We start from the raw sequence: 122258 nt of genomic DNA, 5'->3' as shown, positions 1-122258 counted from the left end.
CTGCAATCAAGACATAAATGTGAAACCCAACAAATAAATAAATGTATAAAATTACTTAAATAACAAATATATATATAAATACATTTATATCACTCCTGGAAAATTAACACCTGGAAAATTATCTCCATGAAGACATTATTTTTTATAATACAATGGCTCTCAAACAACACTGTTGGGCCTTTGTTACTATAAAATTGGAAATCTCAGGATATTTTGTTGGATAATAGACATGATCAACATGAACCAGATCGTAATTGTGAATAAGGACAGAAATTATGGATTTTATTTTATTGTTTTTTAAATAAAAAATTGGAAAGTGTGGCTTGCATTTGGATTTAACCCTGTTACCTCTTAGGCTATAAAATGGAAAGATTATATCACAGCTGCAAAGCCAAACCCTAAACTTACAGATTGGATAAGTAGAGAACTAATCGCAGAAACAGTCTGTAGTTCAAGGTAACTCCAGAGGAGCCGCAGAGATTCACAGCAGAGGTGTGAAAATCTGCTGACATGATATGTCTTCGTCATGAACTTTACAAATGTTGCCTTTATGGAATGATGTGAGGAGAAAAGCCACGATGACTCCACTGTAAAGGACACAACATGTGCAGGACGTTGCTCTGAGGACATGAGATCAGATTTGAACTTTTTTGCCTGCATGAAAAATGCTATGTGTGTCAGAAAATACATCACCCTAAATACATCATCCCCACAGAGAAACTTGGGAATATGGATGGAGTTAAATACAGATCAATAGTGGAAGAAAAGCAGAGATGCTATGCCGAGGTTCACTTTCCAGCATGACAAATATTTGACACACACAATGGGGAGGTAAAGTATAAACCATATTCATGTGTTAGGATGACCCAGTCAAAGCTCAGACCTAAATAGGAATTTATGGTAAAACTTGAAAATTGATGCTCACAGATTTTCTATGTACAGTCTGACTGAGCTTTTGCTATTTTTGTAGAGAAGAATAGGTTAAAAAATATCAGTCTATAGATGAAAACGGTAGCAAATCATAGTTCTACATTCAGATTATGTTTGAGTTTGTGAAGTTTGAGGTCTGTTCACAGTTAGCTTGATATCTGGGAGAATAAATACGTTTTAATTAGTTTTGGCCTCTTAAATCTCTAAAAACCCATTTGTCGGCGCTGATTTCCTTAATTTTGGGAGATCGGTGATCGACCGATACTTACATATGAAGCCGATCTTATCCAATGATCTTAACTACCTTGGCAAAACTCTGAAAATCCATGTCTGTCCTCTTCTGCTCTGCCTTTAGAAAGGTTTGACTGACAGGCTGGTTCACCAGGTCATGACTGGACGTAAACACTTAAAAATAGTCAACCCCTGTTGCCAACTCAGCCACTTTCTTGCTATAATTAGCGACATTTCAGCCAAAAGAAGCTGCGGTAAAACGATTAATTATAAAGAAAAACAAACTCCACCAAGGAGATGAGAAAATTTCGTATGTGTGTAGACAGTGTACATGTGAACACTGTCTACATGTGAACACTGTCTACATGTGAACACTGACATTTTCAGTCTGCGCCGATATAGCCACATAATTGCTTTGATATCAATGGACCTCTTCTTGTGTTTTACTATCTTTATATTCCAATAAGCTATTTAAAAATAGTTGAATCTGTCCAAACAAGTTAATCTCCTGCCACCATGTTTAATTCTTAGAAGGTCGTCGTCGTTTTGACACAATCTGATTGGCTGACAGGTTTTAGGTTTGCGCTACACTGCCCCCTATGGGATTTGTGTAGGTTCATATCGATTAAAACTTCTGAAACCGGTCCTGTGTGTACAATATTATTTTTTTTAAATATGTAGCGGAAATATTAGTTTTTATAAAAACAATTCACTGAGGGATAAAATGATATGAGTTTGGTTGCATGTAAAAGCTGCAACAGTGAAAAAGTCCAGAAGAATCAAGTCATTTTCAGGGTGTTCACTGATTGTGAACACAGACCTCAAGTCCCAATAAATTACATAAAACTTTGTGGTTGTGAGATGACAAAAAGTGAAAAGGTTTAAGGTTCAACTAAACATCACCACTACTTTCCAGTTTAAAATGTGTGCAGCCACAGAGTGGGTTTGAGCACATGTTGTGCCCAGTAGCTTCTTGCCCCTGTGACTAGCGGCTTGTTCCTGTGATGCTGACATTTCAGAATAAACTTCCCCCTCCCACATGTTCAGATGTACTCTGGCTGTGAAGTAAAACAGAAGCAGCCCTTATTTGCCAATGGGAGAGTTTTTTTGTTTACTTTGAGTCACTTTTACCAACATCGAGGTTCAAAATATGACCCAAAGAAGCAAAAATGTTGTCTTAATATGGTCTTCACATATTAGTGCACTGATTTAGTTACAATGCATGAGTAATTCTTAACACTAGGGTGTGATAGTTTTTAAATGACACACTCAAACCTCATGTTGCTCAGAGATGAAAATGCAGCTTTTGTTTTCCAGCCATCTTATTAGGCTGCAGCAGTAAAAACCTTAAATACCAAAATGTGATTCTGTGTTTCTATTACTCCATATACATAACGAGGGAAGATGATTGCAGAGAAGATTTATTATTCAGAAACTACGTTCAGATCCTGCTCATGTGGAAGGCAGCTGAAGATTTCCTAAAGGAGTAAAATGCCTTTTCATCAGCAGTAGCAGCAGCACAGCGGAGCTCTCAACTAGCACTGATGAGATTCTAGTTCATTTCTCTGGCGTCTTTCTGAAAATTTTCCCCTTTTGTTTCTCAGAAGTTCAGCCCCCAGTGATGGGACGATTACAGTTCGGCTGCAAGGACTTATAAAGCGAAACTCCGTCACTTAAAATCAGAAACAGAGCACTCAAAAAATACGCTGTGAATCAATCCATCATCGCAAACATGTTCAACAACCTTGGCCTTTTAGACACAAAACTACAGCGTGTGAGGTGGGATCTCAAAAACACATAAGTGTCAGCAAGTATAGGTGGTTGTGGTTTCCTGTGAAGGGCAGCTCCTGTATTATACATATAGACCCCGCTGAGCTTCAGGGCTCCTCGTCCCACAGTAAGGAAGTTAAAAGCAGAAGTTTGCAAAGACATAGCAGCCAAATGACACAGCTGGAGAGGGCAACAAACACTAAGAGGCTGGAAGTGAGTCAATGTGATTTCCTTAGTTTTGCAAAACACGGCGTAAACATATGCTAAACGTTCCTTATGTTGTTCTAAAACTGGTGTTAAATGCTGCGCGTCTCCACAGTGCTGCAACTCTTGCTTCACTTCCACAAAAGCGGAGGTCACATGTCCTCCAGCTTTAATTCACATGAACAAAGAAAAGGGGAACTGTGAGGCAAGACAGGATTTATGTCTCAAAGTTTAGAGCTAACTCATACTCCAGTGCATTTACAACACCTGATGCACTTTATGTTTAGTTCCCCGTCTGAAAACAACAACAAACAAACAAAAGTACATGGAGGACGTCTGGCAGAGACAGACAATGTTGCTCTAGAAATGTAAATGTAGCCAGTTTTGCCTCTCAGATTTTGATCCCTTTAAAATCCAGAAATGATACTTCAGCCTACAGGGAAAAAAGAGGCTCTGGGGTTTCTTTTTGGAGAGAAATGTTGAAAGTTGAAATTAGCCAAACGATACACATCAGGGGTCTCCTCAAGGTTTTGGTTTCTTCTAGATGAAGATAATTTCTGGAAAAAAGGGAAAACATAGTGTGAGACACATTTGCACCCCAATGACTGAATATGAATTAAAAGTCTAAGAATAAATCTTGTTCCTTTCACATTGCATGACCTAAAACTGGAAGAATATGCAATTATGTTTTGCTTTGGGCCAAATCAGAAGTGTCTACATAGATTTTGTCTGGTGAAAGATTTCTATTAAAGGTGCACCGATTGCAGTTTTCTGGTTGATCGCTGATTATCAATCTTTAAAAAGCCTGACCTGCTGTTTTCCAATTTTTGCTGACACCAATTTTATTTTTTGTCTGAAATGTTGCTAAATATAGCAAGAAAGACACTGAGTTGGTAACAGTGGGGTGACTAATGTTAACTGGTGGGCCGGTCTATCAGTCAAACCTCTCTCACAGGAGGAAACAAAAGAGGACAGTGGTTGATTTTTAGACATTTGTTGCTGTAGATAATATCAGGGGATAAGATCGGCTTCACGTTTAAGTATCGGCCAACCACCGGTCTCCCAAAATTAAGGAAATCGTCTGGCTGATAAATTGGTGCACCACTAATTTCTACGTTACAGGTTTTGGATCAGTTTTCCTGTTTTTGTTGAAAGTCACCTGGTATTTCAGAGTTCAAGATGTCCTGCAACGTAGCAATGGGCTCAGAGAACTAGAGCCACAGCATTACAGGTCCTCCACCATGCCCAACACACGACATCCACTGTTAAAGTCAAACCAGCCTCAGTGCCAGTTGCTGAAAAGCTAATATTAACCTCATCTGATAAAAGTGCACTGCAGGTAATCAAGCTCCACATGTTTACATTTGTGGTGGTAGGAGAGAAGTAACTGTTTTCATACTTTATAAAGCAAAGTGTCTGATGGTTGTTAAGGTGACTCGGTGATCAAAGAAGCTACTATTTGCTGAGTTCTCTAGAAGCATGATTTTCACCTCCCTTAACATGCTGCTCACTGTGTGAGATGCCAAGATAAATATGACTCCTCGTGTAGCCTGGTGGGCAGTGGCCAAAAGAAATGGGCCTCTGTGTCACGGTGTATTTATATCCCAGTGGAACAGGAAGCCACGGATTATTTATTAGTTTTAAAAGTTCCAAGAAGTTCAAGAAAAACAGAATAAATTAAACAGACCCTTCTGATATATTCACTTTGAAAAGGTTGTTGACAAACGTATGTAATTCTGCTACTGGTGATTTATTCCTCAACATTAGATTTCCTTCCCCACTGAATAGATGTACTCTAATGACAGATTATAGTGTGCAATCAAGCTACTGAAATAAAAGATGAGTTTATTTTTCTCAGTCTTTCGCAAGGTTGCAGACGAATGTTGCTCAGACTCTACAGTTACTGGTGGTCTGACAGAAGTTAATCACTATCAAACTGATGATCTGGTGTTTTCCTGTTGCCTGAATACAATAGCAGGCTTTCTCAGTCTTACCTCCAGTTGCTGGCTCAGGGGGCCATCAGCGTTCTTCGTCTTAATGCTGCTCCGCAGGTCAAGGCTTCTGGCCGAAGGCAGGATGTTCTGACCTGCATTTGACCATCCTGAGAGGCAGTGCTGCACAAGGACAAGTAGATTAATGGCAGCAGGACCAAGGAGGCACATTCAAATGGCCTCTTTACTTTACTTAAAGTGATCTCTTTTTTTGCATCCTCAGCAGAAGCTGGATGAGTTATGTAAAGGCTTATGAGACATCTTTTATGTTGAGAACAGCAAGCAATTGGTCATCCTTGAATAAAGGAATAAGATAGTGCTATTCAGCTAATCACCGCAGGAACACATAAGCATTTTATACAGTTTTAAAAATAGTATTTTATGTGACATTAGAGGTGTTTATTAACAATAATTAGCAAAGAGGAAAACCTACACACTGTCTGACATATAGCCTCTGTATATCGGTCGCCTTCTCTACTACTATGCAACACGCTACCCACCAAAAATAATTTTTTTCAACATGACAAGTGAGCTACATATTGTGCTACATATTTTCAACGATTAAATCTGAATTTGCCATTTATATTACAATTAATTCACACAAACAGTCTTGATATCTACTGTAAATATACCCTGCAGAAGTCAACAGGACAAACAAGAAACCTCTCAACTCTCTGTAGTTGATGGACATAAAGTTTTACTGCAGCACAACATGAACAACAGCCTAAATTGAACAATGATGGCAATGAGGAACGTTCAGGTTGTTTAATACAAAAACAAAGAAGAAAAAAAATTTTCAAATTAAATATCGGCACAAATATAAACCGATTCCGTGAGTTTTTTATGTTAATTAACAACTTTAAAAATGTTTTAAAATGTGAATATTTAAGATGATCTCAAACTGGAAGATAAATCTGTTCTCAGTTCAAACCTGAGAAGAAGGAGAAGTAGATAAAAAATAATTACTGATTAGTTTTTTTGTTTTAAATATTTGAAATGCTGTTAAACTGGTGCCGTTTTCACTCCATGCTGTTGTTGCTAGGTAACCAAAGAGTGAGTGAGTTAATGCCACCAACCCTAGTTTAGCTGGCCGTGAGAGTTTGAGAGGATAATGCCTTTCCTCTGCCTACATCTCCCAGAATGCTGTGCGGTTATAGATTGGAGTTCAGTGAATATTCTGAATGTATCATCTACTGATATTGACCACGTGTATTGCTGTATAAAATGTAAATTGACTTATTGTCCAGCCCTAATAAGGAATGTAAAAAATTCAAAGTTTGAATGGTTAAAAGCAACATTTTTGAGACAGATCTAGAGGAGAAACTGAAGAAAACTACAAATGAAGGATCCATTGAGAATAAAACAAAAAGGTCAGACTCAGACAGAAGCAGCATTATTTGTTTCCAACTCACTGATGGTAATCCCAAACTGTCTGAAGGATCAAAGCTGCTTCGCCGATGAGCTTTGTACTTGTAAGATGGCAGGATGTTGGCGCGAGGAAGGCTGACCCTTTAAAAAAACAAAAACAGAATACAAGGAAGTAAAGATTTATCTCCAGGCGACAGAAATACATACACTGAAAAGCACACAAACACTCTGACACAGAATAAAAAATATGATCCAAAATAACAGCATGAAATGGCTTCAACTATAGTAGAAACTCAAGATTTTTAGGTGAAAAAAAACAGTCTGATAATACAGAGATGTAAAAAAATGTTTTCCAGTTTTCATGTAAAAATAAAATACTTTTCCAAAACTTATAAGTGTTCTAAATTTCTTTTTAACATGTAAATACAAAAAAGGTTGAAATAAGTTTACTGCAAAGTGTTAAACAGAGGTCAATTTAAATCCACAAACCAAGAGGGAGAAAGACAGACAGATAAGGAATGGGAATAAAGTCTGAAAATATTTTTTAAAAATCCTCCATGCCCTGTTTAAATTTTGCATTCATATCCAGATCTTGAAAATACTTTTATCTAGATTCCAGGCTGTAATGCTGTCCGTTATATGACGTTGAGCGATGCAGTAACAAATGATATATGATTATGAAACTAAGAGAAATTTCCCCCAACATAAAAAGTCCTGCTGCTGCCAAATCTTCTTAATATAAACGTCTTTTAATAAAAACTATCAGAAAATACAGGAGAATACATTGGCCAAGTGGGAAACCAGCTGAGAATAAAAATGGGACTGACTCAGAAGGATTCAGAATTTTCAGTTCTATTTCAAACAATACAAAATTGTACTATAATCAATCTGTACCATCAGTACTTTGTAAGAAAAATTAAATGTAAGGCAATACTATTTAAGCTAAAATAGTATTTTTATTGTACAGTTTTAGATTACAGACTTCAACTTTACCAAAGCCACAAATTTTACAACAACATATACAGTTCAGGGAAATGCAAACATGGTTTTTGAAGCAGAACGGTCTAAAAAAGCAAGTGAAAAATGAAAAAATAACACTGAGTCTGGTTTTCTTTCCAGGCAGCTGAATATTTCAAACATCTGAAAATGTTTTCCAGCAAGTAACAAATGTTTGGCAGTCTGTGGGCGGTTTCAGAATCAACCCTTGTATGCATAGCTGTCACAAAAGAGAACTACAATTTCATTTTCGGTGGGTGCTACTGGTACAGTATGTGTTGGTACAGTATGTGTTTATAAGACATTTCATTGGACTCCGGTTTGTCGCCCCCACAAGCTGCCACCTGCTGATCAACCATTGTAAGATCTCCAAATAATTTCTTAGATCACACAGTGCAAAAAAATCAGACACAAACATTTAAGATCTGAACAATATTTTACATGTCCTTCTACAGTCTAACACACACCTACTGTAGGTATTACCAGTAATACTGATTAAAAACTAAAAAAAAAGAAAAAAAAAAAAGAAGATTTTTCTGATTTTGAAGAACTTATTTTACGTTGAAAGGACAATTTGATTAATCGTTTTACCTTTCCAGGTACTAAATTGCTTTTGAAAACACTTCACCGGACGTCATTATTATTATACTGTGACTTACAATTTTTTATAAAGACAATATTTATTTTACAAATTAATTCAATTGTTTGTGTTGGAGTTTGTTTCTTTATATTTTGTAAGACTGACATGCAGTAGATGACAGGAACAGAGGCTGATATTGAAGTTCAGATGAGTACGGTGATATCAAAGTACGGTGACACTTTCATAGACAATGTCTATGAAAGTCTCTCTGAAAATCAGGGAAGTCCAGGATAGACAGAGATTAGGATGATCAAGTAGCTCAGGACTCTGGAGATGTCAAGGATTTATCACCTGACAGAGCTCAAAGATAAAAGAAAGCAAAATCTCAACTATCTAGAGGCTCAACAGTTAGTTATACTATCAAATTATTGGAATGAAGCATGTATAACACAGAGTTCACTGTCGGCTTTCACTTGACCTTTTTAGAGTCATCGATTATATTTTTGTGGTGGAAATGTTGGTAAAACCTACAGTTCAGTAGGGAACAGTAGGAAGGATCTGAAGGAATGAGAGCAAAGCACAGAATGAGGGAGAACTGGGATGGAGAGCTAAAAAGTTTTAAACCTATGGTGTTTTCACACCTCATAGCCCAGTAGACTCGGTTTGATTTGCGACCAAAATTGCAACCTTTGTTACATTTTCAGCTGCTGCTGTTCATTTTCACATTTCACTGTGTCAAACCCTTTGAAAACCTGTTCCCCTCCTCGCCCGTGGTGGCGCTGCACCAAGAATCACTGAAGAAAACAACATGAAAACCTTTGAAGAAGACATTAGCACAACTTCCGTCTTTACAAAATGTAAATAAAAATGGAGTGGCGTCAGATTTTAGTGGTGGTAGGATTTCTCTGTTTTCGGTGGTAAAATAAACTATGAGTCATTGTTTGCCTTGGTTGTATTTACCCAGAATGCCCTGGGCTTTAGTCCACTTCCTGCTATTGAGAGGTCTCCGGTCTGCTTACATATGGATTTGAACCGCAACGGAATTCACTTCAACCAAACCTAGATCTAGCTTTGTAGGAGAATCAGAGTTCGACTGCATATTCTCAGCTCTCCTAACAAACCAGACTTTCTAGATAAAAAAAACTAAAGATGAACCTCCTGGTTATTGCACCAAACATTAATTCCTGAACTCTTCCTGAGTCAAAACATTAACATTAATGTTTCTAAATGAATATGAACTTGTTTTCTTTGCATTATTTGAGGTCTGAAAGCACTGCATCTTTTTCATTATTTTGACCGTTTCTCATTTTCTGCAAATAAATACTAAATCTTTGCTTGGAATTTCAGACACATGCTGTCAGTAGTTCACAGAATAAAAGAACAAGGCGTAAGCGCATGATATTATCATTCCTGCATGAAAGGGTCAAGGGTCACATCCTCAGTACCTGATCAGAGCCGGTTCAGCGGCAGTGTGAGGGTGGGAAAATTTGTGTCTTTTGCACACTGGGCAGCATTCCTGAGAGTGAAGTGGGACAGGAAACAGCCTGCTGTTGATCCGGTAGGAGAATGTACCTAAAGAAAAGGAAAACACAAAGAGGGGGAAGTGTTGGACAAATTGAGATAATCAAAACAATGAGGCCAATCTAATAAATAATCCATCTTACACTGATGAGTATCTATGTTTGCTTCTTCGCCGTCACCTGTCAGGAGTGGTCGGAATAGATGGCTTCCCTCTAAAGTCCTAAAATAAGCCAAGAAAGTGTCAAATGAAGAAGCTGCTGTTCAACAAAGATCCTTTGAAAAGTCTAATGTGAGCAACGCGGTGAGGAGACTCACTTTGCTGGTCCAGAGTGAACACACTCGTCTTCATTGACCGATCGAAACATGCTGAGATTATTGAAGAACTCATCAGAGCGTTCTAAGAAGGAGTCCTCGGTATCTAGAACTCCTTGTGAGAAAAAGAAGACAGCCGTCAGTCGTCTACTCAGGAATGAAAGGCAAACGTGTCTGATCACCCTTAATATTTTTCTCTCATCTGATTTCCAAAGAGCCACGGTTTCATTTTCAGTCCAGCATTTTTACCAAACCATGACAGCGTATTGTATGCGTTTTACAATTTAGGGATATTAAACAAGTAGGAAAAAACTACAGAAATATGAAGCATAAAACTATCTACAGAGGGAGGAAAGGATCTAGAAGCAATCTCTTTAACAAACAGGAGAAAAAAATCCTACAAAGACCTAAAACAGGACCTGAGAAAAGCATGATCTTTCAGTTCTAATTTCAGCAAAGACTTCAGCTGAAAGCAGCTTGGGAATCACATGGCTGCTTCGTCACATTCAATTCAAAAGAAATCCAAAGGAAATAAAAGAAATAGTGTTTTTGAACGAACGGAAGATCTAAATAAATGAATTCTTGACAAAATAGTGGGTTTGTCATAGACAAAACACTAGTTAATCTGTTTCAGTTTAGGAGGTTTTGGACATATAAATAAATCAGAGAGAAGTGGCTCAACAGACAGAGCATCAGATATAAACTTCAGACTTATGGTGTGCTGTATTTGTACTCAGAAGCCAAAATTTCAAAGATTCATCTGGGAAAATTAAAATGTAAAAGTTGGAATTTTATCCGAGAAAAACAGAGAATAAAGATTTAATATGGCTGCTGTGTTTCTAAAACGTAAGGAATGTCGCAAGAGTTTGTCTTCACTTGTCACAGTCTGAATCTCTTTGAACCAGAGGAACACTTGGTACCGTACAACCTCTATTTGTGAACATGTTGCAGCATGTTCAGTGAAACTGAAGAAACCAGACTAGATTGAACTTAGATGTGAGGTCGTTCCCAGATCCAAGTTTAACTTCTGAGATAAACGCAGTCAGTTTAATAGAAAAATACACAAAGAACAACATTTAAAAGACATTCAGAAATATTGCAGACCTATCACCCAAGACTCTGGCTCTTCGGAAGCAAATAGCAAATAAACAAGTGAAGAATAAAGACTTCAACATCGTGCTGTGTTCATGTCAACTGAATAAATGAGGCGCACACCTGCTATCCAGTCATATCCAAGCAAAGGCTGCACATGACGTCTGTCTGACGCAGGTTTGCTTTCAGATTCTTCTGACTGAAACCTGACTCGACTGTGTATCCCCTTCTGTAAAAAGAAAACACATGGCTGATTGCTTGGCATCATCATCTTTCAATTCAATTATTCAACATTTTATTTGCCTTTTCAGTAAAGTACAGTACATTAGTAGGTGGGTATTTACTCAGCAGCTAAACAAAACAAAGGAATTTGTATTTTTTCAATACAATGAACATGTAAGATGACATATTTATGAATACTTTTAGGATCTTTTTTTGAATAAATATGAAAAGGTTTTTACTGCAGCGGCAAATGCAAGAATCAGTCAATTTATAGAAACTATTTTCAATAACAACAATGAGACTGGAAATTCCAAGGAATGACTGAAATCTGAATTTTAAAAAAAATCCAACAAGTAAAATTCCCAAGTTGGGAATTCCAGTGAGATTTATCAACAATGACTTCCACATTTTAAATGACAGGTAACTTACCAAAAAAAAAAAAAATATATATACAAAACTCTCTGAATGAAAAAATACAAGGTCAGAATCATTAGTATACTGCAAACTGGTGGGTGGTGGTCAAATTTCAAACTCTTTATTTATATGTAGCAACATAAGTCATCTCCTAGCAGTTTACTCAACAGTCTAAAACATTAAAATACCATTCAGAACAGTCAGATCAGTAAATTGTACAGTAACAGTAAATAATCTATTTAAGGAAGCTGAAAGACTGCAACAAAAATAAGTTTAATTTTTGGCATTAAAATATACATCTTTTACATTTTTTTAGGTTTTCTCTTCAATTCTTATATTTTGTGCTAGTTGCTGAATTAACTAAGAAACAAACATGCAACTGTCCACCTTAAATAAACTAATAATACATTATTTGGAGAGAAGTGAAACGACGATGGGTTTCTTTATTTGTAATAGTTTGTCATTTCATTTCATTCATGATGTTTTTAAGTATCTCTTAGTTTTACTGTATAGAACAGAGGAAAATAAAAATAATGTGTGACTAAGCATTAATGCTGAAAAACAAGTGATGGGTTGCTCACACAGCTTTTAGTTTACAGGAACATCGATGCATCAAAGTAAATAGATACAACAGTGTTAGGCATATTGTATGAGACATTTTATAATCCAGTGACCACAGCAGCTAAAAAAAACACAACTAATAATAAACAACATATCAGAGAAAAAAAAAAAAATCAATAAAATGTACAGAATGTGGATATTAGCAGATCAATATTTTATTGTTTTTCTTTGCTGAGAAAAAAATCCAGCAGGTACAACTTTTAAACAGGAAATTAAAAAATTGTACTTGTACACCTTTATGTAGCGATATCCAGACATGATCAGATCACTCAGCACATATAATAAGGAGACGTATGTTGGACGTGGCAACGATTTATGTATTGTGAGGCAGCAACTGGGATTTAGGAAGAACTGTTGTTTATGTGCTTACCTTGACTCTATTGGGCCTAACTTGGGAAAACTGCATTCTCAGTGACCAGGGGTCTGGTAGTGTGGAATAGTCCTGAGGGCTTTGGTGGCTGTCTGACAGTGTTGTAGGTTCAGCAGGTACGCTGTGTTTGGGGGTCCCAAAAGAACTGGAGGACTTCCAATGGGAGTCTTTGTGTGTCTTTTGAGTATCTGAAAAAAAGACATGAAGTAAAACTTCAGGAATATTTAATCGTCATCAACATACCAGCTGATTTGTCTACTTTAGCTACACAAATGTCACAGGACAACACTATTTTAATATCTGAAACCTAATTCAAAGAGTTGACTGGAACATCACTCAACAGTATGTCACAATGAACTCTGCTTCACAATCATCTAAACGCTGCAGTTATCCCCCCTGCTTTTGCACCTTTTCTCCAACTACTGTTTTCCTTCCACTAAACTTTTCATGCAGCTTTCATGATTTGGAACAAGATTGCTGTAGGCTACCTTCCTTGTGAAAGGTGCTGGAGAAAATCTGCTGGGCAGCTTTCAGTCCAGGTGTCTTCCTCTTCATTATGCACTGAAATATCCTTCTTTAACTTTGTCTTGTGTAATTTTCTGACAACCCGAATTTGGCATTTTCATTGAAGTGAACAGAAAGTTTTTTTTAATATTTAATTGTTTGTAATGAATCCATATAATGTGTTTCACTAAATTACATTAACTTAGTAATTTTGCCTTTCGCGTTATAATCTTCAAACCTCAAGAACAGCTACATAAGCATGCAGATCTTTAGAAAATCGGTCTCCATACGCTTGTTTGTTTCCATCTTCTATAAAAAGTCATTCTGTGTTCAGCTAATACAAATGATTTAGAATAAGGAAAACAAATTATGGCTGTAATTCTGAATTCCAACTTTAGCCAATAGTCAGCATCAATAGGGCCATATTAACGGGATATTTACCAGTAAATCTGACTGAAGGTTTGGCCAGGGCTGCCCTTGCAGGACCTCGATGTCCCTCCGTCAGAGTTACCATAACTTCGGATTGCCTCCATTCCTCCTCCTCCTCTTCCTCTCTCCCCCTCTTGCGGCTCAAACTGCAGCCGCTCACCCGCTCTAGTTTCTCTCTTTGCTCCCTTAGCTGCTCCAACAAATATTTGTTACGCTCTCGCAGAACGTCTGTTAGATCTGTTGACATTTTCTAGAAAAAAAAATCTGCAAATCACAATCACCTTTAGCTATTAGTAAAGCACACAATCAACTACGGGTGAACGACGTTGTTGTGTTTTGAACGCGCAGACTCCACCACGTCCATAGCAACGCTTTGACAACAGCTATTTGATTGGCTGAGACACAAAATCTTTGTAACCGCCAAAAAGCTTTTTTTTTTTTTTTTAAAGCGACAGGCGCACATTTCGGTGAAACTGCACTAGAAGTTGGTGAACAACAGAGGGCGCCGCAAAGTCACTGCAACATATTCAAACTATGATCAGTGATTGGAGTTAGGTTTACAAAATACTTATTCTTCAGGAATTTATTTTGCTTATTTGAATAACTTTCTAGTGACATTAGATATAAATCCTCAAACACTGTTCTGATTTTACACATTAAGGTTATTAATTTATGTCAGAACCTAAATAATAATTACAAACGTCAGTTTGAAAGAACTGTTTTCTATTTCATACAAATTGATCTAAGAACAGTGCACATTGTTTAATGTATTATTGAAAGCTGTAAACATTCACCAAAAACTAGATTTATATATACAGCTGAAACCAGATACTTACACACATTCATTTTTAAATTTAAAATCAGTGTGTGAGAAAATGTAAGTACTTAAAAAAACATCAAATAAGAAGGCCTCCTTTCAATAATGAAAAATGGAAGTGATTTCTTGCCAACTTAAATTAGTTCAGTAGGTGAATCAGTTTGTTTCACAGAACAAAACAAATCATAGGCAACAAAAAACTAAATAAGATAACAAAAATGCTAGAATTCAAAGAGTAACTGAGAAAAGATAGTCAAAGGACCTTCAAAGGAAGAAGCCTCAAAATACTCCCAAGGAAACCATAATATAGGGATGAGAGGGTTCAATGATAAAACCAGAAGGACCAGCAGTCTATTTAATAATATCAACAAATCTTCTGGCATGCAAGAACATTTAGAGTTCATTCTGTCCCTCATGTTATGGTTAAAATTTTTGTTGATCATGATAAAAAAAAATCTGTCTGCTGTTCATTTTTAGAGATTTACTGTAAGCAGATTTACAACATAGAAAAACAAAATTCTGCTATGACTCTGCCTCCCATCAGACAGCAAACACAGTTTCACAATAACATTCTTAGAAAACCACTAATAATCCACTTCAGGGTTTGATACTCTTTTTTTTTCCCCAACAGGGAAGTCACAAGTCAGGAGAAAGAGTTCATTCACACACTCATCTAGTTTCCATTGATGCAAACAGAGACATTTTCAGTTTCATTGTGTATCCACTACTTTGGACTTTCATTTTCTGTGTGTCATAGTTTTACATAAATCTGAAACATCTTATCATGTGCACACATGAATACATAAATATATGTAAGCCTGTCTGTCTGTGAGTCAGACCTACAGTTAATACAAGATGTTTTAGTTCAGAACTAAAACACAAGAGTGATGTCCTTGAATTTAGGGAACTAAAATGTGAGGTTGTGGGACATAAAGTAAAAACTAATGCGCAATGAAGAGATAAATTATAACATTTTTGTATAAATAGAGCTCCAATTAATCCCACACGTGATTTAAAGGCAGTTTATAGTGCAAGGAGATCAAATTTCAGTTCAAATTACACAGAATCTCTATAATTGAGCGTTCAATAATTTCATTTTATACATTTCACACCAAATGCATGAACAGATTCAGACCCAAATACATAAAGTCCAGTTTAATCCAAACTATGATCCAGGTGATCATGTGAAACCAATTGATATGTTATCTGTCAATTGCCAAACTAATTGGGCCAAGTTGTTCAATTTCCAGCAATTCCCCATCCGGAGTAAGCATGTGAGAGCAGAGGAGAGGATCAACTGCCTTTTAACATAAAGCAAAGCTCAACATGATACAGGGATTCAGAGGACAGAAAAGTAGCAGCGCCAGTCCAAGATTACCTTTTATGAGAAATAAAATGAAGAAAAGCAGTAATAGCTCCAGGAATTTAGGAACGAGGTACTGCTAAACCCAGTAAACTATGCTTTCGTAGTTAAAAAAAAAAAGGGAAGCAAAATATCTATCAATGGTTTCATCTGGGAAAGAGACACAGTTAAACAAACGTATTGCGCAAGGAGTTATTTCACGTTGGAAAGAAAAAACAAAGAGAGTACAGAAAGTTAATGGCCGCAGTAGCAGGGAAAAGGAAATAACTTATCACAAAAATACTGACCCACATGTGTTTTTATAGAAAGGAAAATAAAGAATGTCCCCACATTCAACCACATCAATACCTCTGTCAATACTTCTGTGTAGAAAAGACTGTTAAACACAAAAGCACTGAGCCAGGACTACTTTCTTTGGAAAATAAGCTCTGTAAATAATTCATTCTACTAAGAAGTCACAATTTAAAAGAAATGTACTAAACTGGGAGTACTTTATAGAGGAAAGAAATACAAAGAGAGTATATGAAGACAGTGTAATGTTTTATTCTGGGAAAGAAACACAGCAAAGCACCAAACACGTTATACTTCCTATGAAAGAAATATAAAGAGAGAGTATACAGAGTCAATAGCTCCAATATTTCTGTCAACTGTCCCACACCAGGAAGAAAAACAGCTAAATAGAGCAAGGTGCATTTCCCATGGAATAGTAAAAGTAATTCACATATTTAGTGCCAGAAGTAGCTCTATCAAGGTTTGCTAGGGAAAACAACCACAACTTAACAAGGAAGTTTGGAGAACCTTTTAGTTTCTATTGAAAATATAAACAGGAGAATGCCCAACAAGTAGCACCATCAGTGCTTCTGTAACCCACAAGAAAGGTTACTTCAAATACCCTTAATGATAGTAGATGGCAGGTAAGTTAATTTACTTCAATGACTAATACCAACACTTCACAAGTATAAAGAAAGTTAGGGCCTGATCAGAAGATTCTAAATTCATGGGAGCCTAAGTGTGAGCAACAACAAAGGAGAGCACACAATGTCTGTAAGAAAGAGTAGAATTTAATATAGAGAATATTGTGGATCCACATTAACAAATATACAAAAATTGTGCAATTAAAAAAAATAAAATAAAATAAAATAAATAACCCAGTCTTTTCGATGTGTCTATAAATGTTCTTTCAATGTTTGTTTAGTCTTTTCAATGTGTCTATCAAATGTTCATTCAATGTCTCACGGGTAGTGACCAGTCGGGTCACCATCTTCCGGTTCACTCGGTCCTCTGGGCTGGGGCTCGCCATCCAAGTTCTGGAGAGGATGATCTTGGGGTCTCTGGGCACTGCAAGCCAAAAGTGCACCATAACCAAAAGAAAAAAAACCTGACCTGGAACAAGGCCAAAGTAAAGCATCTTAAAATACAGGATACTAATATCAATAAAGGTCAAGCTACAATTCAAAGACATCTTTCATCATTTCTCAAGTTTTTCCATGTACAACATACAACATGGACACATGGATGTACAACATACACATATTCCAGTTATCAGAGTTCAATATTACCAACACATCAGTAAAACTAAAGAAATTAGCTTATATGTGGTAAAAAAAAAAAAGAAAAGAAAGAAATATATTTCAATCTAAAAGTGCCAATAAAGTACATCTATAACACTATATTTAACATCAGAATGTGGATTAGAAGCTCACATTAGCTCTGACCCACTCAGAACAGAAAGTTCCTAAGTAATGCTAACAGAAAAGCAAATTACAGCACCATGAACCATGAATTAGCACCGTTGAAATATTAGAACATGTGCTAATAGAAAAATAAGTGCAATTACATAGAAAAAATACAACATACACAATAATAGTAATACAAAATCTTACAATACAATTTTATTTTTATTAAATTTGATCAGTTACTAGGTATTTTAGCCAATTTTCAGCGAATTTACTGAGCCAACTGCCGAGCGCGTGCGATCACTCACCGATGCTCCGATGTCACGACGCTACACAGGGGATTTTTCCGGGCTTCTGAATACTCATAAGGGAAGCTTTCTGAGATTTAATAAAAAACGGATTTACCATTTTGAATTATATATTTTGCGAAACTATTTTAACATTGTCTTTCTTACCGATTTCCAAGATTATTCATCGAATTTGACAAGATCTTCCCAGGCTATTAGGGGAAGCTACAGTCAGCTCTGAGTTCTCAAGCGTATCTAAAGCAATCTGAGCAAAATCTCAGCGCCAGCAGTTAAAGGGGCGGGACAATCAACCTTATTGGCTGATGTGAAATCAGACTGTGCAAGCTATTGGTTGTTTAATCCGTCGCTATAAGAAATCACTAAAGGCATATTTCACCGTTTTTAAAGATTTTTAGCACTTTTTATCTGTATTTATTAACATATTTATTAACGTATTTTTAATTTCATTACTTTTTAACTCTTATTGTCGAATAAGACATGAAATCTATTTATACTTTTTAATCTCATTGTAGAAGAAGACATTCAATCAACATCTATTCATTTTTTCCTTGTGTTTTTAACACTGGGTTACACTTTCATCTAGGAAAGGGATACAGCTACTTTCAATGAAAAGGACAGAAAAAGACGGAAAACAACATAACTTATAGTTAATGGAGAGTGGCTGGACAAAATAAAGTGGGTAAAGTGTACTATGCTGACAGTAAAGCTCTTCCACTCTGTAATATTTGCAGCGTTGGTGGATCAACACTTTATGTTTCTCACTCTTACAGGACAGGGAGTGCTTGTTGAACTGTTGACAGTAGTATCCCATCTTGTGGGTGGCTTTTATTTATTTACAACAAAACCCGTCCATCCATGATGGCTCTAATGACAGTGATGTGGGTGATGCTGTGTTGCAGCCATAATTTGAGGCCTGATCCCCCGCAGAGTGAATGGTGTAGGACAGAGACATCGAGCTGCTGCTCTGCATTCTGGTCACGACTCGGACGCACGCAGATCTGTCCTGACCGGTCTGCTATGATTAGCTGACCACGGTACTGTGGCGTTGCTCCCCATTATCATTAAACGGTGCCAGCCGTGAAGCCATACTCTCCTCCCTGCCTCTCTAATTACACCCCCACTGCTGGGCTCCAAGCAATTACACCAGGTCGCTTCATTGTTCATTAAGCACAGATAACAGACACATCAACAACAAAAACATTGAGTTACTCATTTTGTGCTCAAGAAATACCAGTTTATGGTGCAATGGTGTAAAATGGGAAAATTACTCTCATTATTTATGCTTATATTATTCCTTATGTCCAGAAGGAAAAGATTATCTGACCTGTTGCCAGGTCCACTGCTCATTTCCGTGCAGTTTAAGTTTTATTTTGTATAACTGTGAAGCAGATTGTCATCACTTGAGGATAAAAGGCCTAGTTGAAGTGACTTTCTAAAGGCTACATGAATTCATCCAGGATTAATAAGAAATGTTAAGCTGTTATAAGTCTACAAAACAAATACAAAACCTGCCTCTATGCTCTAGAAGAAAGCTATCCGAATTATAACTATGTCTGATTATTTTCATCCAACTAATGAAATATTCTATAGTTTAAAAATATTTATGATTTAATAGAACCAGGATGAATATTGAAAACAATTGTACTTCAGATAGAGGTAATCAGGTCAGGAATAATTGTTGTGAGGAGTTAAAACTGTGTTGTTCACTCTTAAAATTATATATGAATAAGGTAAGATAAGACTTTATTTCTCTATATATTTTATTATCTCTATATGATTTTGTCTATATACAAAATTATATATACCCCCAGAACTATATACACTAATATATAGTGTATATAGAGAGTATATACACTATAACATACAAAAAGTGTATGTTTCATAACTTAGAAAAACATACACTTTTTCTAAGTGTATGTTTGAGTAAAATGAACATTGTTTTTTTTATTCTATGAACTACTGACAACATGTCTCCAAAATAAAATAAATAAAAAATTTAGTTTATTTTATTTTTGCAGAAAATGGGAAATGGTCAAAATAAGCAAAAAGATGCAGTGCTTTCATACCTCAAATAATGCAAAGAAAACAAATTCATATTCATTTAGAAACAACAATACTAATGTTTTAACCCAGAAAGAGTTTAGAAATCAATAATGGTGGAATAACCAGGAGGTTTTCAATGGGGTTCAGTGCAGTGGCTCTTGTTCTGTTTTTATTTTTTATTTTTTTGACTTGTGTATGGCAAAGTAAAAATTTTACAGAAAATAAATACTCAATGAGTGGTCAGAAGATGGTTGCAATAGCCAATCAGGCTGACCTCACAGGACATAAGATGTGCAAACCTGGAGTGGCGTGTAGTCAAGTCCTGGAGATCACGATTGCTGGAGAGTGAGAGTCGAAGTGACAGGAAGGCAGGCAGAGCGAGGTGTTGACTGATGGTCAATTTATCGAAAACAGGCTGTAGACCTGAAGCATATGGAGAGGAGCTGCTCACAATTTCTAAGAATACAGAGGAGGATTTTGGTTCCAGTTTATTATCACTCTGATTAGGGTAAAACCAGGAGAATAATGCAACAGAGAAGCAAGAAAACACAAAAAAGGACATTAAATGAGAGAGGCACAGCCATGATCATTGAGGATATTTTAGAAAAGCGTAGCAAAAACCAACATAGCCCGACTACAAACAAATATGACAAACAGTTATTCAAAGTCTGCAGAAGGTATTTGCTAGAAATGAGCTTACAATACATAAAAATGGCCTCTGTATCGACAAGATATGTGTTAGATTGGAAATAGTATGGTCAATAAACAGGCACTAATGAGAAAACCTGTATGTAATAGGATGAAATAAAACAAGCTTAGAAAGCTCCAGTGAATCCTATTGCATGACAACCTTGTGAAGATGAAAGCAGTTAAATAAAATTCTCAGTTTCACTCAAACCTTTCAGTAGCAGCAACCTTTAACGCTTAAAGTCCAACAATCAAAGACATGATGTGATTCTGAAACAAAACCTCACTTCAGGTTAGCTTCTGAGCAATGAAATGAGGCCAAAAAAACCCAAATAATATTTTATATGATGTATTGCTTGATAGAAATCTTTCAGAAAAAAAACAGACGGCTCACTCTTCTGTTTGCTTTATGTAGCATTCTTTATCACAGCGATCCTGAGCTCCTGAAATGCAAAAGTCAAGTGTTGATCCTATTAAAGTTTTCCCAAATGCCCATAAAGATAAAGCAAAGAACATTTAAAAATAATAATAATTAATAATAATAATAATAGCTGATAATACTTTATTGATCCCCAACTGGAGGGCGGGGGATTTGTTTGTCCCAGCAAAGCACACAATAAAATTTTAAATAAATAAACATACTTCAATAAATGACAACTAACACATATTGTTCAGTATATTGCTAAATATATAGCAATGTACATTTACAATGCACAGCTCTAGAGACAATGTGTTTATATAAAGTGTGAAAATAATAATAAATATGATGCAGAAGTCACTTAATAATACCTTATTCAAAATAGATGAAATATTAAGCTGAATGTGTGAAATTGCTGTTTCCTGAAAAGCACAAAATCACAATTCAACTTTAAAGTAGGAAAATAAAAACATTAAAATTATTTTTCTACTAGGTTACACTAAGACAAAGCACAAACTAAATAAAGTTTTGATGTTTATTTTATTAAATATGGTGGTATTTCACTTCAAAGCTCCCTGGGTTTCAGCAGTTTGACTTGACTTCAGTGTGTGCTTGTTAAACTAACTTTTGCTCTTTTCTTGTCATGAACAGCTGTCCAGGGTGTTTGTTGGTCCAACTCTCTCCATGTAAGGCCTTTAGAGAAGAAAACTTCATATAAACTTTTGGTCCTTTTCCTCCGGCTATCTCTGCTCAAACTCCCCTGTTACCGACTGGCTGTTATCAATGAGAAGACAAAGTAAAGCATATATTTAGGTTATGTATTTGGTATGTGTGTGGTTGTCTCTCTTTTTAAAAGCTTGCCAACAGCACCATATCCTCACAAGGTTTCCAGACTTTCCTGGAAGCAGGAGACTCTACATAAATAACACCAAGATTTTGACTGAGTACATGAAGATAATCAGAGGGCGAAAGGCAAGGGAAAGGGATCTGACTTGAGGGGGTGGATGACAGGACTGGAGAGGGAAGTGTTTTTTGCTGATAAAAGAGGGAGAAGGTCGATTGTTCCTGCAGCTTTGGCGATAGCGCTGGAAGTCATTAAGATAAGGAGGATTAGACCCGCCACAGTGGCGTCCTATAGCTGCCACCACCTGAAGGACAGGAGGAGAGTAAAAGACCCCGGTGTGTAGTGGGGGTGCTGTCATTCCAGCTTTCAATGAGAAACTGATTCATTGTAAAGTTTGGGATGATTGAACTTCTTATCATTGTAGCTGTACACAAGGGTGAGTACTTATAAACGGTGGAGACTTAAACATACGAATTGATGAGGCTGTTTAATTATGTTCTCATCTGCCTCATGTTTTCCATGATCAATTTGAAGGACTAAATTCTTTCACTTAATCAGTCCATCAAGCAATTTTTAGAGACATTCCTACTTGTTGAGACATTCAACAATCAAATGGTTGAATCCCTTCATCAGCTTGACATTCTGACTTTCTGTCTTGGAGAAGGGAAGCATCTAAAGGTTTCTCTAAAGGATTGGAGTGTGGCACACCTGCTATACGTACAAAAACAGATTCATATATCATGAAGATGTGTTTTTAAATCACAATTTTAAAGTTTCACTTGAAATTGAATGATCTTATTGGAGTTTTCACTCATTTAATCAACAATAAACCCATTAGTAAGTACATGAATGTATTTTATGAATTAATTTAGTACACAAATCAAAATAGGACCAAGTCAGACAGAAATGAAACTACCTAAAGGAAAATGCTAGTTGACTAAAAGTCTGATCTTATTTTCAGTATCGCTTTTTGTCACAACATAAGTTTTTATGAATAAATGTTTTATGACTATTGTCCTGTTTTTATTATTATTATTATTATTATTATTATTATTATTATTATTATTATTATTATTATTATTATTATTATCAAGCTTTTGTGTATAATTTCCATTTTTAAGCATCTGTGTTGACACCCATCCACATTGTAAAAATACCCAGACCTCAAAAAATAAATTTAATTTAATGAAAAGTTGGATTTTAGATTTGAAATTATGGCACTGCAATAAAATATGTATTTATTTATTTTAAGAACTTCTACAAGTGGAGGGTCTTTTCTCTGTTTAACAACACAAACATTTGCCAATATTGTGTCTTGGATGCTAAAATCAATAGTAGGCTTTGTAAATAAAAGATCAAGTGAAGCTAAGTATTTATTTCATCTCACTCCAAGCAAACTGAGACAAAAAGATACTAATAAACTCTAAATGGTTTTCATCCCCACAGCCTCTGAAGTGATTTATTCCTTCTTTTCAAACTGGCTGTTTACATGTCTTTTTCAAATAATTCATCCCCACAGGAATCATGCACTGCCATGCTCGTGTTATGTCTGCAGAGTGAAGGTCCTGGTCACGCTCTGGTCAGCTGTATTTCAACATGTTGCTCCAGCAGAGATTTATCTAACACAAGCTGAATTCCAACATGGAGACGGACACCAGGAAGGATTCCTTGCATGAGGCTTGCCGATGTTAGCTTGGACCTCATTTTGGGGGGCTTTTATGCCGGCAGGGTGTTTAATAGCCTTTGTGCCTGCTCTGAGGCCTGTTACACACAAGCAGTGAATCAGCTGAGAAGGTACACACCAATTAATCAGTGCCTTTGTGTCAGGCTGAGGGAGAACAATGAATCTCACTAAACGCCACCAAGCTGACATAAAGTGTGTAAGGACAACTAACACTGTCATGTCACACAGACGGACGGCCTCAGCAGCCACCTGCGCTTAATCAGAGTCACTGCTGCTGCTACTTCCAAATGCTGAGCCTCTTGATGTCATTAGAAAACTGAACTAAGTAAGATATAAAGCTATGGAGGAACATTACAGAACGAAACCAATCGGCTTCTGGGACTGTGTGGTTCAGCCTGTGGTTCAGTGCTGGGATAGCTGGTCATTATGTTGACTGGAAAAAAGAGTTTATGATAAATTGATTTAAACTTTATTTGACAAATTTGTGTTTATTATAGATCTGAATAGAAAAAAAATCTCATGTGAGGTTCCTCAAGGCTCTATTCACAAGCCATTTCTATTTAATATATACAACTTAATTTAGAGAAGAGAGAAGTTATTAGTTTTAGTTATTAGTTGTTTTATTACCAGTGATTATTTTTTTTATCTTTCTGTTTACCTTATTTGATCATTTTTAATTTGTATTTATTTTTTAGTTATCCTTTATTTATTTTATTATTTTTTATTCTTTGTTCTGGCATGTGCTTTTATTTATTTATTTATTTATCTTTTTATTCTTTCTTCCCCTCTCCCACTTTGCCCAAAATATCAGTGACGCTAAGTTAATTGAGCAATGTTAGAGAATAGGAAAATAATAATTCAAATTAGAAAATAACTGCAAGATTAAAAGAAAAATGTATTCTGATTTCATTGTTTTTGCTGTGACACTATTCAACCATGTTTAGTCTTTTTTGAATGTATCCATTTTAATGTTTGCCTCTTTGTTTATTTATTTTATTTTTGTTGCTGTTATTTGTTCTATTAATTTTGTATGTCAATACTCCTTTTTGCTTTTTGTTAGTCTGAAAAGTTTATTGGTTACATTTGGATCTTTTAATAGTGTGTGTCTAGTCGTTGAATGTCTGTTTTTAACCTTTGTTACACCTGATTTTATGAAAAGTGTTTTCTTATATAAAGTTGGTTTGATTGGTCTATTTTTCATTGATTATTTACTTGATCGGGCTCAAAATTAATTATCAGGTGCAAACCATCTCGAACTCCTGGGTTCATGGGGACATGCAGCTCTAGAACCAACTTCCTGAGAACCTGAGATGTACAGAGATTGTTGCCTCCTTTAAATCTGGACATAAAACAATATTGTTTACTTCAGTTTTCTGATAAAGGTTTTTGTATTTTAATAGTGCTGTGCATACTTTTATGTAAGTCGTTTTTCTAATTTTTCTCTTTTTTTTCTGCAACAGAATTTGAATTGTTTGATATTTAGTTCTACTCAAATAAATAAAATACATTGTTTTGAGGACCAACTGTGGCAAATATTGTCACTTTTCCTTTCAGTGGTTGTCGCAGGCTCACTGTCAGGTTTTGCTGAAGCAGCAGCCGCAGCCTCTTAAATACGACCCATACAGGTGCATTGTCTTCCCAAACTGTAAATCCCACGTTTGAGAAGAGCCCACAAGTGCCCAGTTGGATTTAGGTTGGGTGAATAAAAGAGCAAAGTCATTATTTGGTCAGCTTTGAGGTCTTTGGCAGCTCAGCAAGCAGAAGAGCATGTCATTGCATATGAGGGAACAGCATGAAATTGTTAGACTGAATCCTCATAAACGCAGTTTGACTTGGTGTGAGTTGTCACAGTATTAAAAAAAAACTTCTTTTGAACCAAAAAACTATATAATATTATTTTATATTAAAATATACATCTTATTTTTGTAAAATAAGGAATTATTAGGTAGATATTCACTTAATATGAGGTGCAGATTCAGTTCAAATGGAGCATATAGGTTATGAAGAACTTTTGAAAATCTGATTATTAGTTATTAATAATGCTAAATTGGCTCATACAGCAAAATGAAACAAAATCAACATAATTTTTTCCCCTAAATAGAAGAAAAGTTGTGTTTTTGAACTTTTTTTCATCACCAGGGTACAGTAAGCCTCTTTGCTCCTGCAGAAAGTTCAATTCCTGGTTGGTTTCAGTTTCATGAACCCGTTGAGATTTCCCTTCTGTAAGCAGCTTCATCATTCCTAAGCATTAAACCCAACACTGCAGTGTCACAGGTGAACCTGGAAATTGCAGACTGGGACAGTGAAATAAACTCCCATGTATACAGTGAGCGCGGTAATGGACTCACTGTTTACACATCCCTCTGGGGTCCAAGCGTATGGGTTTATATGTTTTTCCGCTGTTGCTGACTTCAACTTCAGAAACCCTCCATAAATAAAAAAGAAATCAGGTTAACACAAACAACAATATTGCTCAACATGCAGGGGAAAACGCCTCTCACCCAAATCAGATGGAAGAAACCTCAAGGCTCTGCTGAATATTACAAACTCTCTTTTTCTGTTCCACAGAGCTGCTAAAACCTTTTCATGGCATATTTAAATCTTTCAGATCATCAAAGAAGAGCTTATATAAGTCAATAGCACACTGAGTAAAGGCTGATTTTGTTTATTAAAGGGAGGAGTTGGGTAATACATTCACTCAATTATATTTACTTCAGTATTTTTACTACACTGTACTTTTTATTTTTACTTGAGTTATTTTATTTTGAAGTATTTCCACTCTTACATGAGTAAAACTTCAGGATTCTCCACTGAATGAAGAACAAACATGTTTCAACCAAAAAATTCACCGGACACAGACACACACCTGCAGTTTTGTTTATGTTTCAAAAGTTAAATAAACTGATTTGGAAAAATGTTCTCTTGTCTGATTTTATTATTTTTTGTTGTTTGTATAAATTATTGTCATTTTTGTCTTTAAAATACCAAAACTTCCCCTTAACTTTATATTTTGATCTGATGATATAAATTTTAAATATTAAATGACTGATCATTCGACTTTTTTTCAAATACTTTTTTACTCTTACCTGCGTAATTTCATGAATGGTTACGTTTTACTTTTACGTGAGTAAAATATGTTGAAGTAGCACTACTCTTACTTGAGTATAATTTTAAGATACTCGTCCCACCTCTGTTAAAGGGGTGGTATTATGTAAAATCTACTTTTTTGAGTTTACGTTATGTTATAATGTTATTCCATCGTCAAAAACATTTGATTCTTTCATATTTGGAAAATCTCTGGATTTCCCATGGCAGCCATTTTGGGGGAGGCTAATTGTTATGATGATGGGCTGAAGGCAGAGTGTTGGAAAGAGTAGAAGCTTCTTAAAGAGACAGAGGCCCAATTTCAAGGCATCACATTTCAATGTCATGTTTGATATTTACAGCATTTTTATAACAACTAGTTATAACATAACTAGTTGTTATAGTGCATAGTTAACATAGTTGGCACTAAGCGTCACTTTAAAATAGTTTTTCTTTTGTTTTTGTAGCATTACTTCAATGTTAAAAAGCAAATAATACTAAAAAAGAAGCTTTGTTTATCAATCTAAGCTTTATGTTTCAATTTCATTAGAGAATCCGAGAAATTTTGAAAAATAATATTTTTTTAAATTAAGACAAATCTGAACTTTGTCTTAATGTGACACAAAGGCTAAATCAGTTCTGATGTTCATAATTAAAGGAACAGCTAGAATAAAACAGTGAAATTAAATAATTTAGCATTTTCACCATAAGAGTAATAATTTAACTGATTAATTTTGAAAAACAAGGTTGTGGTGTAAATATACTGTCTTTATCTCTACACTATGCACAGCTTTCATACACATCTAACATAATTGTGTAGGTAGTTATACTTTGGTAGTGCAAATTTCTCATATAAGAAAATAACCACAGTCACAATTTGGTCCTTTAAGCCTCATTTTACGTCTTGGTATAATTTTTATGACTTGCTTTCTGGGCAAACTCATAATCTTTGATCCTTCATTAACAACTTCCAGACCTTTCTCTTTCTACTCTGACATTTTCTGAGCTGACATTCACGTTTTCTGCCTCCTGCTTTTAGCAAAGTTGCACAGCCTTCTCCATCAAATACATACAGTAGCATTCATCAACAGTAGCCTAATTAAAAAGCTTTCAAGCCTGTTTTTCGAATCCACTAATCACCGAGACAGTCCCGTAGTCGTTAATAGCCTGTGTGAACAGAGACGGCCCAACAGCAAATAAATCTCTGACAATTGAAGTTGAGGTTCTCTACTTAAAGGTAATTAGACTCCCTTAAAACGGAGTATATTGGCTGCTCTCAAGTAATATCTAGATGGGAAACTGCAGCACATGAAGGATTGGATGGCAGCAAAGCAACATGTTGGAAGTTAGAAAAAGATCAGGACAAAATGGTGCAGCGGAAACATTATGAAGCTGGAAGCACAAAACAAGATGGCAAAAAGGAGAAGAGGGAACAAGAGAGACTAAATTTATTTGTATTTAAGTTAAAGCTTTAATAATGAGGACTGGATTAACAAACGGTGGATTTATTGCTGTAAAAAACTGAAAATATGGAAAAAGTTTCATTTGAAATCTTTATATTTAAAAACAAACAAAATAAATAAAATATTAAATAAATAATGGTTTCAAAGCCCCCCAAAATTAATTTGAGAGCAATTTAGGTAGGTAATACAACAATAAGCAGATGCTGTGTTTCATTACCTCAGGGCCTGTGGGATGACTTCATAGTTCAGGAGAGAGAAGACAGAGATGACTTAACCAATTTTTATGCTTGATTACATGTTTCTGTCTTGACCTTTTGTGATCTTTGTAAGTAGAGTCATTTCTTACCTCTTCACTCCAGGAAATGACATAAAGATGTGACTCTGGCATTTTAGTCAACGCTGGTAAGTGTTGAAATGTGATACTTTGTGAAATGAAAATCGTCTTGGGTGAAGACCATGTTATAACACAGTTTTTAAGGTAAAATAGGCTGCTTTGTAAAGAACCCAACTTGTTTTATATACACTATAGAACATGATTAAACACTAATTAGCCTTTAAAGTTGCAGTTCTAAATTAAACTGTATATAATGCTGAATAAATTTGTCTAAGGGAGGAAATCAATTGAGTAGATTCAGTAAAAAATGATTGAGGTCCAGATTGGTTTTTTTGGCTGGTTTATGGAACCAACTCTGGCTTCTGCCCATATTAGCTCCCACAGTCCTGTTTCTCAGATAAGTAAATCTGGGCAGAACATCAATGTTTGGTTCTTCACTTTGGATTTGAAGAACTCAGCAAATTTTAGGGAAAAGAGTCATCAAGAGGTGCTGGTCAACCAATCAGAAGAAGGCATGGGATAACACTACAGATGTATTACATAACATAAATTAATTCCATTATTTTTTCCAACCACATTATTTACTAGAGACCAAAAATATAATGCCGCTTCCTGGCTGAAGCTGCATTATTCTTTGGCTTTTATCTCCAGTGAGATTTAGTTTGACCTAGTTTTGTTTATTTGGTTTTGTATTGTTTACTATTTTAAGAAAAGAAAAGATAATACTTTATTGAGCCCTTTGGGGGATCTGTGCTGTGCTGTTTGTCCCAGCGCTGCATAGCACACAATAAAAATTAAAATAAGTAAATGAATAAAAAATAAAGTAATAATAATAATATTAATAATAAAAACAAACAAGAATAAATAAATTTTGTTATTTTGTGTTGTGTTTTTATATTTGTAACTGGAAGCTTTGTGCAGCACTTTGTTTCAGCTGTGGGTGTTTTAAAGTGCCTTATAAACAAAGTAACTATTTTATCACACAAAACAGATGCTCAAAATGCTTATTAAAGGTAATGTGAGGTTAAATGAGGTTAACCTCATCTTAAATGAGGTTAAGCGTCACATCTGTACATTCTGTGAACTATGCAAAAGTAATTTTCTTCATAGTTTAATACAATTCCTATTTCTGAAAACATTAACTCCTCAATGTATGTCGCCCTTTCTGCGAATTCAAGTTGAAATGTTGAAATAATTAAACGCCACTGTAGACACAATAAATACATGACAGGAAGCATTCTCTCTGCTTCATGGAATCCATGAATAAATTATTAACTCAGCGGCAAATCCTGACTCCCCGGTGGGTTCCGGTCCATCAGCTTTGTTAAATGACTGCAGCTTCTTCACTTCGAACATCTCAGAGAGATTCCTCTCTGCTGTATGTTCTGTTTGATCAAGATCAATTTCTCCCAGTCTCTGGTCTTTAAAGCACCTGAGAGAGCAACCATGTATAAAGCATCTGTCAGTTTTTCTACGTTAGCATCTAATTAGTTTGGTTAATCAGCCTTAAAATGGGGCTTTTGAATCAATAAGTCAAGGCCAGAGTTCAGACCCGATCTCCTCGAACACCAGCGTTACAGCTGGATGAGAACGCCACCCAAAATAAAACACTCTCGCTCCTCTGTGTTCAGTTTATGAGCATGTTTGTCTTTTCTCTCTGGAAGATTTTTCTGCTCTCTTTCTGCTCTGCAGCTGCAGACACTCCACAGCAAGAAGAGGAACTGACGCTCACAGCATCCTGTTGACCCCTCGCATATCATAACCGCCTAACTTGCACCTCCTTTATGTTTGTCCTTATCACGGTCATGTAATCACAACCAATCCAGTCCTATCACCTCCCATCTTCCTCTCTCCCTCCCTCCCTGCCTATATGCTGCCTCACTTCTTCCCTGAGCAGCAGCAGCAGCAGCAGCACGCTGAACTGGATAACGTCTCCTTCAGCCGGCAGCACAGTCTCATTTCTCCACACACCAGCTCTGAGTGAATCCTCAGCAGGGGTGGTTGAGATATTAGCGCGCTGTGGGGGGAAACGGCTCAGGAACCTCTTCCAACCGACCTACAAAGGTAAGATCGTCGGTCCAAAATACCTGTCGGCTCCCAAAGTGAGAGAGGTTAAAGTTGCTGCCTTTAGGGATCACACTCATGTCAGGATCGCAGCAGTCCAAAAAGAAATGATTAAAAAAAACTTTCATTGCATTTCTATTTTAAGCTGTTCTCACATCTTTTCTTTTTCGTGTCAAAGTGTAAGATAGAGATGTCGTGTTTACAAGCAGCTTGTGGTCGGTGAATAAGAAGGAGTTTGTAGATTGCTGGAACAGCCTGACCTGAGTTAATCCTGCATTTTGTTTGTTTTATGGGGAAACGGTACCAGCCACTGATCCCTGTGTGAAACGTTAAGCACAGATTAATCTAACTAACAGGGAAATGATCTCATTTCTGACCCTGTTAATCTCAAACATGATAGATTTGCACCCCAACACCTTGTTGCTTGGACATGTCGTCCATTTCTGCTCTTTTTACACAGAATTACTTGACAACATCTGAACGTTTTAACTCCTGAAAATGCACATTCATACTTAATATGTTTTGTTTTTGAAAACACTTCCTGCATGTGAAAAATGTTGTTCTGAAGGATGGCATGAGTGCAATGAAATGTGGTTTGTTTAACATTTTTTTATTTAATGTTTCACCCTTATTACATTTAAAAGTTAAGAAGCATCTTTTTCAATCAACTGAGCATCTAAAGTACTCTTTACTCTGTGGTATCAGTTGCAGTTTTTGCGTTTTAACATTTTGTTCCATCCTCTCCTCTCTCTCTTGAGTAGGATACTCCCAACAAGTCTTTTATCTAGTGAAACAAAGGTGGACAGAATGAAAATGTCAGCTCTTTTGTGACTAATACTATCTTCCGCTCCAAAATCCCCGACAGACTCAGAAACACGAAAACATTGATTTGACAATCCTGACGGCGTTTGGTGGATTATCCTCACCGTCAGCCCCTACAACTCAGCTTAAATGGGCTTAGACATCTGAACTGAGCGCCAACATTGTGTGTCGTCGTGATAATTTTACACAGTCAGGAAATTTCGGTGCTGAAAAACACAACAAGTAGCAAATCAGACTCATAATCAGAAAGTGAAGAGTCCAGAGTTAATGAATCATTTTCTGATTTAATTAATTCGGCTCAAACATTAAATCCTAACGATATTTTATACTGTGAATTCAGTTGTCTGACAACTAACTCTTAAAGCATTTTAAACTTATTCTTAGGATTTTGCAATGAAAAATGTTTGGATTGTTTTCACAGTTTTGGGCACATTGTGTTTTACTATATTCACACCCCTTTGACTTTTCAGCATTTTGTTACTTTACAGCAGTAAACGTCTAAACTAGGTGGTTCACAATTGAGAAGTTAATGATAAAGTACTCACTGATTTGAAATTTAAAAAACAAAGTCCTATGTTTTTGTGGGGTTTTTTTTGTAGATCTATCCTGTGTTTTAATTTCATCTTCATTTTTGTTATGTCTCTACCAGCTTTCTGTATGTTGAGCCTGAAGGTTTTGATTAATATTCCTCACAGCTTACAGTAGCTCAGTCAGGAGTCAGTTTTTGCCATTGATCTCAATTGGATCCAAGTCTAGACTTTGACTGGGCCATTCTAAGACTTTAGGGTTGTAAGGTAAACTTCCGCCCTTTTTCAGGTTTTCCTCTAGCATTTACCTCCATGTATCTCCCCACAACTTCCAAATAATTTCACTGTCCCTGCTCAAGAAAAACCTCCACACAGCATGACACAGCCACCACCATGTTTCAAAGTGGGGATTGTGTATTCAGTTAGTTAGTTGTGCCATTCTGTTTCTGATTAAGTGACTGAAAGTCAGTTGTGATTTCATATTTTTCTTCATAAAATGTTTAGGAAACCAAATCTAAATTTCTATCCATTTTACCATACTATAGTACATTATGTTAAACTTTCAAATAAAGTCTAGCACAGTTTGTGTAGTTACAAAAGTACAAGTTTGTGTACTTTTGCTGTAATTTTCAGAAAAGTTTGAGTATGGATTCATATGTGTATCTGTCTGACTTTCCTAAGCTTCAGGGTCACTCTGTAGGCAGCTTAAATATAAAATCAAACACAAAAAGTTGTCATTCTATTCTTTTTTTTAAGGCTTCTTACTGTTTGTGTTTTGGATGCTGAATTTACAGGATGAACAGATTAACTTTGTTTAGACCAGTAACGGCACTGAGCTGTTTGGAGTCTTTTTAATGAGTGTTTTGATCTCTCATTGGCAAAGTTTGGAGATGTTTGACCTCTGTTTTAGATGGATTATGGAGTGCCATAACTAGCTTTGACTTTCTGAATATCATATTTAAATTTATTGGCTTATAAAGACAAATCAATCAAGTTTGGATGATGTTTCAGAAGCGTCCTGAGTATGTTTATAAATGTAAATACATCATTGCAACAAACGTTGTTTTCCTGTCTTTAATGTTTTGGGTGCAGCAGGATTGAGGCCCTCATGCAGACTGATCCAGTCTGAGGATGGCGGCGGATCCTCGACAGACTCCATGCCGCCGTGTAATGCCATTTCTGAGCCCATGAGTATTCATCAGCAGGGACTAATGGGGCGCAGCAGTGTGAACCTCTGATTTACCGCCTGTCCACTGGCAGACCTAATGATAGGGCAACACTGATGGTTATGGAGGAAACAGGTGCTGCTGAGTGAATAGATAAAGAGAAACACTCAGCGACTGGTGATTGTTGTTTTGTCCTTTGCACAAGCGCTCATTTGCAATATTGTGCTCACACATATGTAATTATTATGCACAGAAATTAGCTTGCTTGAAGCAGAATTATGGTTTTATCTGTTTATGCTTCTGTTTGAGGGCCAAAATGGGGCCAAATACTTTAGAAATGGTCAGAGAAAGTAAGCTCACATTTTCTTTGTGCCAAGGTGTTTCCAGCATGAATGCCACATTCAGAAGACAATCAGTCGGCTCTCTCAGAAAGAGAAGCACATGCTGAGCGACAAAACCAGAAGTTTCTAAATCAGCTGCTGCACTTGTAGTAATGGACCTTACCACAGGGGCCGCTTTTCATTGGCTGATGCCCATTCTACCTGGTCACGTGACGTCTCACACTTAGATTCCCGTTAGCTAAGTACAGCATAATGGCAGAACTGATACAACTTCTACACCTTGAAGCCTGTCTGCTACACAGTCTTACGTTAGCTAAACAGATCAATATGCAATGTGTACTGTAACTGACATACACTAAAGATTTTATTTTAGCAGAAAAGGCTTTGGACTAAACTGTTACTCATGTTAGCCACGCTAGCACCAAGTACAGCTAGTCAATAAACCATCGCTGTGTTCAGGGAAGCGCTGATTAATAATCGAGAAATAAATATCAAGCCTGGAAACTTGATATCATAACGGACTGAATGTTATGTTTTTAACATAATCTTTGCTCGTCTTGCGGGGCGCAGGCGGTTGCCACGGTAACAGGTGTGCTTAAACTACAAAGAGAGTAAAAAGGTACAAGTGGTTTTGAGTTGATCACCTGTTCGGGTTATTTTACCTTTGTTTACCTTTGCTGTGGCGCATTACAGCCGCTGTAGTTTCTAAATGTTGGACTAATTACCTCGTTCGTTTGTAAGTTTACGTCATTCACAACAAACATCAAATAGAACAAATATATTTCATAAAATTTTAACAAACAAATGGCTTCTACCGCGGTAATTATGTGAAATTAAATTAATTATATCCCAACTTCAGAAGATTTGCCTTTACCTTTACAGAGCTCTTTGGTTCCTCCTATCAGTCTGTAGCTTCTCATATTGAGGTCATCAAACCAAATTTCAGATCTACCATAACTGACTGACACCTGCTGGCCTCAGGTTTGCAACCAGCTTGTGACTGAGAAACCAACCTCCTCCCAGATGATGACATGAACTTGTTAGTTCCTCTGTAGCTGATATATTGTGAAAATCCGGTAGAAATGATGCACTGATGGAGTCATGTTTACATAGAAACAGAGGCTTTGTTTGTGAGACTTGTGGCCACGTGCGTCGGTTGTGGGCGGAGCTTGGTAAGGTCCATTACTAAGAACACTAAAGACTAAACATTTCAAAAGGTTGACCCAGGAGCTCTGAAGTCATCCCACATCCCAACTTCAGCCTCATTATTGAGAAGTTGATGGATATGAGCCAAACACAGACCAGGGTTTTGAGAGGAAATGCAAATAAATGCTAGAAAAACCTTTCTGGATGCAAATGACAGGATGTTTTTTATAATCTTAGTGCTCATTTCACTTCTTGATTCAGCGTCCATATTGTGACCTTTTATCTTATGGTTGCTTTGAGCCAAATGCCTCAGAGGTTTGTTCATTTGGATCCCCATTAGCCAGTACTATAAAAATGGCTACTCCTCCTTGGGTCCACACCATAAAAAAATGCATTTATTACAAAAACAATTACACACACTTAACATAATAAGTGTGTGTACGTGTGGAGGTTCAGTTTCATAATCATATCTATTCACTTTTGAGTTGTTGTGTTACATCCATTTGTTTTGCTAAACCAGATTTTAATGCAACTTATGTCACTTTTTCTTTTAAATGGTTTTATTACATACATTTTCAGCTACTCCTACTAGGTAGGATTTGATACAGACACTCGATGGGCATGTTTTGATTCTCTCTGATGCTTTTACAAAGTTTGACAGAAATGAGGAGAGCTGAAACTTTTACAGCCTCCACTCATTGTGCATTCAGCAGGCTCAAAACCAGCGATGAGTGAGGCAGAAATAATCTGGATCTCTCTAGAAAGGAGCATCAGTCTGTATTTGTGCAACAGGATGAACTCTTGAAGTTGTTGTAGGTGTTCAGTTGTGTGCAGCTGAAGCTCACTCGCTCCAGGTCAGCTGGCACGGTTTACCGATGGATCACTGCCTACACACGCACACACTCACACACACATGCAAACACATGCATAGCGGTAGCTCTGTGCGTGGATCATCCCACACTTTCACGGTGTCTCTCCCGCCAGAGCCGGCAGTTTGGAGGAATATGGGCAAATCGGAAAGCCAAATGGATATCATGGAGAAATCAAGTAAAGCTGCGAAGCGCCGCTGGACTGTTGCAGAAATCAGTCTGTCGGTTCTGCTGCTGCTGGTGAGCTGTGCTTTGGCAGGGCTGGTCGTCCTCTACACATCAGCTATGAAAGGTAATAGCTCTGTCACCATCACACTGGAGATGTCCAGATGAAGAAGTAATAATTAACCAATTTACGTCTTGTTTCATGAAAAGGGTAGAATAATCACAGACCGGATTGAAACTAGTTTCTAAACCAAAAAACAATAATAGTTATCCTGGCATCAGTAGAGTGTTTGATGTAGAAATATTGTCTTTAACTGTTGAAAATCTGAACAATTCAATGCTGAGAATAAAGTTGCTTTTATCCCTCCTCAGAACAATCAAACAGGCCGAATGTTTCCAGGAGTTCAACAGGTGAAGGTGAGTCTAATGTTGGAAATTAAACCTTGAACAGACATGTTCTCATATTGCCTGAAAGCAGGCACATATAAAGCTGGACACTAGGTGGTGCTAAAGCACCTGCACTTTTTCCCTCTGAAGAAAAAAAATGCCCTTTTGAAATAAAAAACCCCCAACATTTTTACAGTGTATTTTGTGTGGCACAAGTTAACATTTCCGGATTTAAAAATCTATGTTACCAGTGCCCCACATTTTTGTAATTTTGCCTGATCAATCAATTAATCTGTAGTAATTTTGCCAGTTTATTAATGATAAGTATTTTATAAAATGCACTTAAAATGCCTTCTGGTTTTGAGTTGATTTTTTTTTTCATGTTCCTGAACCCCTTTGTAGTTGTTTTTTAAATAGGTGTCTATGTAGATACAGCTCTGGAAAAAAATTAAGAGACCACTTAAAATGATCAATTTCTCTGATTTAATTTTTTATAGGTAAACGTTTGAGTAAAACAAACATTGTTCTTTTATTCTATGAACTACTGACAACATGTCTCTGAAATTTCAAGAAAAAAATTTCGTATTTTTTTGCGGAAAATGAGAAATGGTCAAAATAACGATTAGTCAAATTGTTCTCATCTGTTTTATTTGGACAATCTGTTTTTTAAAATGACAGATCGCTTGAAATATGTTCTTGTGCATGTGTGCAAATTGGCAGTGAGATCAAGACAAGGTGCCTTTTTGCGCTTGAGCACCTGTCCCTCAAAATGTCTGTGCACGCCACTGCCTGGGAGAGCTTTCTTGGCTGCAGAGCTAGCCTTCCAAGCATCAGCAGTTACACAACAGCATCTTCTCCGTCTCAGCTGGGCTGTAACAAAGCGTCCGCTCCACTCTTTCATAATTGCTGACACTGTTTGTTTCCCAGGCCAGATGTTTTGCTCCAACCTCAACAATGTGTGCACGACTCCAGACTGTGTCACTGCAGGTGAGATGAGCGCCCTCTTCACCCTGACCGCTATTTTATTTTGAAAATAAAGTAATCTCTTATCCCCTGTGAAAACCACATGCAAAGACACGTGTGAATCCTTTCTTTTGTCTCTTTTTATCACTCTTGCTTTTCTCTCTGCGCAGCTGCTCGGCTCTTGCAGAACATCGATAACTCTGTGAAGCCTTGTGATAATTTCTACCAGTACGCCTGTGGGGGCTGGCTGGAACGGCATGTGATACCGGAGACGAGTTCCCGCCACAGCGTCTTTGACATTCTGAGGGACAAGCTGGAGATTGTCCTCAAAGGTCTGCGGGGCTTAACCTTTGGTGCAGAGTGGGCCGCAGCATTTGGAAAACTTCGATAACGCAGGAAGTGTTTGTTTTGTTGTTGCAGGTGTTCTTGAGACAGAGAGTGAGCAGGACAGAGACGCCATCAAGAAGGCTAAAATCCTTTACAGCTCCTGCATGAATGACAGTAAGATTTTCTTTAAAAGGACTTAAGAGGAAACTTTGGTGCTATTTAGATCAGCAACATTCTGTAGGTTAAATTCAGCTTTGATTGGAGAATTATAATTCAAAATGTTCTTATTCGATGAAACTAGTTACATTTACTTTACTTTTTATATAAAAAAAGACTTTTAGAAATTTGCTGTACTTTTACTTGAGTAATTTTACTATGACGTATTTCTATTCTTACTTGAGTAAAATTTCTGGATTTTCTACCCACTTGAATGAAGAACAAACATGTTTTAACAAGAAAAATCACCAGACACAGACACACCTGCAGCTTTTGTTAAAGTTTCATAAGTTTTTTTATTGAAAGAAACTGATTTGAAAATATGATCTTTTGCCTGATTTTGCTATTTTTTTGTTATTTATATACATTGCTTGTCATTTTCTTTCTTAAAATTATTTTTTTGGGTCCGTCTAGTGATGTAATTTTTAAATATCAAATGATTAATAATTTTTCATCAGTTACTCAGTACTTGAGTATACTTTTTTACTCTCACATACTTTAACTTTTACTTGAGTAAACATATGTTGAAGAAGTGCTACTCTTACTTGAGTACAATCTTGGTTGTAAAGCTTTTGCTCGTTTACATATTTCTTCTGCTTTTGCTTTTTCGTCACATTTAAGTGTTTCAGGTCATCAAACACATTTTATTATCAAGTAAAGATAACCTGAGTGAACACAAAATGGGGGTTTAAAAGAAAATCAACCAATCCAACCTAACTGGGCCACATGTGAAAATGTAATTGTTCCTTAAAACTGGACAACTGGTTCCTCCATCCTGTGGCAACAGGCGTTTGAAATGACTGGGAATGAGACTTTACATCACTATGACCAACTTTTCTTTGCGGAATTGTTTTAACTGCAAAGACTCAACCAGTACCGATGGATTTTGGAGCATTAGTAACGTTCCTCCAGAGAAAATAATGGGATGCAAGACCACACTTTGACATGGCGTTACGCAGTTATATTTATGCCAGCAACATGAGCTCAAAAGACTGTTTTTGCACATACAACAATTTGTGATGTATGCTGTCCTTCTCTGACCTACGTCTGTGTTACGTAAGAGAACCACACCAACAGCCAACAGCCAATCACAGATCGTTTTACATTTTTAATCAGAGTATTCAAATACAGTATTTCTAAATTTCTGGAGCTAATTTGAGACAAATATTCCATGAGTTTAGAGACAAACTGATGGCCAGACATTCTCATTCAAGATTTTCTGTTTGAGAGCAGATTTCACTGACGTATCAGTGACTCTGTTTCTCATTTGTTTCTGTTAAAAATTGTGGCATAATGTGTTGATGGTTTTTTTTTTTAGTTTTTTCTGTCCTACTTCATGTTGTCAGACAGGTTCTAGGTGGCTGGTGAAAATGAACCAAAAGAAAAGAAGTAAACTATTGCAGTTATTATAGCGTAGGCGATATTTCTCACATAAAATGAGGTTGGTTGGGGAACCTTTTTTTCCTTAATAGATTAAATAATTTGAAAATAGCACTATGTATGCAAATACATAGTGCTATTTTGTATGTCTGATGTTAAAGTTTGTTTGAAACCATAAAACAGCAAAAAGAGAAGAAATCTGAAAAGGGCAGGGGCAGTTTTGCATTGATTTTAGTGGACTTTGTATCGGCAAATGCCTATTTTTACATAACTCCAATCACATGCAAAAAAACGTCCTGATTGGGACATCTCTACTTAAAGTAAAACAAAAGGTAAACACTGAACTCTGCCTGTCATTAGTGTTCATGTCTGGTGTTGCTGACGGGACCAAGCTGGCGCCTGCACATAATGACATTTCACAGAATGAAATGTTTCTCTTGAGGGTTTTTTTTCAGCGTTTTCCTGTCAGATCTTGAACATTTGACTGCTGTCCTGTGCAGGCCTCATAGAGCAGCGGGACGCTCAGCCCCTCCTGAAGCTCATCGACAGCATTGGAGACTGGCCTGTGGCGTCAGAGGACTGGAACACCACAACAGGTAGAAATGTCTCTCCTAAACACTCCGACTGATGTCTCCTACACCAGCTGGCATCTGTGCAGCACATCCACACATCATTCCTCCTCAAATACACGCATTCAGTCAGAGCTCAGCTTGCTATATTTGCGCCCAGCGGACTGCTGAGTACATGCTTTGTTGGTGGGATCAAGAGGCCCGCCGAGGATAGTTTTTTTTCCGACGAGCAGTCAGGTGTGGGTTTCTGGAGGGTGGTGCGTCGGCAGAGAAGCAAGTCCTCAATCAGGACTCTGAAGCAGGCTTTAAATAGGCTGTGCTGCTCATCCTCGTGCTCCAGGCTCTTGCCACTTTAATTAAATGTAATCATGGATGGTGGCTCAAACAGAATTAGGCATGCATAGCTGCATCTGCGCACAAGGATTTACTCAGAAAGCCTCGTTAATTTACCGCGGAGACAGCTAGGTTTCTGCCGCCTTAATATAATCATTTCCTCACAGCTGCCCACGTGGTTCGAAAACTTTTTATTCTGGTTTTTACTTCAGGGGAAGCCTGGAGCCTGGAGGACACGCTGGCGATGCTTACGGCTCGTTTCCACAAGAAGGTGGTGCTGGACCTGTATGTGTGGACGGACGACCGGGACTCTCAGCGCCACATCATTTATGTACGACAACAGCTTGCTACAGCATTAACAACTAACAGCAAGTATTAAGGCTGGGTTTTTTCCCTCTTGGAATTGATCCAATGTAAACCAAAAGGAACAACAAAGCACTTTATGAGAAGATTTTGTTTTGTTGACCCATCTACTCCTAGGATTTAAGTAAAATATGCACAAAATGATGTAACAAAATCCACAAATTCTTTCTTTTCTCTAAATTTGTTCTATATTATAGATATTTGTTTACAAAAAAAATCTTAAGTGAAAAAATTTAATTTTCAAAAACAGAACTGTGTCACAATTTAAAAAGTGAATATTTATAGAGAGAGGTGTCAAAAGGCAGAGGATCAACACAAACTACACAATCACACGTGTTACAGTATTTGCAGTAAAACAGCAGCATGAGATAAATCCAGACAAAATGAAGAAAGAAGAAAAGATGGAGGGTTTAAATACATTTGAATGAAATAGTAAACAACTCAAACTGTGGCTTCTTTCTAGAAAACTACAGCTGGCTCACAGAAACATGAAAGTCGAAGGGTATGGAGTTATTGAATTTAATCATTGTTATTTGATAAAGCAAATTAACACTTTTATTCATTCTGGATAATTGTTTGGCTTCTGGTGGATGCAAGGAATGTTTCCAAAACCAAAAACATGCGTTTGGTACTATTTTAATGCATTGAATTTGCTCTTCATATGGAAGGTTTATACATTAAAAATGTAAAACTTTCATCTCCTTTCCTTTAGCAGCAGCTTTAAAATTTTAACTGTGAAAACTGAAAAAAATATCCTCATAGCTTCTAGTCCTATTCGTTAATAGATATTATTTATTCTTGTGTTTTTCTTTAGATCGATCAGCCAGGACTTGGAATGCCTTCTAGAGACTACTATTTTAATGACGGGAACTACAAAAAGGTGACATTTTGCTGAAATCTTCCAACAACACTTAAAATAAACAAAAGTTTGGGTTTTTGTGAAGAACAAGCAGTTCATACTGAAGCGTAAATACAAACCAATAACTTCTAGGTTTGTGTCACAGGTTCGAGAGGCCTACCTACATTTCATGGTGTCTATTGCGAAAATAACCCGAGACGACAAAAACTTGACTCAGGATGATGAAAGAGTCTCGGAGGAAATGATGCAGGTCCTGAAGCTGGAGACGGACATCGCTAATGTGAGTGAAGATGTCGATTCACGAAAGTAACATGAAGAAGAAGAAAACTAACATCGAGTCTCTGAAAGAAGAAACTTCCAACTATTATTTTGTTTGGGAACAGAGTTTATCAGGCTGTGGTACATGTGACACTACCTCAGCATGCTTTAGTGAAAGCTTTGCAGATACAACCATAAACAATGGTAATCTGGTGTAAGGTTAAGCCAGAAAGTTAAGCAGTCCAACCACATTATGAGACGCCAAATGGAAAAACCCAAAGCAGAGGACAATATTTAAAAAGCTCTATGGAAGCTGAAGTATGTATTGTACTGTAAAACAAAAGAAATGTTTGTAAAGCTACATTAATTTTCTGTTCAGTTGAAAATTGAAGTAGTGTAGGAGCTGATCCAGTGCTGTTAATTATGCTTTTCTCACTTCAGGTCCACCATGTTTAAAATTGCAATCTTTAACCATCCCGTTCTAGTTAGATGTGATTCTTTTTTGAAATAAGAAACTCCAACAAACTAAAGTAAGGTGAAAATGAAGTCAAAATGTAAACACAAAGAGATTTTTTACAGTTTTAATTCTGTTTCTGGACAGGCAACATCACCAGCAGAGGAACGCCAGGATGTCACAGTTCTGTACAACAAAATGACGCTCGCGGAGCTGCAGAGCACGTATAGCTTTAACGTGAGTCGCCGTTCTCTTTGGTCTGCTGCTTGGTGCGCCTGTCTGATGTCATTCATCAATCTAAGCCAAACATTTTTCATACGCCATAAAAAAAACAACACAATTTTTTAAAGTTTTAGGTCAATGAGGACTGCTACAATAGTTTTCCATTGGCAGAGTAGTGCTGTAGTAGTTTGGAGTCAGGTGTTTTCATACATTGAAAATACTCTCTTTAAATAATTTAGAAAAATCAAAATGCATTTCAAGGTAATATCTCCAGACACTGCTTTTGCATTATGGGGAAATCATCCATAATATCAGGAAAAGTAATTTGTACCTCCAAGAGACTGGGCCATCCTTCGAACAAAAGTAAGACACTCTGTGAAAATGCTGGTTGAAGCTTTTCTTACAGCAAAACATGTCCTGTACTGACATGAATTCCAAAAGCAGCATAAAAAGCCTGGCATAGAGCTTGAAAATGTCCTCAGGGATGAATACCTTAAGATTTAGAGACATGCTCTGTACGCTGGTGAAGGTAAAGTTGAAGTGTTGGGGCACAATGACTCTCGTTATGTTTTGTTGAAAAAGGGGGGAAGTTTGCATTCCTGAGAACATGATCCCAACTAGGAAGTATGGCGGCGGCAGCATCATGTTTGGGGGTGTTTTCCAACAGGAAGGACTGGTGTACCTCTCAAGTACTTTGCATTACGCACCAAGCAGTTCAAAAGAATATGTTCTTCTTTTCTCTCTACTTCTAAAATTTGTTCACACTTCAAACAGGAAGTTCTTGACTGGAATATTAACTGGATATCTGGTGGTTATCTATGAGGGTAGAAAATGTTTTGCTGTAATTCTAACACTAGAGAAATCTAGAATCATTTCTTTGTTGAATAAGAGTAAAAATATTGTAAACAGGTGATCATTTTTTCTTTTCAGGGTTTTAACTGGACACGGTTTATAAAAGGCGTCCTGTCGACTGTTTCCATTGATATCCAGTTGGATGAAGAGGTTGTGGTGTACAGCTCTCCCTACCTGGAAAAGATGAACGACGTCCTCTCCAGATACAGCATCCAGTTAGTCCATAGAAAAACCTTGAAGGGGAAATAATCAAGAAACATTGCATCAAATCAACCACAGATAAATCATTTGTTCATGTTGCAGGACTATGCAGAACTACCTCACATGGCAGCTCATCACAGACAGAGTTAATAGCTTGAGCCGCCGCTTCAAAGACGCCAGGGCCCGCTACAGAAAGGTCCAAACAGCCGACCGTCAACTCTGCCAGATAACGCGAGCCTGCTCCAACGTCAGCTAACTGTGTGCATGTTTGGTCAGGCTTTATACGGGACCACTGTGGAGGATGCTTCCTGGAGAGAATGCGTCCGTTATGTCCAGAGCAGCATGGAGAACGCGGTCGGAGCGCTGTACGTGCGTGAAACGTTTGCAGGAGAAAGTAAGCGAATGGTGAGTCTGTCAGGCTTCCGTCTGCAGCTGCATTAGTTGGTGTCAATGCTAAAGCCCCGAAATAAACCCCAAATGTAAAAAAAAAAAATAAGCCTGCAATCATTCAGTCGGCTTGATTTGAAATAATTTACAATGCAGTGATTGTAGGAGTGCGACATATTCAATCTGAATTAAGTACATTTCAATAATATTCTTGGAGAAATCACCAATAAACGTTGCCATCTGTGGAACAAAATCAAGGGCGTAGGTTTGGTCTAAGTTTTGGTGGGACCTTACAACTTACTTTTTGGTGGCGACATGGTCTCGGAGACTCATAATAAATGTCAAACTCAGAAGGAGACGCGTTCACTGTCAGCACCATGGACCAAGCTTCCGTTCCGCGTGTGGCCAGCTGGCCGCCGCCTGTTGCAGCCTTTGAGCCAATAGCGGCATGGGTCGTCATAGTTCATAGCAGCGAATTTTAAAATGAATGCTACCACTGCGTAGTATATTGAAATATTAAACTAATCAATGTAGATTTTCGTTTATTTATTTTGTTTTTGTTAAAAAAATACATATGTTTTTTTTTTTTTTTTATTAATATGGCAAAAATTGGTCGGGACTATTTTATATCCCTTGAATATTGGTCGTGACATGTCACGACCGTCCATACCCAAACCTACGCCCATGAACAAAATGTAACAAAGCCATAGGAAGCAAAACCATAGAAGGATGTTGAATAATCTTTGATAAGCAGGAGCTTTTTAAGTTTCTGTTAAACAACCATGCACACACAAAACCATATTTAAAGGCAGCTGGAGGCCAGAGAATTAACATGCATATCTAAGCTGATAGCAGCATAACTACAGAGGTAAGATGGCTCAGGATGACCAAACTCCTGAGACATGAGAGAGGCTGAGTGTCTTACTTCAACTTGCTGCAATCCATTTACTTTTCAGGAACATGTGAATACGTTTCGAATGAGTTATTTCATTGCAGAAGAGTTAATTATGTCAAATAATTACTAAAAACTTTGTGAGGTATTTGACTTGTTTTTAGGGTTCCTTAAAGCTCAATGTTTTGACTCCACACTTTTTGGAAGAAAACACAAACCATGCACAAATTTTCCCTTTGTATCATTTTATAAAAAGTTTAAATTAAAAGTAAAAATGTACTAAAGACAATTCACCACAGCCAGATTCACACATTTATCAACACAACCGTAATAAGAATGTGTGTGAGAAAGGACGCTTGGAGCTGCATTCATAATCTGACCACTGAGTCCTCAGCATTACAAACAGCCTTTTTAATTGTCTCATTATCTGTGTCCTAAATCATGAAGGAGGGCACCAAAGTGAAATTGGGTTTCTTCTTTTTAGTATTTATTGATGCTACGATCATAACTTCGGGTGCAGTCTGTTTTTTATGTGCAAATGATGAATTGAGGCCATTTTTATGTCCACTCCTTGCGAACGATGAATGCATGTGCATAAATGCTGAAATGTGAAAAGGGCAGGTCTTCAATCCTTTTAATGGACTGGGTGTATAATATGTTTACTTTGGACTTTGAGATTCAGTAAGTGTACAAAATAGAGGATTTAAAATGCTTACACTTCATCTGCATCCCCTGCATTTCCAGTTTATTTAAAAGTGTTAAATTAATTTCTGTTTAATTCATCCAACTGACTTGATTTGTTTCCCGTCTTCTGGTTTTATGAAAATGAATTTAAATTACATATTTGTGACTAATAGTTTGTGTTTAGTGAAGAAGGGTTGTATGGAGTATCTAACCTGCAGCAGTCAGAGTTCAACATTTATGGGCAGATTTTCCTCCAAAACAAATCAAATTTCACACAAATTAAATTTTTTGTTTAATTTTTTATATTTTCTGAACTGAACAGAATCTGTTTAAATTCTCTGCCTGCTACCAAAATGTGAGAATGTTTGGAAGATGAATGCGCCTCTCTCTCTGCTTAATCTGGCTCTTGAGTTTTTATTGCTTTTACATTGGTGAATGCTTTTATCATGTTGAGATTTACATGTACAGTGCATTATAAATGATGTCCAATCAAATAAGGTTTAATTGGACATCTCCTTGCTTTTTCTGAAAAGTCTCACTGTCTTTATCACTTGTTTTAGTAATAAAATAAGAAGTTGAAACAAATAAAGATCAAAATATTCTATGAAAAGTTTTGAGTTTTGCTCTGCTTGCACTTGATAATTCTCCCTGATTATTCAGTCCATCTGCTGTGTATTAAATATAGTATACTGAACTCGCACAAATTAAATCCCACTAATAAACCAATAAATAAATAAATTAAAACATAATAGAGTTTTAAATATGTCAAAATCAAGTGTTTGCTGGATAAGTGTGGCGTTAAAATTGTATTCATCAAACCAAGGCATGAACCATTTATACTAAGCTGATTATGGAAACACTAATCTATGCGTTTAAAAGAATTTAGTATTCCTATGTGCAACAATGAATGCAATCTGTTTTATATTTTTATTTCTTGTTTTCACAGGTCAGTGACCTCATCAGTAAGATCCAGACGGCTTATGTAGAAACCCTGGAGGAGCTGAGCTGGATGGACGCACCATCCAAAGAAAAAGCAAGAGAAAAGGTACAAAACGAGGAGAGAGATGGGGTGAATTTTTAAAAATTGCTTCAGAAAATCACACTAGCTGCTTTGAATCTGTGCAGGCAATGGCTATAAAGGAGCATATTGGCTATCCAGACCATATTCTGCAGGAAAGCAACCAGAAGTTAGATGAGGAGTACGCTCATGTAAGTAGAACCTGAGGTTGATTTCCAGTCTATTCTGTTTGAAATATTTACTTATCCCTGATTTCTTTTTTTAGCTAAACTACAGTGAGGAACACTACTTTGAGAACATCCTGGAGAACCTTAAATCTGAAGCACAGAAGAGTCTGAAGAAGCTCAGAGAGCCGGTGGATCCTGATCTGTAAGTGGCAGATTCCTCAAAAACCCAAAAATGTGGGGCTGATGGTCACTGCGACGCTTTAGTGCTTTTAGCTGGAGAACATCTTAAGCATACAGACAATGCAAACCTTGGCCTCTCTGTTGCATGTATAATAAAAAAGGATGCACTTAGTCGAAAGAATATGCTGCTGATGCTTTTATAGTCAGTGTCACTGAGCTGAGCATTAAAAGGAGTCATTTTGGTCAGCTTCCTTTAATGGTTTCACAGAATAATATCTTTATTGTCAAGAGAAAATGTACAAAATGCATTTTTAAAAATAATCCTCTTCACATCTCTCCTCAGGTGGATCATCGGTGCTGCTGTGGTGAATGCATTTTACTCACCAAACAGAAACCAGATAGGTGAGAGGTTCACTGCGATAACAGGGGCTACTTCAGTGGAGATGCAAGGCTTCCACTTCGCTTTGAAGCAACATTCATACACCTTAAACTTTTCCACATTTTGCAGCATTTCACCTGCAAAGTTTGACGTATTTTGGGGAAATTTTATGTGACAAACCAACACAAAGTGATGCAGGACCGTGAAGAGGGAAGAAAAACATGGATGGATTCAGTTTCACAAGCGTGCTTTTGCATTCAAACCCTCTGTTACCCCTAAATAAAACCCAGAGCACCAAACTACCCTCATCCATTATGGACACTGTTCTAGGAACACCTCCAAAGTTTGTTGATGAACATTGGCAAGTAAAAAGCAACAGACCAAGAAACACAGTGACAGGACAACATTTGTTGGGCATTTTAAAGCAGGGTTAAGTTACAAAACAATATTATCAAAAAGGTTTGAGCTTCTCACAGAGCTCTGTACACTGAACATCACCATAAGCACACCATCTGTTTGGAACGCCAGTGGCAGCATTACACTGTGAGGATGCTATTCCTCAGCTGAGACATGGAAACATGAGAAGCTGGGTGGGGGTGTGCCTTCCAGCTTTACAACTTATCAAACCCTCAGAGTTACACCGAAACTGCTTAAATCAAAGCACATTCATGAGCTAGAAAGGTCTAGTCAAAGCCCAGATATACAGCTCTGGAGAAAATAAGAAAATAAAGAGCTCACTGCACTGAACCCCATTGAAAACCTCCTGGTTATTCCACCAAGTATTGATTTCTGAACTCTTCCTGAGTTAAAACATTAATATTGTTGTTTCTAAATGAATATGAAGTTGTTTTCTTTGCATTATTTGAGGTCTGAAAGCATCTTTTCCATTAATTGACCATTTCTCATTTTCTGCAAATAAATACAAAATTTTTGCTTAGAATGTCAGAGTCAATTGTCAGAGAGAATTGTCAGTAGTTCATAGAATAAAAGAATTCATTAAAAGAGTTCATTTTACTCAAACATACACATATAAAGAGTAAAATCAGATTTTAAGTGGTCTCTTAATTTCTTCCAGAGCTGTATATCCAATGGAGAATCTTTGACAAAACCTTAAAATGGATTCCCTTAAACCAATTTTATCATGCAGTATTTTGAAAAGAAGAACGACCCGTCCTAAAAACACCTACAGCTTTATTTCCACGTAGTTCTGAAAAGGTTGCACCATAAAAATACTTGAAGATTGTCTTTGCAACAAAACCAAACGTGGAAAAGCTTAAGACGTTTCCAAACCCCTCAGTCAGTTTTCACTGAGCATTCATCCTTTGCTTTTTTCTGTGTGTCCAGTGTTTCCAGCAGGAATCCTGCAGCCGCCTTTCTTTAGTAAACATCAGCATCAAGCTCTTAACTTTGGGGGAATAGGAATGGTTATCGGACATGAGATCACTCATGGATTTGATGACAACGGTGAGATTAGTAGTAATGATTTACCCCTGATAAAATGATCATTAAAAAAAAATGTTGCTCCAAATTTATTTAAATGCTGCCTCTCATGTTTACATGCATCACGTTTGCTTACCTATGACTGACGTCTTCTTTTCAGGGCGTAATTTTGACAAAGATGGCAACATGCTGAACTGGTGGAGCAATTACTCTGCTGACCACTTTAAGGAGCAGTCACAGTGCATGGTGCAACAATATGGCAACTTCATCTGGAACCTGGCAGGTGGACAAAATGTAAGCCTCCTGTTTTTGGCAGAGTGTTTCTGTTTTGACAGTAATATCACGCATTATGTAACCACCAGAGGGTGTTTATGTTTGTCTGGCTGATTGCAGGTTAGTGGAATCAGTACTTTGGGGGAGAACATTGCAGACAATGGAGGGGTTCGTCAAGCCTATAAGGTAGATGTCAGCCACCTAAAAAAGCACATGTGTCTGCTTGAACATCAACAAGTAGCCCCACATATCTCATAATTAGCCGCCTGCTGACCTGCAATGGGTTTTCTAAGTGAAGGTGTGTGTTTACAGGCTTATCTAAAGTGGGTGGAAACAGAAGGCGAAGAACCTCGACTGCCTGGTCTAGACATGGATCATAAACAACTTTTTTTTCTAAACTTCGCTCAAGTAAGTGCAGAGGAAACATGAGATAAAACAAAGAATATGACAGAAATTAGGGCTGGACAATAAATCAATAATATATATCGCGACAGACAAGTCATCGGTATCAATATATTACATTCACTAAACCCTGATCCAGAACCGCACAGCATTCTGGGAGATTTAGACAAAGGAAAGTCTTTAGCTGCTCAACCTCTAACAGCGAGGTTGACCAAGGTTGGTGGAATCAACTAACTCATTCTTTGGTTACCTAGCAACTCGCTCACTCTTTGGTTACCTAGCAACAAACTGTTGAGTAACTGCCGCAGCAGCAGTTTAAGGTTCCACTATTGTGCCTCATAACTGCTTAAAAATAATAAAACAACATGGAGGTCATGCCACCAGCTTGATAGTATTTCAGCTATTTTAAAACAAAAAACAAATCAATAATCATCAATATGGGCTGATATGAAACGTTTCCATGGTGAAAGGTTTTTCAGCCATATTGTCCAGCCCTAGCAGAAACGGATCTGTCTGGGATAATAGGACATACAAGTCTAGTTTGAGTAAAGTTTGAAAATTATTTCAATCAAAATGATAAAATATAGGTAATTAATTCAAAACATATTCAAAATTATTTAAGAAATATGAACTGTACATGTCTGCATAATAAACTCTGCTAATACAGCTTTATTTTTCCAGGTGTGGTGCGGTGCCTATCGGCCTGAGTACGCCAGCCAGTCCATTAAGACGGACTCACACAGTCCACTAGAGTACAGGTAACATAAACACTGGGTGTTTATTTATACAGCTTGTACTTTTTTATGCGTTGCCATGTTACAAAAACACACTTTAATTAATTTTATTTTACTTTCAAACTTCAAAATAATCAACATACAGTGCAACTAGCTCGTTCTGTGAGGTAATCAGAGGTTTGTTAGAGAAAATGAGCGATCAAACAGAATCAGGGCGAAGAGTTCAGAGAAGTATACAACACATTTAGGTTATAATTCTTCTAGCTTTGAGTATCTAACAGAAATCTTTCATCTAAAGGAGTGATAATTAAAAAGTCAAAAATTAAATTACCACAATGTGAAAAACAGTATGGGGTAGAAGACTGAAACAACACCTACATTTTGGGCTCACCAAAAAGTCCCCAAAATTCTTCAAAATGTTATTAGATTAGATTAGGCGAGATTAGAAATAGCTGAGAATGTTGTAATTTGCAACATTACAAATCCAGCAAGTAAAAATTAATACAGATTACAAATTAGAAGAAACAGAAAACGATTATTTAAGGAGATTCGTAAGAAGTCACAATTGCTACAATCTGAAAACACAATCTCCTCAGTAAAACATGGTGATGGCAGCATTAAGCTGTGGGGAAGCAGGGTAAGTTAAACTGGTCAGAGTGGATGGGAAACTTTTAGAGTCTGTAAAAGACTTGAGACTGGGGAGGAGGTGTGCCATCCAGCCAGTGGAAAGGTTTGGATGAAAACATATTAATGTGTTAAAATGGCCTAGTCAAAGTCTAGATTTATATCTAATTGAAAATTTTCAGAAATGCAAGCATGTCAGTCTTTTGATCTGAATCTGTTGATTCAATAGGATGAAAAAAATGCACACCACACATTTCAGATTTTTTCATTACAAAACATTTTAAAAGTGTTTTTTTCTTCCACTTTATGCACATAAAATCTAAATGAAATATGTTGACGTTGTGACGTAACAAACTGAGCAGAGGTTGCAAGAGTCTGAATACTTTGGTAAAGCTCAAAGTGCTCAATCATTGGCTAATTTACATCGCAAATTGTTTTATTTACAAGCTCATTTGTATGATGAAAAATCTTTTTTTGTACCCGTCTAACGTTTCTTTTCGTTCTTCGTGTGTTTGTTCCTCTCGTCCTCAGAGTGCTCGGGTCTCTCCAGAACTTCGAGGCCTTCTCAGAAGCCTTCCAGTGCCCGATAGGCAGCCCTATGAACCCTGAGCAGAAATGCCGCGTCTGGTAGAAATCCCAAAAGTCTGTACCTTCGGCAACTTAAATCAAAAGAACAAGTTTTGATTCAGAATTTATCTGATGCAGAGCGATGACGCAAACTTAGATTCCGACGTGTAGATGTAAAAAACCTGTATGATATCCTGGACTACACCCTTGTTTCTCCTCTCAAGCAGGAAGAGTTGTCTCTTGCTAGCCGAGGTCACTTGTTCTTTTTCTTGTGCAATACTAATGAAACCAAGTGGGTAGATGAATAAAAAGTCTACATTTAAAAACATAAACCCTTCTGAGAGGGTTAAAGCCTAAAGCTTTTGATGAACAAACCATTAAAATGTATATTTTATAAACATCTTTCTGATTTATCTGGAAACATCTCAGCACAAAGTTGGCTTTGTTAGGTCTAATATATTGATTCTTAGGACATTTACTATAAAAAAAACCGATAGAACAAATTTCTTTTTTGAAAGGCTATGAAATAAATGAAGGAAGCTTTGCTAAAGTAAAGCTACAGTGAATTAAACACACTCAGAGGGTTTTGGTCACTGTAACGTGAAAACAAATCATCTAAAGACTTTAAGACTGTTAAATCTTTGCAGCTTTAAGTTTTAAATTAGCATTAATACAGAGCTGCAGCTTCCCATATTTTTTACACTAACTGCTTCTCTGTTTCTGCAGACGATTGTTAGCCCAAATTTATTGCAAAAATCAGCAATAAACCACAGTTCACCTTTTTTGGAAGATGCTTGCAGCCTGCAGCTTTAAAGTTTGTTCAATACCCCTAAAGGTCGTAGATTATAAGTGAGCGGTTCTGCCAGTTTGGACTTTAAATCAAAGTAAGTCCAGATGCTTGAGGGTGGACACCTCCCACTACAGTGCTTTATTCACTCACACTTGGCTGAACAATTAAAACTTCTGTTCAGCTGCCAGATCATCTAACTTGTATAATATCTGCTACAGAATCCCAGTTGATTTGTCGAGAAGCTTCTCTCCTGAGAGGAAACAGGATTGCAGGAGTTTTAGCCTCGGTGTTCGGCCGCTTACATGAAAGGAAACGGAAACTCCTGACGTTGAAGTCTTTCGCCTTCTGATCTCGCACTGATCAGCTCTGTAAGATGAAAGGAAAAGTGAAGTGTGCCTAAATGAGGGTCCGCCGCCGCCGCCACAGGCAGCATCACTGAGGATTGTTGCCATTAAGGAGACTGGCCAGGACCAGGACTGTTATTTTCTACCCTTATTAATAGGTAATGACAGGAGAATCAAACCCTGAACCAACATCATACTTCAGATGCTGGCTGAGCAGAACTTTGAAACGCAGACAACAGACAGCTGGTTAGAATATTTGCTCTTGGTGTTAAATTTGGGATGCCTTGGTAAACTGAACATGACTGTTAGGTCTCGACAGAGGCTGCATTATTGAATGTGAACGCTGATAATTTATAGTCCGTCTCTTTGTCTTCACCTCCTGGCAAATACTGTTGTGACACGCATGAGCGGGTAGGGAAACACAGATGACAGACGGATGTCCTCATAAAAGCTGATGTGTGCAGCTAAATATCAGATGCATCGCAGTAAATCGTTTTATCATCATAAAGGTACTTTATTTTAGTAATTAAGTTCATAAAGTGGAACCTTTATAAATTTTAATTGCACAGAGAACGACATATTTCAGGAGTTTGTGTTAAATTTGATGTTTATTACAATTAATCCATCGTCTGTAGCCACTTAGCAGAGACAGAGGCACGCAGGCACACCTCTCTCTCCTGAAGGTAAATTACAGAAACCATTCAGACCACTTAGCATCTAAAATACCCAGAGAGAACTCATCCAGGATAATTTATGCCTGAAAATGTTAATAAAGAAAAGAAATCGCAAACCTTAACGATTGTTCTTATCCGTGTTACTTTGCATCTTTTTTTGTAATCCTCAATTTTACTTCCACTAAACTTTCCACTACTATGCTTGGATGTGAAAGCCTGGGATGTGAAGGCGGTCTGTGTCTTCTCCATTATTTTTTAGGCCGTAACATTAAATTATTGTGTTAAATATTTTGTTATTGGTCTTATAAAATAGTGTAAGTTTGTCCAAAGTTTGAATTTAATTGCTAAAATTAACTTTTCTGTGATATTCTAATGTGCTGAAATGCACCTGTCAAGTTAATATTTGACATTTGGGAAATATTATCCACTTAAAATATAATTATATTTCAAATGAATATTAAAAATGGATGGATGTTTACTCTATATATTATCTAATGCTGGTTGGTGCAACTAGAGAGAAATGTGTTGCTCTTCAAAGAAAGTTGTTTTGTTTTTCCCAAATCTTACCACCATAACTTCAATGGATTTACTGATGATACTGTGTAAAGGGAAATAACCCGGATGTTTTTTGTTTACCATTTGTTTGTTAAATTTTCAAAATGCCAAAAATACAGCAACTTCCACAGTTATTGTCCACATTGTGTAAAAATCCTTCCAATGAATTAAACTTGTTTTTCTGGTTGCATAACCTTCCACTAAGAACGAGAAAAAACACTTTAATCTTAATCTAACTACATTTAATTAGCTGGTGAAAAATTGTATGTTGTGAAGTATAAAAAAAAGTTTGTTTAGTTTTGGTCATTTCTTTTAAATCACTATCCTGTTGAAAGTGGAAACCCACTTGCAGAGTCCATGAGACATTATTCAGGATGACCTGATTTGTCAAACAGTTTATGATACCATCTACTCTGTAGGGACTTCAGAAGAAAAATAGACCCACAGCATCACAGATCCTCCACCATACTTTACTTTGGACATCAGCATCTTAGTCTCATATGACTAAGACCCTATTTTTAATTGAAGTCCCCATAGTGTTTAGCAAACTCCATATGGTTACGTTTGTGATAGTAGGACAGAAAACATATTTTTGTGGCATGATATACGTACATACAACTGCTATAATGTTAATTTGTGATAGATTGCTTCAGAGATTTTATTTTTCTCTTATCCTCCTCATTTGGTGTAAAATCAAGATAAACCTGCAACCTAAAACGCCTACAAACCAGCAGCTAAAGAAATATACTTCAATATATTTAAACCCCAGGGAAGCAAATTCCCTTGATACGAGTATAAAAAGTATATTTCCGGTGTATTCTGTGACTTTTTAGGCTATTGTCAATTGTTAATTTCAATTAAAGAAGATATTTTATTGCACTCTCCAGGTTGGAGAACCTTTATTTTTGTGATCCATAAGTAAAGAAAGTCATTTGTGTCTGGAGTTTATATAGTTTGTAACTGAACACATTAATCTTTAGAAAGGCTAGCTTTTTGTGCTAGGCTAAGCTAAGCTAGCCATCAACTAGCACCAGCTTCAAGCATCCTTCTGATAAACTTCTCTTACAAATATTTCCCAAACTGTCAAGCAGTTTCTTTAAAAGGAGAAGCTTGTTATGGGCGGAGGAATCGGAGCTGGAGGCTAAATTTGAAGTTGTGATGCAGCTTTGGATTGCTGGCAGAGGATCAACGAGTTTGATTCTTGTATATTTTCCCATAAAAACAGTGCAAATGTTCTTAACTGAACACAGAGTTTATATAAAGAAAATGTGTTATTGTTGATTGTGAGTAATACCTGAGCCAAATCAGGTAAAATAGGTTTAAGTTTTTGTCTCACATTTACTTAAATAGTGAAAATGTTGCTTTGAAATCAAGTACAAATGCATTTATTTTCTATATACTGTATTAATCTGTTTCATCGGTACACCCTTCAAAGACGAATATTTATCTAAAGAAATACTGTATTATCAAGTAAAATTGTTGCTTTGCAAGACTTCAGATGTAAAAGATGTTTCTATGAATGTTCCTGCTGCTATGTAATTATCTAGACGGCTATTTTTGTGACTCAGATCTGTAATTATTGCTATTAAAGTGACTGTCTCCACTGGTGCAATATCACGAGTCTGCTTTATACGTCTGGTCTTTATACATTCATTTTATTGAACAAGTACTTACCAGAATTTAAAAAGAAAAATAAAAAAAAGACAAAATAGGTTTAAATTTTTTTTGTGCTTGATTCATTGGTGGCTCTAGATCCACTTCCAAACACTGTAATTAGCAATAATTACCTGCAATTTAAAAACTTCCTTCACATTTGATATGAGACACATCCTGTATAATTCCAACAATTCACCTTTGAAGCAAACTGAACTGAGCCGAACAAATGAAACCTCCAAGAATTATGTTGAATTATTTAAGGGAAAGACAAACATCATACAAATGTAAGACTTTCTATGTAATGATTTATCGCCAAAAGATTTTATTATTGACTGCAAAAATTATTCTTTACAGTTAAAACAAATGTAAGAAAGTAGATGCCTTGTGATCCAACATAAAAAAACTGAAGTCAAAGAGAGACTTCCGAGTGAAATCATTACCAGACATACAAAATAAGACGTCCTTCATAAACTGTTTAAGGTGTACAAAGTTGCATTAAAATATAATCATGATTAACATATTATTAGTCACATTCAGAATCAAAAAGGGTTTCTATGCACCATGAAGATGCAGGTAAAGCTTTAGCTGCAAGTACATTGAGATTTTACAAAAGGGAAAGACAACAAAGGAGTTTATTGTCAGTGTTATCGTTCCTCTTCCTTTATGTTGGAGACTCGAGGCTTTCAGGCGAAGCTCCCTGCTGCTGCTTCATCGTGTACAAACATCATCATTGCACTACAAGAGAGGGCACAAAAAAGCAAACAAATAATGAGCTTTGCATTTACAACCTTTACCTTTTTCTTTGCCAAAATACATTAGAAAACAACAAATTTTACACACAAATGTTGATGTTTTGTCAGCAGTCAAGACCTACTAGTTTGTTTTGTGTCATTCAAATATATGTATAAAAAATAAAGACTTACATATTTGAACATTTCTAAACATTCATTGAAAAATGTGTGAAAATATTTTTCTTTGTGAAGCTAAACTGAGCCAGAGATGTACTTACATAAGTCTAAACAATTTACATTTGGGACTTGCTATCTAATCATTCTGTGTTTCTTACTTTTACTCTAATTGCTCAAATAACTAGTTTTAAATATATTTAATGAGTAATGGATCTTGCTTTCTTCACCAGTTAGCTTTGTGCCTTTCAGGACAAATCTGGATGTAATTTCATGAGATGAACTGCTTGGGATTGGCTAAAGACAAACATAGTTTACTCCACATCAGCTTGTTTCTGTCTTTATTCTGCAGAATAAAGTTTATTACATATAATGATGGTGATCTGGACTGTACAATATTGGGTAGACAGACTTTGATGGTTACAAATATGTAGTATATGTTTATAAACTAATTAGAAATGAGAAAACTGAGCTTAACCACTTATTTTAGTGTTTCTAAAGGTGAGAGGAAGGTACATCCTGAGCAAAGGCAGCATCTTCAGCTCTGTCTGAACCTCCTTCAAAACTCAAAACAGTGGTAGCTTGTGACTTGCTCTGGTTCCAGACACATTATGACCCCTGAGAGGAAACAAGGTCCATTCTGTTCCCAGTGACATCTGTTAGTCGTCAGACAGGTCATGAGGGTACGCTGCAACAGCTCCGACATGGGGGCTTTTGTTGGAAACAGGCAGCAGAGCCAGGAAGCAAAATGGCTGAAGTAAACGTGGTGAATTTATGTGGCATATCAAAATATCCAATGATCACAGGACAACCTCCATTAAGCTCTGTAGAGGAGTTAGCTCAGTGATCCAGAGCAATTACAACACAGAAGATGCTTTTCAGATATAATTTCTATTTCATGGCACATTAGACATCGACATCACAGACCCACAATCGATAATGTGGATCATTCTGTGAACTACAGGATCCAGACGCTTGTGGTTTTGTGACTGCGGTCAGATGAACAAATATTTGCACCCCAGCAGATTTCTGTTTCTGCTTTTTCTGTCACATTTCTACTCATCAAGTGAAATTTAACACAAAGATGCACTGCAAAACATTCATCAAGCGTCTGGATGTTTTTTTTTTTGTGATTTCATGTGTTGAGGAAAAAAGCAATGTAAGCGTAAAATGTAAACTGAAACTCCCATTGGAGTTGTGTGATAACTTCGGAGGATCCAAAACCAAATCCTCTTTGCAGACTTTTTTCAACAAGTGACGTCCATGATGCAGCATCTCGACAAGATTCAAGTCCAAACTTTGACTAGGCCACTCCAAAACCTTCCTTTAGTTCCTTTTTGAGCCATTCAGACGTGAACATTATTATATTTCTTTTATAAAGATAACAAGATATACAATTAAAGTTAATCATAAAAGCGTTACTGAAGAGTCCTAAATTTGCTGACCAGTAACTAAGAATTCCCAAAATCAAATATTTTATTAGCAAATAAAGTGATCGGAGGTTGTTTTAAAGTAATATATTTAAAAAATAAAGTCCAAATTCTCCCAAGACAAAATGTGCAAATTTATAATAACTTCTATGATGTACAAGTTCAATTCAGGTATACGACTCCAAAAAGGACGGTCAAGTCTGCATTTCTGATAGAGTAAATATGAATTCAGATGCTTCTGTAATATCACCACCAGAGGTGAGTATAAATTGTACTCAAGTAAGAGTAGCACTACTTCTATGTATTTTTACACAAGTAAAAGTAAAAAGTAACCGTCCATAAAATTACTCAAGTAAGAGTAAAACAGTATTTGGTAAAAAGTCTACTCAAGTACTGAGAAACTGATCAAATTCTGAATAATTTAATATTTAGAAATTACACAACCAGATGAAACAAAAATATAAAGGTAAGTAGAAATTTTGGTATTTTAAGGAGGAAAATGACAATAATTCATATCAGTGATGAATTGTCATAAATAATAAAAATCAGTTTCTATCATTAAAAAACTTATGAAATTTTAATAAAAACTGCAGGTGTGTGTCTGTATCTGGTGAATTTTTGGTTAAAACATGTTTGTTTCTCGTTCAGTGGGTAGAAAATCCAAAAATCTTACTAAAGTAAGAGTAGAAATACTTCATGATAAAATTAACCAAGTAAAAGTAAAAAGTACAGCGTAGTAAAAATACTCTGAAAAGCAATTAAAAAAAAAAAAGTTACTCAAGTTAATGCAACTGAGTAAATGTAACTAGTTACTACCCAACTGTGACCACCAGCATGTTGCTATGCCACACACACATTCAATGTAAGAAAGTCACACTGCGGCACAAACAATAACAGAAAGTAGCTGAAGCACGGCTCCAGTTTCACAGAATATTCCAGTTGTTCACCATAAATATAATCAACTAAACCAGTTACTGTTTAGCACTATAATATAGCTGCTGATGCCACAAAAAGAGTCTTTAAACAAAAACATTTATTTTATGAGTTTTGTTTTGCTCCTTGTGGCTGTTTTTAGGTTATTCTGCTGGTCTGGTGAGACCTTCTCTTGTGTTTTTAAGAACAGAGTTCATCACTTCGGTGTAAAAGCTTTCCAGATACTGACAGACCACTAAGATGAACTAATAGGTGTGAAATTGAAGAGACATCTCAGCTGCATCAGTATCTGGTGACGTAAGAGAGTCACACACTTTCCCCTCTTTTCTTTTTAACCGTTAAGTCATGCTATGTTAGTTTAACAGATGAAAAGGCCTTACCACTGGCTTCTGCCCGGCTTTCACTGTGGCTGAGATACCGAGAGCCGTGGAGATGTCGTCCAGAGGTACAAAGTCTCCCGGTGAATCCTGGATGAAGTGGAGCAATACCTTCTCTCCACCTTAACAGAATAAAAAAAACAGAAGTCAATGTCCATTAAACAGCTTCCATGCTTTATTAGAAAAGATTATGCAGTTTTTAGGTTATTAAAATATTAAGAAGCACAGACTTCATGTTGAGTATTTGGGAGAAATAATATGAGCACATAGTCAAAGCAACAAACACAAAGACATCACCATCCAAGATACATAAAGCTAGCAGAAAAAGAAACTTCGATTTTTCTTTTCTAAGAAATGAATGACCCAACAAATTAATATTTTAGAATTTATTCATGTCTATTCATTTTATTGCTTGCTTGATAGGAAAAGATACAAGACCCATAGATCAAGACCATCTAATGCCTGCATCACAGTTTTTATAGCCACTGCTATGGGACAGTTATAGAAGGATCTTTAATTGTTGATTTAAATGAAAAGTTAACATCAACACAATAAAATTATTTTTTAAAAACCCAATGTATTTAAAACTACAATTACAATATTTAAAAAAAATATTGTTCTGGTTCATCATTAGCTAGTCCTTAAGCCTTGAAATTAACATTTTAATTTCAATTGTGGTCTTAAAATGAGATGGTAATGGTGCCAAACCTCACAAAACCTGTAATAGAAGGCAAGTCCAAAGGTTTTCCTGCAAAATGATATTTTGCAGTCATGATTTGTGATGCTTTTAGTGACTTTAGTGTTGTTCTGTCTCTCAACAAATGTAAAATGGTTCAGGTGCTACATGCTTAATGCATTTGTTATATTTTATGACACATCTACTGCGTTATTCCTGTATGTTTTTATGTTCTGTTATAACATATCACCATATACTGGTAGGACCCATCATTTGGTGAGAAGCTGGACTGTTTCCATAAAGGAGCTTTGGTGGAACAAAGACAAAATTGTGCAGCTGCACAGGACAGAATGACCTGCGATTTAAACTCCTTTCCGTCAGGGCAAGCCGCCCTGCAGCTCCGTAAAATTTATCAGTAAATTAACCGAGAGGAGCGGAGCAGCAGTCACCTAGTTTTGGCCCCTAGTGTTTATCCTGACCATGAAAATGATCTGAATAAACAGCAAAATTATATGTTTCTCTTGTTTAAAAGGGCTTTGTTCACCAGTTTTATAAGTAGGTGATGTTATTTATTTGTACCTGCGATTTTAACAAACAAACATCAGCACTTTGTGTGGAATCATAAATGAGTTCCTTCAAAACTGAACAAGATGTAACAATGATTTAGAAACAAGAAATGAAGGCAGTCTTCCTACTGAGCACTAATGGGTAGAGAATAGTGGTTATACTGGTTAAAAAGTATGATACACTACTGCCCTCTAGAGGACAAACAGCAAACGTGCATTTCCAAAGATTTATCAAACCGACTTTAAATCGCTAGCTAAATTTCTCCTGTATCAGGAGAAAGACCTGATCATCAGGTCTTTTGAGTGAAATCTGTGCTTTATTTTCACATATACATGAAGATTATACCTTTTGTCACAATGATCAAGCCACCACTCTGCAGCAGATCTCCTGAAAAGTTTCCCTGGATTCCTACAGCGCTGGCCTGGAGGAAGCAAAACATGGTCAGAAAAAGTCAATATAACTGCATACTATCTTATATCTAATGACTAATATGAATAACATGAGCTCCAAAGAATAGCGGATAACTGAATTTTTATTTTCCTTTTTTTGTTTAGCAGTAAAATAAAGATGAATAGACCTACCTTTGAAGATATGTCTCTCACTTTCTTCCCTAAAGCAGCAGGAAGCACGCTTAAAGCTGTGTACCTGGAAGAGTAAACAGGTACAAACTCTTTACTAGAGTTGATCAGCAAATTGCAGAATCTAATTGTAGTTCAGAACGCCTGCACTTTAATCGCAGCTTCAAGTGGTTTAATAAAGTGTTAACTTGATACAGACAAAAACAAATACAAATAAAATCTTCCAGAATGTTTTACTTGTGAAAAAAAACCCCAAAAATCAATTATCATTATATGTTAGCTGCTATGTCAGGTTGTTTTGAAAATGTACACATAAAACCTAAACAGAATATGTTGAAGTTTGAAGTTGTAATGTGATTAAATCATTTGCACGGCACTATATAGTTTAAGATAAAGAGACTAAGAAGTTCAACCAGATTATACTGCAGTTAGTGTCACAGGTTTAGAAATAGAAACAGTATTTTCATTTATCTAAACATGGACTTTATGCGCTCACCGTTTGAATCCCAAATCCTTGTAACACTTCTTTTCTTCATCCACATAAATGGCTGAAATAGAAGGTGACAGATCATGTTTTATACTATTTATACAACAGGACTGGCTGTAGAAAACAATGGAGTCAATAAAAATGCCTGTATGCCCCCGCGACGCGCCCATGGGGATTTCTGTGTTACAAAAGAGTGCCGTTAGGTTAGAATGATGGCTTCAGCCTGGAAATGATGTGAGTAACTCTAACCTCAGCTTAAATGGGGCCACATTTGATCTCACATGCAGATTTAATTTGATCATTTGGGGCCATATTTGCATGATGTGAATAAGTGGTGCTTACAGCCTTTAAAAAACCCTCCTTCCTTGAACTCCTGGAGCCCAAGCTCCTCTGGTCCGACTCCCACCAGGGAGACCCCGTTGGCCCCGAGGTCAGGCTCCAGCTTGCTGATCTCCGACGCCATCCATCGGCACACCTGGCAGCCGAACCTGCGCAGAAAGAACACAACCACAGGCTGGTTCTGCCACAGAGACTGGAGCTCCACTTTCTGAAACACAGGGAGGAAAATTAAACCCCAAAATGAAAGGAATGGGAAGCAGGTGAGAGTATTTGGTAAACTGATTGATGAATTCAGTTCTCAGTTAAACCAGTGATTTAAACAGGGTCATTTGCATGAAATCATCATTATGTCACAGCAAATTCCCCTTATGTAAAGCAAAAATAGATCTACAACTGTTTCATCTCCTTTAAATTTTAAATTCAAGGAAACAGTTAACAACAACAAAAGTTACAGAATTGATTTAAAAATCCCATCTAAGTAGACAGATATAATAGAGAAAAAACCTTTAAACAGAGCCCACTGCGTCAGCTCACCTCTCCACTGTCAGTGCTCTTCAGTAAGTTCTTCCCAACTTTAGCTAGGTCGATTTTAGCCATTTTTTCCATGGATTTACCCGCACAAACTTTACAACGAAACCGGTTTATGAGAAAATCCACGAGAAGTGGACACCGGTGTGTAGTAAACACGTCTTACGCCCACTACACTCTCACAGCAGTTGTAAAACACCTTCTTCCTGAAACGCCTACTAAATCTTAGCATCCAATGAATCTCCACTGATTCTGAACGTTCAGCCAATCAGAAAGCGTTTCGAACTACCCGAAGGCGGGGCTTGGTGACGACAGATTTCGTAACATGATTTCTTTACAATTAAATTTGCGTGTTTTGCTGGGGTTTCTGTCCTTACGGGGTTGTTTTCGTTTTGCTCAAGATACGCATCAGTACAGATGTTATTCATAACTGCAGATTATAGATTATAGTTTAGACTTTAACTCTTGAGCAAATTGGGTTTTTTTTAAAATTGCCTTTTCATAACGCAGATTGCATAAGGTTTTACTACAGGTGGGCTCAAAGGTGATAGGTTACATGCTCTAGTTAAATAAGATGTACATTTTATTACCTCTTGACATGTTTGTCCTACTTGAGATTTTTTGGTAGCCAAACATGTTTGATCATCAAAGATGGAGGAAAAAGATCACCTTTAAATATTGCTGCCACTTTGGTTTGCAGTTTTTCTTTTCTTAAATCTCTTCAAACAGAATAAAGATAACACCTGTGATACATGTTATTTACTTCAAACCAAAAACAACAACAATAATATTAATCACTATCATTATTATTATTATTATTATTATTATTATTATGAAAGAAGTTCAGAGAGTGGACTATCTTTTTATGTTATAAATCGCTTAACTTAAACATCAACAACTTTTTAGTGTAGATAAAAAGGCAAAATTCTGGTTAATATTCACAGTTTCATAATCAAATGTTAAAAAGATTTTACATATTACTAATTGCCAATAATACATAATTTTACTAAGGAATCTAACATCTAAAACCGCTTCAAAACAATAAAACATCTGGTTCATTTCAGATTCAGGTGATGCTTCATTATTGCATTTCACACTTACACAGTATTTTGTTTGTGAATTAAAGCTTTACAGTAAAAAGCTTTGATTTTATTACGAGAATTATCAATTAACACGTCTGGTCCATGTTTCATTTAATAACTCACCTTATTGGTTGTTTCCACTTCTTCGACATGGAGGTGGTCGACCTCTTGCTTAGATAATTACACTAAAACTCAATTAGACATAATGAGTTGGCTATAAGAAGTGGCCCTGAAGCCACTTCAATGTTCCTGCAGAGACTGTGAATAAAAAGCAGCCATTTCAGCTGAAGGACAGTGTGTCACTGTCGGCTCTTAAAATACCCTCTCAGCATTCATTTGACATTTGTTCTGGAATAGTTAAACATGTTTCTGTTATTGTTGCTATTTTTTGATGTGCAAATATACATGTAATAATGTAAAACAAACATTTTCAAGCGGAACAATCTGCAGTAGCATGACAGAAGGAACCCAGGAATAGATTTTTTTGTGTCCAAAGTTTCTGATTGAGGACAGACCCTCACATAAATCATGAGCTAAAAACAATGAGAACAAAACCACAATGAGAATATGTACTGCTTTATCTATGTTCACCAAAACTTCCTGCTGCTTTCTCTGACAAAAAGTCACAATTAATCACACAAGACCTTGCAGCCATACATTTTAAGTCAATGTGAGGAGGAACATGCTGAAGAAAATAGTGTACTGTGAATTTCAGTTTTGTGTTTGTGCCACAAAAACATTCAGAAATTTGAGTTATTTCTGTTTATTCTGTAAGATTTTCTGCTAAGGAAGCAGCTTTTCTAATAATCTTTCAAAGTGGTGACAAATGTATGTGAGCATAGAACAAAATTCAAGTTAAAGACATTGATCAGTTTTGTTGCTCAAACTTCATATGCTTGTTTTTGTGATGGTAGGACAGAAAATACGTTTTTATTACTGGCATAGCCACAGTGGTTCCTAATATTCCTGGCCAATAATAATAATAATAATAATAATAATAATAATAATAATAATAATGTAAAACTGAGCAGTTCTGTTCTAGAACAGTTCCAACAAACAAATGTAATAATACATTTTCACTTAATATCTGCAAAGAATTTATCAATATACAGAAGGATTGATCATACATTGGTATATTGACTTATAGCTGAGCTTTTTTTTTGTCCTTTGGCTGGAAATAGTTAATTATTATTTCTGTATTTTCTGTAAATATAGAATATTGAATATAAGATTTTTTTTTTGTCATTTCTTTCAAAGAACAGCAATGAAACAGTCATTGTTTATTTTCACCACAAACCAAGTTAATAGTAATAATATATTATTCAGTTAATCAATTGAAAACTGATACTCTGGGATTTTTTAAAGAGCTCTATAGGTTTTGTGGCTCTGACATTTTCTATATTATGACTGGCTAGGGGCAAAATGTAAAAAGTTTCTGATGTCTGGTGTCGCTGTATGGAAACTTATTGGCCCCTCTAACATTGAGTGTTTCCCCTAGCCCACACCGTCCTCCTCACTTTGCATGCTGACAAAATAAGTAAGAGTCTTCATCCAGTTCCTAAAAGAAATCGGGCAACAAAATGTCATAATTTTCAAATTGGAATTCCCTAAAACCTCTGATCAATGGGAAAAGAGAAAATTATAAAATAATAAATGCATTGTTATATTTATTTCACATAAATGTAAATTTTTAAAAGTATTCCTGCATCAATAATTTTATAAAACATTTCATAAAATGGGTTTTCCACTCTAAATGGGCAAAATATGCAGATAGATAGATAGATAGATAGATAGATAGATAGATAGATAGATAGATAGATAGATAGATAGATAGATAGATAGATAGATAGATAGATAGATAGATAGATAGATAGATAGATAGATTTATTCTAGATGTCATAAACGGATGCTGAGGCGTAGTAATCACGCAGAAGGACGCACTCTGCGTGGACGGCCAGATGCGTTTGTGCTGCTGATGTTGCAGGGAGGGGCATGACGTCACAGGAGAGACCGGGAAAGGAGGCGAATGGGGAGAAAGGAAGAGGGGGAAGGAGGAGAAGGGACACAGGAGAGAGGGAGAGCGGGGGGAAGACGCATCAAAGGAAAACAAAGCAAAAAATAATGATAATGATAATAATCATGACTCCTGTAATTAACACTACGTCTCTTTGCACACCATAATGGCTCCACTGTTTACCTACACAGTGTGCCGCAATAAATGACGAGCCGCCCCTCGAAGGTAATTATCGTCTTTCATCTCTGCACGTCTTTTAAAAAAATCCTCTTACACACGCTCGTGTGGTAGTGTTCACCTATAAGACCTTTAAATGCCAAGTCGAGGGAAATGCAAAGCATCATTTGCGAAGATTTCGCGAGCAGACAACCGACCTAAGGCTACGTGAATACCAACAATCCGCATATTTTTAGATATTCGTTGAATTGCGACCGATGGTGATGCATTTTCCCCCTAACAGTCTCTGCTTTGGCTCCATTGTGTACGACTTTGTCTTCCTGCATGAAAAATTAAAATGGAAACAGGCGTCATGAGAGCACTGCCGCAGAGTACACTGCTGTATCAGCCGCGGAGAGCACATGGGCTCTGCGCACAACATGCGCACTGGATGCAGTGCGCCCGCTGATCACTGCAGTGTCCTCTCAGCAGCTGTAGCTGGAATCACCAGCAGCACCAAAACACACTCTGATCCAAGGCTGACCCCTCAGATGAAGGTTTAAAGCAAAACACAAGTTAATCACGTCTCAGTTTCATCTTGCTGTTGCGTGTTATGTTGTCCTTATGCTGCAGTGCACTCCAGCTTGAGAGAGATGTCATCTCCAGGCATGGGGACCCCCACAGACCCTCTCTTGGCCAGTCCAGGGAGGGAGGTCATCCTCAGCTCAGGAAGGCCTCTGGAGGACCACGCTGCCCAAGACGGCCAGCTTCCCGACATCCACCACACGGCACCTCAGTCACAGAGCCAACAACTTCCAAAGACAGCCGAAGCGTAGGAAGCTGATACGACCCTCACCGCCTCCCCCGCCCAACACGCCTTGTCCCCTGGACCAGCTGGACCTCAGCGAGCTTCCCCCCAGACGCACCTTCCAGGAGCTGCTCTTCAATGGCTGCATCCTGTTCGGGATTGAGTTCAGCTACGCCATGGAAACGGCCTACGTGACCCCTGTTCTCCTACAAATGGGCCTCCCGGATCAGTTCTACAGCCTGGTGTGGTTCATTAGTCCCATTCTTGGTGAGTGCATCACAGGGATGTAACAGGTTAGCAGTTTTTTCACTTTCACAATAGACTAAAAATCTTGCTTTCTGTGTTTGTCTTGAAGGATTCCTTGTTCAGCCTCTTATAGGAGCATGGAGTGATCGTTGCACGTCCCGGTTTGGAAGAAGGAGACCTTTTATTTTTGCTCTGGCTGTAGGTGAGACATGCTCAAAGAACAATACAGTGATCCTGCTTTATATTGAATATTGGTCAAAAACAGAGCAAAAAAAAAAAAAATCATAAAAATCTACCACAGTCCAGAGATTCATCTCAACTTTTAGGCAATTCTTTTTGCAGAAAATGCAAAAAAAAAAACAACCTCACATACATTTCTATAAAGACGAAGTAGTTTTCTGTCATTGCCAGTCTATATCTTTTTCCAGCTTTATGGAGTTTAGAGTAAAAGTACACCACCTGTTGCTGCACACTGCTGGTCAGCCATGGAAGAGTCAGATATACAGCTGTGGAAAAAAATTAAGAGACCACTTAAAATGATCAGTTTCTCTAATTTTACTTTTTATAGGTATATGTTTGAGTAAAATTAACATTGTTATTTTATTCTATTAACTACTGACAACATGTCTCTAGAAAGTTGTATGCAAATTATTACTGTAGCTTTAATATTCATTATGCCAGATTATTTTAACTACAGGAGGAGTACACATATAGATATAATGTCTTAAAATAAATAAATATATTTTATATGATCTTATACCAACCTAATGTATAGATAACATACACCAGTTTCTAAAAATGTAAGAAATGTTGTATTTTTTCTGCTTTTCTTCTATTCAGGGGCTTTAGTGGGTCTGACCCTGGTTCTGAACGGACGAGACATCGGGGGAGTCCTGGCCGACACGGCATCAAATCACAAGTGGGGAATCATCCTGACGGTGTGCGGCGTGGTCCTGATGGATTTCAGCGCCGACTCGGCCGACAACCCGAGCCACGCCTACATGATGGACGTGTGCAGCCCGGAGGATCAGGACAGGGGGCTCAACATTCATGCATTACTAGCAGGTAATAAAGAAAAAAATATTTTGCTGGTGTGGTATATGTTGACTTTTTAGACTCAAGCAGAACAATAACAATATAATAATAATATTGCAATAACAATATTATTTATACTCTGATTTAAAGTTGTTCTTGCTCTTCCAAGAAGTTTGTTTCTGGTGTGAAAGGAGAAGTAACTTTTCTGGTTTTACTTAAGGTTTCACAAAAACTTGCATCAATTATTATTTATAATCTTCTCCATAAGTAGTGGAAAAGCTTTTTGTTGGCAATCAAACGCTTCTAGTAAACACTGGCCAGATCTTTGTATATCTATTTATTTTCTTCTACTGCTCTCAGGCCCATGACATTCTTGTAAATAACATTTTTAATCTCAACAAGTTTTTTATTCTGGTTACATAAAGGTTAGCTGAAAAAAAGAAAAAGGTCTTTGATAATCAAAGGCCTCCTTTCCATCACCGTAATCTTTAGCTCAATTCTCTAAAGGATCTGACCGGGTCACTCCAAATCATTAATACTGGATTCAGTCAGAAGAATATTTTTTTTATGAAATGGTGTTGTATAAATAAACCAAACTGAAGTGAATTCAAGCATGTTGTTAAGATCTATCCAGAGGTATGCATAACTTTGAATGAGTATTGATTTAAATAGCTTTATCTTACAAAACAATTGAAATCTGAAAAGTGTGTCTTTTTTATCTTACTTTGTTGATTTGTAAATACATTGTTTATTTTTGCACTGTTTTTATTTTAGTTTTTAAAATGACTAGAATTTGTGCATAATTTTAGCTGTTTTGTCAAAACACTTCACATAGAATATATAAATCAGAAATTCTGATCAAAGTTACTCAGTTCATAAGTAGTTTTTTCACAAAATATTTTTATTACTCAGTACTTTCTATGATAAGGCTTTTTACTTCTACTGAAGTAAATTATTCTAAAGTAAGGCTAGTTTTAATTACAATTTTTTTTTTTACTACTGTACTTATCTTCGTCTGCTAGTGCATGTATAGTACATAAATCCACATTTCTGTACAGCAGACAATGAGTAGATATAAATGATCTAAATTATATACCATTATATAAATTTATCAGTTGACATAGGAAGTGTAAAGTTCAAGATGTTTGCCAGGTGGTTGCAAATTTAGACATGGTAGGTGAAAAATTTCATAGCTGCGATTTGTACCCCATAAAGTTGAGTACAAAACAAAGCTGGTGAAGGAACTAAATGTCCGATCCTCGTTTAGTTTGTTAAATACATGTAAGACACAAACAACAGCACCTAAAAGCAATAATTACCAGTTTTAACTGGAGTTTCTTACTTTCCCCTCTCCATTCCCGCGCTCAGGACTGGGAGGAGGATTTGGCTACATCGTAGGCGGCATCAACTGGGACCAGACGCAGTTTGGGAGGTCCATGGGGGGTCAGCTCAGGGTCATATACCTGTTCACCAGCATCACTTTGGTGTTCGCCACCGCCATGACTCTGATGAGCATTCCTGAGAGGCCGTTACCAAAGAGCCAACCAAACAGAAACTCCAGTAAGAACCATCTGAAAAGCCCCAGCCTCCCTCTGCCTCCGTCTCCTCCCGTCCCCCCCGGAGCCGGTCCGGGGCTGGACGAGGAGGACGAGGATGGACTTTACAGCTACAGCTTTCCCAAGTCTCATCAAGGTAATTCTGACCCCTTGGCTCACTCTTGCAGCGCCAGTGCACGCCTGTGTGCCGGCCTCACCAGCCCCATATCGCCCCTGAGTCCCCTCACTCCAAAATATGGCAGCTTTATAAGCAGGGACAGCTCACTCACTGGCATCAATGAGTTTGCATCTTCGTTAGGAACCTCCTACATAGACAGCGTGCTTATAGACTGCTACACAGGCCAGCAGACGCCTCCAAACCTGGCTTCAGGCTCCACTGCCATGCCCCTGCCTACAGGAGAATCCCCTCCCTCTGAGAAGGCGGGTAACCCCCCTGCAGGGCAGACTGAGGCTGATGGGGGGTCCCATCCAGCTGAAGAGGCTCAGGAGGCAGAGGGGCCTCAGACCAAGGGAGATGCACAAACTCAAGGCGCTCCTGCGGACACAGCCGGGTCTCAGTCAGGGGGCGGGCTGCACCGGGGATCCTCTGCTGGGATCCTGAAGAGGCCTCAGAGTCTGGCGCTGATGGAGGAGCCCACGGCGACGCAGATTGTTGGGCTGGAGAACGGGCGGAGGAGAACAGTGACTTTCAGCCAACAGGTCAGGAACTCTTTCGCAGGCTGTTTATCTGACAGCTACCATTGTGTTTTAATTCTAAACTACATGTTCTTGCTTTTCTCTGGATCAGGTGGCAAATATTTTGCTAAACGGAGTGCGATACGAGAGTGATCTAAGTGAAAATGTGGAGACAGGAGAATCCCAGATGTCCATGAAGCTGCTGTGTATAGCCATCTACAGAATGCCTCCCTCTCTGAGGAGCTTATGCACTAATCATTTTTTAGGTGAGAGTCATTAATCACTAAAATAAACATTAGTCTTTTGAATTTCTTGAATAAATTAATGTTTGTTTTTCTTTCTTTTCTTTTTATTGTCAGGCTGGTTGTCATTTGAAGGTATGCTGCTCTTCTACACCGACTTCATGGGCGAGGTTGTGTTTGAGGGAGACCCCAAAGCGCCGCACGACTCTGAAGCTTATCAGCGTTACAATGCTGGCGTCAGCATGGGCTGCTGGGGCATGTGCATCTATGCATTCAGCGCTGCTTTCTACTCAGGCAAGCAGTGAACTGAACAGTTCACTTTTCATGCAAGAAAAAGCTTAATTTGATGGGATTTATACAAAGTAACGTCTGACTCTTGCTGTTTTTCTACGTCTCTTTTACAACTTGCAGCCATATTGGAGAAACTAGAGGAACGTTTCTCCCTACGCACTCTTTATTTTTTTGCCTACTTGGCATTTGGTTTGGGCACAGGCCTTGCAACGCTATCCACCAACCTCTATGTGGTGCTTTCGCTCTGTGTCACCTATGGCGTGCTCTTCTCCTCTCTGTGTACGCTGCCTTACTCTCTGCTGTGTGAATACTACCAGAGCCCTCAGGTAAGCATCTTCTGTTGTGCAGAATGTTTTTAAATGCTGTAACATCAAGAACTGTTTAGTTAGAAATTAGATTTATTTTTAAACCATTGTTTTTTTCTCTCAGTCTACATAATATTACATTTGGTGCACATATTTTTATTTCTTGTGGCGCTTTTTACATTTGTTGACAGTACTACAAATTTGATTGAGCTCATTTTAATTATTTTATTTCTTGGCACAGTTTACACTTTTAAATGTAATCCTCATATTTGTAATACGGTTAAGGTCCATGACTTTTATTGTGCAATACACTTACATGTTAATGTTATTTATGGCAAACCTGTGCCCACTCCTGTTGTTTGGAAAATTGTAAAGTTTTGTATTGTAATATTATTCCTCCTTGAGAAAAGAACAGTTTGAATACAACAAAATACAGAATTAAATTGACATTGATGCTACCGGGGTGTGTTTGTGAACCTTTGACAGGAACAGAAAGAACTTCTCCAATGCACAACTTTCTTCTTTATGAAATGTAAAAAAAATGGAGTGGCATCAGAGTTTCGTGCTCGATGAATTTCTCTTTTATCTTTGGCAAAAGACCACAATCTATTTCTCCCTCTGGTGTTAGACACTCTCGTTTTGGTTGTATTTACCCAGAATGCTTTGCACTGTAGTGCGCTTCCTACTTTTGGAGCATTCTCTGGTGCGTTTAGCATCCACATATGCATTTGAAAACGCACCAGAATTCATTTCAACCGAATGAGACCTAAGTTTTTAGGTGGACCAAAGTTTGCTTTTTTTAGTCCTGCATCAGAATTCACATCTCCCCAAATAAACTGGACTTTCTTGGCACACAAATTAAAGTTCGATTAAAACAGACTAAATGTGGCTGGTGTGAATGCACTCCGGATCTGAATCACAATCATTCTTAGTCACACATAATGCTGCAGGGTAAAAATGGATACGTGTCTTATGATAAAGGCCTACCTGTTGGTGGGCTGCAAACTAAAGTCTGAAATGCTCTACAATTAGTCAGATTTATATTTTATTGCACAATAAAAGACAAAAACTGCTGGGTATAGTGTGTACAGGCAAGACAACGCTACTTTTGTTTATTTAACTCAATTCAAATTTTATTCTGTCTTGCAGTTTTGCGGCTCGTCCGAAGAGGGGACCAGACGCGGGATGGGGGTGGACATCTCTCTGCTCAGCTGTCAGTATTTCCTGGCACAGATCCTCGTCTCTGTGGCGATGGGACCTCTGACCTCACTGGTGGGCGGGGCTCAGGGGGTGATGTACTTTGCAAGCCTGATGTCATTCGTGGGTTGCCTGTACTCCTCCCTCTGCGTGGTGTACCAGCTGCCCCCCCCTGAGGGTGAGCCCCCCGAAAGCGAGACCCAGCCGTTACTGGCGCACATTTAGCAAAGCCTCTTCATTCACTTTACCCTCACAAAAAAAAAAAAAAAAACACACAGAATGCCACACGCTCCCATACCGTCGCTCGGTGTGCGAGTGCGTCTACCTCCGTAGCGATGATAGTGACAGACACACTGCACATCCTGCCACACACTGTTTCAGCACAGCTTCACAGATTTTACGCTAATCCGCACTGCTCTACTCAGGGCCAGACAGACAGACAGACATTGGCCACAACTCCAACAAGCATAAACATGACCAGTGTTCCTACAGTGTGTGTGCCCATGCTTTCTTTCCTGAACTTTCTGCAAATGAATGTGACGTCGTCTGTGAATGTGTGTGTGACTGAGCTGAGCTTCTGTTTGTCTGATTCCGTACTGCATCGTTTTGTTGCTGCCTGTTTTTTTTTTTTTTGGTGTTTAGGATCACAGTGTGAATCAAGCTAACCACAGCTTTTCCCCTCTTTTCTTTCCTTTGATCAGTTGCCTAACATCTGCATGAGCTGCTGCAGTGTGGTCTCTCAGAGCTTTTTTTGTTTTTTGGTCACGAGGCCTAACTAATGTCTACCTGCCTGTTTCTCTGAGTTAGAGTACTAATAACACACTTCAGCAGGATTTTCTTCACTGAAAGTGCTGCCAGTGGCTGTTCACACTGTTAAAATTCACATAAATCTAAGAGCTTTTTCAGGACAACAATTTTTTAATATTCACCAGAATACTGAGTGAAGTGGTGGCCAAAGGTTTTGTGACTGAAGTTTCTTTATTCTACAAACTTTATTCAATGTTGTTTGATCCTTTAGTCAGATGTTTCTGTTGTTTACTGGAGTTTCAAAGGGTTATGATATTTTCTGAGTTTTGATCCATGCAGCAGTTTCTTATTGCTTTTGCCTTAAAACTGTTATCCATTCTGCTAGATTTATGGCAGTGTTTTTAAACCAAAATGTGACTGTTCACCTTTTCCCCGTTAGAAAAGTTGTGTTTTTTCCAGATGCCCCTAATAATCTTTATGGGTCTTGATCTGAGAATTTCACTTTAGCCCAGAACCCTGTAGTCCAGACGGTATATTGTGCAGAATCTCAGCCTGTCCTTGTTGTATTTGTTTGTCAGTTGTCACTGCTGTGCTGTCCGTCTGAAACCCGGCAAGAATCCAATACTATAACTTCTCATTCAAAAAACACTCAAGCCTTTTCATAGCTATTCCTGACTGAGCTCTCCAGTGGTGGTAATACAATACTCTCCTTGCCGCAAGGACAAAAGACTGAAAGTTGGATGAGAAACTCAAATTTGCCTGCTTGTCATTCATTCCTGAGCAAAAGGAATGAATTGTTGGCAACCCCCGTCCCTTAAAGCTACAGAATGTAACTTTTACAAAAATATGTGTTTTACATATTTGTTCAAACTGTCATCATGTCGTGACAGTATAGTATGAGACAGATAGTCTGTGTAAAGAGAAAGGTCCTCCTCCTAGTGCTAGTATTGACCTCTGCAAAAACCAATCAGAGCGCTGTCAATCATGTACGCGCTGCTCAATATGCTAATGGTGGAGAAAACAACTTACAGAAAAACTGTTTATCCACCATTATCAGTAGTCATGCTAACTAGCCTGAACATTGGTGGCTAGCTGCATGTGTAGCAGAAAGAAAAGGGGAGGATGTGAAGGATGTCGAAGATGATTGACAGCGCTAAGACCCTCCCCTGGCTCTGATTGGTTGTTCCTAATGGAACAGTGTAGCTGTGCAGATGGCAGCAGGGAGAAGGCAGAGGAGCTTGATTTTTTTTCCACATATCATCTGTTTCAAACCATACTGTTACGACATAGTGACAGTTTTAACAAATATGTAAAAAAAACAAAAAAACCTTTTTTTATATAAAAGTTACATACTGCAGCTTTAAATTTTGAGATTGGGGTTGCAATTTTTTTAAGTGCCTTGAGACCACATTTGCTGTGAATTGGTGTTTTCACAAATTTTCGGTTTGGCTTGTCTAGCAGCAATATCATTTGCAAGTAATTCTTTATATCCAAAGCACTTAATATTTCCTTAAAGATTAACAAAAGATCTTATGTGAAACAATAATTTTCTTTTAAAACAACAATCTTGCTGTTCTGATTCAGATAGAATCACAAAGTGATGACTTATACAATTTCTAGGAAAGTAAATATTCAGGGCTCCTGGTAACATCCTAGACTCCGTGCAGATTGCCACCACAAACACTGGGGCAGTAAAGGTTGAGTCAGTCTTAAAACTTTTGGCCACAACTTTACATGTTTCTACGAATGGAGTATTAGGGCCACAGTAGGAAAATATGAAAAATTAAATGGCAAATAAAGTCATAATAGAATACACTCGTATGAGAATAAAGCCATAAAATTACAAGAATAGACTCATACAAGGATAAAGTCATAATAGTTTAAGATAAAGTCATAATACTACAAGAATAAAGTTGGAAGTAAGACGAGAAGAAAGCCGTAGTATTACGACTTTGTAAAGTCATACTATTATGGCTTTATTCTTGTAATATTATGACTTTATCTCAAAATATTATGACTCTTTTTCCTGTACAAGTTTATTCATGATATATTACAACTTCTTTCTCATAATTTTATGACTTTATTCTAGTTATTTTATTTTTCCTTCGTATGGCCCTAATACTTGGTTGTATTTTCCCATAGTTTAGGAGGGCTTTGCACTGTGCATTTTAGCAGCAATACATATATTTCTATTAGTCTGGTCTACAATTAAGGCTTTCACACTGAATTTTGAGTCAATTCCAGCTAAGAATGGAGTCATCAGATGACTCGCAGTACTTTAACAGACCCAGAGAACAGTGTTGTGGGTCCTCACTAAGCCACGTTACAGCTCTCTGAGCCGTCAACGTACTCCCGGCCATTCCATTGTAATAATGACAGTGATTCTTGTCATTGTCAGGAAGAGGAGAAGTTGAAACTGGGGTGTGAAACCAAGCAAAACAGAGGAACGGCAAACAGAGAGAAGACTCATGTGGACTGTGGGACGGACGGCGTTAAAAAAAAAACTAAGCAACCATGGGGATTTGCAGAGCCAGCAGCGAGTCCTTCCTTGTCATCGTTAGGGTGCATGCTTAAAATAGTAGGCTTCTGCTCCACCGGGCTCAGCCCATCATTTCTGTATAAAAACAATCCCTCGGTTGTCTGCAGAGGTCTTCATTGGAAGTTCTTCATCCCCTTTAGATCCAGAATAACTCATCTCCATCAGCAAACACATTTAAGTTGTTGTTGCATCTGCTGTGCCATGCCAACTTTCCATAAGGCAGAAACTATGGTAATGTAGAGCCTTTTATTTTGACGGCTCCACTGAGAACCTCAACCTTCAGGCGCCTCTGCAGAATGTCAGTAACTGCCTACTATTGAAGCCTCCTGGACTGAGCTGATCCCCGCCACGCTGACGTTTCTTAGGAAACAGTAACTGTCTGGATCTCGCTGTTGCAGCTTGCTTGAGGAAGAAATACAACACACTTTGTGTTATATGGTACCTCCTTACTGCTCAATGTCAGCATCAATGTAAAAGCTACTTTTATTCAGGGCTCAGTTCAAACTAAAATTATCATTTTTGCCACTTTTGACTCCTGTGTTGGTTATTTTTCTCTGAGTGAAATTTTAATAGATGATTAGAGTTGCATCTAATTATGAGGGTATATTAGTGCCGTCGTAGATTGAAAAAAAAGGTTTAAAATTTCCATGAGATTAATCTCTTTTCTTGAAAAAACAAGAAAATTCCTGAGTTCCGAAGATTGATTTTTTTTCTACAGAATTTCTCAGATTAATTTTGCTAGAAATTTCAAACATTTTTCTTGCAAATTTTTGACATTTCAACCTCAGGAGTTCCCAAGTTTTTTCTAAATGGTAAATGGACTGAACTTATATAGCGCTTTTCCAGTCATTTTGACCACTCAAAGCGCTTTACACTAGAGTCACATTCACCCAGTCGCACTCACAAACACACACACATTTATACACCGATACGCAGATCGGTAGGCAATTTCTAGAAAATTTCTGAGATTAATCTCCAAATTTCAGTTTTTTCTTGCAAATCTTTGACTTTTCAAGCTCAGAAATTTTCACATTTTCTTCTAAAATATTTCTGAAATTAATCAAAAGCTGAGTTTTTTGTGTTAAATTCACTCCTCTTTTTCTACCTGCCATTGTAAACTATAGCATTATCCAAAACTCAATTTCCAAAACAAAAGACTACAGTAATATTTCAAGTGGCTAAGTTATGAATAAGGATTATTCCTAATGAAACCCCAGAATAAAATACCAGAATATTACATAATACCAATATAAGAGACTTTAATCCAGAATTAGGTCATGACCTACACAGTACAGGGAGGACTGCTGACTTGACAGTTGTCCAGCACAGTCATTGGGAGGGTATGTGAGAAAAGGTCATCGCTGCAGAAGCTGACGGCTCAGACTGCTACATCAGAGTGCATTAGTGGGAAGTTTAGGGGAGGGAAGTCTTGTAAAAAAAAACCACAGAGTTTTCAGGAAATTTCACAAGGCCTAGAGTCTATATTGTGAGGATATAAACATGTTTATTTCAAATTTATTTAATCAGGACGGGACATAAAACAATGTTACATTTCAAATAAACCTTTGTTCTTTGCTTAGTCCTTCTAGTCACAGGCAAATTTGAAGCCCTGGTTCCTGGTGAAGCTTATTAGAAGTAAGTTTAAAACTAATCATACAAAGAAACATATTTAAACAATAGAATAAGACTTTAGTTTATTAAAACGGTAAAATAAGACTTCAATGAAGAAAATGTCCAGAGCAGTGGACATGTTTCCATGTTCACATGCAGTATTAGTTTGTTTGAGATATTCTTTCACTTAAGGTGTAATGGCTCTAAAGTGAGTTAACTGTTTGATTACTGGTGGAAAACTATTCAAAATCTGAGATTTTTTAAATCATTTGACTAATCACCTCTAGGACAAACTTGACATAAAAGACAAGAAACAACTAAAGCTCAAACTTAAATGGCTTTTGATCTAAAACCTACAACACTTGTTTGTACAAGTTTTATGTCACAGATTTAAAACAAATTAGCTTGTTTGCTCTTTGTCAGTTATGCAATAATGTTTTAGAAAGATGGGATCAAAAACAACTCAGATATTTAAAATAATGACAAAGAATTTTGGTCCAATTAAAGGACAAACATTTCACTTTTCAAAAGTCCCAAATTTCTGAATTTAAAATTACTTTATTGAACCGATTTAAATTTTCCATAAAACAGGTTTTTATGAGACCAAAATAGGACCTTTTTTTCCTATTATTTGACTGTTTAATGGTACAATTCAAAAGTACCCTAAGAAAACTTAAGTGACCCTTCTCCAACACACCTGAATCCAGTAAGTGGCTCGTTTACGGGTTTCTGTCGAGCTTAACGTCCGATAAAAGGATTCAGATTGTGTTGAAGCAGGGATAAATCGATGAGGATCGTGGATGCGTGTTCTCACTGGAAGCTGAAGTTCTAAAGTCCACCACCAGGGGGAGGCATCGCTTAACAGGAAGCTATTGATTGCTTGCTTTTAGTTCCATTACCGAGAGGGAAATTATCCCTGCCGCTTCCTGTCTCCAAGACAGCCATTTTCCATGTTAAAAGAAAAAAATGTGGGTCAAATGACATCACCAGTTAGAAAAAAAAAATAAAAAATCAATTTCAGAAAACTGATCTGCTAGCATAAACTAATAGGACAGACACGCAAGTAAAAAGACAAATTTATTTCTTAATCAGAATATACAAAGCAGTGGCTGAAGTAACCAAATGCCATTCTGGTTATGAAAAAGGCGGTCTACACAGAAGTGGGCTACTCAACCATAACATAAAACTCGTTGAAAATGCAAGAAAAAAAAAGTATAAATGGTACAAACTTGCAGTGGAATGCATACAGAACAAATGACCAAAGCCTTAAGATTTAAGAGGGGTTAATTAACATTGCAAACTCCTGCCTCCACAGGAAAGAAAATGGTTACACAATCAGTGGAGGTGTAAGAGACAGCCCCTTTACTCATTTGCACCATCTGTTATGTTAACAGGGCAGGCAGGAATTAAGTAGCAGCTTAACACAAAAATTGACACCTCGACTAATAATGCCAACAACTGTCTATTATCCCCTGCTTAAAACTTATCTTTGGTCCTTTTAAGTGTATCTGAGAGGTCAACATGAGCCTTGAGGGTGAGCAGCTGCCTGTATGTATGAATCACCTGGTCAACACTTAGCATAGAGATTGTGCTTCTAAAAGACTGATGTGAAACGTCAGGAAATGAAAAAACTGATCTTATGGCGTGGCCCGACTTGAACAAGTAGAAAAAAAAGCTCATTTTCAAGACCAATAAATAACATTTCATAAAAAAGAAGTATGCAGGGCCACTACATCTCAAAGACTCCAGTGCAATGTGAGAATATGGGAGCAACCAAAAGGAAAATCTCTATCGAAAACATAGAAAGCACAAGCTCTACGAAGCAATGTTGACCAGACTGGTAGGACAGTGCCGCAAACAAGTAGCAGGGTAAAGACTTAAGCCTCCACGTCTGCTTCTTTTGAGTCGCCATTCTCCTCTGTCTTCTGCTTTTTTGTCTCGGCCTTGTCCTGAAAGGAGAAAAACAGATTTAGGAGATAAGCAAAGCTGCACGAATCACCATATTACTCAAAGCAATTACAACTCAGCCTCATGACAACTCACCTCCTCCTCTTCAGCTGCACGCTTCACCGGCTGTGCATCGGTTTCCTCAGCAGGGGGCGCCGCCTCCACATCTTCTGCAAAGACAGGGGTGTCACATCATAAATTACACCCTTTACGACCTATATCCAGGTAAGCACTTGCTCGGGGTGAACACCTAATCGGAATTCATGCATCAGGGGCAAAAAGAGATCAGAGGAAACATGTCAGCATTTCAAATCGGATTTATTTATATATATACTTTTGAAAAGAAGAGCAACATACCAGCTCCATTCTTCTGCTCCTCCTCTGTAATTTCTTCCTTTTTGTCACTGTGCTCAGCACCATTCTGCAAAGAAATAAACAAAACAATTTTAACTTGTTTAAAATGGAATTAAACAGATCCCAACCTAGCAAATGTAATCTCGTTTGGGGGTCACTTAAAAAAAACAAGGGGAAGTGAGTGGAGGTCTTGTTACCTCCCCAGAGGACTAACTACCAAGCAGTGAGAAACCACAGGCTAGAGAGGCCAACGGAGACGTCTAAAAAAAAAGGGGTTGCTAGCTGTAACATCTGTGCCATTTCACAACCCAAACAAAGCCTGGAGCGGAGGGAGCAGCTGAGCAGGAGGGGGAGCCGGGCGAGCAGCGACACCTGCACGACGAGGGGCGCTAAGACAAAAGGCCATGCGGCGGGGTTTGTGTCTCAGACTCACGGTGCCATTGGCAGGTGCGTCCCCGCTCTCGGTCGACTTCTCCTCCTCCGCTGCTTCTGCTTCTTTCTTCTCTTTCAGCTCCTACAAAATAAGAGCACCGAGTCAGCGCTTCACTCACGTAAAGTGCACTCGTTCAAACACAATCCTCTTTCGACAACCACCAGAAGAAAATAAAAGAGAATCACAGTTTGAAGGACACAAATGGCGGCACGGTGGATAACTGTTTATAAAAGAAAGCGTTTCGGTCCCCATGCCGCGCAATGTGAACGCGCTTTCGGCTTCCCGCCCACAGCAGCTCCGCTTCACCAGCTGCACCGTTTCAGCCGCTTTGTCTCCTCGAAGCGGTCCACATTTGCGCATTTTTTGTTTAAATCTTAAACACACAACAGGTTTTCATAACAGAACATCGACAAGAAATGACCTCCATCGAACATGGACGTCGAAAAATTTTTTATTTTAAGGCAGTAATTTATGAAATACACCTTTCGTTAAGTAGTTCCTCGAGTTAAATCAAGTAATTTTAACACTCACGTTTTATACAACCTGTCCAGTCTGATTCAGTAAAACTGTTACGAGCTTAAAAAAAAGTTGGCTAAATCTTTTTTTTTTTTTTATACACGACACTTCGAAGAAGAGATGGAAACTGAATAAGACGCACCTTGGCTGTAACCTCTGTGGTGGCGGTTGTATCAACAGCTGTATCGGCCATGGCTAGTTTTTGTTATTTATTTTATATAAATATAATCCTGTTGAGAAATATTTTTTTCCTCGGTCTCGTTGCCGTCGAGTGCTTAGCCCCAAAGACACTGAGAGAGAAATGATGTCTTCCCTTCTCCGCTCTTCTCTCGGGCTCGTTGAAAATCCACTCTCGTTGGACGCCACAGCTCGATCTGCCACCTGATTGGTTGAAGTCGGCCACTGCGGTCAGCGATTGGCTGAGTCTCATGTCGATCACAACTATGAGGTCCGCCTTCCGAATATCACGTCGCTGATTGGTCAATTCTTTTTAAAGCGCTGTTGTATATTCTTTAACTAAATATATAAAAATGATTAGTGTTTTCCAGTTTAAATGCGACCAATAGGCTGGAGTCAACAGTTATTAAAGTTATAATACTCAAATGATCTTTTACATGTTTGTTTTAAGTGAATACATTGTTACAAGTATCCCTACCACATGGCCAGAGGCAACATCTTTTGTCTAAGCGGTCTGTTCTGCAGAAATAAGGTGTCAAATTACACACGAAATAGCAGGCAGCCACTCCTCCTTTCCATATTTAACTCTTCAAATGTGCACCAGATTAAGTGTGCTTATACTCTTTGCAAGACCTGATTATTGCTCCTGCCAAAACAATTAGCAAAATTTCTACATCTTTAATTTATTACGCTGCAAATTAATGGGCAACACAATTTCTGCACAACCTGGGGGATAAACATCCGTTTCTAAAAAAAAAAAAAGAAAACGTGTTACATTATTTAGCATCCCATTAGTCCATTAACTTGGACAATAAATTGCTGTTATCTGTATTTACAAACTGCTAAAGCATGTTGCTGCATAAATGTCACTTGGATAACAATAAATATCAGTAAGATTTTTTTAAAATAAAATACAAGCTGAAATAATTAATGAACAATCCTATTTTTGAGTTTACTACAGACAGTCTTTACTTCATCTTTCAATGTTGTGTATTTTTCCACTGATTTGCAAGCAGGCAGAAAGCAAGTATCTTTATTTGGAAAGAAGATTTTGCACTAAGGACTATTGCATAGTAATTCAGCCACAAATTTAAACACGCTCTAAGAATGTCATGTGGTAAATCAACACAAACATGAAGGTTTGATGTACCAAGAGTATCACACGACTGCAAAACTACCAAGAAATGAGGATCAATTTTAAATGACAGACCTTTGAAGCTTCGAAGGTCTACTGCTCAGGTAGGGAAATCTGTTGACATGACACCTATTGGCTGTCCACGCCATAAAACAAGAGAGCCATTGTTGAAAGAAGTCACAATAAGCTCTGTTTAAAGAACTTGGCAAAGATGTGGGAGAATATGTTGTTGTCATTACAAGCGAACCTTTGGGCTTTCACACAAAAATCCTTTGTTTGAAAACAAACACTGGCTTTGTGAACACACAATCTCCACTTTAAAACATGGAGTTGGCAGCATCATGTTGTGGGAATGCTTTTCTCTAATAAGGTAATAAAGCGAGTGGTGATAAATAAAATGGTATAAAAAAACTCTGGGAGGCTTTAAAATACTTGAGACTGAAGTGTCTTTATTTTTTTTTTTTGGCAAATAACAACCCTAAATATCCATCCACAGTCTGTAGATCATGATCCAATCTGACTGAGCTCAAACTATTTTACAAAGAAGAATTGGCAAATATTTCAATGAGCCAAGATACTAAAGATCTACCTAAAGATTGAGCCGAAAATACATGCACGCTACACTTTACAGAATTTCTTAGTAAAAAAAAGTTGGTGAAATCCAAAGATCATCTTTCTCTCACTTAACAGTAATGCTCTACTTTGTGTTAGTTTGTTATTTAATGAAAATAAACTGAAGTTTGTAGGTTGTAACTTGAGAAAAGGAGAGCTGCATTTGATGATGTTGATGCACTAGACAGACAGTGTTTTTCAGTTGCCTTTGTCATCTTCAGCTAAATTATTTCACCTTGAACATTTGCCACTCCTGTTACTGTTCCACTTAACCGCCTGTCATTTTCGACTAAGTAACTTTTACCACTCAGTCATCATTGCAACAATTTATTCTCCACCCATTCTGGTTCTTCGTCTAAAACATTTAGCGCACTCCACCTATGACACAGTTTAACTTTTTGTTTTAAAAGATCCTAAAAATGTCCTGGACTTGCCTGAGCACATTCAAGCTGGCTACGTTGACACTATTTTCAATTTTTTGGCTCTCCACTTTTAAAGCTTTGAGAAATCAAATGCTCTCTGTTTCAGCTTTAATCTCGTTGTGTTGGAAATGTTACAGACTCCGAAGAAGCCTCCAGGCCTTGTGTTGTCATTCACCCCACATTTAGCTGGAATATAATTACGAGGAGTGTAATTAGCCATAGAGATCAAAGGGTTGGGTTCAGGGTAAAAGCTGGTTTTTTGACTGTTTATCTTCTTCTTTATGTTGGCATTTCATATGTTGAATATGTTCCTCTGGTTGTTGAACCATGGTGACACAATTAATGATTTTAATTCAAATATATTGTTGCTCTCTAGGTGTAACCACACCTCTTTAAAAATCAAAGCATGACAAATATTTTCCAGAATCTTTCCATCCAACATGACTAACATCCATTTATAATTCAACTGAAAAACAAACTTATCATAGGGTAAAGTAAGAAATAAAAACCTGCAATGATCTGGTTGTAAAAATGTGCACATATTTAAGGTTTTACTATCCTTAGGTTGCCATCAATTATAGAGAATCTAAAGAACCTGAAGTTCAGCTGTATTAACAAGATCTTGCTGACATTTCCATCATTTAGCAGAAGCCATGGATTGGTGGTGTGAAGTGCAAAAATAATCTCATTGTACAAAAGTATCAGGCGGGGGAAGACTAAAAATAATTTTAGACAATCACATATCGACACACATCAATGAAAACTGAAAACTACTTGGGAAAAACACGAGAGCAGCTACAACACCGGGTGTTTTCCTAAAGTTAGTGAACATACAATATGGAAAGTAGCACTGAAGAAGCTGTAGCATATTGTTTTTACTAGTGGTGGTTGTGTGTGGCAGTAATCTGCTGCATTCTCCATGTTTCTGGATGTAGAAAGGTGGGAAGAAAGAAGCCTTTTCTTTGAAAGAAAACATCCTAAGATCTCCCAGAACCTTAAAGGAGAATGTTTTATGTTCTGAATAGATCCAACTGGACATTTTGGGCCATAGATGACAGAGAAACAGAACTTTACACTTTCAGAATGAACACTATGCTCACATTGAAACATGGAGGTAGCAGCATCATGCTCTGGGGATAATTTCATCAGATGGAAATTGTCAAGAAAGAGGAAATCATTAACAGACCTTCAGATATTTGAGGGATTTTGTTTTTCAACTTCAAAGTGAGCCACAAAGGAATGGCTTAGGTAGAAAGAAAGAAAAGTAACATTTTGGAAACAGAGAGTTGAAGTCTGTAAGTAAATCTCTGAGGTCACCTGAAAAGGAATGCGGACCACAGACATTCACAAACGGATATATTTGGAAAATCTTTTCAAGGTAGGCTGAACAAATGTTATCTATTTTAAAAATTGTTATATTATTTTCCCTGGAGAAATTTGTTTGGCTTTTGCTTGACCTGTAAAGGCTAAATGTCACATTAAATACGGAAAAAGACAGAGATGAACGATCTCGGCCTCAAAAAACTGTCCACCTGAAATGACAAAAATTTTCATGAGCAACAACATGCACAAGTAACACTGCTTCAGAAAGTCAAAACACCACAGAAATCCTCAATGTTAAAATCACAAGAACAGCAGTCCCTGCTGGAAACCCGTTGGTGGAACAGTGCAGCAGACTTAGCAGAGAGCATTACTCACTTTCTCTGCAAGTGGAAAATAGGAGCAATCAAAGAGAAGAAGGTTGTTTGTGAGATCATTTCCTGTCTATTTTTTTATGCTTCAATTGACTACCTAAAATTCAAGTGACCTGCAGGAAAACAAACACAAACGTGTGAGCACCTTGTCCATTCGGCAGGTAGGAGACGCAGCAAATGTCAGGGTAAAGAAGGTGGAAAAGAGATGTGATGTGGTAAGTTTAACTCCCTCCCTCTATTTCTGCCAGCCACTCTATTTACCACACTTTCCACTCCCAGGAATAAAAAAAAAAACTTTATTTAAGCTACTGAAAGCTGTAAGAGCACAGAAAGTAATAGTCATCTAAAGAAAAGCCCCTTTGTGTTCTCAGTGACTTCTGTTTTAAAAAAAATATGGAATATTGTGCAGCAGCAGTCACTTGAAGCCAACTAAGAAAAAACTTTTTTAGTGCACAGGGCTCCTTACCTGCTGGGTTCAGGGACTTTAGGAGAAAAGATGTGAAGTACAAGCAGGTTAATTTCACCTTAATTTTCTTGGGCACAAAGACCTGACCTCACTCGTGGAATTTCAGTGTTCTGGGGAAGAGCAAAATGGGGCCCAACAAAGAGCAAAGGTCAGAACTAAGCGGGGGAGGGGTCCCGATAATTGGAGGAACTAGTAGGGGCACACTGAGCTCTTTTGTTTTGAACAGCAGTGTCCTGCGAGGTCTGGTTGCCTTTCACTGGCTCATGCAACATAATATTAACTTCACAATGGGGCACTTTAAGTCATGCATACAGTAAAGAGGAAAGTTTGTGACGGTGCTCGTCTGCAATGAGCACAATTAAGAAAGCCCTTCACTGATGAAGGAAACATACTGCAAGCAGAGACCTTTACGTGTGCCGTATCGACCAATAGAACCTGCAGAGATGTTACTCCTCCTATGATCTTATGTGTTCCTGGACGTCACATTTTCCAAGTTCCAAGTCAGAAAAGTCAACTACAATGCCTCCTTAAGATGAATATTCCAGTCTGAAAGTCAGGCTATCTGGTGCAAAGCAATTGTACTCAGACATCAAAATGTTTAGCTTTAAAAAAGGAAAACCTGAAAACACCTTCTGAAATAAGAGTTCAGAGTGAGAAAGACTAATTATCACCTCCATTTTCAAAATTCAATGTGACTCCTGCAGGTAAAAATCTTGGCTTTTGAATACACAACCTGCTGAGAAATGGATAATTATTAGATAGTATCGTTAACAATGGTTAGCTAAGCCACTAAGTGCAACACTTTTAAGAATCCCACTGGTTTTCCAACTTACTGCTTGGAACAATTTGGCTTGGTGCGACAATCCTAAAAACAGAACAAAGCACATCTGCATTTAACCCGTTTAATCCCAAATTATTTCCTGCAAAATAAGTTCATGCATTTCAATCCTTGGACGTCCCTAACACATGATATTTATGAATTACTACATTTTATGTTGGTTATGTTAGTGAAAATGTAGGTTTTATACTCGGCAACAATTGTTGCCGGTGGGAAACTGGATAGTCTAAATTACACAAATATGGCCTATTTATACATATAAAAAATAAGAAAAATCATGACATGCATAACCTGTTATAACAAAGAATAGGCTACTAGAGTGTTCAGAAATGTTTTAGATACATAAAGATTCAATGCCACATCCAGCAAATGTCAAAGTCTCAATGTGCCGAGTGACCTTTGACCTCGTTTGGCCATTTCATCAATGAGGCAAAGTCAGGTGAAAATGTTAGTATGAACAAATCTGCATCGGGGAGGAAATTCTCCCAGTTCCACCAGACCAAGCGCTACACCTTGGCTCTGTCCTAAACTAGTTTCAGGCGTAGCATCATCTAGTAGTGATCACTCAGTGCATAGGCCACACTCTGTGGAAAGGATCGCCTTTTGGGGGGGTGAAATAGGGGAGGGTTTCAACTGAGGGATGTAGAAGACATCATTTTGAGGTTCCTTCAGGTCTAGAAGATCTAAAATATTTGATGGTTTTAAGCTGTGTGGGAACAGAAAGGCATACAGAATAAACAGCAAAGCACATAGCACACTATGTATTCTGCTAGCGGCAACAATTGTTGCCATGATTACATTCACTCTTCTTATGATCAAAAGATGAATGAAGGGATACAATTTCCTTTACATATCAGTAGAAGACACTTGAAAGAAAATATGTTCAAAATATTTTATTTATATTTGTTCATTTAAATATTTTACTGACTTCCTCTTGTACAGGTTTGTGACAGACATTTACCTCCAGCGTTACAGACGGGAAGTAAAGAGGTCTGGTCATGTGACCTTTCACACTAGATACATGAAATTGATATTGCTTAGAGTAGACGCATTATTATTTTATTTTAAAACTTCAATTAGCTGCCAAAAGTCAAAACAATTCTTCTAGAGCTTCCAGAAGTTAGAAAAAAATGTCTGGCAACAATTGTTGCCGGTGGGATTAAATGGGTTAATTTTTAGCGATTGTTGCACACAACTGATTGTTTCTCATTAATAAAGTAGACAAATACAAAGTGCAATATAACATCTGTATGTAAACTTGTTCCTAGGGCTTTAAACTTACAACACATACAAATTCATAGTTACTGCATATTGGTAACAATGCTATGCAGGACTATGCAGGAATACAACAACTAGCATGTCCTATCCGTTTTCTTTGGTTACTTGCAACTAGAACATAAATCTTAGCTCATATCTGACCTCAAAATCCAGCATGACAATGAAAGGAAATACTTGGTGAAAACATCAGAAGTTATTGTTTGCATTTCTGTTTGTTTCTATATCAGATTCGTTGCATACTTTAAGAATATTTTAGTGAACATGTTGCTGCAGTGTCTGAATGAATACAATGCAGAGAAGTATGTTGTTAAGCCACTTAAGTTGTTAAGAGTAATGATCCCAGTTGCTAAGCACTACACTTAGCTAATCCCAATCATTTTCCTACTTTAAACTGGAACACAAATACATTGGGTGCGACGTTATTCTTACATCAGGTTTTGGCTTTAAGGTAAACAGTATCAACTTCAAATTCAAATATGACTGCTGCACATTTGGCACATAGCAATAGTAGCACTAACATATAATTAGTTGTACCGCAGACTTTCTATATTTTTAAATTAAATTAGTAGTATGGAAAGTAGGAAAAATGCAGCAAAAATATATTGCACTGGTTTGTCTTTAGTGGATAAAAAAACTTATTACTGCACATCATTTTGTCTTAAACATGAGTTTAGAGAGATATTATTACCTTGCTATGTTAACAGCATCAAGCCTTGTCACTGCATACAACAATTAGCAAATTTCATAGCTTTTTAAAATTCCAAGTGGATAGCGGTTAAATTGTGTATTTACATATAATTCCCAAAATCGACTTTAATTTCTGTTGTTAATGGAATGATGCACTTTCAAATAAATATCACAGTGATCTAACATTTTATTCAGTACAATAAATGTTTTTACCATATTTTGGTTTTGGCTATTTGAAAGATAAAATATAACATGATATTTGTGCAGAGATTTCACACATTTTGGACAAAAATAGCAGATTCAAATGACCTGTCAGTGCAGTTTGTTTATATTATTGCTGAAAGATTCTGACATTTTGTCCCTTTATCCTCTTTCGTCCTCTTTGGTTTTGACATTTCCCCGCAGGGTTCTTTACTCTGGTCTGAGGAAACATCAGACTATAGCTGCCTCTTGATCTCTGTACACTCTCTTATGGAGGGCTATTTGGTATCAGTTCAATTCAAAGTCACTCATTTTATAGGCACTAAACAACTGTCTCCTTTTTTCTTTCAGAGTGGACAGGATGCGAGTACACAAGGTGAAATGTTGCTTCATGAGCTTTATTATAAACAGCGTTGCTACTGAAAACACCAGGCTGGGCATTAGCTCCCTCTGAGGATGTAGTGTGAACATCTGATTGAACAAAGAGAAGCTGTAGTTTGTGCCTTAGGGACTACATTTCCCAGCTAGCTGAGGGGTGTGGAGTTGCCAGAAGAAGCCGATGGGAAAAGGGTTGCTTGAGGTATTCAGGTATGAAGCAACAACAAGACTTCTAACAACACACACATGAGGTTAGCGCTTACATTCATTACAAAGGTTCTGCCCAAGACTCTGAGCATCTCCAAAATAACCTGCACAAATTTAACCTCAATAAAAAAAGCAATAGATTGGATATTTTATTTTATGAGAACAAGCATAAGGATAGGAATATTTAATGGATCCACCGATGCATTAGAGGCTGAGGGTGTGAGCAGTAACTAGGTTGGTTTCCTTCGAGAGCACACGACTTGAGCTATACTTGAGCTCTGCTACCTTATTTATTTCACCTCTTAGCTCCACCCATGTAACTGTCTTGCCAGAGGAAAGTGGAAATTTCCAGTAATTCCTACAGCTTTGCAAGAAGTGCTCCTCCTCCTTCTGGTTTCCCGCCTTTCCTTCACTCTACCTGCTCTCTCCTGCTGCAAGCTGCCTCCAAGAGTCTCAGCCTCTTGGTGCCCAGAAGTTTTTACTTAGCACATGTGAAAACTCTTAATCTCTCAAAGACTAAATGCAGGCTGGCGCTAAGGCTACATGCTTCTGCGAACATTACTATGCATATGGCAGAACCTTTCAAAGGTTCTATCTTTTTGCTTTCTTGACTTTTGCTTTCTTGATTTGAATGACAAAATGTATGCTTTTCATTTGAATCTGCCACACTGGATCCCTGCCTGTCATTTTAAACAACCAAGCCACACGCTGCCCTTTGAATAAATCTCAGAGGTTGAGCAAAGTGTAAATGTTACATTAGATGCGGAATGATGAAGAAGGGGTGGTTTGGGATCGCAGAGCAGATGGCAGATTTGCATTTCTATTTCTCCGGTTGATCTGGCTGATTTTCCTGAGTCTGTTCGCTTTCAGAGACGCTGTAAAAAAGCTTCGCTGCCACTGATACATTAAAACAAGCTTCTATTTTTTAACAAAAAAACAAGGACTTGAAAAGTAGCTCACACTTGAAAACCTAGAAACTGAAACAGGTCCACAGCTTGAGATGACCGGGCTATCTTTTCACTACATCTGCGGTTTTACAACTTCCTCCTAATTCAGTGCAGAAACTCAACCGTTTTTCACACGAGCGGCGATGACAGTCTACAGTATATCTGCTTAAATGAGCTTTACAATACAGCCACGAGTCAGCTGGAGTGAAGAAGTCTAAGTGAGTGGATGGTAGGACGCACTCTGACCTTAGACCTATTGTAAAGAACCAACAAAGAGCCATCTGCACAGCAACCAAAGCTCAGATGAGGGACTCACACACGCGGGGACCTGAGGAGGGGGCAGGGATTTGGAAAGTGAAAAGGACGAAACAGTTGGGTGATTAAAATAAATAGCAAGAGATCAGCAGGGATGAAGCCTAAAACAGGAAAGTGGTCAGTGTAACATCTCGGAACGCTGAGCAGACGCTGAGCGGCGTATCAAATCAAAGAGCACACAGATCCCTCTAACTGCTTGTAAAGTGGAAGCCGAGAGGCTGCAGGCCTAATCACTCAAGAGCACATTTCCTGCCTCCTGCATGATGAGATGGAGCCAACTGAAACAGCACATGGCTAATATTTAACCACCACAGACCGCATTTCAATCACCCACCCAACAGAAACATGCAGGACTCACTCACAATCATTCGCAATGAACCCGAGGAGGCTTTTTATTTTTGCATAAATATCTGATTCTACATAATTCTGTTTAGCTTTCCTAATGGAAACTGGGGCATTTTCAAAATGGTGATGACAAAAACAAGATGGTGTCAGGGACATCTGTGAAAATACAGAAAACTGTTTCACAGGTAATGCATGATAGTAAGGATTGCTTAGCAACAGCAGTGAAAATGTCTTGCAGGCTGTGTGGCAGAGAAACGGCCAGTGCTGCCACCCTGTGGTCCAAAGTGGAACTACCTAAAGATGGACCCGGACTATAAATGACCAGAACCGCCTTTTGTCTCTGAAGTCTGAATGTAAAGTGTGTGGCAGTGTGAGTCCTTTAATCCAGAGATGGACTGATCCAAGAAAGATAAAGGAAACGCCCTTGCTTTCACAGCAGCGTTTGAAAATATATTAAAGGATTTAAATGGCTACCAAACGCACCAGCTCTCATGGTGGGTGATTGCTTAGCAACCTTCGTGGGAGGGAGAAAAGAGAAGTGGGGGGAATGCGAGTGACTCTGCTGGGGGGAGGTGTGGCCTACTTTAATGGGAGGGAGCAAAATGTGAGTTCAGGCTCTCTGAGTGGGGAAATACCTGGCAAAGATCCCAAATAAACAAACAGGACAGGGAGACAGGCTGACATGAGGGGAAGGACTGAGTGGAGACGGAGGACAAGGGGAGCTTTTCTGGGCCCTGATAAGAGTTTCGTCAGAGATAAATGGGAACAAGCCGTTTTACGACTTGACATGCTGTTGTTCATTCCCCCAAAGCAGAACAAGGCCTGAAGCAGGAAGTAGATAACCCTGGTCATACATAGAAGTACTTAAACAGCTTAGTGATATATGTTTGAATGCAAGTTACTCTAAAAGTTCAAATCAGACGGAGTAGAACTGCTGGGAAGCTGAAAGTAAAGGATGGCTCTGTGGTCCATTGAAGGGAGTGAAGCTACCAGTTTGTGGAAGCTCAGCATGTGTTTGCATGTTGCATCTTGCACAGTTGGTTGTGTAGGTTCCTGGAGATAAGATGACTGGAACTACAGCGGATTGCAAAAATATTAATGGAGACGCTCTCTGAGCAGCAACGTTGAACTGTTGCCACGGATTCTCAGTTGGATATCGGTTTAGACTTGGAATGGGCCATTCTAAAACTTCTGGCTGTATGTTTAGGATCTTCCTGCCAAAAATTAAGCTCTACCATTACTACGTCTCCTCCAGGATTGCTCTGGACTTAGCCACATGCTTCTGTCTTGCCTGTTTTTGTGAATAAAAGCATTTCCACAGCATGACTATGCCACCACCATGTTTCACAGATGGCATTAGCTTTTTTGCTACACGCAGGGCTTTGCATGTAGACCAGGAAGTTAAATTTGAGGTTAATCTCACCTTGTTTCACACGTTCACGGTGTCCTTTATGTGACATGTACAAATCAAACAAAGTTTCATTTTTATCTTCTCCGTCTTCCACGTGTTTGCTGAGTCTCCAACATGTCTTGTAAATCAGTGTTTCCCAACCCTGGCCCTCAATTCACACTGCCCTGCATGTTTTAGGTATTTCCTTGCGTCAGTCCAGCTGATTTCAATTGATGACTGATTAACAGGCGTATGTTGAACTGCAGTCAGATGAATCAGGCACATTAATGCAGGGAAACCTCTAAAACATGTAGGACAGTGTGCCTTGAGGACCAGGGTTGGGAAACACTGTTGTAAATAACAACAAACAACTTCTTATTTTTTTTTTTCTTTTTAACAATGGCAATCTTCTTGCCACTTTTCCTTAGCAGCCAGATTTGTGCACAACTATCTGTCCTATCCAGATTCTTCCACAGCAAAAATACAAAATCTTACCAAGTATTTTTGGTCTAGTTCCTAGTGTAAACATTTTAGCACACTTGAAATAAGACAAAACTAACTTACAAGTAACTTTTGTGCAAGAAAGCTTTTTTGCACATAATTCCTTAAGATTGATGATAAAGTACCGTAGTTCCACTGGCAGATTATTTCTGTGGAAAATGTCTTGGTATAAGTGAAATAATATGCCAGTAGAAATAGTACTTTTTAAATATTAATATTCAATATTTGTTTACTTAAAACAAACTCCTATATCTTGCTGAAAAGTTACTTCGAAGTTAGTCTTGTCTTATTTCAAGTGTACTAAAATATTTGCTCTAAAAACTAGACCAAACATACTTGGTAGTATTTTGTGTTTTTCTTATTCTGCTGTTTCCTTTGACTTCAAAATGATGAACTGCTTTGTGAAATGCCCTGAAAATTCTATAAAAGTGTGTAGTTTTGTATCCAAAATTGACATGAATAAATAAGAAAAAGGTCAATTATGACAAAAAAGAAAAAGATTCTCCCAAAAAGAAAGAGAATATTAAAAGGGAGAATATGTGCTTATAAGGAAATGAATGGTGAAAAGGGGAGGCTGCCCATAGGTTCAGCCTGTAGAAGAAGGAGGTGGGCTTTTGAAGAAAAAAAAAAAGGCTGTTGTAAGCAGACTCTACAGGCAATGAGGTCTCTTTGTCAGGAGCAGGAAATGAGGTTTCTGTTGTGATTAAAAGGAAGGTTACTATGGCAATGCAGAGAGCCGTGTGCACAGAGAAATTTTTTGGGAGGGAGAGACGGGGGGAGGCTAAGTGAGAGTTGAATTTCAAAGAAAGCAGCCTCCTCCATCTCATCACCCACCACCCAACTGCTTCACCGCCACAGAACCCTTTCATATCTGATCATCTGTTTTCATAGCCACACAGTTTTATCCTGCGCAAAGGCAAGCCGTAAGCGAGAGGCAGTTTCGCTTCCTGAATTAACGCTGCTGTCAAAATGTACCTGGAAATAACCTTTAACCGACAGGAGACATCTCAGGAAAATAAAACACTCTGACCCAAATATGTCGCTGCCTTCTTCAGAACACTTTTGTCAAGTGATTCCTCTCCTCGAATCCTTGCACAGCCGACACGGATAAAAAAAAATAAAAAAAAGAATGATGATGGCATCAGAGTGACCTTTAGGAGATAAAAATAGCACCTCGCTTTGTTAATTGTTTCACAAAAGTGGCACTGAAAATATGCTGCTTAAAATAAGCTGCCCATCCTGTGCTTTATGTTATATAGGAAGCTGCTCTCTGTAGTGAATGCTATCTTTGCTCTTGGGTGACATGACATTTGGCTTTAAGAGATTTTCTTCTTTTAATCTGTGGATAAAACAAACCACATTGACTGCTTATAATATGGTAATCTGCCCGGCACGGTAGAACAGCAAATAGGTAGCAGACTGCGCAGACACAGGGACCGACTGTATGTTAACTGTTTGTGGTGTAAGTAAAGAAACCAGTGTCTTAATGGAAAACTTTATTTCAGGATTCAAAGGACAAGAAGCATCTTTAGAATTTCTGCCAAAGATGGTTTCAAGTCTGGAGAAAGTTGGAAGGAATTATGTGAATGAGGAAACATTTGTGAGACCACAAAACATGTTTCTGCTTCGGGAGGCTCCAGCCCAGATGTATCTGAGCCCACAGGAGTCGACATCCTTGCTAGACAAAGCCTGAGGCTGTTTCTGCACACAAAGTGTCCTTTATGATGATCCACTGAGGTGGAAACCTTCATCATGTCAGCTATTGATGAATACAGTTAAAATCAAATATTTACACAGTCTGCATGAAAACACACATCAAATCAGATTAAACTTTCCTGTTCTGAGTCGATTGATTACCAAAATTATTTTGTATTTCCTAAGTGTCAGCGTAATGGTAAAGAAAGAGAATTTGAGGAGATGTTACATAAACCTTCTTAATTCCACCTTAAATTTATGACTTAAGTCAGATATTTTGTGTTATCTTTGCTCAGGTTTCTGCCACATTTCCTGGGATTTTGGCCCATTCCTCCTGACAGGACTGGTGCAACTGCGGCAGGATGGGAGGCTCCCTCGCTCTATCACACCTTTTCACTTCTGTTCACAAATCTTCTATTGGATTTAGATCGGTGCTTCGTCATGTCACGCCCAAAAAGTTTTATTATCTGTAAGCCACTTTGTAATTAAAATAGCTGGTATCATTATATAGTGTATTTTGAAGACCTACTTGTATCTGAGCTGTAACTTCCTGGATATGTCTTGACATTTTGCTGTTCGTCCATATTGAGAGGACTCAGTTGAGGCAGGTTGGGCATCTGGTTAGCTGAGAGAAGTTCCTTTCCATGAACTATATTACATCTCACCTTGACCTCATTATGCAAGAACTTTGTTTGTGGATGTTCCCCTGCACTACCACCTGTACCATTAGACTCCCACTGGCAGAATATGCTTATACCTACCCTTCATTGGGTAGATATAAGCATAGATATAAGCAGCAGTTTTTATTTTGCAGTTTCTGAAAATGTTCTCTATATATCAATGTCTTATATTCTTTCTTCTGTCTGTCTACTGTGCCACCACCAGGTGGAGCCAAACTGCTTTTGAAACATTTTGATTCTACATAAATCAAAAATAGTTTTACCGTGCCTTCTGCTTTCTCAAAATTATAGAAAACACACCAATGAGGCCATCATTTTATAAGTTATTTTATATTTTGTAATTCGTTTGGAACACAAATCTCTCCATAAGGTGAAAACAATATCAATATTCTTAAACACACTAACACAAAGCTAAAAATTACAACACACATTAGCCACAACTACAAAAAATGTAACAATCACATACTTTGTAAATTACTATTTTCACACTTTTGAACATTTTTTAAAAGTTTAACATTGCAAATGTTTTTTGAAAAATTAAAGTTTCAATCTAATATTACAAAATCAGAAGCTGAAAGAATACAGTTAATCAGAAATTATATTTTCTTTTACATTTTTGCTGCTGATTTTAATCAAAGACCAGATACAGGTGTCTAACTGGGAAAAAGGGAATTTTAAAGATTGCTTCAGTGAATTCAGATTGTGTGCACAGCAGAACTATTAAGACATGAAACTGCTGATAAGCAGTCAGTTTATAATTGAACAAACCTTGTCTGATATTTCAAATACATTTTGAATATGAGTGGGTCATGCTGTATACACAGTGCTGTCTCTTGGAAAATGGCTGATAAGTCTGATTAAAAGCAGCATCAACAATGAAAATTTTAGTTGTGAGCTTGTTAAGGTAAATTAATTATTAAGGATCCTCCACAGAACACTGCTTATACCGCATGAGTCCATCCTCCTGGATGTGCTGTTTGCCACTAAAGCTTGTTACAGACTTTTGTAGCTTAAGTGACTCCTTGATGACCACTCTGCTTTCTGAATCAAGGAATCATATAAAGAAGATCAGTTAAGCTGTTCAGAAAAAGACTAAACAAAAAACTTCTCTTCATATTGGTCATCTGCAGCCATTTCAGGCTAGATTTGTGGCTTTATTGAACTGACCCGTCTCATTATTTTCCTGCAAAGCTCCTCATGTGAAAGTGGCCGGTCGTCCTCATCAGTGATAGGAGGTTCTTCTGGACCAGACTCCAAACTGATGGGTAAAACAAAACAGAGCCGTGAGCATCATGCGTTTATATGCTCAAATTTATCCTCCAAAGCAAACTACAAGGCCGACCTGCTAAGAGATGTGTGGACACTGAGTTCTCGCTTGAGGTCAGGATTTTGACCTAGAAAGTTTCTGGCCAGATCGGCTGCATCGAAGTCGTCTTTCAGTTCCTGCACAAAACACATGATTTCTTACAGGTTGAGGATCTGCAAACACCAATAATACTTTCAAAACTGGCACAACCTTAAACTTGAGGAAAGCCTGCACAGAGAGCAGCTCATTGGTCTTCTCCTCTATGAGATCCAGGTATGTTATGATGTTGCTCTCTGTGATCCCAGAAGTGAATCCCAGCCTTTCCTCCACTGCTGCGTAGTCACACCCGACCTCTTTGAAGATGTTGTCCACCCCTGACGGATGAAAAGAGCATGTTTGAGAACTACCTTGATGTATTTTTATTTCTCTACATCACATGCAGTATGATGATTGTGTTTAGTTTTTTTTTTTTTTTACCCCTCCAGGGGGTCTTTTGTGGGCTCTAGTGTCCCTTATATGACAGTAGGCTGACAGGAAACGGGGAAGGAGAGGGGGGAAGACATGCGGCAAATGTCGTCGGGTCCGGGAGTCGAACCCGCGACGGCCGCGTCGAGGACTCAAGGCCTCCAAATACGGGTCGCGCTAACCCCTACGCCACCACGGCACGCCCGATTGTGTTTAGTTTTTATATTGTTTTTTTACTCAATACAGACACATTTATCTTAGATTCATTAAGATTTTATGGGTCTTTATATCAATTTATATTTGAGAGCAACTCAAAACCATACACCTTTAATTACACAGTGTTAATTTTATGTTATCAGTTTGATTTATTTTATTCGTTTTAACTTCATTGTATTGGTATCTGGTACTAGAAATCTTAGCAAAGCAGAGAATAAAATGTAAAGAGAAATAAAGTAAAACATTGCTGAACCTTTTTTGATTTGATCCAGAATTGTGCTTATGGTGTCAGCTTGGCTTGCATAAGTTTCTGTTTGAGATTCAGCTTCGTTTATTTTTCCTTCCATGTCTTTCAGCAGAGAGAGATGCTTTTGCTCCTGCTCCAGTTCTTCTCGGTTAAACTTCTCCATCTCTTCCTTGATCTGCTGTGACACACAGACTTACTGTTACAAATCTCAAGGAAACAAGACACACCTTCTCTAGTTTATTTGTAACCTTGTTTTATTACTAACCACGTTATAGTGTATGAAAAAAGTAGGCAGGCTACACTAAATATATATAAAAAGAAAAATATATTTTTTTAAATGTTAAAGCAAACCAGAAAAAATACCTTGTTGATCTGATCCTTCAGTTTCACAGTCTCACTGTTTTGCTCATTGACAAATTTGAGAAAGGCCAAGTTTCGGTCTTTAGCTACTCAACAAAAGAGGAATACATTAATAAAAAACAGAAATGTTAAATGCATTAAACTTTTCATTCATATACATATGCAGTCTATGAAAGTAATTTTGATCAAAAGTTTTCTGTGCTTTCAAAGTTATCTTTGGACTTTTGCAGCTTTATTATTTATTCTTCTCTCTAGATTATATGCATGACCAGGACAGAATATCTGGCAATGGAGGCTTAAAAATGTGAAAAATTGCTAAAAAATAAATTATGTGCCAAACAATTGATCTGACTGAAAGCTACACAGTTCGTCTCAGAATAGTTAATAGGTGATCAAATCCTGAAATGTATGTTTTTTTTTCCTGTTCATTAAATGTAATAAACGTGAAAATGTTGATGTATTTTAATGATAGAATACATCATTAAACAGGATGTTCTTTAATTAGCTTGCTTTAGAGTTGAGTAAAAATCAGATGGAGGGTGGTGGAATGTACTTTTGTCATTTTTTTGTCCGAACTGATTTGGAGGTCAGAATTAACAGTCTTAGCCATAACAAACTTTTCCATATGAACAGTTCAGCCTGGACTGAACATAAATTAAAACAATGTCAAAGTCCAAAGAAAACATTGAAAGGCTTTAATACTCCTTAAGACCATTTGAAAAGCCAAAAAAACATTCAAATTAAGTCAAGACTTTGCACTGCTTTGCTCACATCATTGCATAAACAGTGCATAATGTCATGCTGGTGCCTATTTAATTGAGGAAGCCTGTTGCAAGCATGACTGAAAAGTTACTTTTGTGGCTCAGACTGAAACAGACGACCATAAAAAATATTTACATTTGTTCCACAGTGAAACAGACTGTGTGAAGTTCTGTCTCTAAAAATAGATAAGTATAAAAGTCTCACCCTCGATGAAACTATTGACCAGCTGGTCCAGGTTTTTCTCGCCCATTATTGCCTGGAGCTTTTCAAACGTGTCCTTCAAGTTCTCCACAGTCTGTTCTCCTGAGAGCATCTTGCTGAGTGCCTTTGCACCTGGCACTAATAAACAAAAATAATCAAAATCTGAGCACAATCAACGGAGAATGTGCCTTTACTCAGGTTCTAAAATTATTTTACCTCTATAAGGATATAGAAATACCCCTATAGTGATGACACTATATACATATAAAACACACAAATGCATATAAAAAGATTTTGACTGAAACAGTAAAGCTAAAGCTACCAGCTATTTCTTGAACATTTCAGGAGCACACTAAGAAATTTACTTTCCTAGGTTCATAAAAAAGAACTTAAACTTACATTACCATGCAAAATTATTCATATACATTGAACGAATTCACATTTTGATCAATTAAAGCCATAATATTTTATTGAGATTTTATGTGTTACACCAGCAGCACAACCGTCTGTCAAACCCTTAGAGGATCACTGGTTAACAAACAGAATGTTGAAATCCAAGGAACACAGCAGACAGGCTGTGGGAAAGTTGTGATAAGGTTTAAAAAAGGGTTTGGTTATAAAACACAATCACAAGCTTTAGGCATTTCGTAAGAAGTCCAGTTTGCAGTTGCAGTTAAAACGGCAAACAAGTGGAAGAAGGAGATCCAGACCGGTGAGACAAAGCTCTTTGAACTCTTTGACCCACATACATAACACTATGTTTGAAAGAAAACAAATGCTACACATCACCTGAAGTAAACACCAATTTCTTAAAGAAACATGGTGAAGGCAGCATAATCCTGTGGGGAAGCTTTTCTTCAGCTGGGGTGGACAGGCTGGTCAGAGTTAGTGAAAAGTTTGATGGAGATAAATACAGGGGCGATCCTGTATTTATAAGTAACTGCAGAAGATGCTGGCATGGACAAAACCCGAAAACATGCAAAAAGAGCCAAGATGGTTTACAGTATCGAGACATAACTGATTGGTAGAATGGCCCAGTCAAAGTCCAGACCTGAATCTTGTTGAGACTCCCCTCAGCCAGTCTGACTGAGCTTCAGGAATGTTGAAAAGAAGAATGGGCACAAATTCAGTTTTTAGATATGGAAAGCTTCTAGAGAATTGCAGTTCTAACTACAGTCAAAGATATTTCAGTAATGATCTGGCTCTAAGGGTCTCAATGCTAATGTACATCAAACTTTAAAACATTAAAAATAATGTTTCAGTTTTCTTCCAATTGTATTTTGTACTTTGTATTGGTCTATTACATAAAATCCCAGTAAAATACATTGAAGTTTCAGGTAGGTTTCAGCCCAAGGACTTTTGCAAGTCACTTTCTAGTTTTATGTAGACTGAGGTAGTTTCTTTTATTTGTATTTTTCTCAGTGGCAGTAAAAAAAGCTAAATTGATAAGAATTGATTATACCATTTCAACAAATTCAGAGCAATACACAGAGTCATCTGAGCAGAAAGCATGGTCCTACATTGTCCTGGTGCCATTTTGTCATCGTAATACCCCAATTCCTCATTGCACTTGGTCATTATGAAGTTCTTCAGGGTAAACTCGTTTGCAATAAGCCTCTCAAGTTCTCTCATCTCAGTGTTGCACTGAATGAGGTCCTTCGTTGCCTTCTCTCTCAGCAGTTTCATCCTGGCCAGAGCCTCCTGCCTTTAGTACAGATTATAAAAATGAGCTTCACTTCACCCTGATTTGCTCCACGCCAAACTAAAATATTAAATCTCACCTGATGTCGTAAGCAGAAGTGGACAGCCTCGTCATTTCCTCAATGTTCTTACGGAGTTTGTGCACCTCCTAAAGCACATTTTATATCAGAGAAGAAGAAAAAAAAAACATACTGTCAGCTACACTGCAAAATAAATAAAACTACAAATATATTTTTGTTAATCTTGGATTAAATAATTTGCATGGCCTCTAACCTTTGCTAAATTATTGCGCAGTTTCTGGAAATGTTCTCGTTCTATACAAAGAGTGCCCAGCTCCTCTTTCAGTTGGTTGTTTTTGGTCATCAGACCACTGAATTGAGTGGAAGCCTCAACACAAGGTATATGAAATATTTGAAGAAGTCAAAGACAAGAAAAACATACAGACAGCAACCTTTGGAAGCTTGCGTTACCAGTCTCATTTGTTATATTTTTTGTAACTTACTCTCTTCACATTGGATTCCATGTCGCGGATAATTTTCTTGACCTTCCGTGCCTTTGCACTTTGGGAAAGACTGTTTACCGCCCCCCCCTTTTCTGATCTCTGCCAATCTCATCTCCATGTTCAATATCTATACACAGTACAGACCAGTGACATAAACTGTGGTTTGTTTGTCCAAAAATCAAAAGAAATAAAAAAATGAGAGAAAAAAAGACCTCTGTCTGCAGCTTTTTTTGGCATTCCCTCTCCTTCTCCATTTCTTTGTCTAGTGCTTTGTTCTGCTCTACCAAAGACCGGACCTCCTCTTGGTCCTGCTGTTGACGAGCCAAATTTTTGCGGGCATTAAGATTTCGAATCACCTCCTCTCGTTCTTTCAGCAGATTCCCAATTTCCTTTCTAGAAACAGACAGCAAAAAATACTTGAAAAGGTTAAGTGAAACACACACAGATGTGACAATCAAATTTCAACGCGTTTCTGTTCTTTATTCACTCTTGCTTGCGGATTTGCTCCCGAGCCTGGATCTCATAACCCCGCTGGTCTCTTTGTTTCATGATCCTGTACTGATTTTGAAGTTCAGCAATCTCCAATTTTGCTTGACAAAATATCAGATAAACATTTTAGTATTTTGTGTGACATAACAAATGTTGAGAAAGCACTAGCATTTATAGCTGAATAACAATATATCAAGCAATAACATACCCACTTCATCGGCATCCATCTCAAGATTTTCCGAACGTCCACTCATGACAGATCTTCCCTGGGCCATTGTTGTGATGAGCTTCTTTAAAAAAAAAAATAAAATAAAATAAATTAAATACTAGTATACATTGAAAACTAACACAACTAACTTTTTACTCTGACATTAACTAAGATTAAACATTTCAGGTAACAACACCATAGGGATGTGCAGCAACCATGCTACTCAAGAGAAATAGGATCTCTAAGGGATAACAACTTTTTAGAGAGTGTATGCATACAATATTGAGCTTGTGTGCGTGTGTGTGTGTAATTTTCAGTCTATTTGTATCAAACTCAACTATATTTTTTAATCTTTTCAGTTGAGTGTAGAATCAGTTTATCCTGGAAAGTGAACTATTCAAATACAGTAGTATAAGGAAATGATGAGAGCATATAAACTTCTGACTGGAAATGTATATCTTTGAAAAATGACCATTAACCTATTAGTGAAAGCTAGACAAGACATTTGGCTAAATATACTTGTTTCCCCATGCATTAGGCTCTTTGCAGCATGAAAATGTGATTAAGCTGTCTATTAAAAACCCATTAAAAAAAAGAAAGAGAAAACCGCATTTTAATGCGTGCCGAATATCCAAGTTGTTTCACATTTAACATATAAGCTTACAACGGTTCAGCCATTAGCCTCTTTCGACGAGGATATATTTGCGGTTAGTTGTGCTAACGGCGCAAGAGCAACATACACCAATGGTAGCTGTTGTACAAGCTATAAAAGTCGTGTTATAGTGAGAGTGTTCTAATAGATAAGCGAAAGAAAACTTACCTTAACAGCTGCCGGTCGTAACTAGGGTTTAAAACAACAACCAACAAAAACTTACAAACTTCCCCAGAGATAAGCAGCAGCTGTTAACAAGTTAACACAATGTATATGAAACGGTTGCCGTTAACAAGTTGTTAACACGTTGTTAACGGCAACCGTTGCTATGCAACAAGGGCTAATTTCTCCCAGGGCTGCGACTGTCAGGCGTCAGGCACAGCTATCAATGTCTGTCAACTTCCATGATTCCCTCCCTGATTAGTTATATTGACTTCTTAGTGTTTTATCTTTTTAATCTACGAACAAAAACTGTAATTACAACAGACGATTCGTGATTTGTGGTATTTTGTGAGATTAGCTCCCCTTTGTCGGTGGATGAAGATAAAATACATTTATGGATTTAGCCTCAATCTAAACTTTCTCCATCCAATCAAACTGAAGTTGAACAGTTTTCCAAAAAGAAAATGGACAAAGTTTATGTTCTTCAGAGGAATTTGTAGATGTTGTGTATTCATGCCTGTTATGCTATGTGCATCTAATACTGTCTAATATTATTTAGATTTAACATGTTTAGATTGCTAACATTGAGTTATATATAAACATGTTAATATATGACCATTTTTAGACACAATTTCATTTTAAATGTGATGAACCTGTGTTGAAGCTGAGAAAAGAAAGCTAAATAACAAAAAATAAATAAAAGCTAAATATCAGAAACCGGTCACTCATTCTTTTATTATAAAATTTCACACTTGGCAAGTAGCAAGTAGCATTTTGGAAAGTAATAAACACAAGTTCCATAGCTGGAGTTTGAAACATCTTTTCATGCTTCTGAAAAGCATGAAAAGACGATTCAGATCACATTGATCAAATGAGATCACTTGTTTTCTGTTTACCATTTATAGCTAAGCTACTAATAGGGTTTTGCGAAATGAACTTGTCCAAAAACTAAAGGCTAACTGGTGAGCAGTTAGCCTTTAGCCTTTATTTCAAAGACTAAACTTCATCCACAAAGTTTAGAAATAAGGACACATAGGATTTTTTTGGGGGGAGAAAGTGATGTTTAATTATAATTCAATTATTAGAAGTCTGCATAAATGTTTTAAATAAATTATTTGAACAGGACAGTTTCTTACAAAATCACCCCTGAAGCACGAACATAATGTAACTATTGCACAAAAAACAACAAAATGGAGCATGTGTATAGTTCATACATTATAAACAAAGCACAGAAAGAAAGGAAAATTGAGTTTCTGTTTGGTCAAAATCCCTTTCACCTAAATATGTTACAATGTTGAAATGTGTTGTTATAATCCTTTAACATCTGAAAGAAAAATATGTTAGCAGGTTGAACAACAGTTTGTAGGTGGGCCACTTCAAAAACTTCTCAGGTCATCTCTATTTTCATCTTATTTGGCTATTAGTAAAGAAGTGTGGATGAACTCTGTGCAGCCTACAACATCCTGCCACCTCATACTTTGGTTGGTCACCAGCTTGATCATCTGCTGTGGGATGGGATACCATTCCTCCAACAACATGTCTTACCAGTCATACAATGTGTTTATGGTCAGCTTGGCACAAACAGTACCACACAAGTCTTTTAATTCAATTAAATTCAAATTCAGAAATACTTTATTGATCCAAAAGGGAAATTAAATGTGGCTGTAACTCATATTAATTCAAATTCTTCAAAGAGTTATTGTAAATAGTGATGGTAATTGGCAGGAAAGACATTTTGTAACAGTCTCTGTTACAGCAAATTTGAAGAAGCCTCTGAGTGAAGACACTTTGTTTTCCCAAACAGTCTAATGAAGAGGATGGTCAGAGTTGTCCATCATTTTCTTAATTTTATGGGGTTGAGGTCAGGACTGCAGACAGGCCTATTACATCCTCTCTGTCATGCAATTCTGGAGGTATTCTCTAATAAAAGAGAAACCTTTGTGAAAATTAGCACTAATAATGTTTAAGCAAAGCTCAGTTTATAAGAATGAATAAATACGACCACTGCTGGTGCACTTCTACCATCATTAGGCATTAGGGAAGAGGAGTTTTTCACAAGTGTAACTCACATGCTGAACTCTACAGCTCAACCCACAGGCAACATTTAAGGTGAAATAAGCAGGGTAATAGAGTTCAGTCGGTAGGTAGGTAGATTGGTTGATTGGTTGGGTGGTTGGTTGGATGACTGGATGGTTGGCTGGTTGGTTGGTTGATAGCTTATTTGGCTGGTGGTGGCTGTGGCTCCTCCTGGGCCGGTGTTGGTGGGACGCCTTCTAAGAAAGTACAGAAGTACTGTGGAGTGTTGGAATCAGGATTCTTAAGCAGCAAGTAGCATTTTGGAAAGTAATAAGCAACCACCATCCCTAAGTTACCTGCCAGAGTGAAATAAACATGGACAATAGACTTATTCTTCGACACAGTGAGTATATTTGCTGTCAACCCTGTATAGACTGGAATAAAGATCACCCAAATCACACAATAGATAAGAGTGGAGAAGGTGATATCCCTGGCAAGATTGTATTGATGATGAGGTTTAATTGCCATGAAGGTGGACATGAATGACACAAGGGCCATGGCAGCATTGAAGGCCTTGCATGACAGCAAGTTTATCTGGAGACACAGGGCATGGCAAAAAGGTCTTCATGAAATTGATCTCCATATTGAGCTTATACTCCGTAAGAGAGGGTTCTTCTTGAACAAACCAGCCACACAGTCCAGCCTGAATAGAACAGCAGATCAGCACAAACAGACAGCTTCCAGGGCCTCGGAGCGTACGCAGGTGGGGAGCGACCTTCTTTGGGAACTCTGTCACAAGGAATATCTGTTTGAAAAGAAGAGTTTGAATTATAATTGAAAGGTGTCAGGTTCTTAAGTTTATCTCTTTGTGACTGTTTGACTTAATCTGACAAATAGAAACAACTGCAAAGGCAGATAGGAGACATGTATTCCCAAATTAAGCAAACAAAAATATTTTAATTATGTTATTCTCTTACAATGTTATTTTAACAAACATCCATAAAATGTCTAGATAGTAGAAATATCATACTTTCAGCACTGCAATCAGCTAATCTCCTGAATGAAAATTATTAATCTATTTATCTTTAAAATAAGTTATTTTCTGAAGATATTGGATAATTATTTGGTTTATTAATTATTTTTAAAACATATAAAATATAGCAATCTAGAGAAGAATGCCAGTATTTGCCAGTAAACCACGTTTCTTGCGCTCATGTAGTTTCTAGATATTGCCACTTGGGTGCAGTATTGCACCTGAAAGTACTCACCTGCAGTGAGATAGACAAGATAATGGAGAGAGCTACAGTTTGGAAAATAGTGATGATTGGGAGTTGTAGATGACACACCACATCCCCAGGCTCCCCCAGGAAGAGAAACAAACTCAAACAGCCTCCCATCAAGCTGAGTAGAGCCAGGAAGGTCAGGACTCCCCCTGAGGCCTTCACCAGTGGGGTTCCTCGGTGGATCAGGAATACTACGACCACTGACACCTGACATATAAGCAGCACAAGAACCGCCAGTATAATCCTTCAGGGCATCATCTGAGTCCCATCCCAAAATTTCAAAAATTGGGGGTGTGCAGTTAGTACTGCGATCATTGGACCACTGACGGTCAGGACACTTGGTGCACTGGATGTCCTCTAGAGACAGAAAAAGAAACAGAACTCGATCATAGTCTGAATATGGTTGAAGGTAATAGTGACTGTATAAAAAAGAAAGAAGTTAATGTTTTTGCTGATGGTGGATTGATCTGTGGGATGCATACTTCTTCAATATGACTTTTCAACCGTCAGTACTACCTGCTGAACCTTTTAAATCTAATCTTAACAACACACTATCCCACTCAAGTAGTGTTAAAATTTAATTTTTTTTACAACATCTCTGTGTTATGTCCAAATTTTGCCAAAATGCTTGTCAATGTTTTTTGTTATATAGAAATTCTGCTAATTTTATACCAAAGTAACTCACATGACATATAGTTTGGTTCATCAAGTAACAACAACCCAAACATTGATCCTTCAGTCTAATGATATGATTTTAGCTACAATAACAGATTTTTGACATTTATAGTTTCTCTCTCTCTCTAAGGAATATGACAAAAAACCCCATCAAAAAAACAAAAATAGAATCCATCCTTCTTTGGTAGCGCAATCTGACATGACTAAGTTTTTCAAAGTTTTCCTCTGATTGGACAACCGAGCATCTCATGATGACTCTGACATCTGCTGAGTTCTGAGACTCCAGTAAACATGGGTTGGAAGTAAAAGGTTTCTATATAATAGGCAGACTAATTACATTAATTAAGGTCACTCATGGGCCATTATGACACGTGAGTCATTGACCCTACCCTCCATTCAGCTCAGTGTTTGGGTTGTTGTTGCTTGACGACCCAAACTAGATGCCATGTGAGTTACTTCGGTACACGTCGCAAGGCGGGAATTGATGTGAAACCTTCCTGAAAGAAGAGCAAGGCCACCTATTTGTGTGACTATTCTGACTGCTATTTGTAAAGCTACGTCCAGAACTGAAGAAGTATCTTTGTTTAGGGGTGAAACATCTTCATGAAACAAGAGAAGTCAAGGTGTCTTCTATCATACACCATTGTTCTTCATTTTAGACGTTCATCTAATTTTTATATGAAGTTGTCTTTCATCCATAATGCTGCCATGCTCAGCACCCCCATGTAAATATTTGAACTCCTTTTAGATTTTTTTCATAAGCCCGCTTCAAAGCCTGCGTCCAAAGCAGGGAACCACAACCCCATTGAACAAACTGAGCCGAAACAACAGAAACAAAGCTAGAAAAACACCCCACAACTATCTATTCTGTCAAGAGAAAAAGAGTCATCAAGGGTGAAAGAACCCTGGAGCAAAAACACAAGTTGCTTGGAGAAAGAAGGTAAACAGCTGCGTCTGACCCACTGTCTCTGTTTCCTGCTTGATTTCGTTGCTTCTGGTATGAGAAGCTGACAAATCAAAGTTGATTTAGATGCATAAAATTCCTCCTCACTTTTGCTTTCCCATTCAAATTAAGATTTGATATCAGAACTCAGAGTTGTCGACTCAAAGACACTTCTTTAATTCTTGATGTACAACCAATAAATGCTTCGGTTATATTTTGACTTCACACTTTTTCACTCAGTCTTAATTGGTGAATTTCCTTTTACTTAATGGAACATTTATTAAATTAATATTATGGTTTAGAGAATAGATCTACTGTACCTTGAGATAGATTTTTGATAGATTAATGAAGCTTATTAGCCTACATGCTTAATGTTGGTCAGCGAGACCAAGTCCATATTCAATTTCCCATTACTCAAAATGCACATCTACTCATTTACAGGACAGAAGCATGGCCGATCACGCTACCTTTATTTGCCTGGTAAGTGCCAGCCAAGCAGTCAATGCAGTCATAGCAGCAGGAATGAAAGCCTTTGACTCTGCGAACCTGGCCATCGGCACACTGCGCTGAGCAGGTGGACAGAGGAACCTGAAACAGTTATGTTGAGAAGAAAAGTAAAAAAAAACTTTTTTTCATATAAGTTGACTTAAGTATTTCAAAGAAGTAACTGAATTTACCGTTGAGTTCTCAGTGTGCCATTCAAAGCGAGATGTGTTGATGAACAGTTTGTTTTGATAATAATTTCCCACATTTTTGAAGGCAACTTTGTCTGAGGACTTCCAGATCCACTCCAACAAGTTGTACCCGACATTTGGGTTACCATTTTCGTCGAACTTTAAAATTGTGCCACTTATGTTAACAGAAGTATTCCTCAGGACCTCCAACAGCTGCAAAACCAGATGTAATTCAAATATTAAAAAACATGCTAATTTTTAGCTGTGCTCAGTCAGCTGTAGGGCTTTTAACCAATGTTACCTTCCAGGGATAGATTTTTGAATCTGGTCTCCAATTACAACCATCCTGAATCACACTCAAGCAACGTATGCAGTGCCTGCGCTACGGTGTAGATGGCAGAATACACAGCGAAGCCCAGTCTCTTCACTGCAAGGTCATTCACCAAGGTGATGTTGGCTGGTGACAGGTACCAACACTGTGGGCATGGATTGTCAGGATTATGAGACTTTGGTTGCATAGTAGCATTATTTTCTCTTTCCTCACTTATTTTTCTGAGGAGTGCTTCTGTGTAGTTGGTCAGTAAATCCAGACTATCCAACTTGTCAACAAACCCAATGATTGTGCCAATGTCTTTGATCTTGGGAATGGAAATGAGTCGATTGTGGATTACCCAGCTTGAGCTGGCGATCCACACACCTGTTAAATTTTCCATGATGACCTGGAATAAATGAGACGAGATGACTTTAATCGATATGGCAGTGTGCCTTTAAAATGTAATGAGTTTTGTTGCTTTATGGCAGGTTTCAGAGTTCCACAGCTGATAAAAATGTGTAATTAATTGATTAAAGGTTGAAATGGAAAATCAATTCTGTATGATGAACAAAAAATGTAACAGAGAATTACTACTACACAATTTTTCTTCAACATTTGATATATTTCTTTTATCCAACACCATTAGAGGTTAGTAATACTTCTCTTATGCAGCATTTCACAAGCCAAATACCTGACCTCAAGTGTATGTTAACATATAAGACATTAGTCTATTTTAAAGACCACAATAGCTGTTTAAATTATTACATTAGTAATTCTTACAAGACATACCTTTAAAACTGTGTATATTTGCAATATATAAAAGGATTCTTGACATTTTGTCTGATATTAAATCAGAATAAACTTTTTTATCAGATGGAGTTACCAAAATAATTTCCATCTGCTGAATGCCAGAGTAATACCATTTGGCCAATCTCAGTATTTGGCAGAATTGCCTTTCAAAAGATTTGACTCAGCTTAACGTTTTTGGTTCTCTTCTACAAGTTTCTCACAGCAGTTGAGCTGCAGCTAAAATTTTGGTCCATTCGTCCTGACAGAACTGGTGTCACTACACTCAGCCTTTCAGCTGTGCTCACAAATTTTGTATGGGACTGAGATCAGGATGTTGTATTATCCAGTCAAAACTGGTAATTTTATTGTCCCTAATCTAGTTTGTAACTGATTTAAGGGTCATTATACATTTGGAAGAATGTTTGTGCCCAAACTTTAATCTTCTTTGCGATGTTTTGATACATTGTTGATGGCTTAACCATTTCATATTTTGCATATAATTTGTGTTAAAATATGAACATTTGGGATCTGGAAATTGTAACTAAGGGTGAAACAGACTTGAGGAAGGCGACCATTCTCTTCCAGAAATCTTAGCTGATTTCTTTTGATTTTCCAATGTTCCCAAATAAAGGAGGCAGTAAATCACGTCAATGCAAGCTTATAAAGTCGTGACATGATCATCCAGACTCTATCAAATGATTTAAAGGTGGAGTAATTTTAGTGTGTGAAACAAAAAATTATCGGAAAACTTCCCATCTCATTACTCAGGTAGCAAATAAAATTATTTTGAGTCATAGAAAACCTAAAACTGGAAAAGTTTACTCTGATTTAATGTCAGACAACATAAAAATGGTTATGTCTTCTATACAGTGCATGCAATTATCTGGTTCCAAAGTAATTATTAAAAAGTTAATTGAGTGGATCACTTCCTAATTTTAACACATAATTCAACTTAAATAATTCTTGATGAATTTTTAAATGTATTTTTCTCAGCTTAACTATAAAATACTGGATTTCTTTATTTATTACATTCTGGCACTCTTTCAGCACTCTTTCAGCACTCCATACTTCTTCACTAACCTGTTCAAAAAAGAACGCAGCCGGTTCTGGGAGGGCAAACACGACCACCACTTTGACCTCTGTTGTTTTGATGTTGTTGATGATGGTTTGGACTGCTGGTCCGGGGTCAGTGTACACTGGGATCAGGCCCTGATAGGCCACACACACAGACTTATTCTCTGCTACTTTGGAGAACTGCTGCACACCGCTTTGTCCATACTCCTCCTCACTGCCTATCACAGCGACCCAGGTCCAGTTAAACTCATACATAAGCTGAACCATGGCGTCCACTTGCCATTTGTCGCTGGGCACCGTGCGGAAAAATGATGGGTAGAGAAGATTATCGCTGAATTTGTCACTGGTGGCACCAAAGCTAATCTGGGGCAAAAAAAATCACATTATGAAACAAACTTGAATAAAGAAACAACTTTGAAGTCAACATAGTTTGTAGTGACCGTAAAACAAAAGTCATGGTATAATGTTACACTGTGCACTTAAATGCAATAAAATAAAAATAAATGTTGGCAGGACTTTTCTAAATTTGATAATTTCAGACAAAATAAATTGTCTTTGTTCATATTTGGCAGATGTTACCATCCATAGACAATAATTTTGCAACAAGACTGTTTTGCATGCAGAAATAAACTTAGCATTCGTTCCAACATAACATTTTAATCAAGAATTTCTATCAAATATTGACTTAATAAGAGTTTTCTCTGGTTATTCCAGCCTCAGTCCACAGAGATGCACTTTAGATCATTTGCACCTAAGATTATTACCCTTCAGTTCGAGTTCATGCATGCATGGCTGTGACACATGCCTTCACCCCCTTCCAGCCATTTACCTGCTTACTGAAACTCTTACAGGACTAAGTAGAACTGGAAAACTCGTCATTGGAAAGATGAAGCTCTTTTTTTCCACTTTTAGCTGAAAAAGTTGCAAAAGTGGCATTTCTGTTTTGTGTTTATACCTGAAGTTGATCCCTGTGCTCAGCACAGGACACAAACAGTTATAGCACTATCAAACTACACAACTTAATAAAGTTTTAAGGTTTTTTTTAATTGTTGATATAAACCAGAATATTTAGATGTGCAAACATCAAAGACTTAATCACCTTCCAAGTATTGCTAGATCTCTGCCACACTTTACAGTTTGGGAGAAAAATCCCATCCTGATTTTGAACTATGATTTATTCTGTCATTTTACTTTTACGATTTAAAGAATTGTACAATTGTTTTGTAAAAAAGAACAAATTGATACTTAATGACATACAAATATTACAAATATTTGAAAGTTTAATGTAAGACAAAATTATGTCCAAACCTGAGGCATCAGAAAGAAACCCAGAAGTTTTCCGATGCACTGACACCATTTCCGAGGTATGAGGACCAATGACGGCTGATATGCTGGTTTCATAGTCGGTGTAATTACACTCCACAGAAAGAGCGCTGCTTGTTTTGTCAGTGAGGAAGGAGATAGTGGGCTTCACAATGACTGAAGCATGTGTGCAGGTGTCGTACATTTTATAACCTAATTTGACGCCTGGCAGAAGATCCTGTTTTCCGTTGATCTCATCCACGGCATATTTCATCACCAGAGCGAGACCAAGTCCATATTCATTCAAACTGTGGAAGAAAATCAGAGTCAAGTTAAGTTTAAACATGTGTTTAGGTCTCATTTAACAGAGAAAATCTAAAAAAAGCAATGATTTCTCATAACTACATTACCTTTCACACTTGATGCTGTTCGGCTCACTAATGAGACCAACGCTGTTCGATTGATGGTTTATTGGAAAAAGTCCTCCAAGAGTTACATCTCCAGGCAAGCTGAAGATGTTTGCGGTGATGTTTTGGAACCACTCAGGCGAGCTGAGGCTGCAGCACGGCTTGAGCGTCCAGCACAGAGCACACAGCAAATACAAGAGGGAAGTCATGATGCAGATAAGCAACAGACTGCAGCGACAGACGGGAAAACAGAGCACATATGTGTCAGCGTGTCAAGAAATGTGGCTGCATGCAAATTCACCAGTAATTCCCCTGAAGCCATTCAACATGGAGTTAAGGGCGTGTCACACAAACAGAAGAAAAAGAAAAAACATATGAATATATTTCAAAACAGAAAATTATTTGAACGTCAGATCAGTTCTAAAGTAAAGATAGAACTATATGAAAGGTAAAAGAATAATTTAATGTAAAGTTCTTTTACAACTAATACATCATGCAAGTGCAATAATTTACTATTCATTGTTTTGTTTAAAAATGGATGCACACACAGCAGTATTATAATGTGACTTGACTGCCTGATTTTTAGTCATCTTCAATGAATCAGAGCATTACTGAAAAGTCCCTTTAGTAATTTAGTAACTCAATCCACAAAGTAAAACACATTACATGGATTAATTACAAACAAACCGATGTCTTAAAGTTTTTATTTCTGTGATCTTCTACTTCAAACTAATGAAAACATGACACTGAAGATTAGAATATTACATCAGGCCAAGGGAGAATTTTTCATAAAAAGAAGGTGTGTTTAATGAAAAGTATGTTTAATATCTGCTTAAAAGGCATTATTTTTAAGATACTTTAAATCTGACAGACAAGCATCATTGGAATGCATGTTCTAGTTTATTGAATGTCACTGCAGTGGGTTGTGTTTTGCATTTCTTCAGCATTTCCAGTGAATTGGTTTTGAATTCTTGAATATTTTTTTTCCTTTGACATGAACATTGTAACATGAGTGCTACAAAGTGTCACTGGCAACAGTATTTAAGAAATGTTGATATGATGTATTGCACATCAGGTTTTTAAATGTACTAATATTGAGAAAAAAATTAATTTGTGTCACTGGCAGGAGGTAGGGGAAAAGCACAAACAGGCAAGAAGTAGGGAGACAAAAAGCAAATCCGAAAAGAAATGGAGTGAGGTCAATACAGAGGAGAGGAGACAGATGATTGATAAGAACCAGGGAAGACTGATTGAGAAAATTATTCAAGGTGAACCCAGTAAACAACAGGGAAACACTGGAAGCATGGAGACGCAAGAATTTGAGAAACAGTAACTAACAACAAAACTCAGAAATGTACAAAAATGCAGAATCAACCAAAAACACAAACATAAACTCTCTCCTAAAGGCTGCAACACACAACTTCTGTAGAAACTCCCCTGAAAATCCTAAAGCAATTACACCATGTATACTAAGCCTGCATACATCTGCCTGTCAGTGAAAGATCAAATGAAGGACCGATGTAAATACGAGATGAAAGTTTTTTCCCTCCTTACAAACATCTGTTAGCAGGGGTCGGGCTCTGCCAGTTGTTTTTGTGATGCTGTAGCAGATACAGGACACTTTGAAGCGCTTTGAGCTAAGTAGCACAAGAAACTAAAAAAAATTTTAAAACCTTTACAATGTCTGGAAAATACAAAATCCAATTTGTATTCCCCAGCTCTAAACACACAGTGAGACGAAGCATTACTTTCAGTTTTTGTTTTAACTTGTTTTTTGCTGGACATGTTTTCATGTCGACCTTTTTATTCTCATTTAAATTTTAATTAAATTGGTGGAGATTTAATTCTAGAAGGACAATAAAAACCTCAGTCTAAACTGCTAGGCAATTTAAAACCAGTTTTCATATTGTGAAGGTAAGACAGAGGAACTCTAACTTTGCATATTCTGTGTCTGTGAGCTTGTTGAAGCTCATCTTTCCGGTGAATTTTCTTGTCATTTGCCTGCGGTTCACACATTGGTGTAGTTATCCATAAGGAGATGCTCATGATGCAGATTCCTTTAACCTACTTACCTCAGGTTGTTTTCCCAAGAAAGCCTCATCCGCTGTCAGCTAATAGTTTACATGTGATGGTTATCATCACCATAATACATTAATCACAAATTGTTCGTGTTGCCACTCATGAAACTCACCAACGTATCTATTTTCTAATAAATACTTACATGTTAATAAAACAAGGTTGTTTTGATCTTAAATCACATGTTGACACGTTTAGTATCAAGTTCTGCATTTACCACAGTGTTGTTTTTGCATGTTCTTTTGCATGAAGTGTTCATCCATTGATATTTCCTTCCAAGATATTTGCATAAACCTACAGAGGATATATGAACTTGCAAATAAGTGTTTGATTAAGTTTTAAACTAGACACAGAGTTCATCAAGTAAAGAAAACTACACAGCTGTTTGATAGTTGACTTTAAATCCTCAAGCGTTGCATAAAGCTGTTTGAACTACATTTGTTTAAAATAGTGCAGCACATATTTTTCATACAAGATTAGAAATGGAAGAAACTGTGGAAATACAAGCTTGTGTAATAAAAATGTTTCCCAAATTATTTAAAACACCCATTATTTCTACAATTAGGTTAAATTACAATTATTATCTAGTTCCGAATCTTCATTTGATATAAACTTCACATACCTACAAATGGTAAAAATATGATTTTTTTCCACTAAAATCTTTCTTTGTTGGTTATATTTTAGTGTGTTACGTCCACCAGGCTCATTTGGTGGGGTAACATTAAAGGAGACCACACAAGGATTTTCTGATTAAATGAAAATTGAATTTATTAAATTATACTAAAGAAATAAAGCCTGAAAAGGGAATTACCTGAAATGAGAAACCAAAATAAATTAATGCAAAACCCATAACCAACCAGAAATAAGCAAATGCAAAACAAACCTAACAAAACTCAACCATAAGATACAAACCAAACCAAATGGGGTTCTGAGGAGGGAGAGGGGAAAAGCCTCCTGTCTGTTGCAGCATCGGCAGCTTTTAAAGCAGCAGAGTCACCAATCAGGGAAAAACATAACACCTGCAGAAGGCCTGTCTCCAGAACCCTTACAAGGAAAAAGGGCAGAGACCCACTGCAGCCGTAACAAGGGAGTTCATTTGATTTAAAACCTTAAATTACCCGAAGCTGCAACATAAACTCACTAGTATGCAGACTAATATTGCTTACTAATAAATGAAATAATGATGACATGAGCTATAACTCACTGTAGAAAGGGAGAACCCACCAATTTAATTTAATAATTTATACTCTTTAAAAAAATAACTATTCAAAAACATATATTGATTTAACAAACAAGGATCTCAGCTGTGCAAAATGAATGAAGCATTATTGTCCATATTTATAAAGAATGTCAGACTCCAAGAAAGATATAAATGGACTTCTCTGGTCGTAAAACATCAATCTAACAATGTAAGTTTTGCAGAATCTTCAAAAATATCTACTTGATTGGCAATAATAATTGTGTCCAATGACACTCTAAGAACTTAGCTATGATCTAAAAGGCAAAACCTAAATAAAGCATGAAAATCAGGAAGTGGGGATGTTGTGTAGAACCTTTCATATGTAATGCTTCCTGAGGAAGAAAATTAAAGACAAAGGCAAAACGGAAACACATTAAGCGCATTAAAAGTCTAAGAAAGAGGTGGGTTGTTGTCGGTGCTGATCCTTTGTAGCTTCACTTTCATGCAAAATCGTAAACAGGATCAGCTCAGGGAGTGGTCTCCTCTTTGCTTCACATGACTGAAAGAATTCCTCTGAATCACAAAGTGAATGCTCAGTACTCATTTGATTTGGAAATTGTGGAAAAAACCCACAATGCAAAGTAATTATTGAGAGATCTTCCTCAACACCAGTGATAATTGTTAAATAGAAACAACTGGAGATTGGTCATGAGAACAACAGAAGAGAAAAGTTTCAGCTCTGCATCTCAACTGCAAACTTTTTAGATGCACTCCTGCAGGCTCCATTCATAACTTTTCTCTGCTGCCATGACAGTTTTTTATGTAATCTTGTAAACTGGCCTGATTTGAAGGCATGTCAGTTACAGGAAGGGTTTGTTCTTGAATATAAAGGGAGGTATTCTATTGCCTATCTAGTTAGTCATCTTGACGTAAGACGAGTGGTGATGAAATCTAGTGTTTTTCTTCTAGTGCCGCCTCTCCGTTTTTCCTACCTACACCTCATTCTTGCGCCTTGAGCTGATGTTTGAAGTTTGATGGTTGGGATCTCTTTATTTGCTGAAACTTTGAAAAAAAGCTCACATGCTCCTGCCTTGATCTGGTGTGTGCGATTAGTGTGGGCACAGAACCTCTGTTGTGCGCAGATGGTGGATTTAGATTAAAATCTTGTTTATGCTTGAACTGCTTTGCCTCTGAAGCATGGCCTCACCTTGTACCTTTTTGTGTTGTACAGTCACGGTAAACTCTCATTGATGATGTGTGTCACCATCACATGAACGTACTTTGCTGTTTTGTTTCACAATAGTTTCACAGATTTTCCCTTTGTTGCTACAATGTTAATTTAATGCAGTATTTCTACAACTTAAACTTTTCCACATTTTGTGTGCTTGAACCACAGGCTCAAGGTTGTTTTGTTGACATTTTGCACCACATATCAGCACAATAAAGCACATAATTGTAAATTGGAAAGAATTATTATGCATGTCTACAAATAAAAACCCCTGAGTAATATCCAGTTCAATCAAATGCCTTTGGAATCTACCTTATTAGAAAGGATATAACACTTCTTTTATCCCATTTTAGTGGTTTGTTAGTTGGTTTCATTGAACAAAAAGCATTGACATTGATCAAGTAACACAGCAGACAGATCGGGGATAAAACTGTGGAGAAGTTTAAAGCAGCGTCAGATTATTAAGCTCTACGGCAAGGTTTGAACAACTCGCAGAGCTCTGTTCAGTCCATCATCTCAAAATGCAGAGCACAAATTAAAATGAGCAAAGACTTGAATAAAGACCCAGAACATTAGTAAGAACATTAATCAGAGAAACAGCCAAGAGCTCCATGGTAACTCTGGAGGAGCTGCAGAGATTCAGTGTTTCTGAATGGAGAACTTGACTGTACTGCTGCTTGTAAATAAATCTGGCCGTAATGGAAGAGAGTCAGTTTCTTGTTGAAAGAAATGGCTACAGAAATTCAGTTTGAAAAGCTGCTATGGTCAGATGAGACCAAAGTTAACTTTTTGACCGATATGCAAAAAATCAAGGCAAAAATGAGCATCCACATAAAATTACATAACATTTACATAAAATCTGAATAAAACATATTCAAGTTGTAAATTGAAAAAAGGCAGTTCAAGGGGTATGGATACTTTTGCAAGGTGCTGTACATACCGGCAAAAAAAAACTATCACTGAAGTTTAGCTGGAATAAATTTGTACTGATCATCTGTAGAAGAGAAATAAAACTGTTTGCATTAACTCATAAAATTAGAATTCGGCGGAGTTTAAGAATTTTTCAGCTCAATCTTTCTGAGATGTAATTTTAATTTTTGCAGCGTTTTTGCAGCGTATAGTCCATTAAAACTGTAACTACAGACAATTACCCTGTTTGACCACTAGATGCCAGATGCGTGCACTTTATCAGCTTGAGTCACAGCATCAAAACTCATTGCATTGTTAGCAGAGCTGCTCTAATCTGTCTCTTTACTTGCACATGCAGATTAATAATGTAGGCCTGAGGGGAGTAAATGATAAGCAGCGTGTTGTTGAAGATGGCGTGGTCTGGGAGCTGTTCCTCTGCAGCTGTGTGGGCAGAAGGTACATTGGGTACAGTTCTTGGGAGTCACTCTGCATGAAAACTGATATAATTGTGTCATTCAACTGTCAAAAACAATGAAGAACTGCATGTTTTGTCCTGTTAGCCTGGCGTCCTGCTTCCTGTGTTTTCCTGTAGCTTTCCAGAGGTAAAGCCACATCACCTGCAAAGGAAGGAACACTGTTGCACAACATGAATCATGACGAAAAAGCTTGGGCATGGTTCACATCGAGGGAACAATCAAAACGACTATCCCCATCTGATAAATGGACAGTTGTGTACATTTGCATGCTCTTATACCTTTGTGCCCATTTTAATTTACTGGTCTCTAAGTTTGCTTCACACCAAGAGCAACGTTTCCTTACTGAGACAGACCCAGGAAGACCACCCACTCTCCCTCGTATCCTTCCTCACCCAGCCCCCCAACACACACCCCTCGCTGACTGGAGAGTCACTTGAATCTTCATAGCTGGCCCAAGGAACACTGGGCCCGTTGTTGACATGCTGGCCTCATACCCCACAGGGGCTGATCAATTATTAGCCAGCCTCTCAGTGCAGAGTGAGGACATCCAGGCAGCCAGCAAGTTTCTTCAGCCCGCCAAGCAGCAAAATACTAAATGAAGCTACTGGAGCATCTGCTCCGATCGGCTCTGCGATGCTGTGGAGGGAATATCGGAGTGCTGAGATTCCATGTAGGAATTGTGACACTGTTAGGATTGAGGCAGTTTTTGTTTACAAACTTCAACTGTGTCACTGCAGTCTGGAGAGATAATTCTTACCTCACCTTGAAGAGTTAAATAAAGCATTCATCCTCACCCCATTTCAGCAGAAAAACTTGTTCTTGTTTGTGTCTGACGTGTGCGCCTTTGTGCATCTGCAGCTTTAAAGTGTGTCGCAACTCCTGCTTGTCCATACATCCACATGTGCAGGGATATATTGAATGTAGCATAGCTCGTTTATATCATTTTACATGCAGTTAATTAACCACACATATTTGCTTTTTCTCCCCTCACCATTATAAGACCATTATGTATATGTTTATGCCTAGTTGGAGCAATTCCCCATCAATATTACTTAGTTACTAAAACTGAACCCAAATCATGTACAAATTAACCCGATTCTTAGAAACAGTGTTTGCTCTCTCTATTAAATGGCCCTCAGGTGAGGGCAGAATGGGCTTTGGTGCATGGCTTGACTGACTCAGAACAGTCTGTAAGGATGAAGCAGTGAAACCTTTATGAGCCTGATGAATAATCTGGATAAACAGGAGAAAAGCTGAATGCACTGTCTTGGACCATTATATTCTGTTATGACAGAAAAGTAACTTGCAGATGGAAGAACTGCAGAGAAATATAATCCAAGAGGAGCTAGTCAAAGAATGACCAAAGGCCTTGAACTCTGACATCACCTCAGTGATTGATTCAGTTATTTATCACTTTGTGCAAATGAACAGTGTTGTCCCTGCTGTGCAAATGCTGGTGACATTTAAGGACAAATGAACTCAGGGCAAGTTTGTGTGACCTTGTGTTGTACAACCCCTAGCAGATCTGCACACGACAGCAGCTCAAAATGAAGGAACAGCGACTACTGACTTGAAACAAAGTATTAAGCTTCAGAGTCATTAGAAACCAGCACATAATGTATCACACTAACTGTTGTTCCTTCCTGTTTCCTAGCACCTTCACATGACACAGTGTGGTGTGCATTACATCTAATGATATTTGTTAAAGATGGAAACCTTTCACAGACACAAGAATAACTCCATGTAAGGAGTGAAAGGATTGCCAAAACCAAACCAGTAAGAGACAAAGATTTCATGGCTAATTTTATTAACAAAAGGGATGCCAAAAAAAGGGTTTGACAAAAAATGTTAAATGATGGAATAATAAACGAAGTTGTGATGGATATTTAAATTTGATTCGCAAGAAGCTGCCATGTAATAAATTGATAGCTGAACATATAAGTGGCAACACCAAGAGTTTATGGATGTTTCATCCTACAGTATGTTACCAAATGTGCTGGAAACACCATTTTAAGTGATTTAAGTATGGGTTCCAGTCCCTTACATGGTCAGACAACTTCTACACAGTTTTATGAAAATTAAGAAGAATATAAAGATGTCACTTTTCCATAAGTCCTTTTTCTTGGTGACTAAAATGTATAATGACAAAGTAAGAGCAACTGGTAAGAAAACAAACTCTGCCACAAAGTGGTAGACCACAAACATATCAGTATGCAGAAGTTGCCAAGTTTCTGCAGTCAGTAGCTGCAAACCTCAAAGCTTCACATGGACTTCAGATCAGATCAAGAATAGTAAATAAAGAGCTTCATAGCAATGGCTAGAAGCTGCATCCAAGCATCACAACGTACAATTCAAAGTGTTGGATGTAGTGGCATTAATCACACTGCCATTACAATCTCTGGAGAGAAAAATCCCAGTTCTCCGTCTGGTTATCTGGTTATCTGTCTAGGTTTGACACTGGTGCCAAAGTTTGGTGGGGGCTGTGCTATGGTGTGGGCTAGCTATTGAAATACTGAAAATGGCTCTTCATGCTGCTGCATACCTATACATTTTGGATAATTTCATGATCCCAGTCACATGGGGAGACAATCTGGGGATGACTTCTTCCAGCTCCAACATTAACCTCGGATGGTTGGGTTTGGTGTGGAAGAACTTGACTGATTATCACAGAACCCTGATCTCAACTCTTTAGGAGAAACTAGATCAGGGACTTCAGTCTGACCTCACAAATGCTGTCCTGGGAGAATAAACAAATGTTCCTTTAACACACGTAGCCAAAGAACTGAGGCTGTTTTGCCAACTCCAGATTGAAGCCATTGTATCATCATAACAGTTAACGTAGTTGTAAAGGGAAGCATAAAGTCAAATATTTCTTGCAGTGATAGCCATGAGGTTGCGCTGTGAAATCCCGACTGCTGCCCGTGGTGGCAGTATGGCACAGCACCTGAGTCTTATGACCCCAAACATTGCTGTTTGGAGAATACAAACGGCATTAAACCACTCAAAGAAGGGCAAAGTGACAAGGCAATCAACTTTTATAGTATGTTTTTATCTAATTATAACATGATTTTTGTATTTTATTGCATCTTATTTGCAAGTGAACCAAGATTAGGCCTCCAACAATCTATTTAAAGTCTCTTGTGCTTACTTTGAGGTAATTCATTGAAGTTTCACTACCAACAGTGAGATCCTGAAAATAGCTTTGGCAACCATTGGTTTTCAGGACGCTTATTTCAGTGTCTAAATAAATATGTTGCGTAGACTGGCAGTGTTGTGTATTGCATCACCCACTAAGTAAATGATTGATTTTAATTTTTAAAGGCTCTCAAATGCAAATGAAATGTATTTTGATACCAAATGTTTGGCTGTTAGACAAGTTTACCTGCTTCTTACATCAATTATCAACATTTTGGTTTTGTAAAAATCTTTTTCACGTTGTTAAATTAATAGTTTAAATATCAAATTGTGCTCAGGTTTTGTTAAGCTTTTTTTCGTGGTGAATCTGATCTTGAATGAAAAACAAAACAATATTTATTCTAACTTCATGTTGGACTGTGCGTGCAGCTAGGCGTGTGTCTTCTAGAGCGTGTACATGCCCTTAGTGGTGTCATGTTACATCCCGAAGCTAACCTCTCATCTGTCACTCTTCATCATGTGACTCATCAGACAAGTTATCTATAATCTATGACTTGATTTACCTTATTGCTGTGGGCTAAACCTGCAGCAGCAAGCAAAGTGAAACATTTCCTACACAGCCAATAAACGCTATGAGCAACAGATTTGCATGAACGTGAAAAAGTGGGTCAGAAGTAATCACATTTATCCTATTTACCTGAAGTTGTGCATGGATTTGTAAATTCTGTTTTTCAGTTTTGTTAAAAGGTTTTTCAAATAATAAGTTACAGATCTTTTAGCCTTCATTTCACAGAACATCAACCCTGTTAACATAAAAAAGATCAAGACCTCTTGCACAATGACCTGGCTAAATTTATCTTCTCAGCGCTCCATAAAGTTCTACTGAGTTCTGCTAATAAACCATCATTTGATTCAGGTGCGTTCAATAAGGAAGTTTGAGAATGACCTTGGACACCATGGTCAAAATCAATATGTATTGATTATTTATTGAGGCAAAGATTCACATCATGGTGAACGCTTTGAGTTGCTCACTTTGCAGGAGAGTTGCACCGATTTTATAATTTATTCAGCCAATAATTACTTCACCACATCCATAGACTGCAAATAGATAACTGGACTTTCATCTCATGATGGTCAGATGACGAGAAAGTTTGCAGGGATGAAACAACCAAATATCCCACAAGTATTATCTAAAGGCTGAAAATAGTGCAGTAGATAAATTTATTTTATACCCTTAAACCAAATACACTCAACTGTAACAATCAGGCTGCATCATACGCAGCACTCATCCTCCATGGATGTGACGGGGTTCGATGCTTCATGAAATGCTCTTCATTTCTTTACATTCAGACTCAGCTGACATGTTTTTAGATAAACTAAAATACATGTCTAGATAAAAAAAGCAGTCTTTGCTTCATGTTTCTGTTTTTGCCATTAAATGCGTTTAGGTATTTGTACCTGTTGATAAATTTGTATCTGTTTCTTTGCAACTCGCTCTGCTTATTCATGAATTTGGCTCAAGCTTTACCTGCTGTATTTTTAGCTTTCTGTGGCTGAATTTTGAGAACATCTGCTTTTCAAAAGCAGATGTTCTCCTGTCAGAACCCCCTCTTTTTACATCAGTTTAAAACATTATGGAGACTTAAAACCATTGCATTTAAGTATCTTAGATACATGACAAATAGTAGGATTGACTCCTGAACACATGTCAGCTCGAGCTAAAATTGAAGAGAAAATAACAATAAAAAACAACATTGTTTCTGACATATCCTGCACAGCCTCAGAGGTTTAATATGCACATGTTCAGCCAAGAGTCTGCTATTTTCTCCAAAAATAAAAGTGCTCCTTCTATTAGATCAGCGGCCAGAGCGTTGACAGCTTACGACTACTTTCAGGAGATGCTCCAGACCAGAAGCCAAAACCTCTCTCAACAATAACACAGTGTTTTCTGAGCTCTCTTAAAGGTACAGCCTCCCTTTGGTCCAAGCCTCATTTGAAGTGAGGTAGCCTTTTAGTGAGCAGCTGGGAAAACATCCCATGAGTGGGCGGCAGAATCAGAACAGTAAGAAATTGTTGTCACTGCATTTGGAGCAGCTTGGAATTTTACCCGGCCAAACTTATGTAACAGACGCATCCAACATGGGACAGAGGATACGGGTCACATAGATAAAAGAAAAAGCTGCAGAGAGAAGGAACAGCTGATAGAAAATCTGAAGAGCAACTGGAGGCTCCATCACTTGAGTGGAGGGGAGACAGACTGATCATGAGGAGATAAACGGAGGGGAGTGAAAGCTCGAGATGTCTGGTACTTCAAGTACGGTCCTGACTCTGCTTGTTGGAAGGCCTCTAATTTAGTCTGCCGCGTCTCAAGTTGAACCCTGTCACCCAGCACTTACATCCAAGGCATGAGTCACGAACCGAGTCTGTCAGTCAGCAGATGAGTTAATGTGGTTTTATTAAAAAGAGGTGTGTCTCTTCGCTCTGACTCAGTAATTGCTTCCTTCTGAAGACAGACAGAGATCAGCATCTGCTGTGAAGAACAGAGAAGGGGGCGACGCTGTGGGAGACGGGGGGGATGCAAGCAGCCTGTTTTTAGAAACATACCAGCTGCCTGGGTCTGACCCACTGGGTGTTTGTCCCTCCTCTGTACAGGTTAGGAGCTGCCCCACGCCAGCAGTCATTTCAGGAAACCTGACTGCTTCCTGTCGTAGTCCTTTCACAACCCTTATCGCATGATGAGACAGAGTTTAAAGTGTTTTTCAATAGGTGGGTGAGTGTGTGCTTTTGTTTCTGCTTCTAGATGAATCCTGTCGACATCGGAAAAATGAAATGAAAATGTGAGTGCTGGAAGCAGAACCTTTAAGATTTCACATTTTGTCACATGACAATCACAAACACCAGACTGAGGTTTAATGTGAGAGATCAACACAACATGATGCATGGTTTCAAAACTTTTTAAGAAAGGTTTGACATGCGTTCCTACTTACTCTAACTCCTTAGGGCAGAAGAATCAAACTCATTTTCATTGTGGGCTATATCAAAAATCTGAATGTTCTTAAAGGGCCGGTCGTGCCAGAATGTATTGATGAAACTCATTAAACTGTTAAAGCCTCAATGATCAGCTGTTTGTTTCTGCATTCAATAAGTGTTTCTTAAAGTGAAATAATATAGAAATTTTTTTACACTGATCAGTTCATCCGGGATTTTGATTGTTTTTGTGGTTTTTGCAATCAGAATCACAGATTTTGGAGTGCTAATTTAGGAATATTTGTAAGAAATTTTTACATTATTTGTGCTGACGTATGATGTTTTTATAACTTGTCCTGTCGGTCACGGAATATAACTTGACATCAAGTAAGGCTGAGGCTGCAGTTAATTAAACGTAATGTTTTTGGTCAATTTTGGGAAAAACGTGCTGCAAAAATAAGAAAATGTGGGC

The 122258-nt window shown here is 37.6% G+C and overlaps 7 protein-coding genes and 1 long non-coding RNA gene across 11 annotated transcripts; 2 read left to right on the top strand and 6 right to left on the bottom strand.

The window, feature by feature from the left end:
* Positions 1-2564: 2564 nt before the first annotated feature.
* Positions 2565-13908, bottom strand: miip (migration and invasion inhibitory protein). 2 transcript variants are annotated; one of them, XM_032550517.1, is made up of 9 exons: positions 13568-13908; positions 12623-12810; positions 11119-11224; positions 9907-10018; positions 9771-9811; positions 9516-9642; positions 6539-6635; positions 5130-5249; positions 2565-3692 (listed from the first exon to the last, which is right to left on the bottom strand). In XM_032550517.1, exons 1-9 carry the CDS (start codon positions 13800-13802, stop codon positions 3564-3566), a joined length of 1155 nt encoding a protein of 384 aa, XP_032406408.1. In that variant the 5' UTR covers positions 13803-13908; the 3' UTR covers positions 2565-3563. The 2 variants fall into 2 exon arrangements, with proteins under 2 accessions (XP_032406408.1, XP_032406407.1); XM_032550516.1 differs by having other exon boundaries at positions 9735-9811; positions 13568-13906.
* Positions 13909-16816: 2908 nt separating this feature from the next.
* On the bottom strand, positions 16817-20054 carry LOC116710675 (uncharacterized). Its single transcript, XR_004337114.1, has 3 exons — positions 20042-20054; positions 19149-19151; positions 16817-17143 (listed from the first exon to the last, which is right to left on the bottom strand). It is a non-coding gene; the product is annotated as an uncharacterized LOC116710675 (long non-coding RNA).
* A 10066-nt stretch (positions 20055-30120) lies between these two features.
* On the top strand, positions 30121-54487 carry mmel1 (membrane metallo-endopeptidase-like 1). 2 transcript variants are annotated; one of them, XM_032549832.1, is made up of 24 exons: positions 30121-30340; positions 35327-35503; positions 35749-35793; positions 36691-36750; positions 36897-37058; positions 37147-37227; positions 39150-39245; positions 39764-39882; positions 40729-40794; positions 40919-41053; positions 41633-41722; positions 42638-42774; positions 42863-42956; positions 43037-43165; positions 45670-45768; positions 45849-45932; positions 46007-46110; positions 46432-46490; positions 47812-47931; positions 48068-48201; positions 48301-48366; positions 48493-48588; positions 49264-49340; positions 50472-54487. In XM_032549832.1, exons 2-24 carry the CDS (start codon positions 35347-35349, stop codon positions 50569-50571), a joined length of 2310 nt encoding a protein of 769 aa, XP_032405723.1. In that variant the 5' UTR covers positions 30121-30340; positions 35327-35346; the 3' UTR covers positions 50572-54487. The 2 variants fall into 2 exon arrangements, with proteins under 2 accessions (XP_032405723.1, XP_032405722.1); XM_032549831.1 differs by lacking the exons at positions 30121-30340; positions 35327-35503; positions 35749-35793 and having other exon boundaries at positions 36435-36750.
* Positions 54488-54825: 338 nt separating this feature from the next.
* Positions 54826-61569, bottom strand: prxl2b (peroxiredoxin like 2B). Its single transcript, XM_032549833.1, has 7 exons — positions 61353-61569; positions 60822-61026; positions 60489-60540; positions 59996-60059; positions 59760-59835; positions 58175-58293; positions 54826-55261 (listed from the first exon to the last, which is right to left on the bottom strand). The coding sequence occupies exons 1-7, from the start codon at positions 61422-61424 to the stop codon at positions 55235-55237; spliced, it is 615 nt and encodes a 204-aa protein (XP_032405724.1). The 5' UTR covers positions 61425-61569; the 3' UTR covers positions 54826-55234.
* A 3666-nt stretch (positions 61570-65235) lies between these two features.
* Positions 65236-74764, top strand: slc45a1 (solute carrier family 45 member 1). The gene is given in 10 exon segments (XM_032550382.1): positions 65236-65301; positions 65303-65673; positions 65762-65854; positions 66493-66717; positions 68056-68942; positions 69031-69184; positions 69278-69454; positions 69572-69777; positions 70906-71131; positions 74099-74764. Coding segments are annotated over 10 exon segments (2418 nt in total). The 5' UTR covers positions 65236-65251; the 3' UTR covers positions 74128-74764.
* A 2150-nt stretch (positions 74765-76914) lies between these two features.
* Positions 76915-79455, bottom strand: LOC116710829 (prothymosin alpha-A). 2 transcript variants are annotated; one of them, XM_032550072.1, is made up of 5 exons: positions 79243-79455; positions 78585-78665; positions 78155-78218; positions 77894-77967; positions 76915-77799 (listed from the first exon to the last, which is right to left on the bottom strand). In XM_032550072.1, the coding sequence occupies exons 1-5, from the start codon at positions 79291-79293 to the stop codon at positions 77728-77730; spliced, it is 342 nt and encodes a 113-aa protein (XP_032405963.1). In that variant the 5' UTR covers positions 79294-79455; the 3' UTR covers positions 76915-77727. The 2 variants fall into 2 exon arrangements, with proteins under 2 accessions (XP_032405963.1, XP_032405964.1); XM_032550073.1 differs by having other exon boundaries at positions 77894-77964.
* Positions 79456-93379: 13924 nt separating this feature from the next.
* odad1 (outer dynein arm docking complex subunit 1) lies at positions 93380-100835 on the bottom strand. Its single transcript, XM_032548395.1, is given in 16 exon segments — positions 93380-94109; positions 94236-94326; positions 94411-94511; positions 94585-94748; positions 95309-95480; positions 95666-95748; positions 96629-96763; positions 98146-98330; positions 98407-98474; positions 98600-98713; positions 98829-98903; positions 98905-98955; positions 99041-99221; positions 99316-99418; positions 99526-99604; positions 100346-100835. Coding segments are annotated over 15 exon segments (1638 nt in total). The 5' UTR covers positions 99593-99604; positions 100346-100835; the 3' UTR covers positions 93380-94061.
* A 1118-nt stretch (positions 100836-101953) lies between these two features.
* On the bottom strand, positions 101954-110087 carry tas1r3 (taste receptor, type 1, member 3). The gene is given in 12 exon segments (XM_032548349.1): positions 101954-102922; positions 102924-103160; positions 103624-103881; positions 103883-103995; positions 105724-105844; positions 105934-106143; positions 106232-106273; positions 106275-106649; positions 108113-108469; positions 109415-109450; positions 109452-109716; positions 109819-110087. Coding segments are annotated over 12 exon segments (2586 nt in total). The 5' UTR covers positions 110025-110087; the 3' UTR covers positions 101954-102556.
* Between the last annotated feature and the right edge of the window lie 12171 nt (positions 110088-122258).

The sequence above is a fragment of the Xiphophorus hellerii genome, chromosome 20 (genome assembly GCF_003331165.1).
Source record: "Xiphophorus hellerii strain 12219 chromosome 20, Xiphophorus_hellerii-4.1, whole genome shotgun sequence".
NCBI classification, from domain to species: Eukaryota; Metazoa; Chordata; class Actinopteri; order Cyprinodontiformes; family Poeciliidae; genus Xiphophorus; species Xiphophorus hellerii.
The sequence above is the reverse complement of the archived record's forward strand: the minus strand, read 5'-3'. Positions and strand labels throughout refer to the sequence as shown.

What these genes read in the sequence shown, in the direction of transcription:
- miip (XM_032550516.1), bottom strand. Translation starts at nt 13,802, where the DNA reads ATGTCAACAGATCTAACAGACGTTCTGCGAGAGCGTAACAAATATTTG. An exon ending in ACCTTCAGTCAGATTTACTG is followed by an intron (nt 12,811 to 13,567) that starts GTAAATATCCCG and finishes TCTTTTTTTCAG; the next exon opens with ATACTCAAAAGACACACAAA. An exon ending in GTTCACTCTGGACCAGCAAA is followed by an intron (nt 9,812 to 9,906) that starts GTGAGTCTCCTC and finishes GGCTTATTTTAG; the next exon opens with GACTTTAGAGGGAAGCCATC.
- mmel1 (XM_032549831.1), top strand. Translation starts at nt 36,435, where the DNA reads ATGACAGATCGCTTGAAATATGTTCTTGTGCATGTGTGCAAATTGGCA. An exon ending in TCATGGATTTGATGACAACG is followed by an intron (nt 47,932 to 48,067) that starts GTGAGATTAGTA and finishes TCTTCTTTTCAG; the next exon opens with GGCGTAATTTTGACAAAGAT. An exon ending in ACCTGGCAGGTGGACAAAAT is followed by an intron (nt 48,202 to 48,300) that starts GTAAGCCTCCTG and finishes GGCTGATTGCAG; the next exon opens with GTTAGTGGAATCAGTACTTT.
- prxl2b (XM_032549833.1), bottom strand. Translation starts at nt 61,424, where the DNA reads ATGGAAAAAATGGCTAAAATCGACCTAGCTAAAGTTGGGAAGAACTTA. An exon ending in AGGAGGGTTTTTTAAAGGCT is followed by an intron (nt 60,541 to 60,821) that starts GTAAGCACCACT and finishes CTTCTATTTCAG; the next exon opens with CCATTTATGTGGATGAAGAA. An exon ending in AAGCCGGGCAGAAGCCAGTG is followed by an intron (nt 55,262 to 58,174) that starts GTAAGGCCTTTT and finishes CCTCTCTTGTAG; the next exon opens with TGCAATGATGATGTTTGTAC.
- LOC116710829 (XM_032550072.1), bottom strand. Translation starts at nt 79,293, where the DNA reads ATGGCCGATACAGCTGTTGATACAACCGCCACCACAGAGGTTACAGCC. An exon ending in ACGCACCTGCCAATGGCACC is followed by an intron (nt 78,219 to 78,584) that starts GTGAGTCTGAGA and finishes ATTTCTTTGCAG; the next exon opens with AATGGTGCTGAGCACAGTGA. An exon ending in GTGCAGCTGAAGAGGAGGAG is followed by an intron (nt 77,800 to 77,893) that starts GTGAGTTGTCAT and finishes TTCTCCTTTCAG; the next exon opens with GACAAGGCCGAGACAAAAAA.